Below are 142,770 nucleotides of genomic sequence, written 5' to 3'. Positions count from 1 at the left end.
TGCTGTCTCTTCCCCAGCATCAAGGGATGTTGGCTTGCATTTGAGAAGGATCAAGCCAGGCAGGTATGTGGGGGGGGTTGCTAGCAGTGGGATTTCCCTTTCCTAACCAGAAGGTCACCATGTGCATTGCAGACAGGACAAGAACCCGGCCAGCCTTGTCCCTAGTGGTACCCAGGGCTCTGCAGCTGCCTTGTGCAGTTCCCAACTGCAGCATCCCTTTAATAGCAAGGGACTGTGCTCCCACCCGGGGCCTGCAGAAGGTTAGATAAGAGAATACAAACCACAATGCTTGCCCTTTTTTTTTTTTTTTATCTTTCCTTTTTTATTATCTTCTTATGGCTTTAGAATTATCTTCACAGACACTACATGAATTTAGTCAGGGCAGGTAAGGTCACACACAGACACAGTTGCTCATATTTATGTATATTCACCAGGCAAAAGAGATAAATGGGGAAACAGGCACAGAGGAGAGGGGAGACAGGAGGAGGGGGGAGGATGGGGGTGTGTTGACCACAGGGTAGGATGAGGAGGGGCAGCAAGTGGGAATGGGCACTGGGGCTGTGGCTAAGGTGAGGTTGAGAAGGGTGCCATGGGTGTGCTGGAGGGCAACAGCCAGGAGGAGGAAGAACAGCCCCTGGGGAATGGACAAGGCCATTTCTTGTGCCTGCAAAGGGAAGGTGGGCAGGGTTTTACTGCAAGGCTGGTGGAAAACCACTCTGGAAAGTCTTGGGGTTTTGGTCATGTTCTATCATCTGGGCTTGTTCAGCCTGCAGAAGAGACCTTAGAGCAGCTTCCAGCACACAAAGGGCTACAAGAAACCTGGAGAGGGGCTTGGGACAAGGGCCTGTAGGGACAGGCCAAGGGGAATGGCTTGAACCTGCCCGAGGGGAGACTGAGCTGAGCTCTTAGGCAGAAGCTCTTCCCTGTGAGGGTGCTGAGGCGCTGGCACAGGGTGCCCAGAGAAGCTGTGGCTGCCCCATCCCTGGCAGTGTTCAAGGCCAGGTTGGACACAGGGGCTTGGAGCAAGCTGCTCCAGTGGAAGGGGTCCCTGCCTGTGGCAGGGGTTGGAGCTGGATGAGCTTTAAGGTCCCTTCAACCCAAACCAGGCTGGGATTGTATGAATTTGCATGTTTGTGACCATAGAAACCAAGCCGGTGACCTCATGGTTGGGTTTATGCAGCAGGTCACAGCTAGTTCAGCCTTTGATAGCTCACTTAAGATACCAGGAAGATGAGGTGAGATGATTGTTACTCCTGGTCCTTAGCACAGAGTTCAGTGCTGTGTTGGGTGACGTGTCTGGACTCTGCCTTCCAGGTCAGGTAGGGATAGGGCAGGAACAGGGGGCAAGGGACCAGGGCTGGGCATCAAACCATTAATGGCAGTGGCCTTCCTGGGAAGCTGGGTACCCGAGCACAGTGTGATGCTATTTCAAAGGAGATATATAATGCACCTAAAGAAATCGTACAGAAACTGCAAACAAAGCATGCACAGGAGGATATAAAGTACCGAGTACAAGGGCACCCACCGATTATAACTTGATTTAAACCCACTTAATTCACTAAATAATAAATGCAGATTTACCAGAGGTGTCAGGACTAAAAGCATGCCTAACAATGTGCTTATTTAATAACTGTTTGCTCTCAATGTCAGGGTGCTGTCTACAAAATACAGGCGGCAAAGCAAAGGATCTGAGGTTTTTTCTTTTTCCTAAGTCCTGGGATGTCTAAAAGAGAGGTGTGTGAATCAAGGAAGGGGAATCGGAGATTGTAATGATCCAGTTGAGATGAGACCTGGCTTCCTTTTACTCAGGGAAATAGGAAGTCTCAGTGGGTTGGACTTGTCTTTGGGGTGTTCAGCTCCATCCCTGGAAGCCCCATGCTACCTGGTCCATTAAATGAGGATGGAAGTTATCCCACATATTGCACAGTGTGATGGATGCTGAGCCCAGGTCCTTGGAGAAATGTACGGACAAGATTCCATCACATGCCAACCTGTAGTTTAGCCTGTAGACAGTAATAAAAGGCCAAGAAGACCTTGTTCAGGAAGACCTGCAAAGCCTGCTGAGAGGCATTTGGTGGATCCTCACATCAATGTGTGTCAGTAAAATCAAGCAGCTGCACCACCGCAACCATCACCAAGACAAGCTCATTCGAACCATTACTTCCCCTTTAGTTGCAACTGAGCATCCATGAATATATGGAAGCCTTTGAACCTGACCAGGAGGTGAACTGAAATGTTCAGCCCTGTTGATGCCCCCACATGTGGTCGTGCTCGGGAAAGGGGTGATTTTCCCCCCAAAACCCATCTCCTGACCTCTCCCCCCTTGCCTTCATGCCCAGCCCTGCTCAATTTGTGTAGGAAATTCAGGCTCAGGATCTTGTATATCCTCCTTTTTTGGTCTTGATATATCAACTCAGCCTCTGTCACCGCTGCTGCCATGCTGGTGAGCATGAGCTGTTCCTTGCCCAAGTCTTCTTCCCCCAGGTCCAGCCTCATGGCTCTCTGAGGCTCACATAGGGTCATTTTGAACAGCTCTCCAAGTTCCCCAAGCACTTACTGTGTTGACAAGAGCTTTGCAAATATAGCTCTGCGGTGACATTGGTAGGTGATGCCCACTTCTGCAGGCAAAACATGAAGGACCTGGCAGGGCTATGATGGGACCAGCAAACCTGAGCCATGGGGTGACCCTGCTTTGCTCATCTGAAGGGGGGTCACCATTGAAATAGGCTGTGCCAGGGTAATGGATTGCTCTGTTGCCTTTGAAAAGGCTCTCTTGGTGGCTGGCCCATGAGATATTCCATCTGCAAGGTGTGCATCTCTAAAGGCCACCTCTCGCTCTTGCTTTGGGGGTGGAAGATTTGCTCCTTGTAGCACCTTTCTGCTGAGCGTGGTGTTGACGTAAAACCTATGGGCTGGGTACAAGGCTGCTGTGCACTTGCAGCGCAGGTGAAGCTGGGGGAATGGTCCCTCAGGCAGCAGAGGAGATGGGGATGGTGGGATGCTCTGCCTCCGGTGATGCTGGAGGGATGCAGCATGACATGCTTAAGCAGTGATACCTTGCTTTCAAATGGCTGAAGCCAGGGAAAATGAAGCTCTGAAGTAAAATCCTAAGATGGCAATGCTCCCTGGTTTCTCCAAACCCACCCTTTTGCTTCTTATGGAAGCACTGCTCCTATGGGGCTGGTATTCACACCACTCCGAGCACACCTGAGCATTGCAAATCCAGCGGGGGGGACAGGAGGGGTCCCACACATCCCTCTCCATGCCCCCCTTTAGTGTGTCCATCACCATGGGGAGCTCTGATGAGGACAGCCCCTTGCCCTCCACAATGGTACCAGCCCTCTCCACCCATAGCCGTGGGGCTCGGGGAGGGGAAAGAGGACCCCTGTTTCTTTCTGCTCTTTCTTGGTGATGCTCATCCCTGAAAAGCCCGTTTATCTTCCCCAAATCCTGCGCCTGTCAGGGCAGCGACGCACAAAGAGCCCCCAACCCCTTCCAGCGCTGCAGCGGAGGTCTCTGCTGGGCTCCTCTTCCTTATTCCCCCCCTTCCTGCCTCCCCACCACTGTCTCCCAGCCTTATCTGCTGTTGTCTTCTCATGGAAGAAGAGATAAAAGTAATTCTTATGGATGCTTCTCCAGCGAAAGCTTGCCTCCTTCCCCCCTCGCCTCCCCCAGCATCTCCCTGCTCCGTCCAGATAAAGGGTGAGGACCAAGCACATGTCATTTTCTTTGTGCAAAATCAATATTCAGCAAAGTTTATCTGTCCGACATAGCAGGAAGCGCTAATTTCATCCACGTCAATTACTTTGATGAACGCTTCCACTGTTCAGGGTGTGAGAACAAGATAAAAGAATTACTGAAATAAAACACATACACCCACAAACGCGTGCCCTCCCCGCTGCCCCCACCCCAAATCACCCCTCCCATGGCCCCGTGGAGCAGAGCAGGGATGCCAAAGCCGAGGCGCGAGGGTCTGGGGTCCCAATGGAGGTGCATGCAGCTTGTCTTTAGAGGAATGAGCCCAGTTTGGATGGAAAAAGGCATGGTTTGGGTTGGGTGAGAAATCAGAGCTGCCCAGCTCTGGGTACAGGGGCGTTGCAGGTACATTGCTTCTGTGTTTGTGTGAGGGGTTTTGATGTGCAGAGAGGAAGTTATGGACAGGATCAAGGTTTTTCAATGTGCTGCTTGCTGCTGGTGATGGTCTCAAAGCAGAGAGCAGCGAGGTGCCTGTGTGCCCTATCACACTAGGCAGGACCTGAGTGTGATGACTTAAATGCCAGAGCAGGTCTCAGGGCAGGGCATGAGTGGGATGGAGGGACGGAAGGATGGATGAGTGGATGGATGGAGTCCAAATTAAAGCTTGGAGATCCACCTGCAGAGGGTGAAAGCTGTTGCTGAGATTACCCAAGACAAAACCTGGCTCTGATGCTGCTGCACATGATTGAAGGAATAAGAGGATCCCCTTCTGCCCAAAGCTACTGCCTCCTCCAGCCACTGCCTCAGCCTCTGCGTGTGAAACGGTGCAGAGCAGCTTCATGCTATTGCTACCACAGAACTGAACAAGCAGATCCCAGGGCCCTAGTCTTTAACTAACCCGCCAGGCTTGGTTTTCCCAGCAGGGCTGAACACACTGAAGATGTGGCCTGGACCGTGGAGACATCAGCTCTGCCCCTCCACTGCTAAACCTGCTTGCTCATGCTACCTGCATCCCCAAATCCAGGGCAGCAGGAGGGGTTCAGCTTTGGTACCTGCTGCTCTTGGGGAAGGATGGGGGTTTTCCATGTGGATTCCTTGGGTGTTTGTCTTGGGAAACAAAAGCTGGTGCAGCTCTGGGTAAAGTCTCATCCTCAGTTAAAAATGCCTGTTTTTTTGCCCCATTTTCTTTTAGGAGGCATCCAGGAGCAGGGCAGACATTGCCCGGTTGGGCTACGTGTCAGCAACACCTCCTCCCCCTGAAATACCTCACCTAAAGCAAACAAAAGTCAGGATGAGGAGATGGCTTCTGCTCCAAAATCACAGTGCTCCACTAAGCCTTGATGTATTTATTAAGTCACTTGAGGCATAAATAGATCCCAGATGACTGGGGTTGCATGGGGTTGGCCTCACGAGGGACAAGCTGGACCCAGCTCCTAGCAAGAGGATGAGGAGCTGCTGGTGGTGAGATCCCATGGGATGCAGCTCAGGTGCAGGGCCATGCTCCCACTGCCAGGCCCCAGGTCCCAGGGGAGATGCTGTTTGCTGGGGGATTGCATCCACGCTGTTCGCTGCATCCAGGTGACCCTTTGGGCGCATTGTGAGCAGCGGGAGGAGAGCATGGCTTAATCCAAGCCATGTGCAGGGGCTGGGGACGTGCACTGGAGCCATTTCCACAGCTCAGCTCAGCACTGGGAATTGGTTAAGTCGCGGCAATTTGCCAGCCCGTGGTGCTGTGATCAAGAGGCTGTCCCCATTCCCCAGCCAGCTGCGCGCATCCCTGCCGTGCCAAGGCTCCCTGAGCATCCTCCTGGCACCTGCAGCACCGGGATTGCCCCTCACCTGCCCTGCGAGGGGCATTTCTAACCCACATCGGTGTTCAAGCAGAGCTGTTGGGCACAGGTATTGCCCCAGCACATGTGTTAGTGGCCCCCCCCCCCATTTGCACCCCACACCCTCTGCTGGGTACCCATGCCATGGAGGATGCTCTGTGCTGATGGGGCTCCTGAAGGAGGCTTTTGGGGAGCAATCTGAATTGGTGGCATCTCAGAAGCAGGGAGAAATGATTGGAAAGGGACAAGGAAGGCCTGGCTCTCCTGGCTGGCAGCAGGGCACCCCTTTGCTAGCGGGGGGGTTCTGGGGGTGCCTGTCTCTCCACTGGCTACAGGGGGAGCCAAGGCATTGAGCTAAACCAGGATGCGTGTGTTATCCATGGATGAAGGTAGGCAGAGCAGATGGTGATGATGTGCTTCCACAGGGACCTGCTGATGGGTTTGGGGACAGCTGGGGCAAAGCTGCCAAATCCAGAGGATTTCTGGTTTTCTTAGGGGGAAATAGGGAATGCGGCATCTCAGCATCCCGGGGGATGTCCCCATTGGAGCAGGGAACCTGGCGCTCACCCATCCCACCTTTTGCCCCTATGTCCTCAAACGAGGGCTTCCCCCCCCCCGGGTGGTAGGAGGACGTCCCTGTCCCCAGCTCTTGCTGTGTGTGGGTATTCAGCACAGGGCCAGGATTGCTGGTGATAATGAGGGGTCCCAAAGATGCAGGGCAGGATCCTGACCCTTTCCTCCTCCTCCAGGCCCTGTCTGTACTGAGGGCAGCAAAAAGAGACCCCAAAAGAGATGCCTGAGCTGTGCAGATGACAAAGTCCTTAGGGCCAACACAGCTCCCGCAGGATGCTGCCCTCCCCAAAAGCAGAACATCAACCAGAGCAAAGCCTTGAAAAGTGCCTGGTGAAGAATGATTCCATTTTGGAGACCATTTCCAATCATGTAATTATTCGCTTGTTGGGTCGGGATGGGGTTTTCTTGGTCTTTTTTTCCACCGAGCCGTTGTCAACAGCGCTTCAAGGGTTTTACCACGAGTGCCAAGTACAAAGTCTCTTTAATTTGTTTGGGATAATAATCCTGCCCTGTTATGATTTGGAACGAGCAGAGGCTGGTGTGTTTGTGTGAGTGTACGTGAAGGGGAGACACCAAGCCTCCAGCTGAATTATGCAACGGGAGATATCAAGGGGACCATCAGGGCACAAGGCTTTGATTTATGCGCATGAAGTCAGGCTTAGCTTTAACCAGGGCTGTCCAGCACTGTGGGAGCTTGGTGCCGATGTGTCCCTAAAGCCTTCACCCTGCAATGGGATGAGGAGGGATGAAGGATACACGGATCCATGCCCTGGCTCTGATGCTGTCCCATCCCCCCCTGCTCCCCGCTCCCTCCCTGCTCTCTCCTGGAGGACACAAAGCTGAGACTTGGATTATCTTCATTTCCATATGGAGAGCGATGTAAGCCCGTTCAATGCATGGCCGGTCATTTTGTTCACAACTTTACAGCAAGCGGGAGCAAAACCCACTGGGGAAATCACGTATTCAGCTCCTCTCACCTTGTGTGCACAAGCATGGATCAGGAAAGGCAGCAGCATGGCTACAATGGGGCTGCATCCCTGCGCTGGCTCCGACCGCCCTGCATCTCTTGGTGCTGTTTGGGGTTGAATTCCACTTGGGTCCTGGGGGGGTTATGGGAATGATGACAGGGCTGGGGACAGCGTTTCCCATCGGGGGATGGCATCACTGCAGCCGCATCCCGGGATGCTGCTGCCCTCCATACCCCTTGGCTGCATCCCGAGGCAGATCTAGGCCCCCTGTCCCCTCTTCTCCATGGCCTGGCAGCCCTGAGCTGCTCCGTGCCTGTCCCCACCGGTGTTCCCTGCGAGGATGTCCCCGCTCCTCCTGACCTGCAGCCCCCTCTGCCGTTCGCTGCTCCCGCCTCGCTGCAGCCGCATCCCGCAGGATGCATCCCGCAGGATGCTGCGTCCCCTCCAGCCCCACCGTGTCCTCTCCATCCCTGCTGTGTCCCCTCTGTGCCACCCGGCACAGAGCTGCTCCTTTCTTGGGCCCACCGTGTGAAGAAGGAATCAAAAGAGCCAAATTCCAAAGAATCCAACCCAAAATGCCACTCCTTAATGTCCTCTCTGTGGGAAAGGGGTGAGCTCAGGCAGTAAGGCCCAGCCAGGGCTTTGGGCTTTGGGGGGGATGCTGAGGGCACAAATGGGGTTCTGTGGGGAGGCTGAGCCCCCCCTCCCCATCTCCATGGCAGACCTCAGCCTGGCTCAGGGTGTCCTCTCTGATCCACAGCATCTTGGTCCCCTGGAGCATCTTGGCCACAGAAGCAGTTGGGTTTCCAGCCCCCAGGCCACCCCTATGGACATCAGGAAGGGTGTTTGCCGGCTGGATGAGGATCCTCTGCCTCCCTGTGACATTCCTCTGCCACAACATTTAATATCAGGTCCTAAGGCCTCATTCAGAGCTGTGGGATAACTGTGTGTGCTCTGGAGGGCAGGCGCATCCCCTGCAGCACCACAGGGCCAGCCCCAGGACCATGCTGCTCTCCCCTTGCCAGCCTCAAACCCCTGCTCCACTGCCTGGATTATCCCAGATTGACCCCAGACTGGAGCCTGAGCACATTCCAGGCTGATTGCTGGGCTTGGTTTTGGAAGGGGTGAAGCTGGCAGAGGGGGCATCCCCCCCTTCCAGCTCCATCTGCCAAGGAGGTGATGGGCTCAAAGGGAAGATGCTCTGGCGGGGCTGGTGGACACTGGGAGCAAGGCAGAGAGTGGGAAGAAGTATGGTGCAGCACTGTACCAGCCACCAGAGAATCCAAAGAGAGAGCCAGCAGCCTGGGCCTCACAAAAGCTGGGATCCTCCCACCAGCAGCTTGGTCTGGATCCCACAGACAGCAGCCCCCCAGCATCATAGCATCCTTCATCCCTTTCTTCCCCCCTCCTTTTTTAATTGTTTTTGTCACCTTTCTCTTTTCCCCCCCTTCTTTCCCCCCTCCTTCTTTCTTCTTCTTTTGCCTTGTTTTTCCTTTTTTCTTTCTTCTTTTATCTCCTTCATTTGTTCCCTTTCTTTTTCTCTCCTTTCTTTTTCTCTTATCTTCCCCTTCTTCATTCTTTTCCCCCCTTCTTTTTTCCTTCCTTTCCTTTCTTTCTTCTTTCTCCTTTTTCTTCTTTTTTTTTCTTTATCCCCCCCTTTCCTTCTTTTTTTTTTAATTATTAACCTTTTTTCATTCTTTTTTTCCCTGCTTTTTTCCCTTCTTCTTTTTTCCTCCTTTTTCCTTCGTTTTCCCCCTTTCCTCTCCCTCCTTTTTCTTCTTTTTCTCCTTTTCTTTTCCCTTTTCTCTCCCTTTCCCCACTCCCCCTTCCACGCTGCTCTCCCCTGGTGTCGAGGAGGCACACGGGTGATAGGACACGGTGATAGATCTGCCTCGGCCACACTTTACAATAGCTCTCAGACAGTCTATTAGTCAGCAATTGTCTGGCAGCAGCCTGGCCCGGCCCGTGTGCCGCAGCTGATAATGGCCAAGAACAAAGATGGCAGCTGCTTTGGAGAGGAACAGATTTGTGGCAAATCGAGATAAAATAAAGACGAAGGAGAAAGGAAGCGGGGATAAAACACGGAGAGAAAGGGGGAAAGGAGGGAAGGGGAGAAAGCGGCGGGGGCCGGCGAGGGAGGAGGAAGGATGCTGTGGGAGCATCGCCGTGCTGGGGTCTGGGAAGGGAGGATGGGAAAACACCACGGGAGCAATGGAAAAGCTGGTGTGTATGGGAACAAAATCACTTCCAGGCTCCTGGTGCCAGAGGTGCAGATAAGCACTGACACGGAGGCTATCAGGAGTCAGGGATGGGGGGTGATATCTCTGGCTGTGTATCTTGGGGATGGAGGGGAGTGTGTGTGTCCCTGGACAATGCCCAGGAAGCAGGAACTATGTTTTGGAGCATTCCAGGGCTGCTTTTCCTTCCCAGTGCATGCATAGGGCAGTGGGGCAGCCCCAGCAGCACTTGGACCCTTTTGGGTATGGAGAGAAGGGGCTTAGGTTGGCTGCAGGGGCACCATCCCCTGCAGGATGGGATGCAGGAGGGTAAAACCAGTGAAAACAGGGATTGGGCTGAGACTCATATGGCTCCTTAGGGTTTGCATACAGGGCTGTGCATGCAGGAATTGCAGCCAGGAAAGGTTTGCATGCAGGAATTGCATGGGATTTGCATGCGGGAATGACATGCAGGGATTTGCATGCATGCAGAGTTTACACACAGGCATCTGTCCACCCAACTTTGCTGAGACACTTGAGCTCCTGACAGCCATGGGAATGGCTCTGAGCTCCTCCAGGACATGGCAACTGCTGTTTTCCCTCTCCAATTTAGGGACTAAGGGGACCACAGCAGCCAGTGGAGGTGATGGAGGGTGGCTTGATGCTGACCCCAGTGACCACAGTCACCCTCACGATGCTCAAGGCCTGTTGCTTATCATTCAGAGCAAAGGGTGGATCCAAATCAATTACAGAAAAAAAAAAGCAATTAGAAAAGGTGGATGTTATAATTCAATTTTTCACTGAAGTTGGATTTTTTAATTTCAGTGAATTCCGCTCGGCCTTAAAAATTTAATCGAATTAAAATTACATTTAACATTATGGTAAACCTCAATTTGGTATAATCCATCCACATTGGAATGAAATATATGTATGAAATGTGATAGACATATGTGAAAAGATAAGTGCACATATTTGCTGTTGAAGTTTTAAGGGAAGTTACATCCCTGAGCCATTGAAAGGCAGCTGCTAAGTACTTTAAACCCTGAATTGCCAGAGTGGCTCTTGCTAATAGCATCCTCTGTGCAAAGCTGGTTCTCATTGCATGTTGGGGTCCTCAAGTGGCACAAGCTCAAAGAAGGGTTTGTCCAAGGCAGGAGGGTGATGAGAAGGTTGAAGGCAGGAAAACGTGGTTCTGTCTTCCCATTTCTGATGGATAAACCCATGGGAGAGGTGAAGTTTGCTGTGGGGGGAATCAGTTCAGGCCTGGCTGCAGACAACACCTCCAAGAGGCTATCTAAAAGGGAAAACCAATTTGGGCAGTGCAGGACCCTTTTTGGTACATATTCAGCATACTGAAGGTTTTGTTAATGTATATAGAAATGATTTGTGGTGCCCTGTTTTTGCACATGGGAATTGAATTCCATTGCCCATCTAACTGGTGATGGAGAATTAATAATCACCCATGTGATCCCTTCTGCTTTTGTATTTGGGGAGCAAATCCTGGGTTTACTCCAGTCTCCCACACCCAGAGCCCTGTGGGACCCCAGCAGAGTGATGTGGGGCTGTGTATGGATACAACAACTACACTGATCTATCCCAGTGCTGGATTTCCCCATCCCGCTGGCTTTCCCAGCATGGGGATGAAGGCTGCTTCCATGACTTAGACATCATCCCCAGAGCATCCTGAGCTGCTGTTTTGGATGGAGCCTCCTTGTTCCCATGTCTCTGCTGCTGGGGATGCTGGCATGAGGCATGGACTGGGTGATGTGAAAGCCACGATGCCCATCATCTCCAAGTGCCCAGCTAATGGTAGCATCACTCTCACCCATCTTCCTCCCTCCCTCCCTCCTGCCTCGTCCTCCTCGCTTTGTCCCTGGAGCCTCCCCCAGGGCCCAGCTCTGGGTTAGTTCAAGTCTAGCCTATTTAGATAACCTTCTGGTGGGTCTATAGAGAGCCGAATATCCCTGCTGGAGGATCTCACTACAAATGAGCCAATCCGCCTAATCTCCTTATCGTTGTAGGCCTCAGCCTCAGGGCCTGGTTATCTATATGGATAAAAGAAAAGGGACACTGCACAGCACCTATCCCAGCAGAGACCCCTCCCCTTTAATCCTGCCAGGGTTGTTTCTCCCTTTATCCCCCTATTGCAAATCCCCAGCGAGAAGCCCCTGTCCCCCCCCCCCCCCAACCTTGCTCCCCTCCCTTCACGCCTGAGCAGGGAGGCAGAAAGGATGCGGGAGGGCTGAGCATCGCTGGGATGCTCTTATCATCAACACCTGGAGTGGGAAAGCAGGGATGTGGGGCACAAATCCCCCTAGCCCCGGCCGGGAGGGAGGCTTAGAGGGACTGGGGGCTGCTCCCCTGCCCCTCCGGAGCTCCCTGCCTCATAAGTACCTTAATCATTCAGGGCCAGGAGTCCCCCGGGGCGCAGGCTAAGCCCTGCGCATTCCTGCCGCACACAATTGGGGCTCTTTCTCCCTCCTCCCTCCTCACATTTTCCCCCTTGCTTTCATTCCTGCCCTCCACCCTTTCACCTTTGCATTAGCCCCCTCTCCCCTGCTTGGTCCCCAGCACATCCCCCCAATCCCCACCTCCATCCCCATCTTTTTCTTTCCAACCCGGTTCCATCTTTATCCATTTTTCATCCCTTTTCCCCATCCTTCCCCCATCCCATCTTCTCCCTACCCTGTTCGCATCGCTCCTCCCTCCAAGCCCCTGTTCCGCTTTCCCCCTTTTCCCTCTCCGTTTCCTCTTTGTCAGTCTGTTCTCCATCCCTCTAATTTCTGATTAATATGTTCTTAGCCAAGGAAAAGGGGAGAGAAAAGAAGGAATCTTCTAAATAAATCATTGAGTCATGTGAGGAGCTAATCTCCAAGTGACGGCCTGTGTTTATCTAGTTTTTAGCAGTGCATGTTAAATAGTGATAGGGGACTAATTTTTTTTCCACTGGAGCTGCTGTGAAGGGATTTTTAACTTCATTTCCCAGGAAGAAAAATGGTGAAAGCAGAGATAAGGCCCCCGAGCTGCTCTTCCCCTGAACCGTTAGCCAGTGCAATTAAACACCATGCTGCAGGAAGGGCAAGCCCAGCCCAGGGGGGCAGTGATTGATGCTGAGCACAGCTCCCCATCCCTGGGACCCCCCTGGACCACCTCTCCCTCCCCTCATGTCCTCCTCCGCCACCTGCCGGCTGCCTGCCCTTGGTCTTGTCACTTAGCTTCTGCAGGACCCGATGGCATCTCCCATAGGGTTTGGGGCTGGATGGGGCCAGGTGTGAATGGAGCTGAGGTTGGGTTTGAAGCCCGGCTGAGAAAGGAAACTTCTTGGTTTGCAAGGGAAAGGGCAAATATTTCCCTTGGGAAAGGGCCAAACCCAAACACTGTCACTTTTCTGGGGGAAAAAACTGCTTTTTCCCTCTGCACTGGACCCTTTGGCAAAGCTGACCTGAATTTTGGGCTCTTTCTGGATCCTCCTCCTCCACAGTTGAGCATAACTCATATCTTTTAACATACATATTGTTCTCAGGATATATTTCACCTTCCCCCATCCCTTTACCCAGGGGTAAACCTTCCCACCAGCCCTCCATCCCTGCTGCAGGAGGATGAGCAGGCTTTGCTGTCCAAAGGGGTTTCACCTCTTCTCATTCCTTTGCATCCAAACCTTCCTGCTGCAATCCCCTCATCTTCCAGGGGAGCAGAATTGTTCTGGCTTGGTCCCATCTCCCTCCTCCCAGCAAGTGGCCCCACTCCCACCATCACCCTGATGCTCCACTGTTTTCCTGCCTCTTTTTGAGGGAAAACGATGGGATGCTTGGACAACTACTTCTCTCTTCCATAGGCAACAGAGGGAGAAGGCAATGAACACCCCCAGGATGGAGTGTGGGGATGGATGGGAAGATAAATGGTAGGGAAAGGAGGGTGGAAACCATTGCTGTGGGTCAACTTCTTGAAGGAGACCTCTTCTCCTTGCAACAGCTTCTCCAGACATTCCCTGGAAACACTTCCTGGGCAGCTGGAGGAAAACACTCAAACCCCCATAAATCAATAGCTTTTAATGCTCCAGACAGCTCTCATCATAAGGGAGATCAGGAAAACCCCTGGGAGCCACCCGGACCTTCTCCCTGGACCGCTCTGGAGCCTCCTGGGTTGGGTGGATAATGAGTGGGCAGGAGAGGCGGCTAATTTCCACCGAGAGCTTGGAAGGGGAAGCCCACAAGTGATTGCAATTAAGCCCTGAGCATTAAAAACATGGTAATAAGGGGCTACGTTGAGGGGAGGCAGAGCAGTAATTTAAATGATAGCCAGCTCAAATATGGAACGTCTAAATGTTCTCTCAGAGAGATTTATATGAGCACTGGCCTACCTTGCTCATTTATTTCCTTAACTAGCTCCTTATTGGTGTCTCTGCCTGCTGGGAAGAGGGATGCTGGTGGGAAGATGGGCATAAGGAGGGATGCTGGTGCAAGGTGGGGGCTTCTTTCTGGGTGGGAGGCATCCCTGTGTGAGCATCCTTCTGAGCCCGCAATCTCAGCGCACCACACTAAGGCTTGGGCAACGCTTTCCACATGGGGAAACTGAGGAAGGGGGATGCTCAATTTGCCCAACCTCAATGTATCTGCAGCTCATTGATGCAGCCAGAAATACTGGAGTGATGGAGGGGTTTGGGTCTGGGGGCACCCTGGCACAGTGAAGGTTTGTGGGCGGCTGCCATCCCATGTGGATGTGCTGGTGAGATGGGCTTCCCACCCTGGGCACAGGGGATCAAGTTAAAACCCTCTGGATTTATCCAAGATGTAGGAAAATGGGGAAGGTTTGTGATGCACCAGAGTGAGGGTGGGAGTGGGGCTGCTTGCTGGGAGGAGGCAGATGGGACCGAACCAGAACAGGTTTGCTTCTCTGGAAGATGAACCATAGGATGAAGGGTTTGCATGAACATCCTGGGAATGTTCAGAGGCAAAGGAATGAGAAGAGGTGAAACCTCCTTTGGACAGCAAAGGGGTTCTCATCCTCCTGCAGGGCTGGCAGGAAGGATGGACCATCAAAACGCTGGAATGGGAGTATTTTAGGTGCCAAAATCCTCCCTCCCTCCTTAGTTCATCACCCTTGGGGAAAGCGGTGGCATGGGGACCCCTTCCCTCCCGGCCCCCCCCACCGCCCCCCGGCTGCTGTCCCTATGGAGCATCCCTCGGCTGGGAACAGCTGTCGGAGAGCTGAGAGCTAATGGCTGCCTGGAGAGCAGTTAGTGGATAATTAATATTTGCAGCACAGAGCTGTGATTGCTCTACATCTTCCTGCTGACAGCGGCAAGGGGAGGGAGCCCGAGCCTGCGGCTCAGTGCCCAGAGAGCGTTAGGGAGCTCAACTGGACCCATCAGCCTCAACACTTGATCCTTAGCCATGCATGGGAGAGGGGTTATGCACTCATGGGTGCATGAAAAGGGTGGCAAGGGTGGTGTTGGGGAGGCAACAGCTCTTGGGCCTTCCATCCCATGGCAGCACCCAAGCAACCTGCCCCTTGGTGAGCTTCATGGGGGTGAAAGTGCAGCTCTGCTTTATTCAGTTGTGTTTTGTCTTTGCGAGTACCATAGAATCCCAGCCTGGTTTGAGTTGGAAGGGGCCTTAAAGCTCATCCAGTTCCAACCTCATGCCATGGGCAGGGACCCCTTCCACTGGAGCAGCTTGCTCCAAGCCCCTGTGTCCAACCTGGCCTTGAGCACTGCCAGGGATGGGGCAGCCACAGCTTCTCTGGGCACCCTGTGCCAGCGCCTCAGCACCCTCACAGGGAAGAATATGTAAGTATAAAAGTGCCTTTGAGCTGCTTTGCAAACCAAAATCAGCTCCTTCCCTTCCCTGCCCAGGGGGGAGGCAGGATGGGGACGCTCTGTGCACCCAAACCCCTCTGTCTCTGGGCGGTCCCATAGGGATGCGATGACCGCTGAGCCCTCAAACCTGGGAAAACAAGGCAGAAAGGCAACAGAAGGGATGGAAGCCTCTGAGCAGCAGGCAGGGGCTCTGTTATCCTGCTTTATTAGCCTTGTTTTCCTAAGGTTTCTTTGGCGAGGAGCAAACCCGGGCGTCCCTGGCTGCGAGCGGGTTTGCTGCAGCTCGCGGCGTGCAGTTAATTCCCTGAACTGTTTAATTGAACAGCCTCTGAGCGTGCAGACACAACACCGGCACTTGGCTCTTCCGAGAGCAGCCTCGGGACCCAGCCAATAAAGGGAAAGTGCAAATACAGTGCTTGGGAGAGGCTCAAATCCCGCTCCGTTCCTGCTCCATCCATTGGCAGCGGCTCCTGGGGCTGTAAAAGCCCCAACCGGAGATGAAGGGAGCCTTGGTGAGGAGCATCCCTTTCGGATGGGCCTTCTCCTGGCTCTTTACAGTGGTTGGAGGGTGAAGGCAGCCAGTGCTCCATCCGCATCGCATGCCTGCATCCCTTCTGAAATCATAGAATCATAGAGCATCTCCAGTTGGACCCATAAGGACTATAGAATGGCATCGGATTTGGTGCTCTGAGATCACCATCAGCAACTTTGCACGGGTGTCTCCGTGCCTCAGTTTCCCCATTGCCATGGCACTATAGCATTACTCCTCAGATGGATGAAACTCAATATTCAGAGTTGAGCACCAAGGAAAAGCCTGTGCTTGCAGGGTATGGGTCACTTTTTCCATAGGGATAATGTCGCTGCCCAGGGATTGCCCAAGGTGGGGGCACAGTGGTAATTAACGGTGGCTAATTACAGCCTCACAGGCTGTCTGCAGTCTCAGTGGTGGCAAGCAAACCCACTGAGGTAGAGGGTGTGATGTGCTGAGGAAGAGGAGCTGGGGAGCCCAGAACAAGGAGCCTTATTCTTTCCTCTGCCACCGCCTTGGCCATGTCCTGGATGAAGGGTACAGGGTACAGCGATAGTCTGGATGCTACAGGCTCCATGTATTGCTGCTGCTTTAGGGGTTAATAGGAAGTTATCACCCCTCAATCCCTCCCTCCCACTTTGTAACTGCTTCTAGGACACCCCATGTCACCCACTGCCTCCATCACCACTTGGGAAGAAAAGAACCATTTTCCAAACGATTATTTCCCAGGAAAATCCCCAAAGTCTGGAAATTTCCTGCCAACATTCCCTGTGGGTAAAACAAAACCCCCAAACCCAGGAATCTGGAGAGGAAAATCCCTGGTTTTAGTGCAAGCACTGGAATACCCCCCCTGGGGCTGGCACAGGGACACAGGGACTGTCCCAAAGGGCACCTGGGGCTGTGTCCTCAAGGACAAACAGCAGCAACCTCAGGGAATGCTCCAGCACTGATTTATTGGCTGGGGGGTGGGTGTCCAAGCAGAGGGATGCTGCTGTCTGCCCCTGTGCCCCTCCACTTGGTGCCTTTTGGGGCTGCAGATGGCAGAGCTGTCATGAGTTGGGCAGGTCTCAGCATCACCCAGAAGCTGCTTCACCATTAGGTAGGAGAATGAATTAGAACAAAGGATGAACCTGGAGGGGATGGAGGGGAGGGCGAAGCAGCTCCTCCGTTGAGCATCCCCCTCCCTTGCATGAGGATCCTTGTTGGACACAGGCTGCAGTGGCTCCCGCGGCTGGAAAGATGCAGGGGAATGTGGGAAGCCTTTTAAACCCTGGTCTCAGCCCTGAAAGAGGGAAAGAAAACCCTTGCACTGGTGCCTGTGGTTAGGGCAGCACCCTCCATTATGCTACTGGGATGCATAAGGTCACAGAATGGCTTGGGTTGGAAGGGACCTGACAGATCAATCAGTTCCAACGAGCAGGGACACCTTCCACTAGAGCAGGCTGCGTGATGCTGCAGGACAACATCCGACCCGGTCTCACCTCCGGACCCATCCCCAGCCTTCCCTTTGGGAAGCAGAATGAAAACAGGGGTCTCTGGGTGCACCCCTGAGCCTTCCCATGGCCCGTACTGGGGCTGAACAAGCGGGACATGATGCTGCTGGTGCCATCGCTCCCTGGATTAAAGCAGCCTATAAATAGCGGGGTGGCTGCGATGGGGCCGCTCCGCTCCCACTTGATCCCCCCGCTGCCTCTGGTATTATCCATCCAATTTCCAGCTCCAACCCCGGAGTGCCTGGGCTTGCACACGCGGGAGTTCACACCTAGAGAACAGAGCCTTATCTCAGCGCTGTGTGCAGGACAAGGCTGTTTTACTCCTCCCTCCATAACCCTCTTAGACTTAATCCCGTCTTTAATGCCGCTTGGAAGGGGGCTTTGAACGGCTGTGCAGCCTAACTGGCTCTGACCTCTCCGGCTGCTCTCTCATGCCCATTTGGAGAACTCCGACTTTCAAAGAGATAACAGAAGCCCGGCAAATCCTCGCTGGGAAGCTAAAGCGATTGTCACACTTTAGGGGAAGTTTACTCAGAAAGCAAACTTAGAACGGCTTCCTGGCCCTAGCTGGGGGGGGTCCCTGTGCTGGGAGGGCATGGGGGGACACACCGAGTGCCTTTGGGTGATGCTGGTGGCTGTGCCTTGGGATGAAGCGGGTGAGGGATGCTATCGCGTTCATCAGGGTGGGATGCTCCCGGCTGTCTGGACCCATCTGTGATGCTCTCCCCCGCAAAGCAGCACCCATCCGCAGTATAACACAGCAGTGAGCTCCGGAACACCCCACTCTCCCTTCCATTGCTCAGAGCACCCCATCCTTGGCTGCTCTCCTCCAACCAGCAGGAGCAGCATCCCAGGGTAAACCCCCTCCCTGCAGCCCCATGAGGTCCCCGGCAGCCCCGGGAATCGACACCTTTCTGTTCCGCTTTAAATTAATCAAACCCAGAGTCCCTCTATTAATACTGCGGTGGGAATTAAAATCATGCAACGCATTAAAGATGTAATTTAAAATTAATAACTCATAATTATTTATCATGGCGTATCAGCGGGGCTATGAATTTTCCCTTCTCACCCGGCATTCATTTCCTTCCCTTCCCTCCTTCTTGAGCCTCTAATAGCTGCCGGACCATTATGAATACCTGCAAGTGATTTTTTGGGGGAGATGCTTAAGATATAACATGCTTAATTCTTTATTTCCCTCACCATATGTGTTTCTTGGGGAGGAAAAAGGCTTCTCTGTGCTGAAAACAAGGTGGATGCTGAGCCTGGGGTGCCGCTAAGGGCTGAAATGAGGGTGCGGGTTTTGCCATGTGCTGATGGCTTTGGAGGAGCCTTTGCATCCAGCCACGTTCAGCTCCAGCGGCTGTGGAAAGCCTGGGGAAGGCCTCTGGAATGAGGGTTTTCCATCTCCACCCTGCTTTGGATGAGTGTGGGATCGCCGGGAGCTTGCTGCTGCCCTTCCCCACCATAATGAAGTGCAAGATGGATTCATCCCTGCTGGCCGTTCTCCACCGTGCCAAAGGGGGAAACTCGGCCATTTTATAGGGACAACATGGAGAAAACAGCAGCAAAATTGAGGTGGGAGGAAGAGAGGGAAGCTCAGTGTGTTCCCCCCCCCCCAGCACCACACCAGTCCTTCACTCCCCTCCATCAGCGAGGAGGCACCACATCCCAACACATCCTGCATCACATCCCAAACAGTGAGAGCTCATAGGAGGGGGAAGGAAAAGAGAGGCAGGAGCAGCCCTGTCCCTTTAAATATAAATAAATAGATAAAGAGTGGAGAAATGCAATAAGTGTATGCAAATGTGCGGAGCTGAACATCGCTGTCTGTGAAACAGATGAGGGAGAAAGCGCTTGAAGCTAGAGAGGAACGAGGCAGCCAGCGCTGACCCCGGGGTTAATAATTTTTACTTCTCCATCTCATTCCCTCCATAAAAAACACACACACAAGGAGAGGAGAGAGGGAAGAGGCGGCGCAGGAGGGAAAGGCTGGGATTGGGGAGCTGCAGCCATGGGAGCCGGTCAGCACCCATGGATGGAGCTGATGCGGTGCAGGGCTGAGCCCTGGTGCTGAGCAGGAGGAGGTGCAAACGCCATCAGAGATGCAGGTTCCAGCTCTCCTCTGGGTGAGGGGAGTGAAACATCCCATTAAATACTCCAAATGTGGTGGCTGTAGCAAAGCTGCTGCATCCCATGTGGACCGGTTTGGCAAGATGTGGGTGGTGATGGAGGGGAAAGGCTGCAGCATCCCCTCAATGCAGTGCCAAAAGCTCTGCTGGGAAAGGTTTCTTTCCCCTCCAATCAACAGTTCTTGATGGAAACCCCGAATTCCCACCAGCTTCAGCATCCTGCATCCCGCAGTGCCCTCAAAAGTGGATGCACCAAAGAGGATAAACCCCTGATGTATTTAAGCATGGAAATATTCCTTAGCCCCCATCAGTATTCCCCAAACAACCAGTCTGGCTGCTGTCTAAATGATACCTTTAACTTTGCTGTGGGGCCTGGAAAGCCCAAGAGGGTGCTGCCATGTTTGCTGACCTGCAGCTGGCTTTGCCCATTAACCAAACCAACATCCCTCATTTCTTTCCAACCCAGGCTTGGTTTTAGCTCCAAAACCCCTAAAACTCCTCCCTGGGTGCAGGTGGATTTCCCCACATGACTATTTCTAAGCTTGGCTGTATCCAGCAATCATCGCATCTCCAAGTGTTCGGAAGTACCCACTCAATTCCTTTTCCACATTACACAGGACCCTACTCTGCACATAATGAACTAAAGGAAATGCCCTTTCATAGCCCAGGCAAAGCCAAAACCTCACCTGCTGCTGGAGATGGGGGTGGAAGTCCCATCAAAGGAGATCCCAAACACATCTCCCCCTTTCACATCCTGAGACAGACCCTGTGGGGAGGCTGTGGGGTGCTCTGGGTCTTGCTGCCTTTTGTGGGTCCTCCCAAAGCTCCAGTCATTGGGTGAAGCCCTCACATCAGCAACAGGGTCAGAGCCCTGAGATGATGCTTGGCTATCACTTGGCTCTCCCCTGTCTCTGTGGCCCCTCAATGGCCTTGTCAGCACCAGCCCTCCTCACCTGCCTGCTGAAGGCAGCATCCTTGCTGCAACCCAGCAGCTTGCACAAGCCTGGATCCTGCCTTGCATCTGTCACATAGAAGCCTGCATCCTACCCTGCACCCCTCCTTGCATCCCTCCCATGCAAGCCTGCATCCTGCCCTGCATCCCTCCCATGCAAGCCGTCATCCTCCTTGCATCCTTCCCATGCAAACCTGCATCCTACCCTACATCCCTCCCATGCAAGCCTGCATCCCACCCTGCATCCCTCACATGGAAGCCTGCATCCTACTCTGCATCCCACCCTACATCACTCCCGTGCAAGCCTACACCTTACCCTGCATCCCTCCTTGCACCCCTCCCATGCAAGGCTGCATCCTATCCTGCATCCCTCCTATGCAACCCTGCATCCCTCCTTGCATTCCACCCATGAAATCTTGCACTCCTTCTTGCATCCCTCCCATGCAAGCCTGTATCCTACCCTGCATCCCTCCCATGCAAGCCTGCATCCCTCCTTGCATCCCTTCTATGCAAGCCTGCATCTCTCTTTGCATCCCTCCTATGCAAGCCTGCATCCCTTCCTCAACCCTTCACCACATCCCTCCCTGCATCCCTGCATCCCCTCCTCAGGCATCCTCCCCTCACCATTCTGCACCCTCCCCAACCTCACCCTGACCCAGCCCAATCCCTTCACAGCCCCACTCCCCCTATGCCCAACTCCCATCCCTCTCGGCTGCTCCTGCGACCCCGCGACCATCACCGCGGTGTCTGACTCGGGGCCGCACCGAGGAAGCGCCTCCTCTCCCCCCCCATGCTCGGGCGCTAAATGGAAGCGGCAGATCGATCCCGAGTGTGCCAAACTGACACGGAGGCTCATTAGGGGTTAGTTTTCATCCTCCTGCTCCCTGGCAGCCTTCACATTATCCCATAAAATTTATTTACTATTCCATGAATACATAAGCAGCAGGCAAACGCCGGCTTTTTATATATTTACACTGTATATATTTCACGGGAGAGTTATGTATGTCTCTGAGGCAGAGTGGAGGGAGCGAGAGGGGAAGCAGGAGCAGAAGGAGAAAGCAGCTGTGAGGGAAGGAGGAAAGGAAACCATGGGGGAAGGATGGGGATGGAGCACGCTCCGCTGCCGGTGCGGGGCAGGAAGAAGGAAGCAGCTCGGAGCATCCCTCATCCCAGCTCATGGACCTGCCTGGAAACCCCCCTGGAGCTGGGGAGACCAGGATTTGGGGTGCAGGGAGGGAGAGCTGAGAGCATGGTGAGGATTGTGCTGGGGTTGTGTGATGCTGCTGGACCCTTGGGTACCCCCCAGCCCCAAAAACCCATTTACCCCAGTGGTGGAATGGGACTGCGGTGGTGTCTGTTGTGCAATGGGGCTGGAGCATCACTCCACAGTGATTCCCAAACCCACCTCAAGGCCACGATGCCTGCACCAGGATCCATCACATGAAAGGATCATCAATCCTGAGCTGCAGTGAGGCAGCAGCGCTGGATGGATGGGCTGGAATTCACTCCAACAGCTGGCTCCTGCTCTCTCCGAAACACGCTCCATATTCAGGAATCACTTCATTTTGAGAGTATTAAAGTCTGGTGGCTGTGGAGTTGAGCATGGTTTGGGTTTTGGGGTAAGGGGGAGAAGGGAGAAACAGGAGACAGACAACTTCATCCATAAGGCTTTGCCTTGTAATAGTATGTATTCCTTTAAAGCCTAGCTGTGGTGGTGGTGTTGACCCCACAAAGCACAGGAGGAGTGATCTCAATCTCATGTGGTTTCTCCCTCATTTGCTCCCCAAATGAGTTGATGCTATGTACTCTGTGCTCAGCCTGGCCAGAGGAGGAAGATCTGACACCCTCCCTATGTGGGTTGGCTCCATGACACTCAGCTATTGGGATTCTCCCAGTGTCAGTGCTGCCAAACCCCAGTTCAGAGAGGTGGAAATAACCTTTGGTTCTGCCTGAAGTTGGTCAGGTTAACGTCTGAGGAACACACTTGGAGGAGCCTGGCTGCATTCATCGCTCTTCCTAAGCCAGCTGCAACACAAGGGTTCCCATCCTGCACAGGACCAGGGGACCACAGCTTCCTGCAGAAGGCAGGAGCACGACTCAGCCACCTCCATTCCAGCAGGATGGGATGTGGGGGACTGAAAGCCAAAGCGAGGAGAACACCAGGAGCACAACGCAATGGGTGGCATCTGCACAAATCTGTTCCTGGGGCTCAATCCCAGCATGGTTTGGGTTGGAAGGGACCTTAAAGCTCCTCCAGCTCCAAGTCCCTGCCACCTTCCACTGGAGCAGCTTGCTCCAAGCCCCTGTGTCCAACCTGGCCTTGAACACTGCCAGGGATGGGGCAGCCACAGCTTCTCTGGGCACCCTGTGCCAGCGCCTCAGCACCCTCACAGGGAAGAGCTTCTGCCTAAGAGCTCAGCTCAGTCTCCCCTCGGGCAGGTTCAAGCCATTCCCCTTGGCCTGTCCCTACAGGCCCTTGTCCCAAGCCCCTCTCCAGGTTTCCTGCAGCCCCTTTAGGCACTGGAGCTGCTCTAAGGTCTCCCCTTCAGGAGCCTTCTCTTCTCCAGGCTGCCCCAGCCCAGCTCTCTCAGCCTGGCTCCAGAGCAGAGCTGCTCCAGCCCTTGCAGCATCTCCATGGCCTCCTCTGGACCACATTCAGTTTGATTCCCCTTTTAGCACGAGCAGAAGAGCCAGGTCCCCATCATCCGCACCAGAACTGAGCCTGTATCTGCCTACAGTTGTATCTGGTGAAGCCATCAAAGGATCTTCTCCCCCCCCACATAGCTACTTGCCACCCTCAAAGCTACAGAAGCACCTTTTAAGGCCTTTCCACGTCCACCAGATTTGGCTGATGGTTGGTCAATGGGCCCAGAAGAGGATGTTGGGAAGGAGACAGACCCATCCCCTGGGAAGCCAGCTAGAGAAGAGCAAAGATCCTCATTTCCAGAGTGAATGTAAGGGGGAAAAAAAAAGACCAGGAAAGAAGAAAGCAGCTTGATGGTGTTCATTTTAACTGTTCAGCCACTTGTAGCCTGATGCCATTAGAGAAAATAAACAGACAAGAGCCACTCGAATGGTACGTGCAAAGAGGAGATGGGAACAGAGACAAAGCAAGTGCTGGAAGACAGAAGGAGGCACTATGGCTTGGAAGGAAAGCAAAGAGCCAGGGTGATGCTGCTGCTGATGCCTCAGCTCCTTGCCAGCCCCAAGCTCCCATAAAACCCCCTTTAAAAGGCCGGGTGGGATGAAGCCACTCACACTCTGCCCAACCTCCATCCACTGCGTGGCCACGTCACCCCTGTCACCTTCAGCATCAGGGCTGGATCCTGCTGCTGTCAAAGCATCCCTGAGCTCCTGGCACTTGATGCTGGTGCCAGTGATGGACAAGGGGGGTTGACACGGCCAGCACCATCCCTGCGAACACCGCTCGATGCTTCCCAGAGCACAGCCATTTATACACTGTGATAGATGCTGCTATCAAGTGGTAGGGGCAGGGGTGTTTGTGGCTCCTGCATCCCCTCCCTGTGCTGGGAACCGGTGTAAATTTGGCCAAACAGCTTCACCAATGTCTGCTTTATGATGCCCAGGCTTCCCCGAGCCCTGTGCTGTGCCACGACCTCAGCCTCTGCGCATAGGGAAAACCAGGGAAGAAGATGCTAAGGGGTATTCCTCACCTGGGGATGGTAAAGCAGCAGCAAAGCACAGTTATCCCAACACACCTTGCATGGATAGGGGGGGGTTTGGAGGTTTCCCATTCCCCTTGGCACAACCCAGCAGTCAAACCCCCCTGTGCCACCCCTCAGCATCCCCACTGCCTGCAGCAGCATCAGTGCCTGGTGATCCTCCTGCTTATGAAATCACTGGTTCCAACTCCTGATGCCAATTACTAGGGATGGGGCTTCACACCCCCCCAGTCTTACACCTTCCTCACGCACACCGCAGGACCCAGCAGCTCTGCTGCAGAGGCAGCAGCAGCACGGAGCCATCTCCTGGTTTCCTATGGAGAAATGAAGGTATTTCTTGTCTCAAGCTGCGAGACGACGGCACAAATGGGTTTCTTCTTTGCAAGACACCCGCTTTCTCCCTCCTCCCCACCCTGTATCACCCTCCCACCCACCGACAGCAGCCCTGGGTCAATCCCCATTACACTCTGATGCTGTGCAGTGCTCTTCAAGCACCAACTAGCCCAAACCTGGGCTCCCACACTGAATATTCATGAGTGAAGGGGAGATGGAGCAAAAGGCTGGACCAGCAGCTGTGTGAGAAGGGGAGATAGAACAGGAGAGAAGGGAGGGATGGAGAGGAATTGCAGGGGGGATGCTCAGAGCAAGCAGCACAAGGTGAGGGTGGAGAAAGCCCCGTCTGAATGGAGAAGCACTGATGCTGCTGGCAAGGGGTGATGGAAGAGGACTGGTCCCATCTGGTCCCCGTGTCACACTGTCCCTCCTCCCGGTGCTCTCTGGCTGCCATGTGCTCCTGACAGGCTGCAGCGCTATTGATGCCATTTGCTTCTGCCCTAAAGGCTTCTTTTGGTGATGGAAGATGCCTCTGTTAATACAAGGGAAAGCAGCAAATGTCTGGAGATCTGAAAAAGAGAGGGCTCAGGAGATTGATTCGGCCACTGTCGCTTTGCTGCTGGGGGTGTGGAAAGGGTTAAGCACAGGCCACATGGCAGCAGAAGTGGATCAGCTGGATGTGAAGCCACTCCGCTTGGTCCCCGCATCGCATCCCATCCCTCCTGCCATCCCTCATCTCTGCGCTGCCATGCACTGGAGCCATGGCTGTGAGGAGGGAACAAAGGGGGAACAGGGTTGTTCCTCCTCCCAGAGGGGGTGAGAAGGAGCAAAGCCTGGGCAGGAGGTCACAGGGCCTGGGCAGAGATGGTCCAGCTTCTGCCAGCCACCGGCTCCAGCAGCAGCATCAGCTCCTGGCTCCCTGCATCCCTTCGGGACCCTTCATCTCCAGCAAACCCTCTCCTGGAACATCCCCATGGCCTCCAATGGTGTTGCCACCACCAGCTCTTGGGTCCTGTCCCAGCACTTGGGCTGGATTTGGCTCTGCAGTGTTGAACCAGATACAAGCTTCCAGAAAGCCGTGATGCCAGGATAAGTGACACCAGCATCATCCCTCATCCCTCCGGGACAGCCTTAGCAAACACCCCAAACATCACCTGCAAAGGCAGCTTTTCCCCTCACCATGCCCGTGCTGAAGGAGGAAGGGAGCAGAGGGAGGTGATGGGGCTGCCTCTCCCCATCCTGAGGTGGCCTTTCCCATGGAGGGATGCACCAGACATGGGTGGGCGTCTGAAACACCAAACTGAAGACCTAAAAGGAAAGGAAACCAACGCTCCCAGGAATGCTGAAGAGGCTCCTGTGGCACCGCTGCTGGAACAGGAATACTTTATCTTTCACCAGGCACAGCAATGTATTCAGTTTTATGTCCCTTCTGAACCTATCTTTATCACCCTGGGTCACTTCAGCTCAGGAGCCTGCTCCTCAGCCAGGGGGATCCAGAGGGATCAGGGGCTGGCGCAGGGACACGGTGAGCCCTGAAACCAAAGTGGTGCATGAGAACAGCACCACAGAGCTGTGTTTAAGTGGCTCAAAGCTTGGTGATGGGTCCATTTGAGATGTTTAATTCCCTTCTGACCCAAACCAAACCTGGTTCCTTTTTCCTCCTGGCCCCATCTAAATGGTGAATCCATTTCTGTCAAGGGTATTCCCAGGGAGAGCTGGTGGCTTGCATGGTGAGCATCAGGGGCCAGGGAGAACACCTTCCTGAGGGATTCTGTCATATATAGGCACATAGCTGCATTTTGGGCAATGCACAACCAAGAGCTTCACCCTTCAGCTACCAAAGCCACTTCTGACACTTGCCATGCTATCCCTTGGGACATGGGTTGAAGTCTTCCCCATCAGGGCATGGACCTGGGCTCCACCAGCACAGGGGGGGGCACTGACATTCAGCCTTCCTCTCCCCATTGAGAGGTATCACAGCCTGTGGGGAGGGCAGGAAGGATATCCCCAGGTCCATGAGCTCCTGCCCATCACATCCTCCCCACAAGGGACAGGGGAGCTCAGGCCATGCTGTTTGTGATGTGTCACTGCAGCTCCAATGGAACTGGAGGCTGAAAATCCTGCACTTCAAATGTGCTCATGAAGGAAGGAGGCTGATGCTGCAGGAGGAACCAACTAAAGCAGCCTGGAGGTGCTGCACCAGGGTTCATGACCACATGCATGTCAGCTACTCCCTTGTCCCTCCCCTTCTCTCTCACAACATAGGATGGGATGGAGAGCAGGAGATGTGCATGAAAACAGGGCGACATCATTGGCTGGGGGCACAGCCCTGCTCCAGCAAACTACAGCTTCAGGAGCTGGAGGGCACAGAAGAGCATCCCTGTGTCTGTGCTGGCCACTGCATCCAGCACCAGGGCAGGAGATCCTGGTCCTGTCCTCCTGCTCTGGGGCCAAGGCAAAGCAAAAGCCTCCTGCAAGGTCTGGGAATGGCTGGGGCCAAAGCAACTGCATCAGCACTGACAGAAGGGGCAGGAGAAATCACCATCATAAGGAGCTCCTGCAGCATGGCTGAAATCCTCCCATTAGCCGAGTCCCATCCAGCTGCAGGGCACACTGCCTGTGATTAACCCTTATTCACCGTGGCTTGATTTGGAGGGAGGGAAGAGGGGAGAGATGCTTCCAAACAGCACCGAGGGGGAATCTCAAGACCTAAGTGTCAGGTCGTTTCCCTGCAGGGACTGATGGGCAACTCTTGACCTTGCATGGAGAAGGGAACAGCTCCCCTCCTGGGTCCCTTGTGCCTGGTCCTGGTGCTGGTGAGGGGATACCCAGGTTGCCCATCCAGCACTGGGCAGCACATGGCCAACTACAGCAGGGGAACAGGGATGCCTTCACAAGGATGCCTCCACCAGGATAGTCCCCAACAGGAGAGGCAGGGCCTGAGCATCCCTCACCACCACCATCACGGACCCAAACTCTTGGACTGGAGCCAGAGGTTTCCCTACCTGTCCCTCTGGATGGAGGCACTGACAGCCAAGTGAGCCTCAGGACCCCCACTTTGCAACCAGCCCCTATTATAACATCCCCAAGCCCCACAAGCCTCCCAGGGCTGGACATCAGCAAAGCCCATCCCAGAGCCCTGCACATCTCCACTGGGGCAATGCAATAGGATGACCAGCCTGCTGGGTGCCCACTGCCAGTCCAGAGCTACCCCATCACTTGGATTAATCCCAGTCAATCCCAGCACTGATTTAAAAGCACCACACTGGTCTCCATCCTCAGCATCCTCACTTCAGCCCGTTGAAGCCAGCAAAGCCCCAAGTACTTTGCTGCTGCCCAACCACGTCCAGGCTGGGTTTGGAGCCCTGCAGCAGCTCTAAGCAGCGTGCACAGGGTGACACCTTCCCCAGACAAGCCCATTCCTGTAACGTGTTTGCACTTCCAGCATGTGCCAATTAAAGGGGTGTCACTGCCAGCACCCAGCTGGGGCGCGGAGCCGCCTCCAACCCAGTGAGGAACAGCATCGCTCTGCCCTTGGGTACTCAGGGAAGCAAACAGGGATCTGGTTGCAGCTTCCAAACCCCATTCTGTTTGCAGATGTAGAGCTATGTAAGGTGGGGTGGACTCTTCAGCTGAGCAGGGTTCCTGTGGTCCTGATCCATCCCAGGCTCTGTAGCTGTACACAAGCACAGGACCAGTGATTTTGGTGCTTGTTTAAGGAGCACCTCAACATCACTCTGTAAGAGTCACCAAATAAACCAGGGAACCCGGCAATGAGCAATGCCACAGACACAGCAGATGTTCAGCAGTGATGGTACCATCAGTAAGAGACCTACCAAAACCACCCAGAGGTGTCAAGGAGCATCTTCCAGCCACCAAGCATCCAGCCCTGAGCATCCCTCACCCCAGCTAACACCACGAAGGGACCTGTAAGATCCCAAACCAGATTCCTACCCACCTCATCCTGCAGGCATCACCATGAGGATGATGGAAAACCTACACCAAAGCTGCTCCTTACATGCAAGTCCCATGACCCCTTTGGTTGAATTCTTCACCCAAACCAGTGGGCAACTGTGGTTTGATTTACAAGGGTGATGACAACCATGAAACAAAACCTGGAGTTAGAATATTCATGACCAAGCCACACACTGAGTGGTCAGGAAAGGTTTGTTGAATACATTCAAAGAATTAATACATAGGAGAACATTGCAATTCCCTCTTTGCTCATCCACAAACAGAGAAGATAAATTCATTAGATTAATATTTGTTGAGACTTATTAGTTTAGCTCTAATTTCAGGATCAGATGGCATGTTCTGGAAGCTGAGAAGCAAGCTCTAAAGATTCACTGAGCCTAAAGCATGGCATTAAAGAGCAATTGAAATCCTTGCCAAGAACAAAGCCCGTGCTAGATGCTGCTCTTAACACCATTCTCCCAATGACATCAGCCCCTTTCCTTCCTCACTCAGGACTCGGGCTTGGTGATATTAAAGCAAAGAAGTGGTGCTCCTTCAGCTGCCCCGAAGGTGGGATGCTCAGTGGATCAATGAGTACTGGATCCCTCCCCAGGCACATGGCAAAGCACCTCCATGCTCAGCTGATGGAGCCGTTCCCCAGCTTCTGCCACTCTGCAGCATCTGAACTAGCAATGGCAGTCAAGAAGTCCCCACTAGTGCAACCAAGTCAAGAAGTCCCCATCAGTGCAACCAAGCCATGTCCTGTGGGTAGGCAGCAATAGCAAGGCAGCACAACTGCCTTCTCCAAGGAGTCAGCCTCCCTGAACAGGGATGCCTCCCAGTTTTGATGGTGGCCTCTCTGCATCACTCATAAGACCTCAAGAAGAAGGTCTAGATGCTTTTACATCATCACCTGGTCGAATCGGATGAGCAAGACTGGGCTCATCTGAGAACCAGGCTGAACCACAACCCCTTTGCACCAGAAGGCTGCAGCAAAGCAAAGATCTTGAGACTCCCCTGCATTTCATTCCCACCACTCATCCAAAGAGCCCAGGAACTGCAGCTTTGGCATGACGGGAACATGCACCATGTAGCTGACCCCATCGTTATCTCCGTTGCTCCATGTGTTAAGTCCTCCGTGCCCCTGGAGCCAGGAAAACACACTCCAGCACAGGGAAGGCTTTGTGCAGCAAAGATGACTTTGCTGCATGCACCAAGGAGCTGGGAAGAGCAAGAAACACCCCGTGAGATCCTTGCCCCAAACAGCTCCTCTAAATGGGGCTGGATGGTGGAGAGATTCCCTGGGCCATGGTGGGGAGAACCTGGACCCAACCCTGAAGGCAACGTGGGAATGACACTCCACTTGGAGCTAATAACACGCTTCATTCCCTGCTCCGTAAGGAAACTTTTCAGGGAGGCAGAATTGATTCTCAAGTGCTATTATCTCAATTAGAGCACTGAAAAAGCCGAGGGCCATGTTCTCAACTGGTGGAAACCATGGGAAGACCTCAGCATCCCCACATCAGCTCAGGGGCAAAGAAAACCCATTCAGGTGATGCTGTTGAGACACCAGCTGCCTCCCTAGGGCTCGCACGAGGCATCTTCCTCTCCCTGGCCGTGTTTGGCCTCAAGCTCCCTCTTCTCCTGGCCGGGCAGGTCAGAGCCCTTGGTGATGGGGAGGGCAGAAGCATCACCCCGAGGGGTGACCCCCTCATCCCATGCCCACGCTACTCAGGGCTGATGTGGGCCCAGGCAGCTGGCGGGGGGTGACCCCCGCGGGTCCCCGCGCTGACAAAAGGCCTCTCTGCTCTCCGCCTAAATGATTTAAATTCTAATCAAACATCATTTATAGCACATCTCGGAGCCGTCTCCCGGGAGCTGGTCCCACGTGAGCCGTTGCCAGGGCAACCGGGGGGTCTCATTTCAGAAATGTCAGATTGCATTATTGTCTTCACACTTCTCTGATAACCCGGTGTCTCTCCTGCCACCACCACCACCACCACCACCACCACCAACCCCCCCCTTCCCAGGCATCCCCCTCCCTTCCCAGCTCACCATCCCGCTCCCGGGAGGAAATCGCTGGCTCCGGTTCATTCCCATCCTTCCCATTGGGTTCCACTGCCTGGTTTGTGTTGGGTTATTTGGGATGGAGAGGAAAAGGAGGGTTTGGTTTGTGTTGACTGTGGTGGTGGGGTGGAAGGGAAGATGCTGCCATCACCTCCCCTTCTACATCCTCTGGTGGTACCCAGCATGCCAGGTTGCCGCTGGGATGTATAGTGTTGTCATCCCACATGAAGGGACAAGGGTGGACAGAGTTCAGAGCAAGCTTGGCTGTCTACCCAGGTGAGCCCCACTCCCCATGGCAAGGGTGAGCACTGCAGCCCATGGGCACCCTCTGGAGCAGTGCTCCAGTGTTCCCCTTGGAGATCATCACCTTGATGGTGGCAACTCAAAGCCACCATCCTGTGCTGCGAGAGCTGCCCTTGGGTCAGTTGGAAAACAAGCAGCACATGGCATAAGAGCACTTTAGCACAGGGGAACTGCTGGTCTAAGGTAGGTTCCAGCTTCCTCAGATCCACAGCTGCAGGATGATCCTGGGCAAGCTCCTCCAACCAGCCTTGCTTCCAGCAGAGCTATGGAGCCCAGGTCAACACTTGCTTCATTACTGCCTTGTAAAATAACACACAGCAACCACTTGACCATGATCTACAAACCACCCAGGGCAGGGCACCCCTGCCCTTTACACAGCACTATGTGGGAGCAGGTTGAAGCAGTTAAACATCATCAAATCATCTAAGGTCACAACCACATTGAGCCAAGTGCCTGTATGAGTCAGGTAAAAGCAACCACCAACAGGCAAGGAGAAGCACTGATACCCCATCCAGCATGAGCCACCCCTCCCCAACTCAGTATCTTCTCCTTGACATGGTGGTCCATCCTCATCCTCACCCTCACCCTCACCCTCATCCTCATCCTCATCCCTTGTTGCTGCCATCACAACCAGCACACACTGCTTCTCCTTGGATCAACAACTCGATTCAACCCCAAGAGCCTATATAAGCCCCAGGTTCCCCTCATTCCCTCGTCTCCTGAAGGCATCTCCAACTCATTGTTGTGTCCTCCTCCAAGTTGTGTCTACTCTTAAGGTCCACCTCTACCTGCCCTGAGGTCCTCCCCTCCAGCTCCCAAAGGATGGTGCATTGACACCATGGTTGGCTGATGAATCTTCCATGGATCCTGCACAGCTATAGCTGCCATATGCCAGCAAGGACTGCCCATGGAGCTGCTGGGAATAATGTCCTAGGGGAAACCAGTCCTGTTTCCAGGGCTGGGAAACAGGAGCCAGTGATGGTCCATGACCCTGGGCCATAACTGGGGTGCTTTATGATTACCCTGCTGCGATTTAGGGGGCACTGAGGGGGGATAAGCTGTACCCAGGGTTGGATTTCAGGCTGTTTCCTGATGTGAGGGCACACACAGTGCCTGACTGTCTCACACCATCCCAACGCCCCCAATTCCCTCCTAACCCCATTTTCCTGCATCCCACCCAAAGGTGAGTGGCTCCCTCAAGAGCCGGTGCCCTCCCAGGTGCTGGTATGAGCCCTCTGTGCTGTCCCACATCCCTCCCTCCATCCATCTGGAGGGCTCCTCGGCTGGCTGATAAACCCCTAATGAACCTCCCAACGCCGCCTCTTCCCAAAGAACAAACCAGCCCTGGCCCAGGCGGTTAATATTGAACTGAATAAGGGCCATAAATATGGAAAATGGGACTTTTAATTAAATAAGCAGCTTTTAAAAGGGCCCTTGGGCCAAGGAGACTTTTGTTTAAATATGATTGATTTGACATGTCCTTTCCCTCCCGCTTTCCCTCGTGCTCTCCCTCTCCTGTTCAGTGCAGGGATGGGAAGCAGGTTGGTGCAGCGTGGTCCTGCTGTGGGACCCACTGCCCCAAACTCTGGCTGTAGCCTCCAGGACACAGGTTTGGGAATGCTGGAGTGCTTGGGGGGGACACCCAGGGCAGGGCCAGCCCTTCAGCTCACTGCAACCCATCTGATTTGAAGCTCTAAATCAGAGTGGGTTTCCCCCAGCTGCCTTTACCCATCCCAGCAGGATGCGGCCTCTCCCATCCACACAACTATGTGTTTTTCCCTATGTAGCATCCCTTATAGAGGTGATGGAGGGGAAACTGAGGCAGGGAGCGAGGGAAAGGTTTCACCCAGTGCTTCAGTGCTGCATCCCCCCACATTTCAGCACAGAGGCTTCAGCTGCACACATGCACTAAACCACATCTTAATGGCTTTGCTGTTCTTTGGCATTTGGGTGTTACTCGCTGTAGCAAGCGGCACTAATTGCTTCTTACTTACCCATGCTTTGCAGTGCGATGGGAGCAAGGGGTTTATGGAATGCCATGGGCTGCCAGTGGCACCGGGACCTTTCCAGGCCTGGGAAGACCCTGGGGATGTTTTGGGATGCAGGCGGCCCTGCCTGGACCCATCATGTTCCCCCCCCCACAAAGCATCTTCAAGCCATCAGACTCTATAAGGAACAGGAGTGGGGTGAAGTAAAGGGGGGCTGATGGTCAGAAATTACTGGGAAAAGATGGAAGGCTGGGAGAAGGACCAAGCAGGATCATTGCTACATCACCAGGTACACCAGGACTGTACCCACATCTGCAGAACAGGACACAGCATCCATTCCCTGCTTGGACAGGGTGCAGAAAAGCTGGTAAAGGTACTGAGAGCAAGAGATGTGCCCAGAGTGAATGGCTTTGGGCTGAGGGACAACTACAGACCAGAAGAGGCAGCCCAGAAGGGCTGGAGGCTGGTCCCAACCTAGGGAACACTGCAGCAAGGGCTGCTCTCAGCTGCTTCCTTCTCTGTATTTCCCACCCATCCATCCCCTGCTGATGCTACAGGTCTCAGGCTCCCTTTGCTCAGTGCAGCCATGGCAGGTTTCAGCTGAGAGCACACAGGTCATTATCACAACCAACTCTGGAGAAGCAAAGCATTCCCTACACCTGGACCTGTTGCTTTGATGGGATTTCATGAGTGAAGATGTGGAGATGGCAGGGAAAAAAAAAGGAACACTGACTTGGAAAAGAGCAGGTTGGGCTCTGCATCACACCTCTGCGTCCTCAGGCATCAAAATGCTCAGAAGGATGGTGTCCTCAATGTGGAGTCAGACTGTGTTGCTGGTGGGACCATCACTAGACCAGGTTGCTCCAAGCCCCAAAGGACATCTCTCCTCCGAGTCCCATTGGTCCCTGTGGATGCTGCGGATGCTGACGCCGAGGGGACCCAAGAAATCCCACCCCAAACCCCAAGTGAAATGCTCACCCCTACCAGCCTCAGCAGCATTTTTGTGCATCCAGGCTCAAATTCAGCTCCTATGAGCAAACCAAGTGGCACAGAAGCGAGCGATGCATCACCCCAGGACGTCTGACGCCACAACGGGGCTGCTCTTGGGGCCAGGAGGCAGAAGGCGGCGCTGGCCACAGCAGTGCAGAGATAGAGATTCCTTTTCTTTTAAAAGGGATGTGATTCTCCAAAAGGGAAAAAAAAAAAGGGCCAGTGTTTGCAGCCAACACGTGTAATCTGTTGCAGCCCTTGTCAGACAAAACAGTTTTGCCGTAAGACAGCGATTCCCAGAGGGGAAAGGGGTGAAGTGAAAATACTTTATCAGCTGCGTACATATGTAAAGCGGTACCCTGGTTGCAAAGCAAAGCCTCTTTCCCTTTGAAAAGCTGGGAAGGGAGAGCCGGGAGGCGACAGCCTGAGAGTGGGGACAGGAATGACAGAGGCACAAAGCGGAATGCGGCAAAGCCCAGGCCTCCCTCCTAAAGCAAGGCTTATCTCCCCATCAGAGCAAAGAAACTGCCTCGCCGTGGGGACCGGGTGTTAAACAAATGAATCCAAACAAACCTGGGATGTGGATCCGGTTGGGAAACTTCAAATACACCCGAGGTTTTTAATGTACAGAAATATCATTGAATGGAAACGTTAAGAACAGGTTGTGCCAGAGCCCCTGGGGTCAGCAGGGGAAGCATCCACTGCCCCATGTAGGGTGGTTTCTGAGATGAGGGGAGTCACATCCCTGCCTTGATTTAAGCAGTGATCCTCAGAAAGGAGCCGCCAGCAGCAAGGGCTCTTCCTCCTGCTCTGAATTCAAGGTCTGTTTAAAAGGCTGGGAATACCAAGACCTGGATGCACGGCATAAATCATCCCTTGGGTTCATTGGAGTGGACGCTGCTGGCAACAAGTGTGCTGGCTGCTGGGTCTGCAGTGGAGGCTTCTCCATCCATCCATCAGCGAGAGGCCTAGGAAGATGGAAGCATAAATGAGTGTCATGTTAGCAGCTCCCTGTCCCCATCGGTGGGACACAGAGTGGGACCTGAGCTGCTGCTGCCAGGCTGGGGGGGGCACAAAGTGCCTGGCTCCATCCTGCGCACAGCCAGTGGGATGGAGAACACAGGGAAGGGATGAGATGCCATGAATATGGACACAGTGATAAGAGGGAGGTAAGAAACAGGATGGGGGCAGGAATGGGAGAAAGGAAAGGAGAAGAAAGGGAAGGAGCAGAGGAGATGGAGGGGGGGAGATGGAAGGAGCAGGCGTGCGTGTGCCCATCTGGGCGATGCATCACATTGAAATTGTCCTGCATTAAAAATTCACCAGCCAGTGAATTTCCAAGGGATTTGTAGTAATTAGATGACAAAATGCTGGCAAATCTCAGGCTTGCCAAAGATGTTACTCAGGGGTCAAAGACTCGACACTTTTGGCTGGGTAATTTGTAAGTGTCAATCACACTCAGCCATCAGAGAGAAAGGAGAGATCTGAGGGCTGAATCCTAACGAAGTCCAAGGCTCCTGCCTGCGTTGCCCCCTGTCACCCTCCCTGTGGCCACGCTCAGCTCCAGGCACGCTGGCCAAAGCACAGAGTGGGGTGGGGGGGTTGTTGGTTGTTTTAATCTTCATAATAATAATATAAATATTAATATAAATATATTAATGATAGAAGTACACACAACACACTCCCCCCCCCTCCAGTTTCCATTTTTCAGCTTCAGTTTCTGGTGGGAGGGGTGCCTGCTCTGGTTTGCAGCTGCCTGGGGATGATGTGCTTGTCTCATTTATCATGGAACAGACTGGGATGGAAGAGACCTTAAAGCTCATCCAGTTCCAACCCTCTGCCATGGGCAGGGACACCTTTCACTAGAGCAGGCTGCTCCAAGCCCCATCCAACCTGGCCTTGAACACTGCCAGGGATGGGGCATATCCCAGGGATGGGGTCTATGTTCCTTGCTGGGGGTGTAGGATAGTGAGCTGCCAGCCCTGCATCACTTCCTCTGACTCCTGGTTAAAACTGCTCCTTGGACAATCCATCCCTCTGTTTTCCGGGGCTTGCTTAGCCCAGGCTGACACATGGAGCTGAGTTTGCCTGAAAACGAATCTAAACCAGCTCCTGCCTGCAATTGGCCTCTTTCTGCCTCTCCATCAGCTGTTATGGAGCCTTTGGAGCCGGCAGCATCACCACATGGGTTGCTTGTGCCTGTCACCAAGTCTCCAGCATGGGGCTTACTTTGGCTGAGGTTAAGCCTGGGCTTTGCTGCCCAGGGACCACGCAGAGGCAGGTATGGCTCCATGTGTATGGCTGGGCCCGAGGTCTCTCATGGTGCTTTGGGTGAAGCTTATTTTGCATTTCGTGGTCTGATTTCTACGCTGATGAAGTAGAAAACCTTTGGATTGATCAAGGAGGCAGCACCCAAGCGCTCCTCCAGCCCCATCAGCAGCAGAACCGCTCGCATTGGCTACACCTAAGCCTGGAACGATTTTACGCCACCAAACGTGGGAGAGGCAGGAGCACGATTTCCTCTCCATCTCTCGTGTCTTATAAAGCTGTCCTCATTACACCTGCTAAATCCCACCCCCCGTGAGGATCCCATTCCTCCAGTGAGGAATGGTTTAAGCTGTAGGGAAGGGATGGAGTGATGTAGGGGTGCTCCAGCCACCAGCTCTGCAGTGCTGCAGCTGCTGGGGCATCAACAGCATCCCTCATACCCCAAGATAAAACGCTCTGCAAGCCCTAAACCCACTTCCCAATACACTTAAATAAGCCAAATCACAGGGGAGAGGAAAAGAAGTTTGTTTGCTTCATGCTACCCAGTGTGCTACATTTTGTGAGCATCCTCAATCCTCAATCCAGGGGAGAGGTGGAGAAGGGAAGCAGAAGGAAAACCGCCTTCGGCCAGCGTTGCTGTGGTTGATGTCGAATCCACTGCAATCCTTTGCTATAGGACAAGTATCTCAGCCAAGCAGCAGCACGATGCTCTCCAGCCACTGTGCTGCCCCATATAAAGGAGCTGAGGGGACTGTAGAAGTGGCTGTAGGTTTCTCCTCAATTTAAAAGTCATTTAGCAGCTGCAGAACACTGCCTGGCAACCTCACAGGAGCATCCTTCCTTCAGCTCCTCGTCACCTGCACTCTGAGCTTCTCTTCTATGTACTTAAATAGCCCAAGACCTGCAGGGGTGCTTTGCCATTGTTTTCTTAATCTTAACTTTATCTAACATGACCTTAAAATGCTGTTAGAGGAACACGTGTCTGGTGTCTGGCACTTGGGAGAAGTTCCTTGTGCGCAAGGATGCTCCACGGGCAGCACTTCATCCCGGTCAGAGCCTGCTGGTGGTGGATGAAGACCAACAGCCCACCTCACACTCACTGGCTGGGCATGCTCATGCCCATCAGCACGGTCCCAGGGCTGGAAGAGAGCTTAGTGTTCAAAACTGGGTTGGACAGGGCTTGGAGCAAGCTGCTCTAGTGGAAGCTGTCCCTGCCCATGGCAGGGGTTGGAGCTGGAGGAGCTTGAAGGTCCCTTCCAACACAAACCAGGCTGGGATCCTATGATTCTAATTACAGGCTGTGGAACATAGGATCCATGCTCCTGCAGGTCCAAGCCTGTGACTGCTCCCCCACAGTGGGATGCTGTCCCTTCCCTGGGTCCCCCCCATTGCTGCTCTCTCCTGGCGTCGCTTTCCATATCCCACTGGTTCAGGTCACACCATGCACACAGCCAAAGCCTGTTCATATTCTCCCTGCCTCTCTTCCCAGCTCCAGTTTGGGGTGAAAGCCTCCCTTATTAGCCAATTTGGATACCTATTTACTGTGAATTACTCAGCCTGATTATTATTCATGAATGGCTAAGTCTGAAATCTCAAGCCCTGCCATGCGATTTCTTCTCCCTTTCCAATGCATATATTTAGGGAGAGCAGGAGGCAGCATCTCAGCCACACGCAGCCACGCTCCAGAGGAAGGGAAGCTGCACGCTGCCTCCTCACTCTCCTGGTTTTCCAGGGAGGAAGGTGGTGGTGGGAGCTGGAATGCAGCGATGGTGCCGACCGCTATTCATGGTGCGACTTGGGGTATGGTGTCAGACACATTTAATATCTCAGACATATTAAGGAGAAGCTCGTGCTTCCCAAATCTCCATCCAGAATCCCAGCCAAGCATCCCTAGGGGAGGCTCCAGCCTGCGATGATGCCAGTTCACTGCTGTCCCCTTCCATGGTGGGATTATCCAGCTCAAGGGACACCTTGGCTGTGATGGAGCCTGGCTCATCCGTGGCCATTGGATGGCAACTCATCCGACCCCTTCACACAGTGAGGCTATTTTAATGCTGGCTGCAGGGAAGGGAAAGGAGGTTTCTGTGTGAGACAGGGAGCAGCAGCATCCCTTGGCTAATCCTACAGCAAGCAGGGCTTGCAATTGCAAAGGGCTGGTGGAAAGAGGCAGGGAGACAATTGGGAGCTGGAGGAAAGCAAAGCCCTGAGTGTGGAAACAGGAGTTTGCTCAGTAGGGGGCCTGGCAGCTCTGGAAGGGATGTGGGAATGGACATGGAGCATGGCTGCTTCCCCTGTGCTGTGCTCATGGGGAAACTGAGGCAGCAAGGGAAGTCTTTGCCTTTACACTTCTTCCATCTCCAGGCAGCAGCCACCAAGGCCCTGGGGCATTGTTTCAAGCTGAAACCCTTCCCGTGTGTTTCCTGCCACATCCTGCTCAGGAAGACACCTTCCAGGATACATGGACACTGCAATTCCCACCTCTGTGAGAAGACAAGCAAAGCTGGTAGAGATGCTGCGGAGAAGGGGATGGCTGCCAACGCCAAAGGCAGACAGAAAGGCTTCATATCCCAGAGCTCCCGCATGGAGCCGGGCTGGAAAGCTGCAGGCATCACGCAGGGGGATGCGAGCTCTTCCTGCAGCCCTTGCCAAGGGCTGGTGAAGGGCATCTACAGTGCTTGCTGTGAAGAGACAGGCTTGGCCCTTCAGTGCTTCCCAAAACCCCACTCTGTGGGGCACTCCTGGGAAGAAAACTGCAATGGCACAATGGGAATAAAGGGATGAGAAGAGCTGAAAGTCACAATCCAGTGCTGTAGGCAGGAGCAGTGCAATGGTGATGAAAAGAAACCACCCACAGCGGGGCAGAGGGATGTAAGCAACAGCAATTCAAGCCCGCAGCTCACAGTGCAGGATGCGACCTGCCTGTCCATGCCTGCACTGAGCCCCAGGCTGAGTCCCATGGGACAGTGAGAAAAACCAGCACAGATCCTGGCCAAGGGTTTTCCAAAGGCCATGAGTCACTTTGAGCAAACAAAGAGGGCACCGTGGCACAGCCTGGCTCTGGGAGCAGCAGGAAGCATCACTCATCCATGGGATATCCTCTCCGCATGGACTTGCTGGCTGTCCCCTTAAGTAGATAACAGCCCACACAGGCCTCTGGCAACAGGCAGCAATGAAGTAAAGCTAGTTTTACATTAAAACCCGTTAACCCTCTAATTCAGTAAAAAGGCTGTATTTGAATAATATCCTAATCCAATTCCAGAGCTGGCCCCTGGGGAGGGGGATGCAGTGGGTGCCTGGGGACCAGTCACAGTCACTGCAGCTCCCATCACCATCCAGCTCAGTGAATGAAGCCATCACAACCCTCTGGGGCTGGGGGCTGCAGACCCCGTGGGGATCTGAACCAGATCCCAGGGGTTATGAGGAAAGGACCAAGTGTGAACCATTGGTTTTGGCTCTCCGATGGGGACAGCATGTGCAGAGAGCCCATCCAGTGGAGCCCGAAATAACCCATCCAGCCCCCAGGATGGCCAGAGCTCTGGCCCCTGACCTGGGTGATGACCAGGGGCAGAGGCTTGGAGCGGGCTGCTCATCCCCTCTGCCATCAGCACAGCTGGGATACAATGCACCCACCCCAAAAAGGACACCAGAGCAGATGAGCATCGCACCCTACAAGTGCCTAGGGCACACGAGGGTACGCGAGGGGTGACACCAGCCCTGTGATGTGAAAGCCAGCAAAAAGGGGAGCAGGGCTTACAGCTCACCATAGCCCAACTACAACCATTGCGTGTGCAATCATTTGTCACAGACACAGCCTGATTTAAGATAAACTATTCTCACCCCTGAACACAACTGAGCGCATTGCAATGGTGTTCAGCTGCAGAAGCACTGCCAAGGTTAAGGAGCAGTGGGAGGCTATTTCCCAGGTTTAACTACATGGACAGTTTAGAGTTTACATTACTTTATCATTAGGATTGTTTGAGACAAGGAAGGGGGGAAAGAAAGAAAAAGAAAGAAAGAAAAGGCAGTGGGGAGTGATGGATTTCCTGCAGGCCTACTTAGGCCTCCATTTGAATGCAGGGTAATTAGCAGGTATTATGCTCATTTGCAGAAGATTCCCCTTAAACCCACTGTAATTTTAGGGGTGCATGTGTGGGATTCTGAATCCATAACAAAGAAATGGGAGTCTCTGCTTTTGGAGCAAGGAATTAACTCCAACTGTTCTCCAGAGCTGCGATCAGCACTTCCATAATTAATGTATGGGCATCCCTCTCTATGTATCTGTATACACAGCTTCCCCCCACCACACACATCAAACAGATTTCCTTGATACCACATTGCCTGAGATCTGCACCAGTGTCAAACTGCTCCACAAGATAAGTATCATTAAGGGAAAAGGAAAACCTTCATTACGTTTGAAGGTAAAAGGGGGAGGAAAAGACCCCCTCACGGATGCGATCCAGCCTGGGAAATAAACCGGTTGAAGACATATCAAAGGGTTAAATTAATTTTCATTAAAATTTAGATTTGAGAAGGCTCCCTCTCTTCTTTGCTCCCTCCTCCCCCTTTGAACGTTTGACTGGCAACCATTTCATATTTCAATCTCGGCAGAACAAATTGAATTAGCTGTTGAAACCAAACTCTGCTCTGTTCTCTAAAGCCTACATGCTCTGCTTGCGCTAATCCTTTTCGGCGCCGCTGCAGACCTCAGAGACACTCAGCAAGAAACCTGCCCCGCCACAAAAGACAATGGAGAGAGAGGGGGGGGTGGTGGAATAAAGCCCACAACAGGAAAAACACCCCAGGAAAACCCAAGCCCAACCTGCAACGCTGCAAAGCTTTGCTTCGACTGGGTGATGGATGAGCCTGAAGGGTCCTGCCCAGCTCCTCCACCCTCTCTGAGGACCATCGGCTGCATCGGTCCTTGCTCCTTTACCCCTGGGATGCTCGAGCCCTGTTTCCCAGTGGTGGTCCCCCAACAGGACCATGGCACTGCTGCCCTGCACTGGTACAGGTGGCAAAGGGAGTGGGGAGCTGCAGAGGGGATGGGAATGCCACTCACCAACATGGAGCATAGAGAAACCCAAACCTGTCACTGTTCCAGCTGGCTCAGACACCCCCTTTGACAGCGATACCCCTGCCTCAGTTTACAAACCATCACCCAAGGCAGGGTGATGCGCTGGACCTGCCATAAGGGATAAGTGTTGAACACCACAGAGGGGGCACCCCTCAGCTGTGGGGGTCTGGCCCCTGGTCCCAGCAGCAGGAATGTCTGGTGGTGGGGACTGGGAAGCTGCTCAGAGGCTGCAGTGTGGTTTGGGGAACCGGCACAGGGTGTTAGAGCTCTGGGTGCTGAGCACAAAGAGCTGGGGGGGCTCAAGCCCACCAGGGCTGAGGCCCAGGCCCTGTGGGAGGACTGCCTATGGGAGGCTTGCAGAAGAGATCGGATAGGGCACATCTCTAAGGACAGGGCTTGCCTGGGCTCTGAGCAAAACCGCGTCCTTCCCCTGACGCACTGCTCCATCCCTCCTCAGCTCCATCCCTCCCCAGCTCCATCTCTATCCCTCCTCAGCTCCACCTCCAACCCCCTCAGCTCCATCTCCATCCCTCCTCAGCTCCATCCCTCATGAGCTCCAGCTCCATCCCTCCCCAGCTCCGTCTCCATCCCCCCTCAGCTCCACCTCTATCCCCCTCAACTCCATCTCCATCCCTCCCCAGCTCCAGCTCCATCCCTCCTCATCTCCATCTCTATCCCCCCTCAGCTCCACCTCCATCCCTCCTCAGCTCCATCTCTATCCATCCTCATATCCATCTCTATCCCTCCTCAGCTCCACCTCCATCCCTCCTCAGCTCCACCTCTATCCCCCCTCAGCTCCATCTCCATCCCTCCCCAGCTCCATCTCCATCCCTCCTCAGCTCCATCTCCATCCCTCCCCAGCTCCATCTCTATCCCTCCCCAGCTCCATCTCTATCCCTCCTCAGCTCCATCTCTATCCCTCCCCAGCTCCATCTCTATCCCTCCTCAGCTCCATCTCCATCCCTCCCCAGCTCCATCTCCATCCCTCCTCAGCTCCATCTCTATCCCCCCTCAGCTCCACCTCCATCCCTCCTCAGCTCCATCTCTATCCATCCTCATATCCATCTCTATCCCTCCTCAGCTCCACCTCTATCCCTCCTCAGCTCCACCAATATCCCTCCCCAGCTCCATCTCCATCCCTCCCCAGCTCAATCTCCATCCCTCCTCAGCTCCATCTCTATCCATCCTCATATCCATCTCTATCCCTCCTCATCTCCATCCCTCCCCAGCCCCATCTCCATCCCTCCCCAGCTTCATCCTCAGGCTGCCTGTTGGAGAAGGTGTTAACAGCACATCCACCTCGAGGCATCCTTAAATCAGAGCTGCTCCAAGGGAACAAATGTTATCTGGAAGCCCCGGCACTTACTGCAGACACACTGCATGAAGCAGGCAGTTATTTAATCCAACTTGGATTATTCCTGTGGTCACGTAAGCACCTTCCCTTTCATCAGGAGGGCCCTGGACCTGTGCTCGTGCCCGGTGCTTGTGGCAGCCCAGGAAGGCAGATGTATTAGCAGGGTTATTGGTGGGCTCCGGGCCCAGATGCGCTCGCTATTGTGGCAGCCAGCAGTGTTGTGGGTTGAACAGAAGCCTGGTAATAAGGAAGGTTATGAGCATCCCACTGGTAGGTGTATTGAGAACCGCCTCGCAGCAATAGGCACATATTGCCGAGAGGAAAACAGCCTCGCCAGCAGTAATGTGCATCACACACACAAACACACGGCAGCGAGCGCGGGGCAGCTTCCCAGGGCTGGGAGAGAGAACACCCCCAAGGGGCAGCAGCCCGATAACCAGGTCCTGGCACTTGGGTGAGATTTAGGCACCGGTGTCATTGCTGGGGCTGCCATGGGCCAGAACGTGGTAAATCATTCCCTTAGAATCACAGTTTGGGTTGGAAAGGACCTAAAGATCATCCAGTTCCAACCCCCTGCCATGGGCAGCGACACCTCACACTAAACCATGGCACCCACAGCTCTGGCATTTCTCTGGGCACAGCGCCTCAGCACCCTCACAGGGATGATCTTCCTTATCTCCAACCTGAACTTCCCCTGTTTCAGTTTGAACCCATCACCCCTTGTCCTATCACTACAGTCCCTAATGAAGAGGCTGTGCTGAGCAAACACACGCTGCTGGAGGAAGCACCACAGGAACTGTCACCCAGCACCTCCGGTCACCTCCCTGGAGCAGCACTTGTCTCTCTCAGCTCTGCATGCATTTGTCAGCACAGGATGGGGTTTCCTCACTGTGGAGCTGCGTGGCGAGTCCTCCAGTGGATAGGAAAAGTGGGGCAGAGTGAGGTTCAAAGGGATCCAGGAGCATCCCTGGGGTTTTTATTGCACTCTTCCAGCTGCTGGGGCTGGTGAACACGTTTCCGACCAGCAACATGGCCACAAACACATGAATGAGATCTGTGAGACTCTCACCTCTCCTGAACCACATAGGGGGGTCTCAAAAGCAAGCTGCCTGAGCTGCATGGTGTTTGACCACAGGCAGCTATTTCACCCTGGCTCCCCTCCTGCTGTCCTCTGCCATCCCACACTCTGCAGCCCTGAAGATGCTGCTCCATGAGGACACACGCCAAGGAGGAGCAACGCCAGCCAGGACTGGAGATGGCACAAACAGACCCTGGGGTGCTGTGCATGGAGTGAAGCCATGGAGAGGCTGCTGCTGCGAGCAGGGGAAAGGGCTTTGCCCAAACCACGTCCTTCATGGTGGCAGCTGCAAGCTCCAAACAGGAGCTTGGTATTTTTGGCTTGCCAAGCACATCAAGGGCCAGTTTGTGACTTGACAGCGATTTCTGCTGCAGCAGCAGTTCCTGCTGGCTGCCCCTGCAGCACAGCAAACCCTGGGCAGCACACACACACACACACAGGCAGTGCGGGCACTCACTTCCACACAGCTTCCACACAGAGCCCAAACTGAGCCCTCATCCAGGCTGTACCCCCTGAGGCCATGACTGGGAGCCTGCAGGGTGAGAGGCAGCAGAGGCAGGATGGGACCCTGAGCCTTTGCAATGCTGCCTTCTCCTCCTGGCACTGCTCACCCTGCAGCAGCCCATTCTGAACTTTAAGGCCAGCTTTGCCTGCCCATGCCCTGGTACCCACCTCACCAGATGCCAGGCAGATGCTACACGGCCTCGTCCTTGTTGCTCTCCTCCTCTTCCAGATGCTGAAGGATTTCACTCAAAACCTCCGACTTTTTCCTCTTCTTTGGGGATTCTGTCCAGGCCCAGGGGGTAGCGAAGGGGACAGAGGAGATGAAGAAAAGCAAAGATTAAAACCTGGGCTACCTCAAGGCCCCTTCATCCCCCTCTCTGGTAAAGCCACTCCACTGTCACCTACTTCTCCTCACCACGCAGGGCATCGTGGCTGGAGGTGTGACTCCATACCTACCACCCATGCTTTGCAGGAAGCATCCAAACAGGCTCCTTGGTGATGCCAACCCTTTCCGTTGACCCCAGTTCACCCATTCCCTGCCCAAAATCAACAGCTCTTGGTGGTCAAGACCAAACCTAGACACCAGCCTTGGTTCAACAATGCTCTTAGAGTTTGTTGAACAAAGACATACCAACATCCTTGCTGAGACATCTGATTGCTGCCTGGCCCTACAGCCCACCTCGGCTGGCAATGTATGAAGGTGAGAGGCCAGATCATACCCAATGACAGCAATGTCCTTCCTTTGCTTCTCCTGCCCCACACCAACAGCACTGTCCTGTGACCCTCCCAGCATCATTTTGGCCCCTCATTACAAGAGAGACATTGGAGCAGGATCAGAGAAGGGCACTGGAGCTGGTGCAGGGCCTGGAGCCCAAGTGTGATGGGGAAGGGCTGAGGGACCTGGGGGGTTCAGTCTGGAGAGGAGAAGGCTCAGGGGGGACCTGATGGCTGCCTCCAACTGCCTGACAGGAGGATGGAGCCAGGAGGGGCTGGGCTCTGCTCCCAAGGAACAAGGGATGGGACAAGAGGAACCGGCCTCAAGCTGCACCAGGGCAGGTTTAGATGGAGCTGAGGAACAATTCCTGCCCCAAGGGAGCATCCCAACAGCACCAGGGGGGACACCACCGTTTGGTCCCTGTGCTGAGGCTGAAGTCGGCTCTGCCTCCTCTTCCTCTCCACAGGGAAGCAGTGCTCTCCCCCTTCTTCCCCCCAAGCCAGCGGCTCTGGCTTGCAAGCAGCACATGGAGAACAGCTGTTTAAATCCTGCTTTCAGACATCAAAAGCCTCGCTGGGTTTCTCAAACAAACAAACATACCATAGGACTAAAGAAAAGGTGTAAAATAAATAAATGGAACAAGCTGTGCATTTTCTTTTAGTATTACAGCTGCTGCGGGAGATAAACAACAAGTAAATGTCACAAAACATCAATACAGAAGAAATTAACCTGACAAAAGCTCACATCCCCCCCCCCCCCCGCCTCCCCCCTTCAACAATTCCCAACAATTTTGCATTTCTGGAGTTCCCATCTAATGATTTTAGTTTCCAATTAATTCCTTGTCAGAAAGCCAGAACCTGCCTCCATCCCCTGGGGGCTGCAGGGATGCGGGTGCTGAGCTCAGGGGAGATGAGGCAGACCACAAGGTGCTACCCCAAGTACCTCCGGTGGCTCTTCCCAGTTCAATCATCCATAGGCACAAGGGACAACCCACTGCCAGCACAGCAGTTCTCCCTCCCCTTCCCTCTGCTCTCCCAGCTCCGTGTCAAGCCTCATGCTCAGGGCTTGGAAATGGCATCAGACGTGGTCCCAGCTCCCAAATCCATAGCAGGGAAGAGAGCGTCCCCCCCTTGACACTCCTTCAGGTCCTGAGAGCCTGCATGGAGATGATGATGGGGTTGCACAGGGGAGGGGGTGCTGGATGGGGGATGCTGGATGCTAAGGGACCGTCCCTAAGCAGTGCAGTGCATCCATGGGACTGGCCCTGCATGGAGATGATGATGGGGTTGCACAGTGGAAGGGGTCCTGGATGGGGGATGCTGGGTGCTAAGGGAGCATCCCTAAGCAGAGTGGTGCACCCATGGGACCCTGGCAAGAGGCTGGCAGGGCAAAAGGCCCCCACCACACGCTCCAGATTGAGTAGCTCAGCTGCAGCACTGCCGGGGAGCACCGAGAGCATCCCCCCATCTTCCTAATCAAGAGGAAAAGGGGGAAAAACCCCAACACAGGAGGAGGGGGAAGTGAATTGCTTCGACTTCCGTTGTGCTGCTCCAAGCTGGTTAAGGTTTGCCCGCTAAGGATCCCATTTGCTTCCTTTAAACAAAAGGCAAAGCCGGCGGGGGTGGGCCGGGAGGGGGATTACCACGGGATTAGAACATGGCAGGGTTGTGGATGCCACGCTAATCCTGCGGGGTTTGACTCTCTGGCTACAGCATGTGTTTGCATTAGTTACAGATGCTCTCCGAGAGAAAAAGAAAGCTGTAATAAAAGAAGAAAGGAGAGAAAAGGAAGCCCAAAATGCTGGGAGGTGAGGCTGTAATGCAGCCCAGAGTCAAAAGGAGCAGTTGGGGGTCTGCAGCTCAAAGGAGGAACAACCTGGATAAGGGGATGGGGATGAGGAAGACTCTTTGCACCCCATCACGGTTGGAGCCTGCCCTCCCCTGCAAACCCTCTGCTTCCAGCAAACAACTGAATAACCAGGGGTGAGCTGCAGTGGGGCTCTCTGAAACGCACTCACCACTGAAATACAACTGCCCCCTCCTCACACACCCCTCCCATCCACCCACCCCGCAGCCTCCGCATCCCCCTCTCTTTCCACCCCATCCTCCCTATTAGGAAAACCAACCCAAACCCACAAGTCCTCCCTTCCCCTTCCCGCGCTGAATTCCCCATCTGTCAATTTAATTCTTTGATCGATGGGAAAGAGCAGGACAAAACGGCCCGGCACAGCTGGTTTCCCAAGTTAGACCTGGCAGGATCCCGCCAGCCCCACTGCTGACGCCCGAGTGCAATGTTTGTGAAGCGCAGAGAACACAAGTCAATAGTAATTTAGCTGGATTGGGAGCAAGTACCTTCCCTGCACGGACTGCGGGCTCCCGGGAGACAGGGAGCGCGCACACGCAGAGGGGATGGCTGCTGCTCGTGCATCTTAGACCATCACTGAATCACAGCCTGGGTTTGGGTTGGAAGGGGCCTTAAAGCTCCTCCAGCTCCAAGTCCCTGCCACCTTCCACTGGAGCAGCTTGCTCCAAGCCCCTGTGTCCAACCTGGCCTTGAGCACTGCCAGGGATGGGGCAGCCACAGCTTCTCTGGGCACCCTGTGCCAGCGCCTCAGCACCCTCACAGGGAAGAGCAACCTTAGATCCAACCTGAATCTCCCCTGTTTCAGTCTGAACCCATCACCCCCTGTCCCTAATGAAGAGTCCCTCTCCAGCATCCTTGTAGCCCCCTTCAGACACTGGAAGCTGCCCCGAGGTCTCCACACAGCCTTTCTTCCCACAGCAGAGCTCGCCAGTTCTGGTGTCCTCAACATAAAAAGGACATGGAACTGTTGGAACAAGTCCAGAGGAGGCCACGAGGATGATCAGGGGCTGGAGCACCTCCTGTATGGAGACAGGCTGAGAAAGTTGGGGCTGTTCAGCCTGGAGAAGAGAAGGCTGCGTGGAGACCTCATAGCAGCCTTCCAGTATCTGAAGGGGGCCTATAGGGATGCTGGGGAGGGACTCTTCATTAGGGACTGTAGTGACAGAACAAGGGGTAATGGGTTAAAACTTAAACAGGGGAAGTTTAGATTGGATATAAGGAGGAAATTCTTTCCTGTTAGGGTGGTGAGGCACTGGAATGGGTTGCCCAGGGAGGTTGTGAATGCTCCATCCCTGGCAGTGTTCAAGGCCAGGCTGGATGAGGCCTTGGGTAATATGGTTTAGAGCGAGGTGTCCCTGCCCATGGCAGGGGGATTGGAGCTTGATGATCTTGAGGTCCTTTCCAACCCAAACTATTCTATGATTCTATGATGGAGCTGCACCTGCAAACCATCACCCTGTCCTGGGAAAGTGAGGGAAGAAAAGGGGGATGGAGCTGTTCATACACCTTTCATGGGCCACTCAGCCCAGGGCTGGCACATTAAGCTGCAGGGCACTGGGATCCCTTCATCACTGCTGTTTTCAAAGATGTCAGTGATCCCTGTTTTCCAAAGGGAGGATCCTCCTCCCCAGATGAGGACCAAGGTGCTACTGGTAGCAGGGTTTGTGCATCTCTCGCTGCTCTGATGTAGTGTTTGCCATCACCCTGCTCCACATGACAGGCTGGATTAAAGGCCAATCACTGGTCAACCTCTCCATGGCTTCTCTTATCTAACCCAAGAGTAGATAAGTCTCTTTATCCACAGCAGCCTCCAAATGTCCCCTGTCTTGGGCTCTCCATCCACCTTAGAATCACAGAGCGGTTTGGGTTGGAAAGGACCTTAAGATCACCCAGTTCCAACCCCCTGACCCAGGCAGGGACACCTTCTACTAGACCAGGCTGATCCAAACCTTGTCCAACCTGGCCTAAAGCAGGACAAAGGACTGAGACCTTGCAGCAGCAGGTCCCATAACTAACAACTCGTGGTGGGGTGCAATTAGAGCTCCAAGAAAGAGTTCTTTCTTTGTTCTAATAAGACCCTCCTCCCTCTGGATGAACAGAAAGTGCACTCAGAAAAGAGCAAAAAGCCTTAAATCTCTTACACTGTGCTTGGAGGCAGGAGGTGTAGGGCTGCAGCCCCAGCATCACTGCTGGGCTGTGCCTCCCTCCTGACAGCATCACTGAAAGCATTATCTGGCAGCCAGTGGCCGGTCCTGGGGTCCTCACCATCTCCTGGAACATTACAAAGACTGAGAACAAGCCATAAGGAATGACCTGCAAACAACATGAAATGGGAAGGATGCCCATTCTGGTTTATTGCATCTATTAGATCTATTGAAAAGATAGCTCAGAAGTGGCTTGATTGCCATGATGAACACCTACACAGAGAAAAGACTTCAGAGCCCAGACCTCTCTTTAACCTAACAAATAAAGCAGGGTGAGACCTGGGAGCTGGAAGCCAAATCTCTATAAACGGTGCTGAGAAATAAGGTGCATGATTGTAGTTGGGAGCAGTCAGTGGTAGGACACATCTAAGCCAAAAATGATGGGGGTGACACTGAGCTGCTGGGTGAGGGGTTCTGGGTGCTGCTCCTCAAGACACCAGCCTGAAAAGACCAAGGTGACTCTTTCAAAGCTGCTCTGATCCACTGAGATGGAGCAGGATGAGCTCATGGCTCAAACCTCGCCATCATACCCAGGTCACTGCACTGTCCCACCAGACCCAAGCGATGACAACCCCCAGGTTTTACAGCCACCTTCTCACCTCTGGTATCACTCTGCAGCTTCTCTTTCACATAGAGCCATCATGTGCTAACCATGGAAACATCTGTGCATCACTGTGGTGCCTCCAGCTAGCCAAAAACTTCAGGGAAAAGAGGAAATGAAAGCAGAAAAAGAAGGAACTTTTCAACACACCCTAATTCCAATTGCATAGAACCTGGGGGAGATGTGTCTGAAAGCCCTGTGAGATGGGCAGGCTCAGTCGTTTATCCTGCTTTAACTCTTTCATCACCCCTTCTGCTATGTGCAAAGTCCTTGGTATGCTCTCTGGTTGCTTTCATTCCTGTGGAATAACCAGGAAAAGGGCCTGGAGCTGCAGAAGCCAAGCATTAGTTACCCTGTACCCAATAGCACAGTATTGCCAACACGGCTTGATACAGATGACAGTGCTGCTATAGCAAGACCAGCCTCTCCAAATAGGAGCTTGTGGTGTTGGTCTCCAGGTCCTAAAGGATCACAGAAGACTTTGAGAGAAAGGAAATACAGAAAAAGCCTCCCATGGGATGGCAATGCTCAACACTGTGAAGAAAGCTAGGGCAGGAAACAAGGAATAAGCTGATTTGGATGGTGGGATAAGACCCACCCCATCCACCACACTATACCTTCTGAAGGTATCTGCCTCCACATCCTGCTTCTCAGAGGCTGGGCTTGGCTTGAGGAGCGACAAGAGGACAGCAGCAGCAGGTTTTGGTGGCAAAGAACAGTTGAAGACACCAGGGACCTTGCTCTTGACTCTGTTCGCTAAGCCTTGAAGATCCCAAGTTATCTTTTCTCTCCCATTCCCACCTTGGTCCTTCTGACCCGAGATAAGGAACCTTTGCAACCTGCAAAGTGGTGGGAAGACCCTCACAAGTCTCCCACTGAGGTGCGAGAGGAAACTTATTGGGACATCCATGAACAGTATGGGGATGTCTGAGCTGCTCTTGTGCCTTATGGGCAGAGGAGGATAGTGCGGGGTGGAGATGGGTATCAGGGAAAAGACAGCTTTGTTCCTGCTTGACAGATGCCATTCTGCATCACCAGTGAAATGAGATGTGAGGGCTCAGCCCAGCTTCTCAGTAGGCTCCAGGGGCAGGGAGGACTCAAGGCAGGGTGACAGTGGTCCATCCTCTCCATCCTCTCCAACCCAGCTCCAGGTGGGAAAACCAACCTCTGGCTACACTGGGGAGGAAACACAAAGCAGCATCCCCACGGGGGCTGAAGGCAGAGCGGTAGCTGCAGCTTTCCCCTCTTTATCACTATCACAATTGCTTTTCTCACACCCACAGCAAAAGGAACAGGGTGCAGCTCCCTTCCCCCCTCAGGTTGCTGTGCATCCCTGCCAAAACACCCTTGAAATCAGGAGAGGGCACTTCCCAAAGAGAGAAAATCCCACCACGGAACTCCAGCCTGCCAGTGCAGTGTGGCGCTGCCAAGACCTCATCCCAGGGCCCACCAGTGTGCCCCAGACAGGCTTTGTTATGGAGATGTGCTCCTGGCAGATCTCCTTCTGCTGCAGGATTAGCTACCAGCAGTTCTGCAGCAGAGGATGTGTGTGTGCACCACGCAGGGCTCAACTCATTGGATGTTATTTCTCTCCCCTTGAGATGGGCTGGAGCACAGCGATGACTGCTGCCTTCAAGCACGTTGTCAGTCCCTAAAGATGGAGAGTGCTAACCTTGCTCCTGGAGTCCCTGCAGCTCCAAGGCTGCATTCCTCCTGGGATGTGCAAATGCTCTCCCAGATGCTCCACCTTGGTGAAGAAGACCCCAGACAAGGGGGCTGGAGCAAATGCAGAATGCAATCAGGAGCAAGCTGAGCCTGGGGAAGGTGGGAGGTGACAGAGCTCACAGACAGCATCTGCTGTGAGTCTGCAACTACCAGAAAGCCTGGTTTTGTTCCTCCTGGAGTAAGCAGAGTAGAAAGGGGGAAAGGAGATCCTGAGTATAAAATGGGGTACATGAGACATCACATTTGCTACCTTCTGAACCCAGGTGGAGATTCGCATCACTGTGATCGAGCACTGGGCTCTGGGTGGGCACATCCATCCCCTGCTGCCTCACACATGCCCCAAGCAGCACAGCTCTGCATCCAGGCTATTACCCATGCCTGGGCACTGCTGTGCTCCTTCTGGGGACCACACTGGAGATCAGCCCATGGATTACAGCACATCCCACTTTGCCCCACACCTCTCCAGTTGTACCCGCTCTCCACCCTCCCTTCACCAAAGTGCAGCTTCCCAGCCTGCAACAACCAGCACTGAACACACCATTTCACACCCAGGAGGCTGGGTCCCCCTGGAGTCAGGCTCAGTAAATAAGCCAGACTTGCTGCTCTTCCATTTGCAGCCCCACATCCGCTTATGCCAACCCCCAGGATGATGGGCATGTGCATGCTGGAGAAGGGAGGCTAGGCGGGGACGGAGGAGGAAGAGCATTGATCCCCAGCTTAGCCCTCCAGCCCAGGGGAGCCCTTCCTACATAAATATTTGCCAAGCAATGCATTTGTGTCTGTCGATGGCTGTCAATAGGAGCCTGCAGTGCTGTTATCTGCCGAGCTGTCATTCTCAGGAACCTGATCCAAACAGCCCTGTCTGTGTCTCTGCTGATGGCCAAGTTATCCATCCCTTTGCATCAGCCAGAGCCTGGTCCCCAACTACAGAGCATCCCAGTGTGCATGTGGATGGAGTGAAAGCATTGTAGCTGGCAGGAGGCATCGAGGTGCCTCTGCACTACCAGCACACAGAGAGTTAATGGGCTCACATCCACACAGAGAGCTGTCAGACAAAGCCATGCCCTGGATGCCTCCTGCTTCCCCCTGCATCCTCAGGCTCCAGCATCTCCCTGCCAGCTCTGGCAAGCTGGTAGTGGCAGGGAAAGGGCTTGCGTGGACCAGCAGCATGTGCCAGATGGGACTGTGCCAGGCAGGGATGTAGTGACAGGCCAGAAGGATGCTGCTGCCTTACCATGGAAATGGTCTGCTGTTTTCCGTCTCAGGGCTTCCACCGTCTCCTCTGTGTCTGCCCACTCCAAGACCAGCCTCCGGCCGTACAAGTGTGTGCTGTGGCACAGGGCGTTGAATGCTTTCTGCAGAGTTAATAGGGAAAAAGAAGATCAGAAGGGAGAAAATAAAAGCAAGCTCATATGAGACAAAGCAAGGATGTCCCTCCCCCTGCCCGGAATCTAAAAGGCCACCAGAGAACATCCTGCTTTGCTCTGATGGGGCAAGGATTCATCTCCATCAGTGGCTTTGACTCAGTCATTTATCTTCTCCATACTTGCAGCAGAGCAAACACCCACCACCATTCCTGCAGGCTGCTGCTGCTCACCAGGGAGCAGGCTCAGTTCCAGCCTAGCAAGCAGCTCAAGGCTGGCTGCAGCCCTGCATCACCCTGGGACCACACCTGAGCTGGGCTGAGGACACTTGGGGCAGCGTAAGTGGGTCAACTGCAAACCAGGGCTGGGATTAAGTCAGGTCATGAGCTCTGCAAACTCGCATCTCTGGAACAAATATGGCAGCTGTAGGACCACAGAAACACATCCCGCTCTCCATCAGGGATGTGTCCTCCCATCCTGAGCACCATGGGAACACATCCCGCTGTCCATCAGGGATGTGTCCTCCCATCCAGAGCTCCAAAACTGTCCTGGAGAAGCCCAGACCACAGAAACACATCCCGCTGTCCATCATGGATGTGTCCTCCCATCCTGAGCACCACAAGAACACATCCTGCTGTCCATCATGGATGTGCCCTCCCATCCTGAGCACCATGGGAACACATCCCGCTGTCCATCAGGGATGTGTCCTCCCATCCTGAGCACCATGGGAACACATCCCGCTGTCCATCAGGGATGTGTCCTCCCATCCTGAACACCATGGGAACACATCCCACTGTCCATCAGGGATGTGTCCTCCCATCCAGAGCTCCAAAGCTGTCCTGGAGAAGCCCAGACCACAGGAACACATCCCGCTGTCCATCATGGATGTGTCCTCCCATCCTGAGCACCACAGGGAACACATCCTAAGCTCCAAAGCTGTCTTGGAAAAGCCCGTTTGTTAAACAGCAATTCTGAACCACTTCTGCATCCCCAAATAGCACATCTCTGGGCAGAGGGACCCTTCCTGCAAGAGGCTTTGGTTGCCCAAACCATTCCTCTGCAGGCAGGACCCTGTCTGAGCTCCCTGGTTACAGACCTCAACCAAACATCCCCCATTTCCAGGGCCAGCACTCAATAACCTCCATTTCCCCCTGCTTCTGACTCCCTTTCACTCATATAAAGAAGAGAAACATGGAGCACCAGCTTCTCACTGTGTCCACCATCACCAGCTCCTCGGGGCTGACCCCATTCCTGTCCTAAGGGCTGCAAGCCTGGCTGGTGCTTTTGCACCTACAGCTGGGTTTATTTGCCACTGCTGGTGTTTTAAAAGCCCATCTTCCAATCAGCAGAGCAATGCATTGGCTTAAATAAGCACTCAAGGGGAGGTGGCAGTGGGCAGCTGTGCTGGCACCAAGAGTCATTGCCAAAGCCTTGGCAAACTGCAGCTCCAATCACTGGGTCTCATTTGTTAATTTATACTCCTTAAGCGCTCATTTCCCATAGCACAAAGGAAGAGGAAGGTTGGAAGGCAAGCAGAGAGCCCCAGCAGCCTCCCATGGCAGGTCATGGAGGAGGGCAATCCATGCTGAACGTGTCCATAATCACAGTGTAACGTGTGGTGTGTGCTGGGCTCGCATCCCCCAAGCCACTTGCTCTGCCATGTCCTCATCTGCTTAGCTCAGTTTGGGATAAGGCATCCTCTGGTTTTGTTGGCAGGAATGGGAAAGGTCATGGAGCAAGAAGGAAGCCAGATGTTGTCATTAAGTTGTACTGCATAGAATAAACCCGCTGGGAGAGATGCATCTGCCAGCAGCCTGGGGACATGGGCACTTCCCTGCCAATTGCACTCCCAAAGTGAGCTGGTGTGTACCCAGAAGTAAGCAAAGCTCAGGATGCCAGGGTGAGATCACAGGAGACCCTTTCAGAGCGCTGCTGCTCCAGCCCATGCAGGAAAGGAGGAGAAGCCACCTATTTCAGGTGAAAAACCTGCAGAGTCCTGCATCCAGCTCTGGGGCAGCAGCACAGGAGGGATGTGGAGCTGTTGGAGTGAGTCCAGAGGAGGCCATGGAGATGCTGCGAGGGCTGGAGCAGCTCTGCTCTGGAGCCAGGCTGAGAGAGCTGGGCTGGGGCAGCCTGGAGAAGAGAAGGCTCCTGAAGGGGAGACCTTAGAGCAGCTCCAGTGCCTAAAGGGGCTGCAGGAAACCTGGAGAGGGGCTTGGGACAAGGGCCTGTAGGGACAGGCCAAGGGGAATGGCTTGAACCTGCCCGAGGGGAGACTGAGCTGAGCTCTTAGGCAGAAGCTCTTCCCTGTGAGGGGGGTGAAGGCTTTAAGGTCCTTTTCAATTCAAACCAGTCTGTGATTCTACAATTAACCATGTGAATGTCACTTCCTTTAGAAGCAAGCTGAACCATAAATCTTAGCTCTGCATTGCTCTGAGAGGAATAAAGACTTCCTCAGGACTCAAAAACAGCCTCAAAAACACTCACAGCACTCAAAAACACCCACAATTTAAAATACAAAAGCATGAAGGGGACAAAAGCCACCCCCATACATCCACACTGCTGGAAATCGGAGGAAATTTGTTGCTGCTGCTATTCCAAATGAAAGGATAGGTAGGGAAAAAATACATTTTAATCACATGAGCAATATGACATGAGGACAAACAGGCTGGCTTCCAAAGACAGCACTGGATGGCCAGAGGTTTGTTTAGCTGTACCTGAATTAGAGATGGAGAGAGGAGTACACCCACTGTCAGGTAACACCATAAGCTTAAGAACCCTGGCAATCCTCCTCACAGGTCTCTTCTGCTTTCTAAATGCTGCAGGGGTTGCATGAAAACCCTATGGCCTTCCATCCTTAGGAAATAGGATGCTTAAAACACATCGGTTGGTTCAAGCTTAACGTTGTATCCCAGTGCAGTGGGGTTTTGTCGCTAGCTCTTAGTACAGCTTGGGCAGCCATAGAGCCCAGCCAGGGAAAAGAGCAGAGAAAAGAAGAGAGAGGCAGGAACAGCAGCTTAAAAATGCTTGTGGGATTCAGGAAGGGGCTTTCAGAGTGATGGGGTGGCTGATAAACTCACATGAAGGCACTGGGACACGACAGATGCTGCTCTGGAGCAGCGGAGAGGCAGAGATCAAGAGACCGGACCATTGCGCCTGTCACCCCCGAGTGCTACAGCTCCATCCCTAAATACCATGTTAATTTGGAGGACAGTGCTGCTCTGCCTAGAGATTCCCCCTTGCCCTATTAAATACTCAAGCTGAAGGGCCTCCGGGCTGGAGTCATTAGAGGGACAAAGGGTCAACAACATTAGGAGCTTGATAAATTTCCCTTCCTCACAAAAGCCAGTCCCAACTGAGGATGCTCTCTGCGATGCCAGCTGCACACAAGGATTTTTGCCTTCCATGTGCATGCATTTTTAAAGGCTTGACTGTCTTTCCCGAATGGGCAATTTCTGTTTGGAGACCAGATGCATTTTTATATCAACAGGGGAGAAAAGTGGAAACTTGGCTTCCAGTTAATAGTTCACAAACAAAACCAATCCCCCAGCAATTCTGCCCAGGGAACGTGGCAAATGGGTAACGCTGCCTTAATGGGATTCACTGTTATTGCCAGCAGACCAAAGTTCCCTGTCTCATCCCCTAACTTCCATGTACTCCCAGCCAGTGGTCAGCTGGCAGTGGGGATTTAAAACCAAAGGCCATGTTGGATGGGGCTTGGAGCAAGCTGCTCTAGTGGAAGGTGTCCCTGCCCATGGCAGGGGGTTGGAAATGGATGAGCTTTAAGGTCTCTTCCAACCCAACCATCATAGATCAGCAGGCACACAAACCCTCTTTGTGAGTATTACTTTGTCCCTCCCACTGCTGTCTTTGTCATGAGCTCTTTGCCATTGCCTGGCTGTGCATGTGTGTGTGCTGTGATCTGTTAAATGCTCACAACACAGAAGACAGAGGGCTGCTGATTTCACCTGATGGTGGTGTAGGGCTCCCAGTTGAGACCATTCATCACCCTGGGAGCTGTCAAATGACCCAAGAGACAGCCCTGGCTGCAGACATCACCGTGGGAAAGCCAGGCTTGAGAATGGGGCCCTGAAGGATGAGCAGAGGATGGGATGGGGAGAAGATGCTCCCACCAGCAGTGTCCTGAACATCACCTTCCCTATAAGCAAGGCGACCCCACTGCTCTCCTTGGGCAGAGCATATGGGGAGGCTGAAGGAACCCAACAGGACAATTGGGAGCAGGAGCCCCACATCCCTGTCCTGGCTTTGGAAAATACCCATATACAGTCTCACAGCAGTTGAGATTGCTCAGAGAAAAAGACAAACACGAGAGGTCACAGGCTTTAAATGCTCAACAAAGCCCCCTTAACTATTCCATTACAAACCCATCATGTTTTATAAGACGCTTAGAAGCGATTTCTGCATTACCACTCTGAGCAACAACATCACTGACAGCCACAAGCTATTCAGCTCCGAGGTCTCCAGGCCCACTCCCCTCCTCTCTCATTTCACTAAGCAATAAACTCGGAGCCAGTTATGGCCCTGTTTACAATATTCAGGATCCTATTCATCAATACCCAGCGCATCCTCTTGCAGACGGCCAATGGAGTGTACTTGATGTGACACTTGTGAGACAATTAAATCCCTCCAAGAGATGTGTGCGATAAAAAGAAAAGGAAGAAGAGCTGGTTTGCTGGAGAAGAACAACGTTCACCACAGATGCTCTTCCAAAGGGCAGCTTGCTCCCTGCACACTCACCTCCTGTGGCTTCCATGAGCTTTGGGAATGCTGCCCCAGGCTCGTGCCCTCCCAGTGCTCCTCACGATGGATGGGCTTTCTATTTATCCAGCATGGCTGGAATCAGACACTGGGTCCCCAAGGGGATGAAAAGGGATGGGAGGGAGACACTGAGCCTCTGGCCTGTTTCCTCCTGAAAGCAAGTAGAAAAGCGGGTGCTGCCCCATGCACCCCCAAACTGACAGCAACAGGGACACACAAGAGGGATGTGGAGCTGTTGGAGTGAGTCCAGGGGATGCCATGGAGATGCTGCGAGGGCTGGAGCAGCTCTGCTCTGGAGCCAGGCTGAGAGAGCTGGGCTGGGGCAGCCTGGAGAAGAGAAGGCTCCTGAAGGGGAGACCTTAGAGCAGCTCCAGTGCCTAAAGGGGCTGCAGGAAAGCTGGAGAGGGGCTTGGGACAAGGGCCTGTAGGGACAGGCCAAGGGGAATGGCTTGAACCTGCCTGAGGGGAGACTGAGCTGAGCTCTTAGGCAGAAGCTCTTCCCTGTGAGGGTGCTGAGGCGCTGGCACAGGGTGCCCAGAGAAGCTGTGGCTGCCCCATCCCTGGCAGTGTTCAAGGCCAGGTTGGACACAGGGGCTTGGAGCAAGCTGCACTAGTGGAAGGTGTCCCTGCTCGTGGCAACGATTAGAGCTGGATGAGCTTTAAGGTCCCTTTTAACCCAAACCAGTCTGCGATTCTATGGTTTGATGATAACCAGCTAGGTCCCTGTATACATCTTTCAATTTCCTTTAGGAAAAGACTAATTCAAACACCAGGAAGAAGTCCTGAGTGACTCTGGAGTGAAGCAGAGGTTAAAGCAAAGCAGCCCCCAGCTGGAGTTCAAGCAGAGCCATGAGCACAGGGAGAGGAACCAGTTCTCAGGGGACTCACTGCACCCCACGCTGCCCAGTGAGCAAGGAGAGGACAAATGCTGATCCTGAATCAGGATCAATACAGGACTAACAAAGAAACTCTATGTACTGTGTTATATGGGAGGTCAGACTGGAAGGGATGATCTAATAGTCCCTGGTGATCCTGGATCAATGAATCCTGTCTAAAAACATAAACACAGGCTCTGCTTGCTCCCCCTCCTCTGTCCTTCAGCTCTGGTCTCATAAATTCAGAGTCTTAGGGAGTCACTGGAGCCATGTGGCCCCTTCCCTTCAGCAATCACATCCCTTGCCTTGTGCCCACAACCATTCCCCTTTGAGACACTGTGCAAACTGCCAGGAGCCAGCAGTGGGGATGGAACCTGCCCTGCTCTGGTGCTGGGAGCACCCACACGGCAGCTTCCAGCAGGGCTGAGGACCCTTCTCCTGTCCAGGGCATGAGGGACCATGCCTGCTCCCAAAGAGAGAACATCGCTATCAGACAGGCTACAACCCTCTTGTTTCTTCTGCAAATATGGAATTTAACCATATAGGAAAGCTCCAAAATAATAATAGACAAGAGCACTTTGAACAGGAATCTATCCCAGCTGAAAATGCTATGGAATATTTAGCAGCAGAAAGTGCACACAGGTCGTGAAGACCCCAAGATACTGGAACAATTTGTGGGTTTTGGTTAAAACGTGCTTTCAACCTTCAGGAGCTCAGTTCTTGCTGTTGAGAAAGCATCCTTGGCCAACCTGTGACAGCCAAAGTCCCCTCTTCAGACCAAGACAAATGAGGGTATTACAGAACTTGATCTTTGGGTTTGTGTTCTCTCTGCTTGCCCATCCTTTTGGCCAATTCACAGCCACTGCTTTACTGCACTATCTGAAAAGCACCAGGGGAAGGCTGCTCATCGGGGCTCTCAAAACACACAGAGGAGCTGATGAACATCAGCCTTGCACAGTTTACAACAGTAAACAGCCACAATATCCAAAACTCCCCTAAACCCAAGGCAGTAGAGGAGGTGGGACACGTACTCAGGTTTCCTAATGTGTTAATGTTGGTCAAACCCATCCCTTTTCACCTGGATTCTGATAAACCTCAAAACTAAGCCCCTGCCCTTCTACAGTACAACAAGTTTTGGCCATTTTATCAGTTACACCAAACCTGTGCCCATTATGGCTTGGGTTTGGTTTCTGCATTGTAACCTGGAGGCTACCAGCTTTCCTGCTGAATGGTAACAGCCTGCCCCTGCTCTGGGCTAAGCCTCAGTGGGACAGAGCCTCCAGCACCTTCTGCTCTGAGACCAGGCTGGGAGGAGCACCAAAGAGGAAGATTACATCTTACCTTGGCATCCTGCTTGGTGAGGAAATCCACGAAGCCAAAGCCCCGGTGGGATCCTGTTCCTGCCATTTTCTTGGGCAGCCGGACAGTCTTCAGCTCTCCAAAGGTGCTGGGAATGAGAGAGGGAAAAGCAAAGATGCTGTGAGATGAAGGAAGAGCCATCAGTTTATCACAAGCCACAGTGCTACTGGTTGCAGGCCTCGTTCAGAGCAGCCAAAGAGCATCTTCAGGTTACTGCTGCTCCAACCCACCACCAAACCAGATGGATTTGCGCCTCTGAAGAGTGCACAGGATACAGACACGAGCCAGAGCATGGCCCCATGGGGACCTATTCTCTTTCCAGAGTACCTCCTCCATCCCCAGAGCCTGTTGTAGCCCCATCCCTCTGCTCCACAGATGCTGGGCATCGCTTTAAGACTGCACTTCTTCACTTTTAACACTTGGGTACCCACATTTCCAACCACCCAGCCTCTTTCATGGGCTGGAATAAACTGCTTTTACTTAAGCCTGCTGAATGTAGAAAGAGGTGAACTCAGCAGACCCGAGTCCTGCACAACAACCCCCAGATCCAGCAGCATTTCAGCCAAGGTTTTGAGTGCCAACAGGGTGGAAAGGCAAGGAATGGGGAAATAAGGGGGTTTCTGTTTAGCTGGAGGGTATGGGGTAGGGCTCAGCCACGACCCAAGAGGACACCTTGTCATGGTACGCCTGTCCCTAGAGAAGGAGCTTGTCACTTGAGCACCAAAGCACCCAACCATCCCACTAGCCTGGACCTTGGCCAAAAAGCCTGAAAACAAACCCAAAAGAGCCCTCTCCAGTGCCATCCCCTGGAGGAATTCCAGGACAAAGCCGATGCTTTCTCCGCATCCGAGCTCCCACTTCCCCTTCCCCTTCTCCTCCCCTCCCCTTCCAGCCATTTATCAAACACATATGCACAAACTGCAGGCAATAAATATTTAATGTGGACCAGGTCTGACTAGATGTGTTATTTCATTTGGAAATCTCCACACACACACACACACGTGCATACACAAAAGGAACCCGGGATGCAGCAGTGCCAAAGAGCACCTGGGAATAAACACAGTAAAGGCCATAAATGCTCTCGTGAAATGATATAAGCTAAATCCTAGGAGTTAACCTGGTGCACTGGCAGCATGACCAGGCATTCATCTCCCCAATTTCCTTAGGCAACGTGGTGTGTAAATGTACCATTATGAAGCTGCAAAATGAATCTGCACGTCTCCTCCTCAGTGCTTTCCCTCCCTCCTGCCCCCTTCGAGCTGGTGTTACACAAACAAACAAACCCGAGGGGAGGGGAGGGAGCAGTTTGCCTGTGGGGATGCTCAGCCCCTGGGAGCAGCAGAAGGGGCCTCCTGCATGCGGGTGCAGGCAATGGGGGCCCCAGGAGCTCTGCGGGTGGCTCCTATAGCTTGCAGCATCCCTACCATAGCTGGGTTAAGGGAGAGGTAATGAGACAGTTCCTTATCCAAGGAGGTGAGCACCTAGAGAGACAGCCCGTGGTGGTATGGGCAGGGGGGTGCTTGTTTCAGATGATGGAAAACATCACAGGCATTGCCTGTGGGGAGCAGAATCTCCCCATAGAGACAACACTTACTCTGCGCACTACAACACCATGTGTCTCCCTTTGACACCGAGAACCAACAGGCAGATGGGTGAGGATGGGTAAGAAGGTGCTCATGGGGTCCCAGGGGCCGTGGTGACCCACCTTAACCCTGGGCAGACAGGAGATGCCTCTTCTTCCCTTCATTCCCAGCTCAGAGACACCCATGCTTGGAGATGTTTGGAGGCACTGGGGACCTGATCCACAGCAGGTCTGGCCACGAGCATCTCCCTGGGCGGGCAGCAGCAGGGAGGAAGGACAGTGGTACCCAGCAGCCGATCCCAGAGGGATGGATCCATCAGGAAGCAGGCAAAGCAGGGGGGCGAGGGAAGCCGAGGGGCACGAAGAGACAGGGTTGACCCTACCAGGGCTGCCAGTAAAACACCTGCCCCCAACTGTGGTGCTAATTAGAAACCACAACACAGCAATTACCAGCCCAGGAGCTGCGAATGAAGTGGAGAGCTCGGGCCTTTAATGTTCCCCTCTCCAGTGCCAGGCAGAGGCTCACACCTCTCTTTTCCAATTATTTCCTCTGGATTTTGGGAGAGGGGGGAGAAAGGCAGAGGAGGAGGGAACCCAATTACCCCCTGCAGCGCCAGGCCCCTGGTACCCAAGGAAGGCAGATGCTGCATGTCTGCTCCCGCATCGATGCTGCAGCCTTCCAGCTCCAGGATGGCTGTGCATGGATCGTGCCAGGGGCAAAGCCACAGGAGGAAGGATGGCAGAAGGAAAAGGGACACAGGCAAAACCCGAGCAAAATGACAGGAGAGAAGAGAAAGCAGCTTTAATACAGGCTGCTGAACTGCAGCTCGACTGTAAGATCCCACTGAGCTGCTTTAAACCACGCTCTTCCTGGGGTGGGGATGGCAGAGGGACCCACAGCAACCTGGGCCTGGGGTCACTGCCACCTCTTTCCTCTTCCAAAACACGGTCCCAATGGGCATAACCAGCATGAGAATGCAGCAGGGATGGGGGTTCCTGGAGCCAGCATCTCTCTCCTTGTCAAACTGGACAGAGATCAGAAAGCGCTGGCAACAAATCCCTTTGCCAACACCATGCCAGGCTCCTGGCCCCAAGCACAGCGGTTCACAGGGAAGGCCCTGGATTTAGCAGGAGCGTGAAACTCAAGTGGTTTCTGCACTGTACCCACCAGCATCCCAGGTCTTCCCCAAGTGCTCCTGAGCTCCTGCATCAGTGCCAGGGCTCAGGACCAGCACAAGCATTGAAGGACCTGGCAGTTGCAGGAGCAAAGCCCTTTCCTTCTTGAGACAGTGACTTAGAATCATAGAATAGTTAGGGTTGGAAAGGACCTTCAGATCATCGAGTTCCAACCCCCCTGCCATGGGCTTCTTTGTGGAAGACTCTAAGCTCATTCCTGGTGAGTCCTGCACCCACCAGACCCACACGCTCAGCCTGGGGTCTGGATTTCTGGCCAGGCACCCCTGCAGCTCTTGGTGGCACCGCAGCAGGCTGAGATTTCATCTGTAACAAGTTTGGCAAAGCCAAATGTCCTGTACAACCTCCCCATGGAGCTGCTCACAACGATCATAGAATCCCAGCCTGGGTTAGGTTGGAAGGGACCTTAAAGCTCATCCAGTTTCAAGTCCCTGCCACCTTCCACTGGAGCAGCTTGCTCCAAGCCCCTGTGTCCAACCTGGCCTTGAACACTGCCAGGGACGGGGCAGCCACAGCTTCTCTGGGCACCCTGTGCCAGCGCCTCAGCACCCTCACAGGGAAGAGCTTCTGCCTAAGAGCTCAGCTCAGACTGTTTCCTGAAGGGATGTAAACCAGAGAAAGAGGTTTCCTTTACAGAACTTGGCACCCCAAGAGTGCTTGAGCAGTTCATAGCTGAGGGCACACCAAGATGAACACGTCTTGTGTTTGGGGCTTCAAACTAACAACCAGGGCTGGACAGGTCTTGGCTGGTCCCAAGGAGCTTGCAGCTCACCCTGGTCTGGAGGTACCTGTCTCATGAATGAACACGTGCAAGCCACTGCCACGGCTGCCTGGGGCAGTGATGGGGCCACCTTGGACACTGAGTCAGACTTGGCGAGCAGGGGGCAAAAATGCAAACAGAACCTGGTGGGAGAAGAGGAGCACTGAAAAGAGGTGGTGGAAGCACAATGGGTTTGGTAGCAGGAGAGCAGTGATGGAAAGGGTGAGAACAGGTGATGATGCAGGTGAGAACTTGTGGGTGATGCTGGCAGAGGAATGAAGAAAGCTTCTGGAGACCACCTGTACCCCTGTCCTCGCCTGGCTGCTTGGCCATGCTGATGAAGGATGGGCAAGCACCTTCCAAGTGAGCAGTGTGCTGTCCACCAAGCTAGAGTGTGCTCTGGTTAAGAGCAATATAATGCCCTATAATTAGCAGGCAAAGGACTTGCCTCTCAGCTGGCCTGTGCCAGAAGGATGTAATTACAATCCCAAGGAGTGATGTTCCTCTCACCTGCAGTCAGCTTGTAGTGCGGAAGAGAAATCCACTTCTCTTCCCTCTGTTCATCCAGGGAAGTGAAGGGATGGCTGCAGCACCACTGGAAGAGCAGCACAAGAGCACCTGATAGCTGGCAATGCCATGCAGAAGTGCTAGATCCCTTGTGGGTGGCAGGGAGGGGATGGCCCTACTGGCATCTCTGGGAACACTGCATGTTTCTGCAGAGCTTGCAATGGGAGGGAAAGGTCCTCCAAATCCATCCCACACCTCTCCAAGCCCTGGTCCCACTTGGGATTTCAGAGGACACTGATTCTTGTTACCATAAGGGGAAGGAAGGCAGGAGGTGATGGAGCAGTGTACGCATGGCGGGTTGATGGGGGGGTTTGCAAACCTGCTGCCTCCTTGGCAAAGCTCTTGCTCTTTGCTTTTGTCCCCCATCAAAACTGCCTCTATTAATAGTGGCTATGGCAATTAGCACAATTAATATAACTAACCAATAAATAGTGACAAAGGGGAATGGCTTCAAGCTGGAAGAGGGTAGATTTAGAATAGATACCATGGGACCAGGCCATGCCATTCACTTTTGGATTGCGTGTGACCGTGTTCTCCTGCACCCCAGGTGCCTCCTCACAGCCTGGCTTAGTGCAAGGGATTTACTTACCCTTGTGTGCTCCCGGGCCCAGATTGCAAGTGCTCAGGAGCAATGACAAGGGGGAATGGCTTCAAGATGAAAGAGGGGAGATTTAGTTTAGATATTAGTGAAAAGGTGCTCATGAAAACCTCTAGCAAGGTTGCCAGCCTTCCTATGGGTTGCCACCTACTGCTACCACCTCCTCCTCTGCTCTCACTGCCTTCTCATAGAATGGTTTGTGTTGGAAAGGACCTTAAGATCATCCAGTTCCAACCCTCTGCCATGGGCAGGGATGCCTCTCACACCATGTGCTGCTGCCTCCATCCTCCCTGATGACTGCTGGCAGCCCTAGGCCAGAGCTCAAGTGAATGAGCCAGGCAGCGTAACCACACATCAGACATGGGCAGGGAACATGAGCCCAAGAGACACAAGTCCTTCCCTTCCCTTGCTGCATCACCTCTTTCTTCCCCAGCAGCAGGCTGCAGCCACTCACCAACCCAGCAGAATTCACTTTGCAATGGTCATCTTAGCCGTATGATTTCCACCCTGTCTTTGCCCCCAGACAGGACCTTCCTTCCCCCAGCAAATTACATCCCTACCAGCCTCTGCTTCTGCACTGATTTGCTGATTATAAGGGAATGGGGAGGGAAATAATGGTCCTTTTTCTTTCTTCTTCCTTTAGGAAGGACCCTGGCAAATAGTTTTGCCCCTGGGCTGAGCCATGGCCAGTTCCACCCCCTGCATGAGAGAGTTAATGAAATAGGCAGCGGAAGGGCCCTCCCGCCTCCCGCTCCAGGACTTCACTGACTCCAGTACAGCTAATCCCATTACAAGAAAATAACGTGGATAATTCAAGCTAATGAAATCGTTACAAGAATGTGGACAGCCAGGGGTGGACATTCAGAGCCAATTTAACACCCCTTGGTGGTGTTATCCCCAGCACAGGAAATACCTGAAAAGAGGAAGGGAAAGGAAAGAGGGAGGGGGAAACAAAAAAGAAAGCCCTCCTCTCTTGTTAGCTTAAATCCTGTTAGAGTTGGAGGAATTAATCTGCCACCTATCTCCCCTATTACTGCTATCATCACCATCATCATCCTCGGGAACATCCTGGTAACCTCTGAACACACAGGATGGCAAAGCGAAGGCTCCGGACACCCTCACCAAAGCGCAAACTGCTGCTGCCTCCATCTCCAATGGAGTGGGGCAGAAGATGATGGCTGGAAGGACTTTACAACACACAAGGTGTCCTTGGTGGGCCCCCAGCCCATGGCTGCATTGATGAAGTGATGCTGGGCAGCAGGTCCCCACCTCAAAGCTGACCCCTCATTCCTGCACTGGCTCCTTACCTGTGCTAGACAACGCTGCTGGATAACCAAATCCCCTTCAAAACCCCCATGAAATGCAGTGGTAAATGGGGGGGACAGCCACGTCTGCACCTTGCTCCTTCCTACATGGATCATCAGTTTTTCCAGCTTCCCCTCCTCTTTGCCCAGGAGCATCATCCTTGTTTGGAGGCCTCTTGATCTGCTGCCGCAGCAAAACTGGGTCTCACTTGATGCGATTCCTCAGTGCCAGCCTTGTGCTGCTGGGAGAAGTGCTGCTGTATTCTCCCAGTCCTCCCAATGGACCCCCCTTCCTGAGGCCAGTTTTGGGGCACAGACCTGGCCACCCTGCTCAGAGCTTCATCCAAAGCCAGGCTCCTCTCTTGGCCACCCTTACAGAGGGAAGCTGAGCAATTCCATTGTGGAATCATTGCTTTTGGCACTGAGCACTTCCAGGCAGGAGCTGCCAGTCGTGCTGTGCTTGTGGATGCGCTGGGGAACCTCCTCTATACCTAAAGGAAGTGCAGCCCTGTCTGCTTGGGGAGCCTCACCACAGTGAGATTTCAGAGCTATTCAAGCCTGTGTCCTCAGCCCATGTGTGTCCAAAGGCCTCCTGTGTATTCACCTGGACACAGGTGATTCCCACTTGTCCTTCTCCTGCGCTGCTGGGTGATGGCAGGACAGTGAAGTGGAGAGACTCCCAGGTCTAACAGAACTTCCAGGTCTCCCCAGGGAACAGGGATCTCTCTGAAACAAAGGCTTCCGGAACAGAAAAGTGCCATTTAACACAGTTCTACATAAAGGGCCCATGAAAATTGGGAACAGCATTTTCAAACCAGGAGGTTCTCCAGGACCAGGCATCACCATCAGATCCTGATGCGGGAGGAGCCAGCACTAAGAGATGTTGCAGCCCTCGAGCTGCTGCTAAAGAGCTGGGGAATGAAGCAGGGACCCCAGGCTCCTCTTCAGCTCTGCTTCCCCATAAAGGTGACCTCAGGATTCCACACCTCTCCCGTTATCCCAGCTCACTGCCCACTGCTGTCTACCCACCTCACACAGACATACAATGCTTTGATCCATCCGTGAAGGTAGAAGAGGGACTTGTGGTTTAACCCGTGCAACGTGAATGTGAGCATCCTTGGTACGAGAGAGAAAGGAAAAACCCCACAGCAAAAGCAGCAGAAAAGCTGGAAGTCACAAAAAGACTGGGAAGGAAGCCTGGAAAGCCCAGAGAAATCACCCAGGGATTTATCTTTGATGGGAGAACTGGGGCCAGAGAAAGGCGCACAGGCAGCACACTGGCTGTGGTGATGGGACTCGTGGTGCCCAGCCTGGGTGCTCATCCCATGTGGAGGGTCTGTGATGCATCACCAAGAGCAGTTTTCCACCTTTCTGTCCCTGCAGCACAAGTAACACCTCTCCCTATCGTCAGGGCTTTATTTCTGGAAACTTACAGCCCGATTCCCACTCTGCATCCCCTCAAATGAGGCTGGAAGCAACCAAAGCTCTCCCCAAGCAGCCCTGCATGGGAGTGGGACAAGCCCCCTGGGATGTGCCCGGCAGGAACGGCCCCATTCCCTGTCTCTGGAATGCTCTCTCACAAACACATCTAATTGCATCCAGACGGTGCTTTCAGCACACCTGCCACAGCAACTGCTTATCTTACTGAAGACTCCAAGAGCATCATCTGCAAAGTTTGCAAGGAAGGGAAGGCAATTAGCATTCCCTGGCTAGGCACAAAGATCCTCCTGCTTTATCTCCATCCTGGCTGCTTTGGCAGACGATCCTTCGGTGCTAATTCCCTCCCGCTGCTCCCTGCACATCAGCTCCTCCGGTTGGAAACACACAATGGTGTTTGCACCCAGAAAAGACCCAAAAGCAAAGCAGGGTGGTTGTGAAGGGAGGGAGCAGTGGTGGCCAAACCTGCCTGCAACAGGAGATGCACCAGTTCTTACTACCAGAGAGACATTGAGGGGCTGGAGCGGGGCCAGAGAAGGGCACTGGAGCTGGTGCAGGGCTTGGAGCACAGGGGTGATGGGGAAGGGCTGAGGGACCTGGGGGGTTCACTGTGGAGAAGAGAAGGCTCAGGGGGGCCCTGATGGCTGCCTCCAACTGCCTGACAGGAGGATGGAGCCAGGAGGGGCTGGGCTCTGCTCCCAAGGAACAAGGGATGGGACAAGAGGAGCCGGCCTCAAGCTGCACCAGGGCAGGTTTAGATGGAGCTGAGGAACAATTCCTGCCCCAGAGGGTGCTCAGGCATTGGAACAGGCTGCCCAGGGCAGGGCTGCAGGCACCGGCCCTGCAAGTGTTCACACAGCGTGGACATGATGCCCTCAATGCCATGGGTTAGGGGTGGCCTTGGCAGGGCTGGGGTAAAGAGTGGATATGATGACCTCAAAGAGCCTGAGGTCCAGTGCGAGGGGGACCATTGCGATACACATGGTGGAGGACATTACAAAAAGCTGTCAATGTGGGGAAGAGGCACCGTGCCCATGGCAGAATAAAGTGATGCTTTGCCACAGATACATGCCAAGAAAAGAAAATCATCCTGGTAGACACAGTTGCCAGGGCAATGTGGTTTGGGAGCAGAGAGGAGCCTGCAAAGCTCCCATGTCCCTATCCCTAAGTCACCTTTCCAGATTTCCCTCCCCAGTGGCCACATTGGCCTGGCACATCTGCCCCAGCCCCTTCCTGCATCCCTGCTCAGCCTTGGCACCAGGAAGTCCTCACCAAGCTCTCCTCCTTCATCCCCTTGTTCAGGGTACCCTTGTCCCAGCTAAAGGCTTCACTGGGACTCTCCTCTCTCCTACCTGCAAGTCTTCATATCTCCTACCCCTCCTTGTCAGCTCAGTGCCCAGCTCTCACCAGGTACCACTAGATGACTCCTGTATCCATGCTGTAGGTTTAAATCTCACCATGGTATCTCCATGATGTTACCCCACACGCTCCCCAGAATAACAGTGCTGATCCCAGCTCCAAAACATAGAATGGTTTGGGTTGGAAAGGACCTTAAGATCATCCAGTGACAACTCCTGCCATGAACAGGGATGCCTCACATCAGACCATGTTGCCCAAGGCTCTGTCCAACCTGGCCTTGAACACTGTCAGGGATGGAGCATTCACCACTTATCTGGGCAACCTGTTCTGGTGCCTCAGCACCCTCACAGTAAAGAGCTTCTTCCTTATATCCAACCTGAACTTCCCCTGTTTAAGTTTAAACCCATTCCCCCTTGCACATGGAGGAAGCCCATGAGATCCACCTAGAACCCAACCCTGGGGAAGCTGGTCCAGCTTTTTGGACTGTCCCTGTTCCCTCTATCTTCTGCCTGCAGACAGCTAAACAAAGTTCAGTTCTTTCTGGATTTATTAAGTTTTGGCACAGATCTTCCTAAGTTATCTAATGCTTAATATACTCACAAACAGTGCCAGTGACTCTGGACATCCATGTGCTTCTCCTAAGGAGCTGTGAATTCACCTACAAGGCTCCTGCTAATATTAAGCCCTATTCCTTGTGGATGTCTCAGCCAGCAACAGTCTCTCTTGGAGCTCACGGTGAAGCAGGATCAGCAACAGGACACGACAACCCTTAGACCTACAGGCAGCCACACAACCTTCCCTCTCCTCATGATCCAAGACCAGAAGCCAGCGGCTGCTTCCCATCGCTTAAAGGGCTGCTTTAAAAACAGAGCAAAACCCCTTTCTCCATTTCTTTTCCTTAAGAGTTGCTTCTGAGGGACCTTATCAAAAGCTTCCTGGAATTCCAAGTAAATTAGTCATTAGGCAGGTTTTCAGAACAGTAATTAGGCCACTCCATGCCCCTGATGTATTATTTACCTGAGCAGATATACATAATTAGGCCTCTTCTTTATAACTGGCATTACACAGACTAAATTCTACTCCAGTCTATCGTCTAATTACACAATTAGGCTGCATGCTAAACAGAACGAAAGCGATTCTGAGAACCAAGCGGAAAGGAGGGGAAAAACCATGACAGTCATTATTAGGTTTTACATCCTCCATCACCAGCACAGCGGCAGGTCTTCACGTTTTAATATCCCTCCACTCCAGTCCCTTCTAAACTGGTGCTGCAGCCAGGTTTGCTTGCTTTGTTTTGCTGCATTTAATGCTACTCTGCAAGGTTTTAATGTTGTGGGAGAGATTCAGGTCCTTACTGAGATTTGCTTTTAACAAGTAATGTTAAAAGGGGCTTTTCTCTTCCCTGGTCGGCACTGATTTGCTGTGCAGTGGAACCAGCATCACATTGTCTTACAGCCTCCCTTTGCTCCTCCTCCCAAATGATGACTATTGTTCAACAGCTTCCCACTGGCAGAGGCAGACAGGAACAGTGTGACCATCACAGGAATTTAGCCTGATAGAGCTGGCTCCACACCAAACTGAATGGGGCAAAATGAAAGGGGGGATGAGATGCCAGCACACTGAAAAGCACCCAGCAGCCTCCAGGTGCCTTTCAGCCAAGCAGGATGGACTTGGGTCATCCCCTGATCTAATCACTGAGGTTGGAAAATACCTTTAAGATCACGGAGTCCAACTGTAAACCTAACACTGGCAAGTCCATCACTAAACCACATCCCTAAGTGTCATCTTTGTGTACTTCAGAGAGGGAAAAGGGGTAAGAACAAAACAGTCTCTAAAAATAGCTGTAAATTAAGCTTTTGAGTAAAACAAGTGGAGACCTCCTAGCAGCCTTCCAGTATCCGAAGGGAGGCTATAGGGATGCTGGGGATGGACTCTTCCTTAGAGACTGTAGTGATTGGACATGGGGTAATGGGTTAAAACTGAAACAGGGGATGTTTAGATTGGATATAAGGAGGAAATTCTTTCTTGTTAGGGTGCTGAGGCACTGGAATGGGTTGCCCAGGGAGGTTGTGAATGCTCCATCCCTGGCAGTGTTCAAGGCCAGGTTGGACAGAGCCTTGGGTGCCATGGTTTAGTGTGAGGTGTCCCTGCCCATGGCAGGGGGTTGGAACTGGATGATCTTAAGGTCCTTTCCAACCCCAACTATGATTCTGTGAAAAAGCTACATTTTGACTAGAGAAGCAAAAAGGCCTTCACAGAAGATCTCCCAGTTCCTTACCACTTTCTACACAAAGAAGCTTCTATATCCACAAAGGTTTTTCATCCATTGTTTTCCCATCTTGCATTTTTAACTGAGCTGGAAAGTGATGCACATCACCAGAGATCACAGAATTCCCAAGATCATAGCATGGTTTGGGTTGGAAAGGACCTTAACATCATCTAGTTCCAATCCCCCTGAATCTGAAAATCAGTGCCAGTCACAAAGCCAACTTCCTCCTTCTCCGACTGCAGAGCAAGGTCTCAGCCCTTCCACGGGTCTCTTCCTACTGTGCCAGCTCATAGGGCATTGCACAAGCAGAGTCATGCCTGTCCTGCCCTTGTTTCCTGGTCCTTGCTGATGGAGCAGTGTGATATCACCTAACCAATGGCTTTTCTTCTTGATGCTATTGTAATTACTGACCATTTTCTGGGGGACAAAAGACATTCAAGTATAGAGGAGAAAGGTCCAGCTCTTCCCCATCACACCCACCCCCAAGGACCACGTCAGGACCAAACCACCCTCCTATGGTGGCTCTCACTGAGATGTACAAATGACCACAGTCATGACCCTTATATCCCAAACCTCAGGAAATCTCAACCCTTGCACAGACTTCAATGAGAGCTTCCAATGCTCCCAAAGCCTTTCACAGAGCTTGTGCTCATAAGCCACAATTCTCCCTGTGCGCAGCACCTTGCAGGACCAGGGCTTAGAAGCCACCAAGTCACTGCAGTAATCACCAGCAGGTCAGGATTTCAAAGGAACCCGCAGCTCCAACAGAGCTGAGATTTAGGGATTTATCTCCTCTGGGCTCTTTTGAAAACCCTGATCAGAGTGCAGCTCTGGTCAGAAGTAAGTTATGCTAAAAATAGCGCTCACAAGAGGGCCTGGTACCAATCTCTGCTCCTCCAGGATCCTTATGAGTCAGCTCGTTTCAAAGACAAGAGGAAATCTGTACAACCAGCAAAGCAGTAAACATGGAAGGGAGATTTAGCTGTACCTCACAGACCCCCAAAGGCATCCTAGGACATCCTTTGGAGAAAGCAGCCTTGCAGTTAAGATACCGGCCGCATCAGACTACTGAATCTCAGATTCAACTGTAGAGCCTCCTGCACTGAGAGTAAATATAGAAGCAATGAGATATTTATAGGCAGTCAGCTATTTTAACACAGCTCTGCTTTAAAGAGAAGCCTTATTTAAGTCTTGTCCCTGTAAAGCTGCAGGATGACTTAGAGAAATAACCAGCTTAATTATTTTCATCAGGAGAACAGAGAAACACGTATGGAAGATCAAATGCATGCAAAGGCATGGAGGAGCTTGAATGAAGTACTTCTGTTCTGGTGACTCAAATGCAATGAGGACGGTGAGATCTCCTGACAGCAGGTTTGTCTCCAAAGAGCCCAGCCCAACCAACCGCAGATGAAGTCTGGCAGGCAGCACAATAAGAGAAAGCAGCAAGAACAGGAGCACATCAGCTCACTGGGAGCCACCAGAGAATCATAGAATAGTTAGGGTTGGAAAGGACCTTAAGATCATCAAGTTCCAACCCTCCTGCTGCCATGATCAACAGTCTTCTCCAGAGATACAACCAGCAGTGAAACCTCAGACTGCCCCATTGCACTCGGAAAGCAGCAGAGCAGAGCAGTATTTCTAGATGTACTTATTTGTCATGGAATCCCAGCCTGGGTTGGGTTAAAAGGGGCCTTAAAGTTCATCCAGTTCCAGTCCCCATCTTCCACTGGAGCAGCTTGCTCCAAGCCCCTGTGTCCAACCTGGCCTTGAGCACTGCCAGGGATGGGGCAGCCACAGCTTCTCTGGGCACCCTGTGCCAGCGCCTCAGCACCCTCACAGGGAAGAGCTTCTGCTTAAGAGCTCAGCTCAGTCTCCCTTCTTTCATCTTAAAGCCATTAATTTACTCCCATCCCCAAAATTGGAGCTGTGTGTGTTACCCAAGCTATGACGGGGGATAACATCTCTTCTTGCTCCTGGTGTACCCTGTCCTTGGGCCACCCTTTTCCAATCCACACCACTACCACTTGCTGAAGCTCAGAGGCTATTTTATGCAGTGGGACACATCTTCACATGTCACTGCAAAGGGACAGGGAGCAAATGCATGGTGCAATTATTACCTGAGCCATCATGGGATTGAGAAATTCCTCACAGCAGGAAGCTTGTTGCTCTCCACAGCACAGGCTTCCCATCGCTGGAGCCAGGACAGATCCTCGCCATGGACACAGAATGAGCCACCACCAGGCACACACCACCTCCTCCATGGCGGGTGATGTCCCAGAGTTGGGGACATGCATCCCTGCCCAGCATCTCGCAGCATCAGTGTGCAGCCATAACCCTGCTGATGCAGCCTTCCTAGCTCATTAAATGGACCTGGATTAGGCCAAGTGTCTGCTTCAGTGCTCCCCATCCCCTGCCCCAGCCTTCCCAACTTAAAGCCTCTCCAATAAACTAAATTACCCCCCCCCCAAAAACCACCCCACAGCCACAGCATTCCACAGCCCTGCTCTCCAGCGTTAGAATAACACAATAGAGAGTTCAAAAGAGGGCAGAACAATTCTAAAGCAGCACCCACCACTGAGCAGGGCATCTGTGCAATGGGGTGCAAGCTCTCCCCATCACCACCCCCTTCTGCTGTTCCCCTCAGACCTTCAGGAAGGCTCCTCACAATGTTCTGGGTGCTCAGAGCCTTGGGTGAACATGAGGGAGAAACAGAGGGCTACAGGATAGGAAGAGAAATGATGTTCTGTGGCAGCTACCAGCAGTGCCTGCACCAGCTGGAATGCATGCATGGATGCCAGCAGGAAAGAAGAAAGGCAATGACACACCTGAGAAACAACCTGCTAACGCCAGCTGGGGGCCAACAGGGACAGAGTTTGCCCCTTTTGGGTAACCGGCTGCCCATCAGGGATACCCAGGGAGCAGGAGGCAGAGCAAGGACCTCATGTTTCCCTGCTGCAAGGCCAGAGGCTTTCAACACATCCTCATTTTTAGAGGCAAAGCAGCTAGGTCCAGCTCTCCAGGCTGGTGCACAAGCTGCCATGCTCAGATTGAGGGATTAAATGAGATGGGAGCAGGTAGTGACTCCCCAAGAAGAGATGCTTTGCTTGAATAGAGGCATTTGCCAAGGTACAAGCTTTCCCCTGAGTCATGCACCAATGTCAAGGAAAAGGGTTCAGGAAACCACGTCTCACCATCCCCTGTCTGCCTCTGAACAGCCACAAAGTGCCAAGTACCCTCCAGAAGCAACATCTCTACTTCACCTGGAAGATCCCATATGGGAAAGAGTAAAAACTGATGGTAGGAAGCATCACTGTGAGCTGGTCCCATACAGCACGCCCGATGACAGCCAGCTTCAGTGCAGTACTTTAGCCCTGCAAAAGGAGGTTCAAAGACCTTTCCTGCCAGCACTTGCTGCTTGTAAGGTCAGGGCAAAGGTGGGGGAACAGCACCAGGGAGATGCTGATGTTCCTAAGAGATGTGCCTATGTGAGTTCACACATCAGAGAATGGCTTTTTTTGAGGAAGAGGGGACCTCAGAAAGGAATCAAGAGCCACAAAAGCACGAGCAAAGCTGATTAAAGAGATGGAGTAATGCCTGGATCCATACATTCTCCAATGTTTCATCAGCATTAGAAAGCTCTGGGTGTACCAGAGGCTGGTGCTGCTGATGGCAAAGGATTTGGGTCCAGAGCTCTGTGAGTGTGAGAGCCACAGGTCCCTTGGCACTCCCCTCCCAAGGCTGACTGCAAAGCTTTTCAGTCTCAAACAGCACGGGCCACAGGCTCCCTGCTGTCAGAGGGGAGAGCTGTGTCTCCTAATGTGCTCCCTCCTTCTCAGCTCTGCAAACACATCCAGACCCGAGCTGCCACTGCAAGAAGCGTGGCCATAGGGCACACGATGAGAGAAAAGGGGAGGAGAGGAGCCCTTCAGCGCCAACCCCCACCAAAACACAGGAGCACATGTGGAACAAAAAGCTGAGACACCTTCCAGGGACAAGGGTAATAAAACCTGCTGGGGACAGAGCAGAATCCGTGCTGCTGCTGAGCCTTACAGCAGGAGCGAGCTGCAGCCTGGGTGGGAGCTGTCAGAGCCCCAGCCCTACCTCGTGTGATGGCAAGAAGTCCCTGCAGAGGTGACAGCTCTGGCAGCTGCAGTGAGCAAACAGCTGAAAAGGGGGAGAAATGAGAGAGGAGGCAAAGGCAGAGATCATCGCAGGCAGCACTCCTTGCATTGAAACTGGAAAGGGAGGCAACCAGTTAAAGACCAACTTTAAGCAGCATCCTCGCTGCCCACAGGTAGGGCAGGGCAAGTTGGCAGCTCCCCCCCCCCTCCCTTCCCTTCCTCCCTGCTGCTGCAGACCTAATTTCATGGGGTTTTTGCAGAAGCAACGGGGTGGAAAATGATCACCGGGAGGCAGCGCGTGGCGAAGGGCTCCCCATTCCCCAGGTCCCCCTGCAAGGTGAGCAGCCCCGGGTTGGGACCACAGCAAGGAATGAGGCTACCAATGAGCTCTCCAAATCACACCCGTGGTGAAGAGAGGGGGGAACCTGCTTTCCCCCCCCCCTCCCCATCCCCGTCACCCTCTTGGATGCTGACGAGAGAGACAGCGCAGTCCTGCGTGACAGCGTGAAATTAATATGATGTGGGGGGAAGCTGGCAGTGAGTAATGAGCATCTGAAATACCTCATCTCCACCTCCTCACCCCCCCCCCCCCCCCCGAGCTTTTTTAACCCTTTGGCTTCTAGTAGAGATCAAAGGGTGGGAGGAGTGTGAAAGAGAACCAAAGAGGGGTGATGCAGCCCATGGGACAACTGAACTGGCAGGGCACAAACCCATTGCCATCAGGCCCAGGCTGCCAAGGTGCCAAGCTTGGAAAAGTCATCACTGCTGATTTGCCACATGAAGCTCAACAGGGAGATGCTTCCCTAAAGACTAATGGGAGGATAAAGTAGGACCAAGCCTCCTGTCTTGCAAACATCCTCAGGCAAGGATGACCCACAAGGGGCCAGCTTGGTGCACACAGACCACTGATGGGCAGCCCCTCTGTTACCATGCAGGTCTATAAGAAGCAGAACAAAGGAGGTGGTTTTCCCAGGGTCAGCTTCCCTGGTATCCAATCTCACCCAGTGAGAACTTGGTCAGAAAACACATCCCATCTTCAAGGGTGGCTTCTCTGAACTCCTGGATGCCTCTTAATGGTCAATCCCATAATACCACCTTCATAAGGCATGACTCAGGAGCTTCTTCATATACTTAGCTGCACCAAGCTCTCTAACTGAAGATCTCTCCTCCTTTGCCAGAGGCCTGGAATGGTCAGGATACTACTGGGGATAAGGAAAGGGAGGTGAGCAGACAGATGGTCAGCCTGATCCTTTCCTTAGCTTGTTTTCTTCAGGAAAAGCAACACATGGGCAGAAGCACAGACAGAAATGCTCATGGTATCACCAGCTGCAGAAGCCAACACGGTTCAAATGCCTTTGGCAGGAGGTCTGCCCCCGGGGGAGGTAAGAGACTGTGCAATGAAAGGTCCTTAATTGCATCCATATCCCAAGGCTTAAAATCCACTGGATGAGAAGAGGTAGAAATGCTTGAGGTTAAAACAAAATAAGGATGCAAACAGAGATGCAAATAGAGGACACAATGTCATCCCGAGGAGAAAACTGTGATTCATTAGAGGCTTGCCCAGGACCTTTGCATCAAGTGAGGCTGAGGAATACCCACATGTATATGGTAGTGAAAGAGAACAATGTCACTGCAAGAGCTAAAGTTAAGGAATGCAACAGAGAGGAGAATTTTAAGATGAGGGAAATCACAATCTTGGTTCCTCCTTGACTTAAAGACACAAAGCTCAAAAGCTCACCGGTGTCATTTCAACCTAGTGAATTCTGCCAGGCCCCAAAGGAGTCTCAGTGGCCAAGGGACAACTCTGAAAATCAGCAAAAAGTGGCTACAACATAAGGCAAAAAACCTCCACCTTTTCCCTTCCTTATATAGAGAACTATAGAATGATTTGGGTTGGAAAGGACCAATTCCAACCCCCTGCCATGGGCAGGGACACCTCACACTAAACCATGGCACCCAAGGCTTCGTCCAACCTGGCCTTGAACACTGCCAGCGATGGAGCATTCACAACCTCCCTGGGCAGCCCATTCCAGTGCCTCACCACCCTTACAGGGAAGAACTTCTTCCTTATATCTAACCTCAACTTCCCCTGTTTCATTTTGAACCCGTCACTCCTTGTCCCATCACTACAGTTCCTGATGAAGAATCCCTCTCCAGCATCCTTGTAGCCCCCTTCACATGCTGGAAGGCTGCTATAGATAGACACATTCTTCTCTTAGCTATTCAGATAAAAGGAGACCTTGTAATACTAATAGCTACTAACTGCAAGGGTTATTTACAGGAGACAACAACTCCTATAGGCTCCTATGGAGGAGGCAAAGGCGTACGCACACGTATCAGCACAGAAAGGGGCAAAAACCCCAAAGCAAAAGCTGAGCCACAGCTGAATAAGACATTTCAAGAGCAGCCCCTTCCCCATCTCCTTCAATCTCCCCAAGCTCCTCTATGCTGATGAGCATCAGTGTCTATGTATAAAACTAGTGAAGTTCCATCAGGAGGTCGGGGTTGGTGCCCTTGTAAGAGATGCTTCAGCAGAGTTTCAGCCTAGAAACTCCTTTCATGTACACTGGACGAGTGGGCTAAGCAAAAGCAGGCAGCCAAAAACTCCTCAGCAGAGGTTCTGAGTGAGCAGAAAAGGGGACCTGTGGGTATGGAGTAATGGGGGTGCAGAAAAGAGGGGGAAATAGAACAAAATCAAGTATTTCAATGAATATTCAAGCCAGGGAAAGAGATGGACTGAAAAAATCCTCGTGCTCTTGGGAAGATCCACCTTTTAAAGCAATTCTGTCAAGATAACACAGAGTTAAACACTCCCTTATCTATGTTAAACACCTTTATGATTCAAACTGGAAAACCAGCACAGAAAACCTATTTCACTCTCCCCCACCCCATGGCTCATTTTGGACAGGCAAATTAAAGTGGGCAGTTACATTTCTGGTCTCTGAATATCAACCCAGCATTGCTGTGTTTGGGTTTCCAGTACAGAAGGAGAAGGACTAAAAAACCCAGTAGTTTAATTCATGCTTTCTGAGATTGTAAGGGAAATAAAGCAGCAGATCCCTGTATTGTCACCTGCAGCTCTCAGCTCCTGAGGCTGGTGCACATACCTGCTGCTCACAAAAGCACCCACACTACACAGCATCCCAGCCTGGTTTGGGTTGGAAGGGATCTTAAAGCTCACCCAGCTCCAATCCCTGCGCCAGGCAGGGACCCCTTCCACTGGAGCAGCTTGCTCCAAGCCCCTGTGTCCAACCTGGCCTTGAGCACTGCCAGGGATGGGGCAGCCACAGCTTCTCTGGGCACCCTGTGCCAGCGCCTCAGCACCCTCACAGGGAAGAGCTTCTGCCTAAGAGCTCAGCTCAGTCTCCCCTCTGGCAGGTTCAAGCCATTCCCCCTTGTCATTGCTCCTAAGCACCTGCAATCTGGGCACGGGAGCACACAAGGATTAGTAAACCCCTTGCACCAAGCTAGGCTGTGAGGAGGCACCTGGGGTGCAGGAGAACGAGGTCACACACAATCCAAAGGCATGGGGTTGGTGGTCCAGGGATCCAGACTATGGGGAGAGACTTAAATCTTCCAACAGCCCTCAGCAAATACAGAAACAGGGTGATAACAGAGAACAAGGGCAGGAAGAGAGCCAGGTTATGCGATGGGGAGACCACAGCAGCCCAACATAACACATGGGACTTACTGCAAAGACCAGCCCTGAGTCTGCTGTAAGGCTGCAGGAAGGACACCTTGGGTGATATGGGCTAGTGTGAAGCATCCCTGCCCATGGCAGGGGGTTGGAACCGGATGATCTTAAGGTGCTTTCCAACCCAAACCATTCTATGATTCTATGGCACACTACCAGGGGTGCTGGAGGGAAGGGGAACTGTGACTGCAAGGAATCTCCACCTTCAAATCATGTGGGCAGGTGGGTGAGAGGGGCAGAGCTGCATCAGGTTAAAGCTTCACTTCAGAGCAGCACCCTGTAGCCTCCCATGCCAGACACGCTCCTCCTCAGACACTCAGCAGCCCAAAGCACAGCCCTGGCATTCCAATTAGAAAGCTGAAATCCAGCAGCAACGCAAAGCTCCACATCACCTGCTGGCATCATTGGAACCTGCTTGCATTTACATCTCCTGAGGATGTGGCCTTGAACCAGCTCATTGATGCTTCTACCAGTGCATGCAGCTCTGCAGGGCTCTGGGCATTGGTTTGCACCATGGAGTCAGCTTTAAAATGGGAACCAGACATTGTTATCCCTAGGGATAAACCAAAACAGGGCAAAAGTGCTGTCGGCATAGGAATCCACCCATGGATGGGAGTCTGAAGACACCAGAGCCCATACATGCACCTCCATGCTCCAATGCAAACCAGCATCACCATTAAGTGCCTGTGAGCTCAAGGCTCTCAGTAGCCTGGAGCAGGAGCTTGGAATGTCTTTGGAGATCTCAAAGAAGGCCTGATCACTGTTTGAAACCACCCATCTGTTTCCTGGAGGACACACTATGGGGGACCCCACTCAACACCACACTAAACTCACAGGCACCATTAGTGCTGTCCATGCTCAAACATGTAATGAGATGCGTTCCAGTTCTTGCTCCTACAACTGGTTTTGACAGGTTTCCACCTGAAAGCGTGCCTCAGCAAGGTACACACTCCACAGTCCTTCCATGTGTTGGCACCAGCATCTCAATTCACAGGGAAGCCAGAAAGCTGGGATCCAACACTGACCCAGTGCTGGGTGCAGAGCACCCACCGATGCTAGCTGCTTCCCTGGGATACTTCTGCTTGTACAACACCCATTTTGGGGCTCCTTCTTCATGCACAGGCTTGCAAGCAGATTACTTTGGGATGAGTGATCAATACCCGCCTGGGTAACAGGAGCAAAGACCCCACCAAGGTATTCAGACTGGACCAGCCTTTCTCCTCTCAGCTGCAGATGCTCCACTAGAGGATTTGGTTCATCTGACTCCACGTCAACCAACAACTCAGTTTGCTGGACCACAGGCACCACACTGTGAAAGACCAAAAGGCTTTTCCCTCAGGAGAAGCAGCCTCCTGGAGACAAGCAGCGATACATTGCTCTGGGGAACATCTCTGTATTCACTGATAAAGGAGCTGAAACTATTAGCTTTAAACCAGTAACTACACACCATTAGGACAAGAGACATTTAGCTGGTGGGCTCTGCTCTTCACTTAAACAGCCACCTCCTTGTCTGAGTCCTTCAGACTGGATCTAGCTGCAGACTCACACTGGGACCATCATGACAAACTGACTCAAAAGTGCAGTTTAATCTGTTCATGGAGCTAACCCAGATGAATCCAACAGTGGTTTCTCCCATGAGGAAGGGTTGATGATCTGCTCCACATCTTCCCATCAGTACTATAGCCCAGTGTGCCCAATACCTGCACATCTACAACCCTGCCCCTCAAACAATATTCTCAATATTTTATGGATGTCAATTAAATTTTGGTCTGGTTGTAAAGGGCTGGGAGCATAATAAATAGGAAGTTTTATAGTCCTATGAATCCATATAGTCCTATTATCCTATGAATCGTGTTTGTAATGCACATGCCCTTGTGCTGGGTGCTGGGGGAGCTTCCAGTTGTTGAACAGAGGAGAAAGAGCTGCGCTTTGGCTTTTCACAGCAGGGTGCAGGACACACTGGGGGACTCCCAGCAAGGAGCTAAGCAAGTGATTCAACCAGGAGGAGACATCTGTCCCTGGACACAGCTGCCGATGCAGTAGGATGGCAGCAGGACGGGGCAACAGGGAATCACTAAACCTGTCCCACCACCTTCAGCTGGGCTCAGCAGCTCCTAGGGCTTCTCCCCAGCAACTCCATCTCCTCCAGCCGCAGTTGTGCAGCCCCAGCAGACCCTTACACCAGGAGATGCTCACTGGGACTTCTGCAGCATTCACAGGCCATCTAACTGCAGGGGGACAGTATGGAGAGGAAAACTTTCAGGAGCTAAATGGGAAGCAGCAATGGATTCTGAAACACTTCTAGCACAACATCTAGGGGTTCAGAAGCGAAAGCATCACTTGGATGACATCAGACTGCTCAGCAATCAATGCTTACAGCACTGTGCATCCTAGGGCTGTTTGCACTGGATATTCCAATTAATACTGCCCAGCACTTGCTTAGCTCACGTGTTTATGAAGGGACTGAGTTTCCCCCACACCCCCCCTCTTGCCTTTCAGTAGCAAAGATTTCCACAGCTTCAACAGGGCAACACTACTCTGGGAAGGAGAAATTGTCTTCAGTCATGTAGACTCCATTACTGGGAGAAAGGTGTGAACAGCAAGCAAGCCTGGCAGACGGATTCATTATACCACCGTGTCCTTTATAATGGGAAATGAAAAGCCCATTCTGATAACTCCACTTTATTATAATAGGTCAGAAGAAGTGAAAAGCATCATCTTATAAAATTAACTTCATAAAGACTGCCTTTAAAAGAAATAGAGCTCTGCCAGTTTATCCACTGTCTGTCTCTTCAGAGACTGTTCTTCTTCTAGAAGAGACATGACTCCAAAGTCTTGTCCCACAGCCTGTCTTCACTTTTACCCTCTAGCAGAGGGAATAGATCTGTTTTCTCCTCATCAGTGCCTGGCACTTGTTTTGCCAGATGTAATAAATGCCATGTCTTTGTCAAGAGGGAGAAAACAGGCAGCAAAGGAGTTAAAATTAAAAGAGACTCCCACCCCTGAAGGTCTTCGCAAGAAGCAGCATTACTTTCTTTATAGGAAAGTCAAAATATGGAGACAAATGCGCCCGATAACTAGTTCTGTGCTCTGGCATGGCTTTCTGTTGCTTTTTCTCTAAGCTTCTGTAACCAAACTAAAGTCCAGTCTCTCAAGTGATACTAATTCTTCTAGGTGAGAGGCAAGGGATGGCCAGATGGACAGTAAACCATCTTCTACACTCACGGCACTGGCTCCTGATGTCGCTCTGAACTTTCATAGACTCATAGAATGGTTTGGGTTGGAAAGGACCATAAGACCATTCAGTTCCAACCCCCTGCCATGGGCAGGGACACCTCACACTAAACCATGGCACCATCCAAGGCTCTGTCCAGCCTGGCCTTGAACACTGCCAGGGATGGAGCATTTACCCCTTCTTTGGGCAACCTGTGCCAGAGCCTCACCACCCTCACGGTAATGAACTTCTTCCTTATATCTAACCTCAACTTCCCCTGTTTCAGTTTGAACCCATCACTCCTTGTCCTATCACTACAGTCCCTTATGAAGAGTCCCTCTCCAGCATCCTTGTAGGCCCCTTCAGATACTGGAAGGCTGCTCTGAGGTCAGCACACAGATGGGTTAGTGTCTACTGCAATAAGTCAGCAGGGGTGAACTGGAAGTGCTGGTTATTGCAATATTAGGATAATTTATAGATACAGCCCCAACAAGGAGTTTTTAAATACATTTTTGCAAAGCAAAGAGGCAACAATGTCAGCCCTAAAACACACTGTTTGAGATGCAGTTCTAATGACCGCATCCTTAGGTGGTACAAGCATCAGTTACATCAGACTCCAGGCAGACTGTCACCAGTATCTATCCCTTAGGTTATATTTGATTGGGTAAGGACCACAGAATCATAGAATAGTTAGGGTTGGAAAGTCTCTTTCTATACCTAATCGTTCCCCCTTTGGGGACAAGAAAACCTACATCTCCTGCAAACATTCTATGCCAACTGGAAAACAACCTTATTTGTAATATTCATGGTGTAGATAGGGGGAAGGAGGATGGAAGAGGATGCTCTGAAACAAACAGTTAATTGGAACTTCCTGCATGGATCTAATGGGATAGATTTTAAAGGAGCCTCATTTTCAGCAATTGCCAGAGCTCCAATCTGTGAAAATGTGGCCTTTCAGAAAGCTCCAATTCAGCTTGCCACATCTGGAGTTCCTTTTGAGAGAAAGTCCTGCCATAAAAGCCCCCCAATTTGGGAGCAAGAATTAGCAGCCGTCATGGGATATCAGTGCCTTTGTCTCTCCTCCCCTTCCTATGGCTCTCTGGGAAAGAACTAAGGACCATTTATCTTTTGTAATATTTCCAGGTAGTAAAAAAGAGGAGAATGGAATAAAGCACAAAAATTGGGGGAGGGTGAAGAAAAAGAGAACACACCCACAAAAGCTAAATCTTCACACCTGGATATTATAGGCAGCCCCTGTAATTGAAAAGCATTTCTCCCTCTAAAGAAAATAACACTTGCTGGGGCTCAAAAGGATGAAATTAAAAATGCCTTGATGGTGCCAGAGAGGCCAAAACCTCCAGTAGAAGAGGACAGGACACGCTTAGAACCAGCACCACACACCCTAGCAAAGCCATTGGGTCAGGTGTGGAAGGTGGGCAGCACCTAAGGCTCATGGAGCCCTGCAACAAGATGTTTGTTGGAAGAGCATCCCTGACTCCCATATAGAAGACAGGGAAGCACCACCTTTGTCCAGCCCAAGAATTAAACTAGATATGGCCCAACTCCAGAATTAAAAAGGATCATGGAATGGTTGGGGTTGAAGGGACTGTAAAGCTCCTCCAGTTCCAACCCCTGCCATGGGCAGGGACCCCTTCCACTGGAGCAGCTTGCTCCAAGCCCCTGTGTTCAACCTGGCCTTGAACACTGCCAGGGATGGGGCAGCCACAGCTTCTCTGGGCACCCTGTGCCAGCGCCTCAGCACCCTCACAGGGAAGAGAAATGTGAAGAATCACATTTGCTTTGAACCTCCTCCTAACTATGACCGGGGGGGAAAAACAGTTTGAGTTTTACACCTACCCATAGATCTTTCCCAAAGGATTGCCTGGCCTCCTTCCTCCCAGGAATCCACCTCACTGCTGGGGATGGGCAGGAGGAAACTGCTGGGGAATGCAGCTCCCCAAGCCTCCTGGTGCTCATGATGCAGTGGATGGTGCAGAGCCTTTCCCATGGTTTGCATGGATTGCCCAAAGCGACTGGGGAAGGTGAAGAGCAAAGAAGGACACACACAAGGCAGCCATGGTCTACCTTCACCTGCGCTAAGCACATGAACCATGGTGCAGGGCAAGTCTGAGTACTGAGTGATGGACTCATACACAGTGATGCAAAACAACATAATAATAATGATACTAAAAAGCATAAAGCCAGGGCAGGATTTCCTGTACTGCCAGTGCTGATCTTGAAGGCTCAACAACCTTTAAAATCCACTGTTCCAAACACTCAACTCCCTTGTTTTGCTGTCCCAGTGTCATTAACACCTATAGTGGGTCCAAAGGAAGACACAGCTCCTTGACAAAGCTCAAAGCATGGAAATACTTGCCTTGGGAAATATATCTATATATCTCTATATCTATCTGTCTATATATATATAGATATGTAGATAAATATATATAGATATATATATAAAGGGAGTTGAAACTAGATGATCTTAAGGTCCTTTAAAACCCAAACCATTCTATGATATATATATACACACACGTAAACATATATTTGCATAACAGATGTATTTATCTGGGTATTACATACACACATAGAGAGACAGCGTGTATACATATATTTATGCATTAATCTTTCTCTTGCCCAGGCAACTGAGAAAAGCAAAATCAAGCACAGAAGGAAGCAGGATTGGAGACAACATCAGCTGCAGGGCTGGAAAGTGGGCTTTGAGCATGTGAAACAATACAGGAAAGATGCTCACCCTGCAAAGCCTCTCACCTCCATGGGCAGGGGCTGTTACCCTGCATGGTGATGCCCAGCAGTGTGGCCTGGTGGCCCCCAGGCTGGCTGTCCCTTGCTGTCCCTACTGCTGTGGCCCCAGCCAGCCTTTCCTGGGCAGGCTAAGAGTGCCCCCTGCAGCCTTGCTGCCAATTGTGGACTTGTTCACAATTCCAACTACAGAACCAAATAGAAACATGACAGGCTCCTAAATGCAGGAAGAGCTTCAGAGCAAGGGCATCTGATTTAAAACCACCCCAAAAAAGCAATCCAGGAGGATGAAGTGTTTCGTAGTGCTCCATCGTGCCTGGTTTTAGCTGCTCCGAAGGGAAAGAGGGATGGCAGGGTTGGAGAGGGAGGATTGTGTGTGTGTGTGTGTATGTCCCTACCAAGCTGATGGCTTTTGTCTTGAGGATAAAACCTCCCATCTCTGAATACACCAGGTAAATGAAAGGGATGCTCACACATCACTCCGGGAGCGCTGTCAACAGCACCCGTGGCCTGAAGCTGCATGCTCCTTGCAATAGTCATCAGACTGCTCCTCTCCCCCTCCTCTCCACTGCACTGAGTGCTAGACAAGCCAGGAGAGAAAACCACACCAATCCCTCCCCCAGTCTGCTGAGCTTGTCTGTCCTCATGCTATACACAAGCCTCCCAGCTTCTTGAACCTAACCCAGGGACCCAGAAGGCAAAGAGATCCCCCTGGGTTTGCATGCTCCAGCTTCATGAAGGTCATGTCTGCAGCCACACACCGTTGGGTTTTGAATTAGCAGTGCCCCACTGCTAAGAAACTCAGCACAGTGACTTGGAAGTCCAGAGGTTTCACCCTGTTTCAGTACGGCCTCACAGGGTTGCACAGCACAAGCAGTATCTTCTGTGTGCACAAATACATCTTCTACAGGGATCTTTACATTGTGCCTACCATCACCCTTCCAGCAACACAGGTCTAAGAGGCAAGTCACAGTCAGTGTTAAATCCCCAGAGCCTACCCAAAACAGCAGCACAACATACAGCATCCCCTGACGCATTATACCTTGGAAACGGCATACCAGCCACACAGGAACCACTGTCCTTACCTCTGGTCAAGCCAGGAGAACATCACAGGTTAATAAAGTAGGTAGAACTGACTATATGTAGGCAAGTGCATAGCTTCCGTCACAAGGAACAAATCACTGCCCTGCAGGTCCTCACAAAGCAGTTTCCACTGCACGGTCTAAGGAGGTTTCAAAGGGATAAGCAGCTCCACAATGCATTCCCTTTGGAAAGAAATGCCACAACCCTGACCAAACCAAAGCCCTTACCTTCTGCTTAGACAGACCCACACAGAAAGCCTAACCCAGTAGCTCACTGTGCCCTGCAGATGTGAGCTATCACCCTTGTTTTCCAGATGGGAAAACCGACAGGCGGAGCTGGACACCAATTCCCCCAAATCCCTTTCACAAGCCAACAGCAGAGCAGGGACCATGGCCTGGGTCAATGAGCAGAAGACTCTCATCCTGGGAGCAGAAAAGATGCTGTATATTACACAGTTCCACCTCTTTTCCAGGATGCATTACAAGGCTTAATGAATCACTGCACACAAGGCTGGGGATGCAAAGAGAACAGCCATCAGCCAGCACACAGAAGGATGCAGGCTGGGATCCCAAAATCCCTGTTTGATACTCAGCACTATCCCAGGCAGGTCTCACAGCTGACAAGGTACTTCTTGCTGGTGAGGGTATTAGAGGCAGCACAGTCCCACCCCCTTACAGACACAGGGCTGGCAACCACAGGGTAACACCCCACAACTATGTGAGGCACAGGCAGTGAAACCCTCATGGAAAGGGAAGTGAGTGGCCCCAGCCCAAACACTGGCTTATGTGAGCTGTGTCTCATCAGCAGAGTTTCTATATGGTATAACCTGGCAGGCCATTGGCATTTACATTCAGGAAAAGGCTCCTTTACTTCCACAAAGCAAACCAAACCTCATAACCTTTACAATCCAACAGCAAGATCCTGTATGAAAACCACACCAGCTCCAGCCCCGGAGCGCTCCACAGACCCAACAGAAAGCACTTTCCTACCTGAAGAGTTCCCTGATTTCCCTGACGGTGGCCTGGAATGGGATGTTTCGGACCAAGATCTTGGAAGTCTTCTGCTTCTTGACAGTCTGCTTCCTTCGGGAGGATTTCACAGCAGGCCTGGAAAGGCACCAGAAAGAGCAAGTGAGGACGACTGCACAGCATTGTATGCTGGCTCCTTCAACAGCAGGAATGCACAACATGAGCTAGCACACATCAGCATCCTCACTGGCATCTTGCTGGTGACAACAGAAATGCCATACAGCACACCGAGAAGGAATGAACTGATTTAAATGCTCCATCTGAAAACCAGAGCTTCCAGCTTGCTGATTGCAACCTTGGTTGAGATTAGACAGCACTGTTGAGGTTAGCCTGCACTCCCATCTGCCACCCACTCGGACATCAAATCTCGTCCCTTCAATTCTCAGGAGGATGCACTATCTGATATACACTTTTTAAATAGCTCAGTGTAAGCTCATTTTATTTCTTTTTCTTTCTGCCTTAGAAAGCAGCAAATGAAATATTTAACAATTATTAGTTTTAAACTTCAGAATTGTACTGCATATGGACACGAATTTACCTGCGACAAAACACAGCAGCTCATTTCATTAAGCAAAGCATTCCATACCGCAGGCTGGGTACCCACTTGAAGGGATTGGAGAAATCAAACTGGATGAAAATGGTTTATTACAGAGTTGAATATGAAGTGCGGACAGGGAGCTGTCAGACTGCTTCTGGTCCCCAGGGACACATTTTGACATTTAAGAGATACCTCCTCTAGTGCAGTTCCCAAAGTGTCTACAGGACAGCTCTTAGGTGCCTACATTCACCTTCAAACATCTGGATTAGATATCAACTCCACACTTCGAAAATGCCATCCTGAATACAGACTAGGAAAGGAAACCCTTCTAGTGCAGAACCCTTCCCATGTTGGAAGCAGGACTCAATCTCCAAGTAAATCCATCCACAAGTAACCATCTCCTTTGCACCCAACAAAAGAAGCTGAATCCAGATCTCTTTTCAAGCAAGAAACCAACCTTATTTGTCTTGATTTGATCAGTCAGCAGCGGAACATTGTTCTTAAGCTCCTGTTCTCCCTGATGAACTAGGGTAAAAGATCTCATTACCCAGAGAATATTTGTCTTCCTTAAACCCACTGCAACTCAGGCTATCACTTCATTTTGCAATGCTGACTGAACTGTCAAAGCAGAGGCTTAAGAGGGCTCTATTCCTTGAGCATGGAAGAAAACTCCAGTGCCTGGTTCTCACTTTGGGCTCACTTTTGGGGTCCCTGCATGCTGCCTCATGGCTTTAACTGGAAATACGTTATTTAGTGCGTGAACACCTCTGCACCAGCTATTCATCATTTCTTTTTGCTTTTCAAGCAAGACTGACTAAAGTGAGTGAGTAAATCACAACAACGGCTGATGTGTTCAACAGTCAGAGCACTGCTGCTTCCATCCCTCGTGATGCAGATGCTAGGTAAGAAGGCAAGAACCTGTCAAGCATTACTGCAGCTGAAGTGTAACCATGTTACAGAGGTGAGACATGAGCTTTACCTGACAGCTCTCTCTGAGATTTTCACTTCCAGCTTATGGCCATCTACGGAACAGCCCTAGAAGTTAAAACAAAGAACAGAAACATGAATAGATGAATTCAAGAAAACAAACTCAATAAATAAATTAACATCAAAGCCACAACAGCTTCCAAGCTTCCAGCACAGTATTTCACATCCTGCTCTTCCCCATATATCCCTCCCCTTCTCCCTGCCAAATAGTTCCCTGTTGAACACCACTCATGTGAGGCAAGGCTTTGATAGGAGGCTGGACAGGTTGGAGACTGAAGCAGCAGCCAACATCCCTGATCGAGCTGTCCATCAGCCTCAGCTCTGCTACCAAACTGACAAAGGTGTGTCACTTCAATGCTTTGGGCTGTGGTTTCCTCTGCCTCTGGATTGTAAACTCTTTAATGCAAGGACTGTCTTATTATTTGTTGTGGAAAGAGCCAAGGATGTCTTGTTGGCCAGCAGCAGCTGATACAGCAAGGAAGTCCTCGGCACTAGAACAAGCATCCTCTTGCCTAACCATCACCTGACAGAGCCCTGCTGCCCACCCCATCCACAAAGCACCCATTTTCCTTGCTTTCTCTCTTCTCTGAGAGGATTCTGCTGTTCGAAAGGATGGAGAACACACACCTTCCCCAAGACTACTTAGGCTGTGGAATGCGAAATGACCACCTGCTGAAGGTGGACCTCATGGGCTGTGCTCACTGAACATACATAGAATCATAGAATAGTTCGGGTTGGAAAGGACCTTAAGATCATCCAGTTCCAACACCCCTGCCATGGGCAGGGACACCTCACACTAAACCATGGCACCCAAGGCTCTTTCAAACCTGGCCTTGAACATTGCCAGGGATGGAGCATTCACAGCTTCCCTGGACAACCCATTCCAGTGCCTCACCACCCTAACAGTAAAGAACTTCTTCCTTATATCCAATCTAAACTTCCCCTGTTTAAGTTTTAACCCATTATCCCTTGTCCTGTCACTACAGTCCCTAATGAAGAGTCCCTCCCCAGCATCACTATAGCCCCCCTTCAGATAGTTTACACAGAGTAATTCCTTCACATCTACCTAGAAAGGCATCACTCCAGCTGTCCCACCTGCACCACCCAGGTAGTGTGGACCAAACCCTTGGATGTTTCTCTAGCACCAGAGACAGTGATTTACTCAGAGTGCAGCCAAGCCCTGTGATGTGTGTGATGGAGAAGGCAGGAGGCTAGAAGACCCTAAACTGTCCTTTACATACTCCCTTCCCTCACAAGCCCATGTTAGAGACTTCCCCATCTCCACAATGTAACCCCTAGCACAGACATCCTCAGGTGCATTTTGAACTTCCCAGTTCATCCAAGCCTTTGCCTACCATCTCTGGAAAGAAATCCAGACTGGACAATGTTTAAGCTTACCTGGAGCCGGCGCAGGGCTTTCTGGGCGCTCTCTGGCTTCTTGTACTCCACAAATCCAAAGCCCATTGAAAGCAAAGTGCCTGCCAGAAGAGAAAAGGGACTCATGAAGCTGGCAGGAAACAGTGATATTAAGCAGAAGATTCCAAAGCAAATCAGGAGCAAGCACTGATGGCCAAAACTGGAGGGGGATAGAAACTAATATGCTATGCAAAAGGCCAGCCTGCCCATGCCTTAACTCCGATGCTCCTTATGAGCATCCCTTCCTTACTGAGACTTGCTCCTCACAACTGAAATGAGACCTTCACTTGGAAAACTTGCCAACTACCCAGCAATGGGTGTGATGTTCTGCCCTTCCCACCATCACAAAGTGCCAGCTCTGTATTTCACTTAAGGGACAGAGTGTGTCTGAGGTCCAAGGCACAAAGGACCAAGCACTTCTAGAAACTGGGTGGGCAGCTGCTAGTTCCATGCCAGAGGAGAAGACCTTTATTCCACCTCCCCGCACAGAGAAGGTTGCAGCACCCATGCTCACAGCATGCTTCTGAGGAACACAAGGGCTAGTACAAGAGCCATAACTAAGGCTGAGGGTGAGGAAAGGAAAGATCCCCATGCAAATACGAAACACCCTGTTTCCAAGTTCAAAACCTCAGCTGTAGCAGGCTGTAGAGATGGCCCCACAGTAAGAGGGGAATTGCTTCATATCCCATGTAGGGTATCCCATGCAGGGCATCCCATGCAAGTGGAGCCCTGTTAGGGCAAAAATCCTACAAAGCCATGTAACCTCCTAGCCTAAAAAGAAGGAAGACACAGTCCATCTAGTCAGTGCTTGCTTGAAGCAAACTCTATCTTGTCCAACAGCCCAGAAAGCAAATGCAGTCAATGCAGCAGGCACAACCAGTTGTCAGCACAGCCTGCTGGCAGGCAGAAGGCAAAGGAAGCCCATTCAGCACAGTACTCAGCCAGGCATCCTTGAAGATCCCACTGTTATTTGAGGTTAAAGCATCCTGTGCACGTTTCATCGTTGTGGGGCACTGGTTCCTTTCAACTGGCATCCTGCTTTCTTGTGTGATCCTGAAGGAGCTGGCTTCTCTATCTCAAGATCTCAAGAGAAGGCCACGTCTCCACGAATCCCACAGTTCAGCTTCACCTCCTAGGCCAGACCCCAAGGTATTTGAAATGGCTGAAAGCAGCAACCACAACAGCCACACTTCTAGAAACGCTAAGGATTTCACCACCGAGAACACAAATGCTCAGCCAGCTGAATGCTAAAGCAACGCCACACCTGAGCCCTCAGCAACCAGCCGAGGGAAGGAACTGAACAGCAGCATCTAGAGTACCTGCTTTGTCTTTCTTCTTGGATATCGTGCAGCTCTTCACAGCTCCCACTTTGGAGAACGTCTGCAAGGAATTGGGACACGTGATTCAGCTCCCTTTGTCACAGGCTTGCGACTCGAGTGACAACGTGGCCCTCTTCCAGAGCCAGGGCCACCTCCCCGCTGTGCACACACCTGATAAGCAGTCAGTGCAGCTGGGTCCTTTCTTATACCATTCTTCCTGCACAAATACATCCCCACACACAGACTTGTGAAGAAATCAACAGACACATTCCCAGGAATCTTCCACCCCTCCTCTGAAACAGCACACAGACCTGGGATGGCGCTGGAGGGATGCTACTGGTTATAAGAAGCCTTCAGCCTGGTTGGGACTTTAGGGGTGGGTGACTCCTGTGATGTCCCTAGAACACAGCTCTTTCCAAAGGCATGCAGGAGGGGATGGAGGGTAGCAGGGGCTGCAAAACCACAGCCAGAGGGAGAAGAAGAGGGACAAGCTCCAGTCCTTCTCTGAACACTTACATTTGGCCCTGGATTCAATTGGACTGGACTCTCTACATAGTACCACAGCCCCAAGGTAGAGGAGCACGGGTCCAGGCTGACATTGCACCAGCGTTCTTGGGCCATGAAATGTGGCATTTTAGATAGCTACAAGAAGTGGCAGAGACAAGAATTCCCAGTTGCTTTTCCCTGTTTTCCTATTACCACCCCACGTGGCTTTTGGAACGCTACCTCTCCTTGATGAGGTAAAGCAGCAAAGACAGCTCACTGTTGGCAGAAGCTTTGATGAAAAGCACATCTCACTGAAAACAGCATCTCTTTATTTACTGCCTCCACACACAGAGCAGTACCACAGCTGCTGAAGTGCTTGTCCCAAGGAGAAGCATTACAGAAAGCATGGGAAATAAGGAGCCTTAGAAGATTCCCTACTGCCTCCACCTGTCGTGAGGTGGAATTAAAATCAGCAAAAACGGGTTCAGATACATTAGTCTTAACTGGCACCTGAAATCCCAAATCAGAGGGTCCCGGTCCCAGTATAATCCAGTGCTCCCTCATCGCCCATTAGGTCATACTGGCTGCAATTTAACTCCTCCAAACACATTATCCTCAACATACCAGGTGAAGAACAGCTTGCCTCTTGCCTTCTGCAGCAGAGTAGAGCCCTTACTTCTAGCTGACGTTGGGGGTAAAGGCTTTAATCCTTCAGGCATCTCAGCCTGGCTCCCCACCACACACTAAGCCCCTTCCACTCCATTGAGTGGACTATGCTAAGCAAAACCCAGCTCCTTCTCCTTGCTTATGGCTCACCTCCTTCAGTGTGTCTTCTGTGGTGGCAAAGTTCAGGTTTTTGATGAACAAGGTACATCCAGGAATGCTTTCTTCTTCCTCCTCCTCCTCCTCTTCTTCATCTTCCTGCACTGCTGTTTCCTCTGTGCCCTTCATAGCTTCGTCTGAAACACAACAATAAACCCAACTTTGAAGATGTAACATAGCTTGCCCACTGCCCCAGCTAAGAGTTACTACTGCAGCAGGACAGGCCACTGCTGTTTTGGCTCTTTGCAGGTGGACATAGACTGAAGCAAGCTCAACACAGAGAGGGGCTGGAGCAGCTCTGCTCTGGAGCCAGGCTGAGAGAGCTGGGCTGGGGCAGCCTGGAGAAGAGAAGGCTCCTGAAGGAGAGACCTTAGAGCAGCTCCAGTGCCTAAAGGGGCTGCAGGAAACCTGGAGAGGGGCTTGGGACAAGGGCCTGTAGGGACAGGACAAGGGGAACGGCTTGAACCTGCCCGAGGGGAGACTGAGCTGAGCTCTTAGGCAGAAGCTCTTCCCTGTGAGGGTGGCGAGAGATCTGTCGGACCCCATACTCAAGCAGAGGCTGCAGAGGGATTAAGCCCTTGTTAGACATCATAGTATACACTCATCCACTGACTCACCAACTCCTTTCCTTGCTACACCACTTGTCTTTTAGAGCAGCTTCATCACCTACAGCACAGGTGATGGATGCTGTCTGTGCTCAGAAGGGCTAAACTATGGGTACAGGAGACCCTGCTCTGGGCCGGGGTACACAGGAACCCCCCAGCTGACTTTCCCTCGCTGCATCATCTGGCTGCCCAGAACCACGCAGCCCAAGCCTTTCTGGTGGCTGATCCAACCCTCCATGCTCCAGCTGAGGGTGTATTTGCCAATAAGGCTCAGGAAGAAAATCCACTGCCTCTGAAGGAGGCTGGTTTGAGCAAAGCAAAGGGAATAATTCAGTGAGACAGGAGCGGGATGAAGATCTGCCTCCATCTGTGACTGCCACAATTCCTTCCCAGATGCAGAAGCTGGCAGCAAAGGCCATTATCAGCCCCAAGCAGCCTTCCAGGAGCTCCTGCACTTCAAACCTTTCATCTCCAGGTGAAGGTCTCGGTTACAGGGAGATAAAGTGAACCCTGCACCTCTCCCTGGCTCCATCCCCAAAGGGTCAGGAATATCAGCATTGCTGCTTTACCCAAAAACCAACCAGAGTTACCTCTGTTCCAAAGCCAAAGTTCTTACCAGGCACCAGTCTTGCTTTGCTCTCCTTTTCTGGAGCCTCAAGGGGTTTTTTTGGAGGGGTTGGGCTGAAGAAGACACCCATTGGAGCCCACTCCAGGTACAACGGCACAGAATGAAACTGGGAAGAGAACACAGGAGAGAAGTGAAGAGTTGGAGGGCAAGACTTGAAGAAAAAGCTCTGCTCTCGTTTTCCTCTCCCTCTGTAATGCAATATGGCAGTGGAAAAGCTCAACAACTTCTTCAGCTGGCTAAAGTCTCTTTTATCAAAGGAGAATCTACACCCAGCCTCACACAGGACCCCAGCCTACCATGTACCACACTCTTGTATTGTGAAAGGCAAGTTAAACCCTTGTCAGGCCACCAACCCTTTTCCAGATGTCACAGCCTGCTCCTCCAACCATCTTCTGAAGGTTGAGAGCCCTGCTCAGCCACTGCTGCATAAGGATGCACTGGGCATCTCCCTAAATCCAAGGGATAGGTGGTAACAGCAGTGGCACTGGGACAACTCCTCTCGAGAGTCCTCTGTCCCTCACATTTGCAAGCACTCCATTCTACAGCTTCACAACCAGCCAGGATCCCTGCTGTCCCATCCCTCACCACACTCACCCTGGAGTAGGCCAGCCTGGTGAATGCTTGCTTGGCCTCAGTGGGCTCAAGGAACTCCACAATGGCTGTGATTCCTCCTTCTGGCAGCAGCACCCGGCCCAGGCTGCCGTGTTTGCCAAAGACATCCTCCAGCTCCATCACACTCGTGCCAGCTGGGAGGTTCTTCACCAGGATCACCCTCTTACTGCGCTCACCAGCAGCCTGCCACGGTCACGGGGGAAGAGAGGGGAGATGGGATTTAAAGCAGCAAACCCCAATGTCTTACTACCTGAAGATTTCAGATCCAACACATCATGCTCACTCCACATCATCCCTTTCTAGGGCCCAAGAGGATCAAGAGTCATTTAGAACACTTCCTGTAAGATCCACACCTCAGTACAACCTCCCTGAGCCACAGATGCTCATGTTTGGAGGGTTAAACCTTGGTATGGACACAGGTTTCTTCTCTGCCTAAACAAGGTGACCATCATACTATAAGCCATCATACTATGTATTTCAACCATCCTGAGGACACCTGGACTTTCAAATGGATAGAGAATAAAGGTTGGACCAGATGATCCTTGAGGTCACTTCTATGATTCAATGACCACTTCCCAACCCATGTGAGAGTTCAGTCCTCTGAGATACTGAGGATTTAATGCCTGATTTCAAAGAGAGCTGAGGACACGAGGACTAGACCACAGTCTAAGAGGTAGGTCCACATCGCTGCCTCCAGCTGAGCATCTCACCTGGCTGAAGGAATCCAGGCTGACTCCGTTTTCAATGAGGAAGCGGCGAATCTCCTGGACCAGCTCCGTTTCTCCCAGAGCAACCCTCACTGCCACACTGTCTTTGCCCTCCTGCAGGTAAAGAATGGCACATCATCTGCTGGGAGCTCTGCTCTTAGGGGTCAGAATGCTTCCCAGGGTAAAATCAAGTTTCCAAGAAGGATCTGAGCTTTAGGGTGTGAATTCCCATCAGCTTCTAGTTATGTAGAAATGGAAAACTCAGCCAGAGAAAAGCAGAGTGGGAAGGAGGGCTGGAAGTGTCACGTTGTCTTCCAGTGACAAAGGGATTTTCAGGCTCATATCCCACAGAGAAGCTACAGCATCACTGATCTCTCAGCCTACATGGTGCTCGTTGATGCACACAGGCTTTTGCTGCATAAAAAGACCAGGAAGGCCCTGGGCATGAGGAAACAGATGGGAAAGTGATCTCCCATCAATAACCCAACTCACATGGTCCAGCACTTGGCTTTTGGAAGCGTTGTACTTCTGAGCGATGGCATCAGCCACAGCGTTTGTCCCCACAAACAACGTGTTCCAGTTGTGAGAGCTGGAAAGAGAAAGAAGAGCCAGGTTCAGCCTCTTCTTCCACTCTGTTCAATGCTCCTGGAATAGAACAGCTTTGAATGCTACCATTAGCAGCCAGGGTGAAGAGTTAGAGCAAAAGAAGGTAGTTAGAAAGTATCAGCCACTTCTTCCAATCTCATTTGACATACAGAAAGACACAGCTCCTATACAGTTTTAGAAATAGAGGTGGTTCAATACATGGGAAAACCCCAACTGATCTGAAACCACTACCCTAAAGAATTACAGCATCAGACCAACCTTTATTAGACACCAGAGAAATAACCTCATATCCAAAGCCATTCAAAACCACATTTCTCTCCATTTCTGAGCTACTAGAGCTACTTGGACAGAGGAATCAAGTAGGTAAGAGATAAAGCAAAATGCTTTATTGACTTGGGTAATCTCCATAGCTCCTGCAAAGACCCCAGATGCATTCCTGCCACTTGGGAATCTGGCAGGCTGTTTTGTCTTGCCCATGACAAGACACTTCTGTACCTGGCACTGTTGGCTTTGTTCTTTGCCTCTTTCTGCTTTTTGTAGGAGGAAGACTCTTCCGCATCTTCATCTTCGAGTTTTTCCTTTCTGATGGTAGATGGTAAAAGATGCATCATTCTGCCCTAGAAGAAAGGAAGAAAGCTCTGAAGTAACCCACAGAAGTTCATGAACTATGCAGAGTGGAGGCAATCTTCTAGCACCTTTCCTAGTTAAGCAGCCTAGGTGGAAGGAGGGAACCTTCCTTCCCAAATGAGACATTACTGCAAGTCGGAGTAGCCACACAATGTGAGAGACTGAGACTCAGATCTTCTCCACCTCTAGTTCAGCTTCTGGTACCTTTAAGGCTGTTCAAACCCTGCTACTGCACCAAAAGCAACCGTGTTCCCATACAGAAAGGCAGAAGAGACTCAGTCTGTTAAGCAAAGCACAGAAGCAAAAGCTTGGCCACGTTACTAACACACATTCCCACCATCAAAACCATCGGTCACTGTACCTGGAACACTTGCCCATCCATTTCTGCATAGGCCTTCACTGCGTGCTCAGGAATCATATAGGTGATAAAAGCAAAGCCTTTGGGTTTCTTGGTCAGTCTGTCTATAGGGAAATGGATTTCTGAGAGGGGTCCTGCAAAAATAAAGGCTTTACTGTGACACATAGAATCATAGAATAGTTTGGGTTGGAAAGGACCTTAAGATCATCCAGTTTCAATCCCCCTGCCATGGGCAGGGAAACCTCACACTAAACCATGGCACACGTCCTTGCACAGCCACTACATGCTCTGAACTGGCACCTCCTGGCCAAAGCTGGGGAGGAGAGGAGCAGGGAGAGCAGAGCAGCTCTGGAAGGTGTGCAGCAAGCCACCAGCTTGGAGAAGGAGCTGCTGGCTGCACACTAACAAGGCAGGTCCAGCAAAAGGAGCCCAAAATCCAGTTTGTGCGCCATGGGAAGACAAGACTGAGAAAGTTGGGGTTGCTCAGCGTGGGGAAGAGAAGCTGCATAAAGACCTCTGAGCAGCTTCCAGTATCTGAAGGGGGCTACAAAGATGCTGGAGAGGTACTCTGCATCAGGGACTGCAGTGATAGGACAAGGGGTGATGGGTTCAGACTGAAACAGGGGAAGTTCAGGGTAGATCTAAGGAAGAAGTTCTTTACTGTGAGGGTGCTGAGGCGCTGGCACAGGGTGCCCAGAGAAGTGGCAAATGCTCCATCCCTTGCAAGTGTTTGAGGCCTGGTTGGACACAGGGGCTTGGAGCAAGCTGCTCTAGTAGAAGGTGTCCCTGCCCATGGCAGGAGTTGGAACTGGATGATCCTCTCCTTTCTTCTCCTTCTCCCCATCCCACCAGGACTCAGAGCCTACCCTGACTGGCAAGAGCTTTTATTGTTATACCAGTGATGAGATGAGAGGGGTGAGGGCAGACACAGCAGTATATGCTTTGAGGAAGGAAGCATGGAGCCAGCATCAGTTTCCAAACCAAGCATCCAAACGCTACGAGCCCAGGCAATAAGGATGATGGGATTGGTCCATATTCAAGAGGTGCTGGACACAGCTTTGTCCATCACACCCAGCAAGAAAACCTCCATGTACACAAAGGAAAGATGTAGCTCTGCAAGTCCCAGTCCTGCAGCAAACACTTACCATACTTGGAAAAGATCTTCTCCAAATCCTCCTCAGTGCAAGTAAAGGGAAGATTCCTGACAAAGAGTCTCCCTGATTCAGACAAATCCTCTTCTTCCTCATCGTCTCTCTTCCTTCTTTGCCACAGCTGGTTATCGGGTTGTCTTATAACAGTTTCCTTTGGGGTATTCCTGCATCTGAGCACCTCAATGCATCGTCCACCTGATCCACAAACACACACAGAGGCACATTACCTGCTTCCCAAGGCCATGGGCAATCAGTATCAATGTGCAAAGCGCCTCTGCTTAGAGCAGTGACACAAGCAATTCCAATTCCACAAGCTTTGAGAAGAATGCTGCCTGATTTAGGGCGGTGAGGCACATGAACAGGTTACCCAAAGAAGTGGTAAATGCCCCATCCCTGGCAGTGTTCAAGGCCAGGTGGGATGGAGCTTGGAGCAACCTTGTCTAGTGTCTATTTCCTGCCTATTTCCTTTACTATTTAACTCATTCCACTACAAGCTAAGCCAAAGGCAGGCTGCAATCACAGGCTTACAGAATTGCTTGTACAAATCCCCTGCACTATCCCAACCAGATTTAAACAGCATTGTTATTGTACCAAGATACACTTCAAGCACATGACAAGAACCAAGGGTCAAAGAGCAACACGCAAAGCTCAGTCGTTTGCCCATTCAACACTGCTCCTGACACAGCACTTGGTTTATCTCATGTCAGCTCAGCAGAGGAAACCACCCCCACTATCTGCCTGAAATACAACAACAGGAGATGTTTCTGCAGTGAACACTTGAGCAGCTGAGCACCCTGCCATCAACATCAGCCACAACAAGAAGGAACAAACAGCCCTTACCTATGTATTCTTTTCGCTTCAAGGCCCTTCGCACTTCTGCTTCACTCTTCAAGTCAACAAAGATGTAACCTTGGAGGAAGGAAAGGTTCAACTGAGCATCATGTGGGGAACACACAACCACTAATTGGCTAATTAAGGGTGAATTGGGCTTTCTTTAATATAGATTCCTACAGATAAAGCAGGGAGCTTCCATTAAAGTTTCAAGCCAGCCTGCAAATGGCCATGTCAGACTGGAATGCTGCCTTTTCAAAGCTTCTTTTCTCCATGCAAACCAAAGAAGCCTGATTTAACAGCGGAAGTAGGCTTTTACAGGTATCTCCAAGAACAGCTAAAAGGCACATCCACTGTTAGGCTATGAAAGGAAAGCAGCATATATATAGCAAAGTCTCCTGCAGCTCTGAAGACTGGCTCCACACTCTTTCTGGTGGGCACTTCCAGTAGCCACAACCTGTCTGGAGACCCATCTTGGCTACAGACTGCTCTGCAACTGATACAGCAGCTATCCCAGAGGAAGAGGCCTTTCCTTGGCATGGTTTGGGATGTTTAGGAAAGTTCCAGAGACAGATCAAAGGAAAAGGCTCCTGCTGCTACTCCTAAGGATGGATAGCCAACATTACTCTGTCCATGGCATCCTATGGACAGCAACTAGGGCAGGAGAGCTGCAAAGTCATAGAAAGGTCTGTAAGAATCAGGGCAGGAGTCAGTCATTTGGAACTGCACATGAAAAGAGCAGAGGTGTGATTGAGAGGTCCTTTAACTCACAGATCCATTTTCCCCTTCCACATATAGACATTACCTGCATTCTTCCCCTGCGTGGGTTTTCCTATCCGGATTGCCACTGGCTTCAGAGGCAAGAAGAAGTCATGAATCTTTTGCTGCAAGAAGAATTGGAATTAAGTTCTCAGATACAGGAAGCAGCAGGTTTCAGACTTCCATTTTTATATACATACCATAAAAAAAAACCACATGCAACACACAATTCTCTGCACAAAGCTTCCCCAACCGCACTTCCAACCCTCAAAACAGCTCCATAAATGAAGACATTGGAGCTGTTCTGCAGAGAAGCCTCTGCAAAGACTGTGCTGAGGAACACCCTGAGAACACCCCCAGGCCTCCATCCCCAGCTCAGTAACAAAGCTTGCCTCACTGATGTTCAAGGGAGCACCACGCAGCTTCACTGTGTATGGCGTGCTGGCTTCTGTTGAGCTGCCTTGGTTCTGCACAGAAGGATGGGGCAGAGAAGAAGCAAAGCTGAGTGAATACCAACAAAAATCACAGCACAACAAGCTGGGTTTGTCCAACAAACAGGAAAGAGTGGGAGAGAACATCAAGAGATTCTTGCAGTTGCATCAGCCTGGGCAGAAAGGGCCAGGTGAGGGTGCAAAGTCTGGCTGAAATAGTCAAACCCAGTTACTACAAACTGAGCTCTGCAGAACAGTGCTTCCTGCAGACAGAGAGAACACTGGAAAAACAAAGAAGCATCTGGAAAGGGCACTAGATGCATGTGTTTGGAAGCTCTGTCTTCAGAATTCAATCAGCACTGAAGAGGAGATCCAGCAAACTCTTTCACTGGCTCCCACCCAGTGAGGCAAAATAATGGTACCAATGGTGGTCCCACTGCCTTCAAGCTTTCAGTGCATCCCTGGAATGACTGCCAGACACATACTATCCCACAGAGCTCCTGCTTTAGATAAACAAAGGTCTAATTCAGCTGTACCTCTAGTGTGGATCCTTTCTTCTTCTTCTCCACTGGTGTCTCTTGGGCTTTTGGCTTCCCCTTTTTATCTGTGTGGGTGCTGATGGTTTCCTCAATGCTCGAATCCTCCTCATTCTCACTTTCCTCTTCCGCCTCCTCCTCACTCTCTGTTTCTTCCTCTGTACTGGATGAGGAGGAAGAATCCTTCACCACTTTAGATTTCAGGTAATCCATATCTGAGAGGCCTTTGCTGGCAGCTGCCTCCTTGCCTCCTTTCTTTGCTGTCAAGGGAGAGACCAGAGAAGTTTTGCATACAGATGACGCTGCTGCTCTCTCCCCCCAGTCAGGTAAAAGCCAAGAAGCAACACAACCATGGGAACCACGTTTCTCTGCTCTAGCTGTTCCATGGGAAGGAAAGGCTTGAGAACAGCAGGGCAATCTTACATCAGCACTTCCCAGCTGACAATCTGGATCACTTGTCTTTTCAAAGCAACACAAAGGAGCAGGAGGAACTCCACAGCAAAGTATTTTGTCTCAATATTAACTAAATACTTCAAGCAGGCCCCAGAGAAGCTTTTCAACTGTTCAGTTTAGGTTTTGCAGGGAAAAGGATGGAGGAAGCCGTTGCTTCAAAACACCCCTCCAGCAACGATCAACTCATTGCACTTACATTTGAGTTCCCCAAAGAGCAGCAGGGAAAATGCCACTCACTCCAACAGAGCAGCGTAAGGCAATACCATGTAGGCAGGGAGAAAGGCTCCAAAACCACATTCATCACTGGTGCAGGGACACTGCATTCTAAGAAGACATACACCAGAATGCAGCCTAGATTCCTCAGTCTTGTAAGTTAACTGATTACTCCATTAAATACAGTTTTCCTTTCAGGATCCATAACACTGAACTCTTGTCCCTTCCAGTCAACTCTGAGAGGGCCCATTTCCAGAAATACACACCAAAGCAGAGCAGACAAGTTCACAGGCATCAGCTAAAGGTTACTAAATAAATAGAAACCACATCCAGCTCTGGAAATCCTGGAGATGAAAGTGGCTTCAGGCTAGAAGAGCAGCTAAGGGAAAGATGCATATGTCTGTTATTCATACCTAGACACTGTCTTAAGGCCCCAGGGGAAAGCACAAATGCCACCCCCATAGCATCAGCAACTGCATTTCCCACAGTTCTCTGAATCTGGGAAAACAAGTATACATCCACAGCACACAGAATAAGTCCTATGCTTGGGAAATGACCCTCCTGATTACACTGTCACCATGGGGAGGCAAGACCCTGAGCCAGGTCCTTGTCAGCATCCTGCTCTCACATTCACCACGGTAAAGACAAGCAAAGGCTGATAGTTCCTTTCAGTACCTTTAGTTTCCTCCTCATCTTCAGAGGGGTCGTTCCCATCCTCACTGAGCTCCTCAGACTCATCTGAATCAAAGTTGAGATAATCAGCTGCTGACTTTGCTTTTCCCTTCTTGGGCTCCTCTGCCAAAGTGTCATTAGCCCAGGTGGCCACCTGAGACCGCTTCTGGTGAACCACCAAGAACTCTTGGAACCTTTTATCTTCTTCCAGCTGTGGAAAAAGAAACCAAGCAGACAAGCTGTGAAGACAGACATGGGAGAGCTTGTAGTGAGTTAGAATTCAAAGATATCATCTCACTTCCAGCAGTGTAACAAAACAAATCCCTCAAGGGAGGCTCACTTCACACTGACAAGGTGAGCACCTGAAGTGACTCAAGCCTCCTCAACATCATGGAAACAAGGAGTCTCTCGGTCCTACTCTTTCTTTTCTGTATTTGATGTTTAGAAAGTACTTTAAAGAAGCAGCCAAAACATTAAAAAGAGAAAAAAGCTACAAGTCAAATGTGACAAAACTCAGATATGGTTAAAACCCAGCAATTGCAAAACAGGACCGGCCTGGACGCAATGCATGGGCACACAGCAGGAGCTAACAGTTAAAAAAACTGGTCCCCAGCATCAGGAGTGTTACAACAATGGTTTGCTACAGTAGAATTGGACTGACATGGAGTTGGTTAAATCACACACCTTGCCTGAATTAACAGCATGGGAAGCAGGGTACAGAAAGGAGCTGCTCAGCTCTTGCTCTTAATACAAGCTAGCAAGAAGGCAGGGACTGGAGTTCAACCTCAACTCACCTCCTTTAAGTTTTCTGTTGGATCTTTCTTCTTTTTATCCTAGGAAAAGACAAACAAAAATCAAAACCACCTTTGGAAAGGCTTATTAGAAACACAGTCAAGATAATGCCAGGTAACCTAATGGTACAGGAACACAGATACTAAGGCAAGAAAATACCACAACCAGGACTCCAACACCACTGTTCCAGCTACTCCATCCCCTTCTCCTCACACCCGGCTACCCTTCTCTTTCCCAAGTCACTGACACCCAGCAGAGCCTCAAGGAAACAAACAAGACTCACTTTCTTTGTGCCTGCAGGAGCTGCATTTACCACAGGTTTCTCAGTCTGTTTCTCAGAGGCAGGGACCTTCTGAGAGTGCTTACTCCATGCTTTGGGTTTTGAAGGGTCACCAAAAGGCTTGCATAACTCAACCTGAAAAGAGGAAGATCTTTGGTTAAACGTATGCTCAACACACTGTAACTGCTGGTTAAGCTTCACCCAGGAACCTTTCTTATAACCCTGACAGGATGGAAGGGAGATGCATTGAGAACAGGCAACAAAGCTACACATCCCCTCAGCATGGGGAACAGTTTATGGTGCTCATTTAGGCACAAAGAAGCTGTCCTGGTTATTGTGAATCATTCTCTGTCCAGAACGGCAGATGAATGACCTGAGAAAAAAGGGGTTAGGTTCTAAAGCTCAGATTATGCCAGCTCAATATCTGACACTGCTGTTCCAACCAGCACTGAAATCACTGCTACTGCTTGGACACAGCTCATCTGATTGAAGCAACTGCTCCAGACTCCAGCCATGAGGTTTGACATCAGGCTTTGCTCTCTTGCTACGGAGGACTTAATCTTTCAGCTTTCCTGGGTACCAAAATCTCCAATAACAAACTTCCTTAGGAATGAAAGGAAGACAGTTCTAAAGATCTGCTCACTGTGATTCTGGATGTGTCTATGAAACTTCTGTTGAAGTGGTTCAGTGCTGTCTGAGCTTCCTCTTCAGACTTGTAGCCAATGAAGCCAAATTTCCTGAACTTGCCCTCCTTGGTGAACTTCAGGCAGCAATCGGTCAGTGTGCCAAAGGCAGCAAACAGGTTCCGAAAGCGCTCTTCTTTCATCTGGGAAATGCAGGAGGACAAAGGAAGGAAAATCAACAATGCAATACATCAACTTGTACTGGGCACTGGTGAGGCCACACCTTGAATCCTGTGTTCAGCTCTGGGCTCCTCACTACAAGAGAGACATTGAGGGGCTGGAGTGGGGCCAGAGAAGGGCACTGGAGCTGGTGCAGGGCCTCGAGCCCAAGTGTGATGGGGAAGGGCTGAGGGACCTGGGGGGTTCAGTCTGGAGAAGAGAAGGCTCAGGGGGGACCTGATGGCTGCCTCCAACTGCCTGACAGGAGGATGGAGCCAGGAGGGGCTGGGCTCTGCTCCCAAGGAACAAGGGATGGGACAAGAGGAACCAGCCTCAAGCTGCACCAGGGCAGGGTTAGATGGAGCTGAGGAACAATTCCTGCCCCAGAGGGTGCTCAGGCATTGGAACAGGCTGCCCAGGGCAGGGCTGCAGGCACCGGCCCTGCAAGTGTTCACACCCTGTGGAGACAAGGCCTCAGTGCCATGGGTTAGTGGTGGCCTTGGCAGTGCTGGGGTAAAGAGTGGATTTGATGAGCTTAAAGGTCTTTTCTAACCTGCTTGATTCTATGTTTCCAACCAGATAAACACTTTGCAGACAAGCCCAAAACGTTTCCTATCCAAGAGCTACCAATGTGCTACAGGAACCAGCACATTGTGCTGTATCGTGTCATACTGATTAAACCCACACACGTCAATCACCAAACCCCTTCACTTCCCCTCTAAGTCCACTCCATGTACAGATCTCTGCATGCAACACTCCTGCAGCTAAAGGCTGCACCCCGAGCCCAGGGTCCAACAGCGCTGCCCTCCCAGTTATCTCCCACTTCACCCACAGGAACAGTGGGACCCCACGGGGCCCCCGCACATCCCCACAACCCCTCATCCCCTTACAGCCCCATGCTTCTCCCTCTCCGGTCCCCCTAGACCCATCTCTACACCCGGAAGGGCCCCTCCTCCCCGCAGCCATGAGCAGGCTCACCCCATTGGGGAGGTTCTTCACGATAAGTCGCGACATGGCAGCGACAGGGACCGGCCGCCCCACGGGAAAACCCCTCCACGCTCAGTGCCGCACACGCCACTCTCCGGGCGCCGCCATCTTGCCGCTGAGTCACGTGGGAGAGGGGAATGCAGCGCGCCGGCGCCAGGGGCGGGACCCGGATGTTGGCAACCGGTCCTTGGCAACGGACCCCTAGCAACAGCCTTGGCAACGGGTGCCTAGTAACGGAGGAGCCGGGGGGATAACGGGGAGCATCTGGGAGCACAGTGGGGACAGGGACCGGCCGGGCATGGGGGAACTGGGAAGGGGAGCCAGAGGGGACGCAGCTACATATCAGCACAGCCAGTGGGGGCTGTATTGCAGAAGCTCCCATGGGCAAGAGAGGCTGGAATCATGGAAGAAACACCCCCTGCGGTTTATTAAACACTGAGGGTCCTCTCCTACCTGAGCATCCGGTGCTGGAGGGTGAGAGAGTGTTGGGGAAGTGGGACCATTCTCCTTCAAGCATCTCCTCTTTACAGCCCTTCAGTCCAGCTCTGCCTGTCTTGAACAAGGGGCAGTGAGCTGAGCCCAAAATCTGGCTACACTGCAGTTCCTATGGGAAGAGACTGCTGACAGCGCTCAACCTCGGCACAGTGCTCACTGGTTTTTCACCTACCAGTTTGGCTCCACACCGGATTTACCACAAGGATGGAGGCTGCCTGTGTCCAGAGCAAGCCACTTCAGCACGGGGGTCTTCCAACCCACAAACACCATCTCCTAATGCTCCTTTTGAGAGCCAACTGGCTGTGCCCTTCCTAAAGAGTCAAAGCAGCAGGGAGTGCATCCCAGACTGGTTTGGGTTGGAAGGGACCTTAAAGCTCACCTGGTTCCAACCCCTTGCTACAGGCAGGGACACCTTCCCCTAGAGCAGGTTGCTCCAAGCCTCATCTCAGTCTTCCCCAATGTTTTCAGGTAATTTGGGGTGAACAGGAAACCCAGCCACACCACTGCTACGTCCCAGTGTCCTGGCAGGACGGGGGGGATGCAGGCTTGTTAACTAGAGAGTCCAGCCTGAGCCCATCCTCATGCCCTCCATCAGGTCAGCAGCGAGGGAAACACGAGTTTTCCATGGAAGGAGATCTGTGGCAATGACCAGGCCCTGTGCACAGGGAACAGGATGGAGGGGGATGCTGCTGGGACTGCTCAAAGGGAAAACACCCAGCATAAAGCCCTCAACCCACAGCCACAACTGGGGTACCCAGGAGGTGGTGCTCCTGCCGCCCTTCAAAGAGGTATCCAGGAGGTGTCACAGTACCAGGGACCCATCTCCCTCCCCTCCTTGCCCTCTGCTCCTGCTTTGTCCTTGTCCAGGCTGTCAGGATGTCACTCGGGATGAAGGCTGGCACTGACAGGGCTGTGCTTACACCATCACTAACACATCCAGCCCTTGCCCTTGTCACTCCCATCCTCTCTCCTTCCCCATCTCCTCCTCACCTTCTGCTCACAGCCAGCAGCAGCTCCCTCTCTTGCCCACACTGGTAGGACAGCACTGTCCTTGCCTGCTCCTGCCTCCCAACCCAGCACTGCTGGGACAGACATGCCCTGGACTTAGCCACATGTCCTGCTCTCAACAGGTCCTCACCTCCAGCCACACCTGGGACTGCAATTCCCCTCCTACCAACCTCTCCTGCCACTGGGGTTGATCTTCCCCAGCTGAGGATGCTCTGGGGTCCTCTGAGGGTGCCTGGGACCAGAAAGAGACAATTCTCCAATGAAGCTTAGGAGATAGAGGTTTAACCGAGCCAGGTGCCCAAGCAAAGAAGCCCCAGTGTCCATGTGGGGACGTGGGTTTTGCAGTGCTCAGCTTTGCTAACCCCACTTCTTTGAAAACAACAGATTTTAGCCCTCCCCTGATGCAAAGATTCAATACAGAGGCACAAGCTTTACAAATACTGACTTTAGATTTGATTTCCTTTGTGGTTTCTGCTCCCCAGGATGAGTCAAAGGTTACAGAGGTTAAGAGCTGGATCAGCATCCTTTATTCTGGAAAACTGGAGATTTTGGGGGTATCATGGGGACAAGAGAGCTGCTCCTTCAGCAGGTGATCCTGCTGCACTGCATGAGGTCATTTCTGATCAGAGATCCCAGCTCTGGGTAGACAAGAGGGAAACTGAAGCCCTGTCTTGAGAAGACTCAAAGGAGGTCTTGGAAAGCAGTTCCCAGCACTTGAATATCTGCCCTGAGCATCATCCCTAACCCTTCTGCTGCTGGCACACAGCATGGGGAGAGGATAGACTGGGAACTCTGCAGCCAGCTCGGGTGCAGGTTGGACAGCCCCTGCCCCAGAGCAGAGACCGGCAAAGAGGCTGGATAAATTGGGGTTTGTTGGGTTTCCCCCCTCTCCCTATGGAAACTGTTGTCTTTGACGATGCCAGTGTCAATACTCCTGTCCCTGTGCCACCAACAGTCCCTGCGGCAGTGCCAGACCTGCTCCTGGTGGGGTGTCCATAGCCGAGGATGGGATGGATGCAGCAGCCGTGCCAGGAGCTGGGTGAGGAAGGGAAAGGAAAAGCAACTGCTCCCAGGTTTTAAACTGGGTGAGAGCAGTGAGGGGCAGAAGCTAACTGGGAGGTGATGAGTCCAGCAAAGGTGACACAGCACCAACCCACAGCCACCATAGATAGCACCAGATTTGCCCTCCTGTCCTCCCAGTTGGCTCCACATTGGTCTGGTGGCAGGGTCAGGATGATGGCTTCAGGGTCAGGGTGATGTCCCTTCACCTTCATCCTCCAAATCCCCCCATTGCTTGGCAGAAGGGGGACCCAAGTCTCTGTCATCCCCTGCACGAAGAGGAGGGGGAAGACATGGTCCCTCCACAAGCTCCATCCAGTCAACCTGTCACAACACATTAGGTGGCCAGCTCAGCAGCCAGCTGGACAGGGGCTTGCACAGCATCAAAGAGCAGGGGTCACCTTGCTGTAAAAGGGTATTATGGGCTGCCTGCAGCCAAGCAGCTGAACTTTGCAAAGCAGGGTTAGGGCAAGGGACCACGGTGTAAGGGGCATCACTCTATGGGGAGAGGCAGGTAGAGATGAGGGGCAAAGGGTGCCCAACATTGTGCTCCGGGAGCTGGATGCACCAGGGGTGAAGTGCTATGGAGATGGAGAGAAGGAAAGAAGCTGCACAGATCCTGTGTATCCCTAGGGATGATAAAGGAGAGGCCAGATGCAAAGTCCTTCTGCTGTCTTTGGGGAGATTCTTCTTGGCCTGTAGCCCCTACAGTGTCCAAAGGGACACTGAGGTTTCTCCCTGATTTCCCCATGTGCACAGCCTGTCATTCCTGACATCCCAAGAAAGGGCTGTGACTCCAAGTGAGGATGCTTGCTGTGACTGCCCTGGGCTGGAGGCACGCACTGCCAGCCCTGCCTGAGAAGGGCAAGGACAGCCCCGAGGAGCCCTTCATGCCTGTCTGATCAGGAGTGCCTTGGTCACCATGGGACACTGAAGGTGAACAGGGAAGGTAGGATCCATCTGAACCAAGGTCACCCTGGCTGGCATCCCCCATACCAGGCAGCCATTCAGGTGCTCAAGGGATGATGCTGAGCAGGTTTGAAAGCTATAAGGAGTCCTTAGCATACCCATCATAGAGCAGAGTAGAAGGGCAGAATCCCCTCCCTTGACCTGATCATCTTTTAGATGTAGATAATGAACAATATCAGGCCACAGAGGCTGTAGCCCAGCTGAGGACCTTCTTCAGCTAATTAAGTTAACCCACAGATACCAGCAGGGACAGGGATGAGTGTGACCCAGCACCAATCACTGCCAGGTTTTGCTGTGCTAGCATCCCACCAAGGCACTCTGTTCACATGGATAGTGTTATATTAACAGCACCATTGGAAATGCTGCTTGAACCTCCTGGGTTTTGCTGCTGAAGATGTTAGGTTTTGGGAGCAGAGATGACTGGATTCGTCTCCCATGAGCAGATTGTCCTGCCCAGTCCTGGAAAAAGGAAATAAAAGACTACCTTTAATGATACAGTTGATGCCTGGAAATGCAGTGCCCAATTCACCTGCCTTGTACCCAAGATGGGGCCAAGGGAGGAGCAGGACAAAGCATCCTTCTGAAGGGCTCCATCGCTGGGCAGCTGGGATCTACTTGCATCCTTGCCTGGGGGATACAATGGCTGCAGTGTGTCTATAGGCAGTAGAAAAGGGCTTTCAACCAGCTAAACCCTCCCCTGAACCTGCTGCTCAGCTGAGGAACTGCCCTGCAAGCGTGTCTATGGCTCTGATCTCTGTGTGTCTGCAGTTTTGGGATAGAGATCATGTCCTTTCAAAGCCTTACAGCTAAACTGTAATGCTGAGTAATGAGAGGTAGGTCTGAGGGTGGAAAGGGGGAGGAGAGCTTTTCCTCATCATGTCCTCATATACTGGCAACAGGTAGGCTTGCTATAGAGAAGCATTCACAAAGGACTTGGGAGCCCGGATAGCCCAAGTCCTTTGCATCACAGAGGTGAGGAGCAGAGGTAAATCATGTGCACAAACAGTAAAGCATCCTCCAAGACACAGTTGATGGGATCACACTCATCCTGCAGAGGAGCCACCATCAGAGCAGGTCTCAGACCTCCTTCCTGCCCACCTAAAGCCATGGGAGATGTCGGTTGTGCTCTGTCCGCTGCTGCCCCTTGCCTGTCCATCCACTCATCCATCCATCCACTCATCCAACCATCCATCCATCCATCCGTCCGTCCATCCATCCATCCATCCATCCATCCACCCATCCATCCACTCATCCATCCACTCATCCATCCATCCACTCATCCAACCATCCATCCATCCATCCGTCCGTCCATCCATCTGTCCATCCATCCATCCGTCCATCCATCCACTCATCCATCCATCCATCCACTCATCCATCCATCCATCCATCCATCCACTCATCCATCCATCCACTCATCCATCCATCCATCCACCCATCCATCCACTCATCCATTCATCCACTCATCCAACCATCCATCCATCCATCCTCCTCCATCCATCTCCATCCATCCATCATCCATCCATCCACTCATCCATCCATCCATCCACTCATCCATCCATCCATCCATCCATCCACTCATCCATCCATCCATCCATCCACTCATCCATCCATCCATCCATCCACTCACCCATCCATCCATCCATCCATCCGTTCATCCATCCACTCATCCATCCATCCATCCATCCATCCATCCATCCATCCATCCATCCATCCATCCATCCATCCATCCACTCATCCATCCATCCATCCATCCATCCACTCATCCATCCATCCATCCATCCATCCACTCATCCATCCATCCGTCCATCCATCCACTCATCCATCCATCCATCCATCCATCCATCCATCCATCCATCCATCCATCCATCCATCTCCACTTCCACCACTTCATTTTCCTCAACCTGTCTGTACTTGTGTGTGTGTGTAAATGGACTCAGGGGAGGGTCCAGGCAACAGCTGCCTTTGATCAGTGCAACATGTGTGAGATGGAGCACTTCAGGAATGCCGCCTCCTGATCAAAGGTGGAAACACAGTGACAGCCAGGTCTTGGCAAATGCCCATCCCTGCTGGGGAGCTGGATCAGAGACCCACACAGGCAGGCTAGCCCTTGGCACATTGATGGGATCAGTCCATGCCCTGATGCAGGGTGAGGGGCAGGAAGGTATCTCCCATCTGCTCCACAGGGCTCTGTTCTGATCCAGGCATTATCCTCTCTGCAACAAGGCAAGCAATAGCATTTCCATCCCTGCTCCTGCATGCCAAGAAACCCTGCTTGCCCCTGCCAGCATCTCCAACAGCTCAGCACACACCAAACCCTGCAGCTCCCTTGGAGGGGATGCCCAAAGGGAAGCAAGTCAGTGATGCCTTAACGCTTTTGCCCCCTCTATAAAGATGAGGTGAGGTTTGAAAGGTCCCTTGCTCTAAAATCAGCTGGGAGGAAAAGGGACCACTAATTATCCCCCTCCTGATATACACCCAGGGTTTGGGGACAGCAAGGACACAGTTTGCATCTCCCCTCCATCCCCAGTGCACAGGTGGCAACATGGGCAGCCCCAGTTGTGGGATGGGTCCCAACACCGAACCTGTCCAATGTCACCCTCCTCTCCATGGATGCTCTTGTCTCCCAGTGGGCTTTCTCCTGATAACCCCGGTGGGAAGCTGGGAAGCCCATCCATATGGAGCTGGTGGACTGAGGCAATGCATTGTGTGAGCCAAGCTCAGCCCCACTGATATGCAGCCAGCTCTGTCCCACCACAATGCTCAGCTCTCCCATTGGGAACCATGCTGATGTTTCACTCCAGCAGTTTCAACCCTCATGCTCTGCCAGCAAAAATGATCCCACCCCATGCGCTCAGTGCTTTCTGCATCCCCTTGTCCTCACCCCAAACACCTTCCTCCTCCCCATCACTGTTTAGGTATCGCTTGGCCAAGGCCTCTCTATCATGTTAAAAAGGGAAGCTTTTAAGAAGGGCTGATAAGGGTTCCTCCTGCAGGGTCACCCCATCTCCCCAGGCAGGTCACAGGTCGCTTCCTCACCACACATTGCCTGATAGCAAGTCAATCCGTGCTGGGGTTATGGAGACAGGATTTATCAGCAAAGCCTGGGAAAACCAGGACATGGAAGCATCCGCTCACACAGCAGGGTCTGGTAGGGAGCCTTGTTTGTGTGTGGATGGAGAGCTTAAGAGCTGATGGGGCTGGCACAGAGGAAGGTAGGGGGGTAACTTGGGAACAAGCAAAGGTGGGAGCAGAGCAGCAGCTTAAGGGTTGGGCTCCTAGCTTGCTCCACAGTGGTGATGCTCTGCGCTCCATAGCAACCCGAAGGGGCTGCCACACCAAGTAGGAATGGCTGAGATGTCCCATTCAAGACCAGCCTGGGAAAGGGAAGCCCCAGCTCTGCACTGGTGGGACAAGGCGATGCCATCCTCTGTACCTGTGTGTTTATTCTCCCTGTTGGTGCAGGCACAAGATGGGGTGGGGGGTGCCAGGTCTCCCTGGGGAATGTGTGAAGCTTCAGACCCCTAGGAAAGACTTGGAGGAAGAATAAGCTCCAGTAAGGCAGGATGACTGGCCTGATCAGCACTGCCACATCCCCATAGACATAGTCATGCCATACAAATCCCAGCCCAAGGGTTTACCCATCCCACAGACCACAAAAGGGCTTTCCCCCCCCCCAAACCAGATAACAAACCAGCCTCCATCCACAGCTATGCCTACAGCTGAGTATGAAAGCCAAAGAGCAGAAAGGGAAACTGAGGCACAGGGAAGGGACAGCCTGGGACACAGCTGCAGCCTCCCCTTGCCATACCCAGCCTATTTTCACTCCAGCACCAGGAGTAACCCAATGGCCACACCAAGACGCTCACTTTTAGTGGGTTATAGAGGTGGCTGGAGGCATCCTGAGCTGCAGAAACAGCCCTTGGTGCAGGGATGCAGCTGCTCCATCCTGTCCTGGGTGGGCAAACCAAAGCCAGTGCCTGGGCATGAATGGAGGGAAGATTTAGGAGAGCAGAGAGGCAACAGCAGGAGAAAGGAAAGCATCAGGCACCACTCACGCTGCTCTGAGGCAGTTTGGGTACACCTCAGGAGAGCCACACACAGCAAACACATGGACAGGCAGCATGGGAAGGACAAGATGCGACAAGGGAGAGCAATGACAAGAGGCCATGGAACATCCCCGGCCAAGGACCTGCTACCTACCCAGGCTGCCCTCCCTCCCCAGCCCCTCTCACCACTACATGCAGCTTGCAATCACTTTTCCTTATCAGAGAGGCTTAGCAGGGTGAGTATTGAAAGCACCTGCATCCCTTGGCCAGGAATCAAAGGCCCCAGTGCTGGGATCCTGCACAATCATTCCAGACCAAATGCTGTCTGCAAGGATGTAGAACACCCTCTTCTCCTCAGCAACCTCCACCAGAGCACAGTGCAAGTAGAATAAGCAATGCCATATGGTTTATTAGCCACGGAGCTAGGAGCTGACACTTGGTTTCGTGTACCAGTATGAAGGCATCAGAAGTGGGTCTATCACAGACATGTTTTCCCTGCCAGCACACTGGAACAAGGCAGGAGAGGTTGGATTTATTTGGGAACGTGGCACAAGGATGAGTTCAGAGTATGGAGAGATGAGGTTAGATTAGGTTGTGGCAGATAAGGGAGAAATCAGAGCTGTCACCTGGGTTAATAGCTGTTTATAGCATGAAGGGCCAAAGAAGATGCAGTGCCATGGTCCAAGCCCCACCACTCACCCTCCTCACCCAGCAGAGCATCAGTGGGATGCAAAGACCGTAAGTGATGCCAGCTCCACTGCATCCCAGGGTTGCTTCTTCCTCCCACCCCTCCTGAAGGACACATTCCCTCCCTAGGGAGTCAGCTTCACTCCAGCATCCTGACATGATGCTCCAAACCTGGCTTCTCAATGGGCTCATGGCAAAGCCCTCACAAAGCCCAAAGTGCATTCAGGGTCCTCACACTCTTTTCTAAGCCAAATCAGCAGTGGGTGGGCTCTGCCTTCTTTGACCAGACCAGCGTGGTCAGGCACCACATTACATCTCACTTAGGATGGGTTTAGGTGGACTTCAAGAGCAGATGTTCCAGTGAAGGAGGAGCCCACACCTGAACCATGCCAATCTGAAGCATTAAACATGGGAATCCTATGAGAAGGTTTTCACACTGAGTATAAAACCATTTAGGGGCTTTTGCACACTTGAAGCCATTCGCTTGTCTTCCCATCCCTGCAGCAGCTCCTCTGCTGCAGCATCAGACCTGCTGGTCTGAACCATCCCTTCATAGAGATGTGAGATCTCTTTTTGACAGGGATTTCACTTCTCTACACGGCTTTTGTATAGCTCCAAATGCTCACATCATGGGCATCCATCCCCTCATTCCTTATAAACAGGAGAGTTCATGCCAAGCCTTGGATGACAAGAACACCAGAAACACCAGCTTTCATATCAAGGCTTCACAGGCTGATGGTGAACCAGCTCCTTAGAGGGCTTCACCAGGCCCCCATCTGGAAGCAGATTTGAGTTCACTGCATCTATTCTGTTTCTCTCACATCAATAGGGACAATGTCCCCAGCACTGGGAAGTGACCTTGGACTTGACTGGGATGCTGTGGTCCTAGAGACAGCCACCCCCAGCTCCACACTGGAGAGTGCAACAGGGTCCTGCCTGCAGAGGACTCACTGTCTTCAGCCCATCTCCCATCTACACACAATAGAGGCCATAACTCTTCTTAGGAGAGCCTGTTGCATCTCCTGGGTGCAGCAACGTGCAGGGACAGCTTCGTCCAATGCTTCCATCTGCTTTACTGAGCACACCTACAGGGATATTTAAGTTGCAAGGAGCAGCTTCACCCTGCCTGGGGGATGTAAATACCCTCTGGGCAGAGCAAAACCACTCAGCTCCCTCCTTTCCTTGCTGCTTGGTCTTCAGCATCACCACCCCTGTGCCAGAGCATCCATCTGAGCTGCTGCAGCCCAAGGGCACTGCATCCTCCCGGGTGCTTACACCCCGTAAGCCACCACATGAACACCTCACCAGACACCTCCAGCAGTTTATACACCATACTGGGCTGCCCCACCAGTGGAAGGGGGGTTTCAGTGCCCTTTTAAGTGGGGTGAAGTGTTGGAGCAGAGCAAGCTGGGGAGAGGATGGGAACAAGCTGTTTCCATAGGGGAGAGCCCTGGAGCCCTCCTCCAGCACCCAGCTGCTGACAAGTGGTACCCAGCTTCACATCAAGCACAGAGAGGGCTGGAGGGGAAAGCACAGGCTCTCCAAACCTCACACAACATTGAGCACAACCAGGATATCTATTTAATGGGGTCAGTACAAGAGGTTTGAGCTGAGCTGGAAAGGATGCTCCACACAAGTGCCTCAGCACTGTGTGCATGGAGAGGCCCCTGTGCTCCCCAGCATCCTGCCTGGAAGGGGTTAAGGGTCCCCCAAAGCAGATCTGTTGAATCACAGCACATTCAGTGCCCTCATGCTTTTTCCTTAAGCAAATTCAGTCATTTCAGCAGCCAGTGTGGTCAGGCACCACACAGCATCTCACTCAGCATCAGCTTGGCAGGAGCAAACAGGGTTTTTCCCGTACCAGTGAAGGGGGAGCGCTGGTTGGAGCAGCCTGGGAACAGAGAGAGATGCTAAAGCTCACTTTGATTTTGCAGGGTGATGCTGCAGCTGCAGCTTTGCCTGCTGCAAACACAGCTTGTGCAGTTTATTTTCCTGCTGCCAAGGCTGGATGTTGGAAGCTGCCAGGCGCAGGGCCCTTTGAGGGAGGAACTACAAAGCAGGCTGACACCTCTAATGAATTACAGTAATACCAGCTCGGGGTGAACTCTAAAGTGCCTGTTTACACAATCACTGACCTCCCTTCACCCGCTCTCTGGTGCAAGTCCCCTCCCCTGCCTTGATGGATCACAGCTGAATGGAGGCAGACCCCGGTGTTTATCATCTCCCAGCGTTGGGAAGGGAGGGAATAACAGTTTCCTGGCATGCTGGCCACCACCAGTGATAACAAGCCCAAACATCACTTGATGCACAGGGAAATACCCTCTGCATCTTCTTTGGTACAACTCTCTCTTTGGGGGAAGGCCCCATGCAGGGGAGGTGGCTTTCAACAGCATCAGGCAGTGGTACTCACAGTGAGACTCTCATAGGGGCAGGGATGGGAGCAAGGGCAGCCCCTGTGCTTACAAGGGCCTGTAGGGACAGGCCAAGGGGAATGGCTTGAACCTGCCAGAGGGGAGACTGAGCTGAGCTCTTAGGCAGAAGCTCTTCCTTGTGAGGGTGCTGAGGCGCTGGCACAGGGTGCCCAGAGAAGCTGTGGCTGCCCCATCCCTGGCAGTGCTCAAGGCCAGGTTGGACACAGGGGCTTGGAGCAAGCTGCTCCAGTGGAAGGGGTCCCTGCCTGTGGCAGGGGTTGGAGCTGGAGCAGCTTTAAGGTCCCTTCCAACCTAAACCACTCTGGGATTCCATAACTCTATGCTCAAGCACTGTTCCAGCTCCTGGCTCTCACGGCTTGAGGATTGCTGGCAGAGCTGCTCCCTCTGACAGGCTCAGCATCAGCCTGGAGGGAGCAGCTTCTCCGTGAAGCCCTGAGCTCGGTGCAAGGTGGGAAGCTGGTGTTTAGATCAAGTTAGGGGGAGAAAGCAAAGGCATCAGGGCAGCAAGTTCCTCCTTCCACCACATCTCCAGGCAGAGCTCCCTCAAGGCCAGCAGAGATGTGGGACCAGCACCTCACAGTGCCTGAACCAAGACAAGTAAAGAGGAAATGGACATCCCCAGCTAAGGGGATGTCGGGTGTCCTCACCCACAGACCCCAGTTCTTCCTCTCTGTTGATGTCCCACCTGGTGCAGGCAGAGCCTGGTTAAACACCACTGTTTCCACCCTCCATGCGATCCCATCATTCATCCCCAAGGAGGACATCCTTGTGCCTGGGCTCAGACCATCACACACGTGGGTATGGGACCAGCAGCATCCTTAGCTCCCCTCTCCTGCCGCGTGGCACAGTCACAGGAGTCCTGGGATTGGAAAGCATCTACAGCATCACCCTGTAAAAGCCAGAGACCCAGGCAATGAGAGCTCCCAGCAGCAGAGGTGTTAGACCACAGTGTCCCAGCTCTGGACACTGAGGAGAAAAACTGGGTTAGAGAAAGGGCTGAGGGATGCTCAGCTGCCAACAGGGAGGAAGGGCAGGAGGATGCTCTGTGCCACAGCCACCCGGCTGCTCTCTCTATGCCATGGCTTGGTTTAGCTCCAGCAGTGGGAGACAGTCTTTAATAGAGCCAAGCTTTCCCTCCCCTTGTACTCAGAGGATGAGAGCATCAGTGCTGGCCCCTGGGGAAGGTGCTTCTCTGTTTCCCTGCTCACCCTCCGACCCCTTCGTTTTGTTCCAGAGTTATTTTTGAAAGTGAAAGCTTTTTCCCCCCACCTTTGCCCTGGCCCCCATCTCTCTGCCAGCCAAAGTGGCATTTTAAGCCTCCTGCCCACCCACCCAGAAAAATGGAGGCTGAGGAGGGGTAGAGTTAAGCCTTTCCATCCACCCAGCAAACAGAAGGCCTTTGGGAGGCCTTTTCAACTCATTAACCCTCTGCCAACTCAGCTGCCCAAAGAGATGCTCTCAAACATCGCTATGGGAATTACCTGCCCTCCACACCAGTCTGTGGGGTGGAGGAGGGCTGCAACCCTCAAAATAGGGGCTTATCCCATGTCTTCTTCCCTACAGCATTACAAAACCTACGTGATTCATTACAGCATTGAAGTACCTACAGCCCCCCTCATCATACACCAAGTCCCAACTGCACTCCAAGTCCTGCTTCCACTCAGAGCTGTATGAATCAAGAAGTTCCCATGCCAAAAAGCTATAGGGACTCGTAACAGGAACCTTATGCCATCAAAAATACACACACAGAGCAGGAGATGAGCCCTGCTTCCTGCTGCTGGCAGTCAGAGGAGGGATGTTCAAGCCAACGAGCAGGTACCAAAACCCATGGGGTCACTTCATTCATCCCCTCCTTGCTGCAGGTGCTGCTCTGCAGTGCTGGATGCCTGGAGGCATGGATGCTGGGCATTGCTGGCTGCAAAGGATGAGGAAGAGCCCGGTCCCTGCCACTCATGGGGATGTGGATGGTGACAGGAGGATGCTGGGAACCAGGGGACAAACCACACTCGAGGGGAATGAGAAAACCCTGAGCTGCTCTGTAATAACACAGTCCCATGCCCACAGGGGAACCTTCTCCTCCACCGAATAAGCATCAAAGCCCTAAAGAGCCAGACACTTGTAAACTCTCTCCACCTCCCAAGATATTCTATGATGTTCTATCTCAAACCAGATTCCCAAAAGACAGAGTCCATAAAGACCCAGTCCAGACACTCGGATGGGCTCAGCATCCTCCTCCTCACACCAGCCAGCATTGGGCACTCAGGCAAGGAAGCAACACACACACACACAGAGTTACTCCTATCAGTGATCTGTTCACATCCCAAAGGATCTCCAAACCACAGTGTTTAACAGACCCGGATAAGACACCCTCTGCTTCCAGCAGGTTTCCAGCCCCTTTAGAACCTACTGACATTTCTGGCTTCCACAGCAGCGAGTTTCCATTGACTAGAGACCCTCCACTAGGCTTTATGTCTACTGATGCAGAGCATCAGAACAGACCAAACCGAGCACCCCGTGTCCCCGCATCAATCCCGATCCCTGCAATGCCGGGCGCGGAGGAGCATCCCGGAGCCTGGGATAGGGGATGCTCCTCCGAGGCAGGCAGGCACTGCCCCTGCAACCCAACACCGCACAGCCCCAGCGAGGAGCCGTCGCCACAAGATGTCACCCGTGCCCTTCGACCGGAGCCCCCCGAAAGCCCCCGCGGGGCTTTGGGGGTCCTGGCCGGGCATCCCCCGGCTCCTTGGGGTACTCCGTCCCGTCCCCATTGCGCCATCGAGGGGGACCAAGGTGCAGTTCGGACTCAGCATCTTCCCGTTTCCATGGAAACGCCTTGGATGCAGCATCCCTTCAGTGCCCGCCCTGGACCACGGGATGCTCAGCACAGCAGCCTCAATCCTGAACCTCTTCGTGGGCTGGAATCATTTGTCCTTCAGGTTTGTATCCACCTAACGACCTGCAACCCACGTTTTTTAGGTCAAAATTGGGTAGAATAAGTTAATGTCAACCTTGGAATCATCAGTTTTCAGCTCAGGGGTCCAACAGGAAGCATCTGCACAAGAAAACAAAACCAAGTAGTGCCAACTTCAGTGTTAACCTCGAGTGCTCTTCAATGACTCCTCTTCCTCCCCAAACCCTGGCTGGGAGCAGAAGACGTGATAACAGCCTCAAGCTCAAAGTGGAATACTAAAGGCACCCAGGGAAGGATGGGCAGGCACAGGTCTTTCCTCCCTGCCCACAGCCTCCATGGCCAGCACAAAGCTGTACTCAAACCACAGCAAATGATAACAGTGGAGGACTAAGAGCATCCATTGCAGAGAAATGACATCTCTGGGGTTCAATCAGGCCACATTTAATGTCAAAATTACTGGCTTGCTTCTTATTTCCACTCCCCACTTGAAGCCCACTGCGAGGTTTGGGTGATCTCTGGGCACTGTAGGATTTCCATCCTGCTTTCTCCAAGGGGAAGGCTGGAAGTGAAGGAAGAATTTAAGCACTCTGGATGGCTTTCTCCTTGAGAACACACTAGCAGACTCAAGGGAATAAGACAGTGAGCTCGCATGCAGGCAAGGCAACTGGAGGCTGTGCTCCCACCACCAGCTTCTCCTGGCTGCCCTGAAAAACAAGTGCTTAATCCCATCTTCTCCTTTTTGCCCATAGGAGAACCAGGTGGACAAGGGAAAACAGATGGGGCAGGGATGCCCACCTCGCAGCCCGTCAAGCCTACTTTTGCAGCTCAGCACCCAAACGGGTAACCCAATCCCTCCTTTGGTCTCCAGGCTTCAGAGTGCCCAGTGATGGTGTGGGCAGTGAGAGCAGACAGCGCTCATCCTTTTGCACAGCACAAGAAAAGGACCTAGAGGTGCTGATCAGGTGGCAGGGTTGGAATAGGAGACATTCTTCCCTTTAAACCTGTAATCCAGTTGGAAAACAGCCCGCCACAAGGCATGGGGACCAACTGAGAGCTCAGGAATGCCCAGAAGTTAAAAGGACTGGCTGCTCTCTCCAGCTTGGGACATCCCTCAGCCAATGTCCCTGAGCATGTGCCACCAGGACTGCAGAGACTGGCTACAGAGGCCTCTTATACTGCTGGTACCATCCCTGTTCAGACAGCAACCAGATCCCCTTCTACGACCCCCATCCCAAGGAAACTGGTCTCCCTTCCTCATCCCTAATTGCTTCCAAAACCCACCTCCCCCTGTGCCCCATGGAGCTGCAGCTTTCCCACAGCAGCCACTGCTCTTCCAAAGGGAAGGGACAGGGAACAGGACCCACACAGTGTCTGGAAGGGCTGCACTCAGGACCATCACTGCGCTCAGCTGCACTCAGGACCATCACAGGACCATCAGGGGCTGAGCTCAGTAGTGCCAATTACAAGTGACACATGAAACATTCTCCATGTCCCTTTCCCCTTCTGCTCAGGACCCACTGACTGCTACAACACCCAAACAGAAGCAAGCTTTGGGGCTTCTCAGTCTCTTTGATCCAAACAAGACCATGGAGACTTTTGGCTTGGATATTGAAGAGAACTGATTTTTTCCACCCAAGACATGCAGCTTCGCTGTGCTAACTCCTGCCCTCACCCATGCTCTTAGTATGAGCACCCAGAAACCTCCCCTGTGCCAGCAGAGATCCTGATGGTCGCTGCTCCTGACCCCACCTTGATGCGAGAGCTCCTGTGCCATCACTGCATGCAGCCAGTGCAGAGCAGAGTGCTGCACTCAGTGCTCGAAGGCAACAGGCTCTTCTTCCCTCACAGCCCAAGAGATAAGTAACTGATCATCACGCTGGCTCTGTCTGAGGCTGCTCCCAGGAATTGCTCCTTTCTTTACATGGCAGCTGGATAAGTTGTAATGCAGCTCCCTTGAGTGCCCAGAGCCACCACAGTCACACTATGCTCTATGAGATGGGAACACGAAACTACAGCAAGTGGCCCACAGCCCCTGATAGACTGGGGACCATTGCTCAGCATCATGTGGGTATCACTGCACACCAACATGATACCCACAAGATCCCACCAACTCTTGGTGTGAGAAACCTCAACAAGGCTCCAAAATCCCAAACCCAGGGCTCAAAGCACCACCAGCAATAAGACCACCTGAACCAGCAGCATTTTGCCCAACTGATCTTATAGCAACAACCAAACCCTATGGAAAAAGCCCTGCATCTTTTCACACTTGACCTTCTCTGCAGCAATACATTAGCCCCTGTGTCCAGGCTCTTTGCTGCTCGAGCCATAAGTGGGATGCTGCTGTGTTTATTACAGAAGCAGAGGGCTCGGCTCCATCCCTGGAGGCTCCGTCCCCCACTGCTCTTTAGCTCAGGTTGTGGTGTTTAATGGACTGCTTTACAAAACTCAGTCTGTTGTAAGCCCCTGCAGTGTCTTATAAAAGTCAGCCCCAACAATAAGCCGCAAGCTTGGCTCTGGGGCTTCGCTGCTCTGCTTCACAAACAGGTTATTACTTGTAAAAGCCCCTTGCTGGAAGGAGCAGCACTCTACAAGGGCCAGTCAATGATGCCTTTTGATATGTACAATAAAAAGGCCCCCACACTTGAGTTCTTTCCCAAGGAACAGTTGATATTCGTTGCTCTGGGGTGTCTAGAAAGGAAGAAAATGACTGGCCCATTAACAACTGCCCCTTGGCCTGGGGTTTTTTTCCAGCTTAAAAACAATGTGCTCAGAATTGGCAGCCAAGTCAAGCTTAAACATTTGTTTTGCCTCAGATTATTTGCAACACCCCGTAAACTCGGTGGCTTTTCACTCCCTTGCTAAAGGGATTTCTCTGCATTATTCCATGTGGCTCCAACATATGGAGCCATAAAGCAATCTAGCTTGTAGATGGTGTCATGGAATATCTTGGGGGTAAGGGGGGAAGCCTTGGGAAGGAGGTGTGGGACCCGACTCAGTGCAACCTGGCAGAGACCCGGGCCCGAAGGAAGCTCAGGTTTTTATGAGCCAGGAAATTGCAGGCTCAGCTTAGGCCATGCCAGTTGTCCCCATGTGCTCAGGTTTCACATCGTAACTTGGGTCTCGGTGGAGTTGTGGAGGGAGATACACATGGGGACAGATGGCAGCTGCATGGGAGGGTCACTCCCATCAAGAGGTGGGCATCAAGAGATGGCTCAACAGGATGGCCATCAGTTGGTGTTTGGGGAAAACATCTAAGAGACAGTCAAGGGAGAAAAGGAATTCACCCCATTTCCATTGCCCACCCCACAACTGCCAGGAAGCTGATGCTTTGAGAACAAGCTGCTGAGAATCCCTATTTACCAGGGGCATGAACGAGCCTGGAGCACTTCCCAAGGCCATCGAGAAGCAGAGACAAGCATCCTTCGGCAAGGTACCAGCTCTCCACAAACCTGGTCTACCCAGAACATAAAGGTAGGGAAAAGGGATGTTCTGTAGGGGAAGAGGTGTAGAAGCACACATAGAGGCGGGACCAAAGGCTGGAGAGCAGCATAGTCAAGCAAGAGAAGAAAACCAATGCTCACTAATCTGTAGAGCAATGAGAGTGACCAAGGAGACACCTGAGGAGCACTTCAATCATTTTCCTCTGTATCTCAGTAGAAGATTCCACCTATGCCAGGGTTTTCCAAATACATTTCCTCTGCCTGAAAATTTGACCAAGCTCAGGGATTTCTGGCTGCCCCAATGTCTCTAATGTTAACATGGGCACTGCTTGTGAACCACGACATTGCTGGCAGCAGTGACCCAAACACACTGATGCAAGATACATGAAGCTGAACCATGCTGGGTTTGGGGAGCAAAGCTGGTGTTTCCTGAAGCACAGCATTCACAAGGGATTTGCTGTGTTGCCCACATCCACAAGCTGCTCACCCCATTTCTAAGAAATGGGTGCATTTAGCCTCCTAGTTGAATCAAATACAGAAAGTGAATCAAATCACCCAAATACTGGTGTCTCCCAGGTTCATTTGTCCCTTCAATAATGTTTCAATGCAGTTTAGGGTTGACTTGTACAGGCCAGCGATGCTCCAGAGCAACCATCACTGGCTTAAAGCAGGAGGTGAATTCTCTTCTACCTCTGCTCAGCTGCATGGTCACCAGAAACCTCAGCCCTGCCTCTTCCTCTTGCCCAGGCTGCCCCAGCTCTTCAGCACAGAGCAACCCCATCACATCAGAATAATCCCTTTGGGCATTAGCACAAGGTCTCTCCAGAGCAAAACACACATCCAGGCACAGATTTTGAGCCAAGCACTGGCACAAAGAATCCAGGAGGCTCAGCCAGAAGTTTCCAGCCAAAAACCTTCCTGCACAGTGAGGAGATGACTGGTTCCTCTGCCTGGATTCATTTCTTGTACTGGGGTCTGCCAGTGGGTAACAAAACCTCACTGTCCTTTTGATACAACCCTTATCTACCTGCTCATTGCCTTCAGCTGCCCTGCTAGGTGATGCTCCACTCACAGTGCTGCCAGTGGGTCCGGGGGAGGAGCACCCGACATCCAAGGTCCAAACACACCTTGCCCCATGGCTGTGGGCTCAGAGAGCACACTAAGTACAAACACTACAAGGCAAAGGGGAGCTCAGCTCTCTTCCCTTCACCTCTCCTGGGGCGGGCGAGCAGAAGGCTGGAGTTTGTAAAGCGGCATCCCGCTGTCATCACTGGCATTTGTCAAATGAAGTGACCACTCTCGGGACAGGTACTATTTCAAAAGTGGACATCACTTGCAGAAAGTGCTAATGTACAGGGCTGTCAGGTCCCAGCCTCCGCAGCAAGATGAGCTCTCTGATGTTTGGGGGAGAGATAAGGCGACGGCAGGGGCGGCAGCCTGGGCTATTTCTGCCAGTCACTCAAAGCACACACAGACCTGGTCCCCCAGCAATGTTTGATCAATGGCCTCCTCCTGACGCTGTTGCTGCGACAAGCAAGTCACCCTATGCTGGGAGGTGAGCTCCAGCCTGCTCAGATGGTCAACAGCATCTTCCAAAGCTTTTGCCCTCCATCTGCACCCCATGCGCAGAGCTGGGCCGAGTAGATAAGATTGGAGGAAACAAGCCTTTGGATTCAAAACAGAGTTGAAGCACAGAGAAAACCTTTACACAGTTAAAACTTCATGTGTTTTGAGTCACTCCCCAAGAAACTGCAGTCAAGGACTTATAGAGCTACTACTTATAGTAGCTTCCACTCCTGCTCCTCACTCCAAGTGCTCTCCTCCATCTAAAGCATATGAAAGACTTTCCCCAAACCAATACCCCTCTGGAGGCCAGGAGGGGAGGTACAAGTCTTTATCCTGGTGTCCATCACCTCCAGGGCACAAGGGAGCCAGCAACCAGAGCATGACCCACACCAGGTTCATTTAAGCTTCACCTCTCCTTATTTAACACCACTCCAGCAGAGGTGCATCACCTCTCACTTCTACAGTAAGGCCACCTAAAATCTGTTTATCCATCTCATTTTAGGAGGAAAACAAAATATAAAGAAAACAAATCCAGAACTCAACATAACCAGCCAAGTCCCAGGCTGGAGGCTCTTCATATTTATAGACATTATCCCCCTGATTTATTCTGTTAGCTCCAGAACTGCTCCAGCAGGAACAGGATCTCTTCCCTTTGAAGGACATAGAAGAGATTCTCTCTGATGAAGATACCCAATACAATCACCTCTAGAAGACAGGGAATGACTTAATCCTGTCCCTTGGTCACTGAGGGCTCCCCACCAGACCATTCACCTGCAGCCATTGCATCTTCACAGTGGGACATCCCCTCCAAACACTGCTCCATGAACCCAGCAGCACCCAGGACGGAACATATCTAATCCTAGAATAACACAAACAGGCAAGAAAACATCTTCCCACTGTACATCCCTTCTCCCCAGCTCAGAAACCCCACACACCTTACTGAACATACCTTGCTGCTACCCAAACACCACCAGCATCACAGCAGCTACTCCAATACTAGGGCTTCTATAGGATTTACCATCCCAAGGAGGGAATGTCCTGCCTTTCCTGTAACTAGCAGCAGGTTGTTCAGCTGATTAACCTGATTTTCTTCACTCCTTTACCAGCTGTGTTGGTCAGAGCTCATCCCATTCTCTGTTCAAATCAGAGAGGAGGTTGTCTTAGTTGTGTCTTTGATGGGTGGAGCCATTGATCTGCAGTGCATGGCTGGAAACAAAATGACACTTACAATGTATTTTCCTCATATGATATCATATTTATATATGTTTATATATATTATAGTATTTAGCATCCATAGTATGGCATTTTATACTTAAATAGCATATCACACTTAAATAGCATATCACATTTAAATAGCATAAGCAAATGAAACACAAAGAACCAAAAAGATGCTGTAGGAACACACAAGGCACCTTACTTATTGTACAGCCTTTTGACTGGTTTTCTGTCTGCAAGTGATAATTTTAGGGAAATATAATGGGGAAAAAAAATCCATCTTCAGTCAGAACAGGGGTTTCTATGTAAAAAATTCTACCTGTGGAGAAGGGCTTATTATTTATAATGGAAAAAAATCATTTATTCCTTATTACTATAAGGAGATCATGATGGGAGGACAGAGCTATAGAAATAAAGGGAATTAATACAGCACCCCAGAGAAACGGAGTCCTTCACCAGGGGGCTGAGCCTCGGCTATGGAAGGCTCTGAGCCTCGGCAAGGCAAAGCAAAAGCCAGCTCAAAAGCTGAAGCCTTGCAAATTCCAGTGGGAAGCAAGGCACGCATATTTAAGTGAGGGTGATTAACAGCTGGCACAGCCCACCATGGGAAGTGATGGATTCACCATCTCTGGATGTCTTCAAACAGCAGCTGGATGCTTCCCGGGAGCCCTGTCCTGAAACCCAGCCCAGGGGCTGGATGTAGTGCTCACTGCACTGGGATTGCTACCGTTCACCTTTCAACCCTCCCCAAAAAACCCACTTCTTGCATGTGTATGAGCTTCTGATTGTCCAAAGTATAACTACAAGAGGCAGGTTTTCATCCTTCCTGTGAGTCTTTAGGGCAGGAATGCCTTACACGAAGGGCTGTATTGTGCTCAGTGTGGTGGGTGAATATGATTTCAGGGCTTTAAGACATCATTTGTATATGAATTTTCAAGGGTTACCTACCTTTTGGTGAGGATAAGAGGTCTGGATGTATTTCATTGCCAGCAGGCTCCATGAACATACTGACTGTCCAAAACCTCTTCAAATTCTTCCATGCAAAAGCTTATTTTCATCTGGAATAAACATAGGAAATCACAATAGACGACTCTGAAGAAGGAACTTAATCCATAAGCAGGTTATGGGAGAAACCAGACCTTTGTACCACTTTACAAACAGCTTTAAACACATATCACCAAGGGTAGAGCATGAATCTTTAAGCTAATCTCTGGGAGAAGGACGAGTTCAGTCAGGGACAAGAAGCCCAAGGGCAAAAGTTGCCATTACTGAGCCATCTCCAGAAGATGGAAAATCAGGAATGACCAACCAGAACAGGCACAATGAAATAGAGAAGGGGGAAAACATCTGACCAAGGAGATGAGTTGGATCTGTGGGCATGAATCCAACAGGAACGTCACAAATTTCACAGTGATTTTTATGGAAATCATTAATATTAAACATCATAGAGAAGCAGGAATGGGGCAGTGGAGCTGGAAGGGATGTTTCTGGGAAGGGTGTTACACAGCATCTTGCTTGTGTCTTCTTCCAGCTGGAGCTACAACGCTTTGTAGACTTCATAGTGGTCTACAAAAGGCCTGTGGTAAGGTTTGAATGGATTTTCAGTGTTACTAAGCATGGAGAGGCAAAAAATAAGAGGTTTTCTAAAGACATTATTCAGGCACTGAAACAGAAGTGCCCCAAAGGGCTGCCCTTTGCCATGACTTGCGGCCCTTTCTAGGACCCACATTTCAGAGCTGACCTAAGCATAAACTGCAGGGAAGCAACCTTTTGGTGCTCCTCCTCTCTTTTCTCTTTGCCAAGGGTCAGCCCAGTGGCTCTGCAAGCCCCAAAGAGGAGGAACCCCATCACCTCCCATCACAGCATCCTATTCATCCCCCCAAGCAGGCTGATCCGCCATCCCATCTCGGACCACTTCCACTGTGCTCTGCTCTCTTTCCAAACCCCCCATCTTTTTCATGTTCTGTTGGCAATGCTGCAGGGAAATATCAGAGGCACCCATGTGGCCTCCCCTGGCTCAGAAAGGAGGTACCGGCTGGGGAAGAAACACCCAATTATTTAGCAGCTGTCAAGGTTAAGCTAAATAACCCCGGGATGGGGAAGGTTGGGCTTTGTGTGTATGAGCAGGGGAGGCCAAAAAGCATCTTCCCTGAGGCAGCTGAGGAAAGCACAACCCGTGAAGCAGATCTATTGCACCAGGCTGCCCGGCGGGACGCCGGGTTTCCAGGAATGAAAAGAAGCTGGGGATGTCCTGGCAGACGCCGGGGCAGGGCTATGGGCAGACGAGCTCTGCCCATTCATCAGCACCCGTCAGGCTTCCCGAGCCGGCCGTGGGATAAATCAAACCGCAAGAGGGGAAGGGAGGCAGAGAGGGGGGAAGAGAAGTGTCCGATGGGGAAGGTTTGAGGGGGGAGAAGAGGGACCGAAAAGGCAGCGCGAGGGAGAGGAAAAACCAGATCAAAGGCAGAAATTCATCAGAGATAACGGAATTATTTATTTTTCCTGCTGCTAGCGGGGATTTTTTTTCTCTCTTTTCCCCCCTTTGAGGCCCCCCAGGCCTTCTGGGCTCCTACGTCTCCAGCCAGTCTGTTATTCTCAGGCGTCCCATCACCCCCACCCCAGCCACAAAGCAACATGTTCACTTCATCACGCGGCTCTGCTCTGCACAGCGAGACCTTTTGATCTCCGTCTCTCCAGTGTTTATATGTGACAGTGCAAGAAATGTATTTACAGTATACGGGGCTCTGTTAGACACTGCCTGCCTTCATTTGAACATTAATACTGGGAGCAGGGGAAGGGGAAGGGGGGGAGCAGCTCTCCTTTAATTCACCCATCATTTATTAAAATGTTTATTTGGAAATCCGCAGGCCCATTTATCTGGTTATTACTCAGAGCAGGATCAAATAATAACTCAGGTTCTCTGTGTCACACAAGACAAACCAAATATACTCTGGATGAGGTCTTTCAATGGCCCGCATATCCATCCTCACGCCTGGCGCTTGGCCGGCTGTAGGGCCCTGGGTGGGCTCCCTGGACCTGTAATGCAGCTTTTCATCTCTCAGTTCACAGGCTCAGATCCAGCCTGAGCCTGTTGCTACCGCTGGTGGTGCCCCTCAAAAGCACCCCTGATAGCGGTGGGTGTCTGCATGGTCAAGGGGGACCCGCTGGAGCTTATCCCCAGCTCTGCCTGACTCATACTCTGCTTTTAAAGCTGTCTCCTTCCATCTCCATCACCTCTGGCAGCAGCAGATGGGTGTCCGCGGGAGGACCAAGCCATGGAGAACCACGTCAGCGCAGCCAGTTCACTATCGCACGTCGGTAGCAGCTGGAGAGCTTGGAGTCACCGCAGAGCTCCTGTTCTCAGACCCTCACACCATGGGAACAATCCTCAGTCTGGGGTTTCCTTGGGTGAATCTTATCTTTCTGGAGACGAAGATGGTCCATGGCCACCCAGCCCCAGTGATCCCCCCCTTCCCCATCCACCCCACCATCTCCTTCCACCATTCACTTCCCTGCCTCATACTTTCTGCTTTGTTTTGGGTTGCCCAACACAGCCACGTGATGAAAGAAGAGGTTTTGAGACATGCTAATTTTAAGCTCTCAGCTGCTCTAAGCTGATCCGTAAGGCCTCATCCAGATGGTGTAAGAGCCCCTGGCATGCATTTCTTGGTCTTCAGAGGCTAAGAAAACATTGAAGCCACTTTTAAGTGGAATTTGGTGTTAAATAGGTTTTGACCAAACAGCCTTTGGCAATGAAACAGCAAAGGGAAGATGAATGTGGCCCATTTCACATGTTAATGGTGGGCTGCAGACCCAGCACAGCTGGTCAGGTAGCACTTCTCATAGGGGTCCAGAAGAGAGGCTGGAGGTGCCAACATGCAAAATGCTTTGGGGAGCATTAGTGTTTGAGGAAAGGAACGATTATGCTGTCTGGTGCAAGGCAAAGTAAACTCAGTAGATGAGACTGGACACACATGGGCTCTGTGCATCATGCACCTAACTCCACGCACTTCGCATCCCTCCTATGCTGCTGTGTTACTCTTGAATACAAAGGCTGAAACAACCACCAAATCCCAGTTTCCTCTTCAGTGCTTGACATGGTGATGTGCTTCCCATCAGCAGCTGCTTACAAATTTAATTTAAAAACTGTGTTGTGCTCCAGAGGATGTAAAGGGCATTATCCCAAACCCAGCTTGCTTGGGATCGCCAAGGAAGTGCTGGGATTAGCACCCACCTTCCAACAACACAACTCCAGCATGGCCCCACTGCCACACACAGCATTTCTGGGGACCCCAGTGGTGTTCTATCGTGGTATCTAACAACAAGATCACTCTGCCATGTGCTCCCAGCACCGGCCAATCCCAACAGGACCCTCAGCACATACTGGGTGACCATGCATCTGTGGGACACACAGCATGCACCAGCAACATCACCCCATCTGTAAAGCCAACAGGGCAAAGGCTGCAGAGAGAGTGGGGCTTCCCCCATCCTAGAGTGTGATGTGTTAAAATGAGTGAGGCTGGAAGCTGGCACCATCACATGCAGCATGGCAACGAGCTGGGACGACCCTTGCTAGCATCCTGCAGTTGACCCAGAGACAGCACCGGTGTTCATCAGCTGGTTATAAATGTTCATGTTTAATGCCTGCTTTCTTTACATGTGGATTTAAGATGCACACAATAAGGTGTCATAAAAATATCTGACAACAGAGGAAACACTGAGCTCCTGCATGCATCTTCTTATGACAATATTTGTAGAGTTGTCTTGATTAAAGCCTGGGGTTCTGTAACAGAAGCCACCAGCAGAAGGAACCCCATTACCCCCCAGGGGACATGGTGCTCCATAGCCCTGGTCCACCTTGACCTGGGAATACAGACTGGTTCCCATCCGGGTGGAATGTTGGGCTTCAATTACACTGATAAAAATAGCATTTGGGAGAAAAGAGATTTGGGGTAAAATCATATAAATTGGGGGGAAATCTTGCTTAAAAGAAAAAGCATATTCATATTTTCAGAGGAAAGGTAATTTCTTGTTTTCTGCTCAATAGATCTTTTCTTCTGAAAATGGATTTGGTTTAGCTATTTATATGCACGTGCATGGAGAGAAAAAGCCATTTCAGCTTCAAGCATTTGCTGCATAATGATATATACATTACATGTAAGTGCACTGTTTTGACTAGATAGCAAATGATTTCAGTGCCGTCCCCCTTTCCTGCCTTATGCTTTGTATACAAAAAGTTTGCATTTTGGCTTCACAGCTTCATTTACAATCCCTTTATTCCTCCCAACCTACTCTTTTCCGAGGAGCAACCATTCATTTTGTACTCCTTACTACTGAAATCCTGGAGCACCTTGAATCCTTCCTGTGCACACAGATGTAAAACTCCCCGATAGCCCCGATAGAGAGACCTCACAAAATACAAACTTCGTAATTAAGTGCTTGGAAAAGGCTTGGTTTATTTTTAATATATTTTAATTATTATTTTACCTTCCCTTTTAGTCTCAACTCTGCAGGAACGGGTGAGTCACAGCTTTGAAATCTGCACTGGATGCCAGCTGAAAACAGAGGCTTTACACGATCAAATTGACAGATGAGTCAAAGGCAGCCCTGCTACGCGCAGACCCATCCATATTCCTAGTTAAAAGAAATATTGCATTTTTAAGGGTAAAGAAACATATTTAAGAGATAAAGGAAAAGAAAAGTTTGCTGGTCATCAATTATCGTAATAAAAGGGGGTGGGGGGGGGAGAAATTCACTTTAAAGACATGTTAAAGCCCCCTAATCTTCAAAGAGATAAAGGAGAGCGGCTGCCCTTGAGTGAACCATGTCGCCAGGAGGCAGCTGTGGTCCTGGCGCTCCAAAGGGGTTGGTCCAGCCACAAAATAAGCCTAGGATAAACTTGAACTGAGTGTGGTTGGGTGATAGGGAAGGAGGGAAAAGAGGATCCAGTGGTGGCTGATAGCTTGCAGGACTGTTGGGAGAGCCCTGTACATGGGGTGGCACAAGGCACATGAAGGAAGCCCAGTTGTGTTCTTCTCTCCAAGCCCTTCTTCCCCTGCCAGGCAAGCATGTGCTGTTTGAGCTCAAAACAACTTAGAAGACAAAAAGACTTGAGTGCCAACGGCTGTGGACCTACAGGAACAGACCTCATCCACAGCCTTCTGAAGTCAAGGGTCTCCAGCTGAGTTCAGATTAAGCTCTTGGGTCAATTTCATTGTCTGTGAACAACAAAGGATGGATGAGAGGTGAACTGGGATGGTACATACCTTATGCTTCTGACCCCAGAATGGGCATACAAAGATCATTTTGGTCAGGAGAGAACTAACACATGTTTAGATCTTGTGGTTGCCGTTGTGAAAGTCCAAGCCTGGACTCTTTGCATGGGGTTACTTATAGAAGGTGCAGCACAGTGGAAACCTGTACACAGATTTCCTCCCTTTATAAATTCCGTAGCTTGAATTCACACAGGGGATGCTTCAGAATCTCTAAGCAGCCCTCCACAAAGCCCTCAGCCTGCCTGTCCAAGCAGTGTGGGATGCTCCATCTACAAATGTGATTTCATAGCTTGCCTTTTGTGCTACTCTAATTTCCCCATGACAAAACCATGCACTTTCTTTTCAACCTGAGCCAGCAAAGTTCAAAACTCCAGGAATACCAACACAATGAATGGTGACAAAGCCAGGTGGGCTGGGTTCTTCTACTGGAAAGGTAATGTGCATTACAGCCCTTGGAAAGAAGTCCATCTACTGTTGAACCAAAAATGAGACCATGAGCACTGCCAAGTCTGGACTACTGGTAAAACTGTGGAAGCAGAGAGATGTCCATCTGCTTAGTGTTTGCTGGCTGGAGTAGAAGGATTGCAACAGAAGGGTCTTAAACCTTGGTGGAAGGAGTGTACCACTCAAAGCCAAGCAGCAAGAGACACCAGAGGAGGGGGGAAAGGGACCACCAGGAGATGAAAACCTGGGTTCAGCAAAGGCAGGTGATGCCAGCTATTTGGAGAGCCCAGTTGAGTGGTGGCATGGAAGGGGCTCAGCACGTCAAAGTGCTTGCTCCTCCCAGTACCCTCAAAGGGGCTGCCTGGACACAGTGTTCAAGAAGATGGGAATTTGCTGCGGCATGCCTGGATTATGGATAATGCACTGTAACTGCATTACTGGGTTATTAATACTAACACAGACGTGCTCCCCACCCATCCATCAAGCTGGACTGTGTCCACCTCATCAGGTTTTCCAGAGTATCTTCCCTCAGTCAGAGCAAAACTGGACTAACTCCACCACGAGCCATCCAGGTCCACATTAAGGCTTAGGGAAAACCACAAAGTTCACTCCAGTTTCTGCAGCTCTGGCAGATTCAGGGCATGCAGCCCATATTGTATAGATGAGCTCAACTAAGGATATTTGAGCAAAGCTGGAAAGAAACCTGCCAAGGACAGATGATGGGTGACCCACCCCAAGGTGTGGAGGAATCCCAAAGCATCCAAACGAGGTATAAGCAAGTTAGAGCATGGAAAGAACTGGATACTTGCAGGTTTGGCTGACTCACTTTCCTCCTTGAGTGCACGATGTGGAGACCAACCCCAAGGAGCAGAAGACTGCAGGTGTCCAAGCTTTGGAGAGCCATTCCAGCAACGAAGTCTTGTCCTGTTTTGTACCAAAACATGCCTCTTATCTAAGCCTTAGTGTTCACTCAGCTTGTGATGTGCCAGTCTCTCACCCTCGTGGGCCCTTGAGGCTTTCCAAAGTTATTCTCAACCTCAGAGCCCACTCGTGTTGGGGAGAGTTTATCATGAAGTTCAACACCAGGATTTTTCTTCAGCTTGCAAGCCAAAACTAACATAAACAGCTGGCTCCTCATTCGTTATTCTAATTCCACCATAAACCATGCCAAAGCCAGTCCTGACTGAGGTTTGAGGTGATTTACTGCCTTTTCAACAGGCAGTGTCTAATGAATTGGGTAAGCTCACGGCTCAGATTTATGCTGGCGGAGCAGCTGGAAGGAGCTCACCATCAGCACAGCCTCTGCCGGCTGGCGTCGCTGTGCCCAGAGCAGCAGAAACACGGCTCTGCTGCCAAAAAGAGACGTGTCCAAGAATTCCCTGTTTCCCACCACACGGAAGAGGCTGCCTCTAAAGTGCTTGTGTTAGCACTGAAAAGAGAAAGGGGAAGGACCGTGTCCTGGCTCGGGCTGAAGAATTGGCTTCAGGGTGGGGATTGGAAGGAGCATTGCCCACTGACAGCTCATCCAAGACACGCAGGGCAAGAGGGTCTGGCATCACACTGCTAAGAACACACCATCAAGCAGTACATGGTGGGTCCTAGGACCACATTCAGGGGTCTTGCAAGGGTGGATGGGCAACGAGGTCCAATGCCCTGGTATCAATGGCAGTCATGCCCTGTGTTTCATCCGTGCCCATGGTAGAGGGGTTGGAACTGGATGATCTTAAGGTCCTTTCCAACCCAAACCAGTCTGGGATTCTATGATTCTGACTGCTGCGGAGAGCTGAAGCCAACACTCAGCCTGGATGCACTTGCACAAAGCCAGTGTTTCTCCTGAATCCACTTCTCCCCTGCTGATGGATGAAACCATTCCCAGCTTCAGCTTTGGCAGGTACCACGTGTAGCTAATGAAAAGTTTCATCTGACCAGGAAATTCCAACACATGTTTTATCAAAACAATTCCCAGCCAGGTTCACTTCCACTTGCTCCAAAATCCCTTTGCAAGACCTGCTCCAGCAAGCAGGATAGCCATGCCACCTGTAGTGCATACCATAGCCTGATTTGCCTCCAGCTCTTCCCACCAGAATCCCTCTGGGAAATGGTGTGGGCTTTGGATGCTCCCAGCTAATCCCATTCAATATAAAATGCACGCCAATTTGAATGTTTCTAGATCAGGTTGAAAACCTGTTTCCCAGGAAGGCTGGTGCATGGAATGTTCAAACATTAACCCTTTGGCATCCCACTGCAGGTATTGCATATTTCCTCAAGGAATCCTGTTTTTACTTGAGATGTTTCTATTTTAACCCCAGCCAAGGTCACATGTAAAGACTCCAGAGTAGCATTTTCCAAGTAACCTACCATCATTAATGAATCCAGCAGCTCTCCAAGGGCACCAAGCAGCTATTCCACTTCCTAGGCTGCAAGACGACAGGACGAAATAGCCAAAAAGCCCCAATTCCAGTTACAAACATGATTTTCTCTCTCGACAGAGCAGAACAAATGAGAGCAGCCATTAATCTCACCAGGGAGAGCTTCCAAGTTAGCAGTAACATGCATTGTACAGAAACACCCAAATGGCTCCAGGAGATGCAAGATCTTCCACTCAGGCTCTTGATCATGCTCTCCTGGCTTCACTAATGCTGGGAGTGAACAAAGACATCCACCCAGTGTATCCGTTCTCTGGGAGCCCTGGGAGAGAGGGGAATGCTGCTCCTCAATGTTAGGCTGATGCACATTCCTGATCCTGGGTTTCAGGGAGGTCTTGGTCTGATGCCTCACTCTGTAGCTCACTCCTGTCTCTGAAGGTGCCCAGTTGGGCATCTTCAAACCCACCATGGGCAAGATGCAAAGGGGAAGGGCCAGGCCAGGCGAGGGTGGTCCATGGCTTCTCATCACTCCCATCACCAGATCCTGAAGGGCTCCCTTTGATCCCCTCTCCTTGCCCAGCAGCAGTGGCTTGGGGATTTCTTGGGAGCACAGTCCAAGAGCAGACAGTCAGCAAATCCAAGCGGTCCCAGATCCAGCAGAGCATGGTTCAAAGCACAATACAGTGATTCCTTATTGCTCTATCAGCCCCTGACACCAGCCAGATGCCTTTCCTTCCTCAAGCTGAGTGACCCATGGCCTTGGGAAGCTTGGGAATCTGATAAGCCCCTGCTCAAGCTGCCAAGCTATTCAAGCAGGACAAGGTGACTCTCATCCACAGCATCCCCCATAGACTTTTAAGCCATGGTGTGCACCACATCTTGCCTTCCTCACCTGAGAAGCGCTTGAAGCCTTTGCACTGTGCTGTGCTGGAGACATCTGGTTTGTTCCTGCCTTGTTTTCTCCCGAAGGCACCAGAAGGAACAGTGCTACAGATGTGTGCAAGGAAGCAACCTGGATTTCACATCAGGGTTGTGAGATGAGGGATTTTGGTCCTTCAGCTTGCTTTGGCCCAAGTGAAAACACATTTTGCCTTGCTCCATGGGCTGGATGCTACAACAGCACAGACACTTTCGTGTTTCAGTTGGCTTTCTCTTATTCCTTCTGCCCAGAAGGCTACATAACATTAAGACCTGGAATTTGGGTCCTTTTCACCTCACCAGAGTACTAGAAGGCACTGCTGCCTCCAAGGGTCTCCAGCCTGCTTGGCAAGAGGTGCAAAGAGAAGGAACACAGAGCCTTATCTAGATACTGGTGCTGTTCTGGCTTGGCTAAAATCAGACACAAACCAATTCAAGGCTTGAAGAGAGGAGATCCTGTGGATTTAGCTGTGTAAGTCAAGGAGGTGGCCACCCTCTGTCCCTTTCTTGCAGGGACCGCATGTCTGCACGATGGCTTTCAAGGGCTCTCCAGCTGCCCTTCTGCGCATCAGTCAGCAGCAGGCATAAAGCCTGTGAATCCCTTTCCCTCACCCTTCAGTGTCAAGTATCACTGCATTCCTGCAATTCATCTGGTTGTTGTGCACCCCAAATCACACCCAGCTCTTCCCCTATCCTCAAACAGCTTTAGGGTTCCTTCCCTTGCTGATCTGCCCGGATAACCATCCTTTTCACTACTAAAGATGTCGGTGGATGTCTATATCAGTAATGGTGCATATGAGACCAGCATTTGCATTACTTACACTTAGGTAGGAGGTCACATCTCTCTGCCAGGAGGAGACTCTTCTTCTGCATCACTTGCACCACACAAAGCCAGTCACTTGCCCTCAGCCCTTCCAGGACAGGGATGTGCCCTGGGTTTTCACTGCATTCTTCCTTATCCGAGATGAGAGTTGCCAGCAGCTCAGCACCATGCTCCCCCAGGAGCTTGGGGAATGCTGCAAGCCCTGTCTGCTAACCTCATCCCGGCACACCGACCCTGCCTTATACCAACCGCAGCAGCTTTACCAGAGGAATGACCTTCTTCAGCCAGCAGAGCTGATCAAAACCCCCTCCATCCCCTGCCTTGTGTTGCAGATAGAGGGGGGGAAAGGTATCACAGCACGTTCATTAACCAGGTGACATTCAAACCCAGCAACCTCCCCCACCTTCCTCTAGGCACAACCGCTGCGATTTCAATTACATGGAGGGGTAGGATTTAGTGGGCTGCTGGGAGTGGACTTGGCGCACAGATTCCCATATCTGGAAGAGGCCTGTCCTTTGTGTATTGTGTTATGAGACAAAAGCGGAAGAAAACACCTGGAACATTGAGGCCGGGGTGGGGGGAAGAGATGCTGCCACGGCTGCTTGCAGGATTTGGGCCAGGTTTGTAAAGCTCCTCGGAGATCATCCACCTCTGCCAATGGGACCGTGTCTTGGAGCAGTAATGTGATGGCCACAGAGCTAGGTCAGGGCTTGCTCTGAGCACCCAGCAACACTGGACCAACCTCCCCTGAACACATGCAGAGCGGCTCCACGTTATGTTTGCCGTGGGGCTGCTGCATCCCGGAGGCACCGACCTGCTCCATATGTCAAGCAGAGTCAATCTCTGCCTGGGATGTGTTGGATTTGCTGCATACACGCAGACAGGACCACCTCCTTTCCCATGTGTTGACAGGGCTGTACTCAAGCACCTAAAGATATATAAAAATGAGCCTGGTGGGATGGAGCGTTGGGCCGAGCTGCTGACTCCTACTGAGCTCACAGGCTTGCACCTTGCAGACCTGCTTCCTCCACATCTCAGCCAGTACTTCATCCTCCCCAAACCATGGCACCCTGTTTGGCCAGGATAGGAAACTCTATCAGTGAGCTCTAACAAGCCTTCAGCTATGCTCTACCCGTGGGACACAGCACAGATACCTTTTGCAGCGAAGAAGATGGATGGAACAGCCGAGGGAAGAGAGGAAATGCAGATAAAACCTATCCTCTACCTCTTCATGAGAAATCCCCCATTGCAGGCAGTAAGAGAGGGGTGAGAGGTTTGTCAGACACCCATAATGATCTCCCCACCCTCCTGAGTGCTGCATTGCTAATGTGAAAGCAGAAACTTGGAAAAGGGGTCGGAGTTACAATGCAAAGGCACTGAGCATCAGGGCAGGGCTCCTCCTAGTCCTTCCTGCAGCATCACTGCGGAGTACCCTGGGGTTGACGGTGATTTGGGGGCTCCAAACAGCAAGCTGCAGAGCACATGCTTCGCTGTGTGAGACGCAGCACCTCCCTTCCTACTGGGAGGAAGGGAAAGCCCCATAAATACATGGCAATAGGAAAGATATTACAGGTCCTCCCAGAAAGTGCTTGGAAGCCGCGTCAGAGGTGAGGCAGGGGGGAGGAAGGGAGGCTGACTGACAGCCTGATTTAAGACCTGCCTGAAAAGCAAACAAAAGCAATTGAAAACTGCATCATCTAGGAAAACTTAGTAGGTTGTATTTTCACAAGTGAGGACTGATGGTAAGACCAGCTTAATCCCCCAGTGGACTTTCCACACCTCCGCAGGCCGGCTGACGGGGCCAGCTGGTTTGTCTTGCAGCTGATTGCTGCAATAACATTGTCGGGCTGGTGCGATTGAAACAGGATGGGCTGGGAGGGAGCTCGGTTTCCAAGCCTTCCCCTGCTTCTCCAACCAGCCCTCGGTCCCCTGCACCTCTTGGCCTTCGCAGTGATGCTCCAAGTGCTCAAGCCTGGGCAGAGTCTCTGCTTACAGGCAACTGGAGAAGAGTCATAGAAGAGGATGGGTTGGAAGTGACCTTAAAGCTCATCCAGTTCCAACCCCCTGCCATGGACAGGGACACCTTCCATTGGAGCAGGTTGCTCCAAGGCTCATCTCAGTCTTCCCCAGTGTTTTCAGCTAATTTAGAGTGAACAGGAAACGCAGCCAAGAGGGAGGAACATAACTCATGGCTTTATCTTTCCTACCTGGGGACTGACCTGGGAACCTGCCGAGCGGAACATGAGCTGCAACACAAGGAGCTGCCCATATGGTGCTTTACACAAACAAGTTTTACAAGTTACATCATGGACATGCAGTCAAAAAAAGGAGCTTTCTGATGATAACAGTTGCATTTGCTTTGGGATGGCACAAAACCACAGAGTTCCCTCCTGCTGATTACAGAATCCCAATGAATTCCAGAAAAGGAGAGTGAAATATATCACCTTGCTTACACCAAGTGATGTTCATTGCCCCTGACTCCTTCTTATCCCCTTCCCAAAGCCTTCACTGAAATTAGGAACCAGAATAATGTTTCCTTTCCCAGCATCAAACTTGTTAACAGAGGAAAAATAACCCTCACTTTTTAACCAGCTCCACACATCTCCTGTACAGATTAGGCATGAACCCTTGTTACTGAACCCTAAAACTTTCTGTCTGCATGTGGTTTAAAATCTATGTCTGATGGTTGAAGAATGAAAGGCAAAGTAAACATGCTGTTACATCCATTCCTTTCAAAGCCATCTATTATAACCTACAAGCTGCAAGACCATATATATATATGTATGTACGAGTACAGATATATAATTAAATGAGTATGGGAGGTGGTTCACCTGGAATAGCTGAACATTAAGGGCTGACAGCCTAACAAGTTCCTGCAGGGTAACAAGCCTGAGTCTGGCATCTGGGAGCTCAGGGGTTGTCCATATGATTAAAAGCAGCTGAGGCATCTTTTGAGAGCTGAGCCTTAAGGACCAGACTGTGAAGTTCAAGTTAACTCCACCAGCTTAAGTCATTTGGTCAGAGAAAGCACTTAACTAATACGTCTGCAATAGGTAAGGAACACGTGTGCAGACAGTAATGTCCGATAGCCCCAGGACTGATAGGATAAGATAGGACTGATCCCTTCCATGCTACATGATGCTCTAGAGCGAACATACAGCTGCCTATGCATACCTATGTGCTGCTGCTGATTCCTGCTAGCAGGAGCACCCAGCACTGTCCAGATCTGAGGACTCTGATCAGACAGGACCATCCCTGCATCCCAGGTACTGCCACGACATCTGGAATCCAGACCAAACAGAGTTTGCTCCTTTCCTTCTCCGAGAGAGAAGATGAATGAATCTGCCTGGTCAACCCTGTTCAAAGCAGTAGGTTATATATATATATACACACATATATATATATATCTCAAGGTCTCCCGCAGCATCAAGGTAGTGTATGGAGGACCTTTTCTCAAGGGAACCTGTCCTCTGCTCAATCCCCAGCAAGCAGCAGCACCATCAGGAGAGCATCCTCTGCTTCTGCTCTCCCCCTTACCTTTCCATTGGGCAGGAGGAGGCTGCTGCTCCTGTGGTGACACCGATGACCAGAAAGAAAAGCAGATTTGCACAAGTCACGATATTTTGCCCAAGTGCAGTGAAATTTTCACCAGGAGAAATTTGCTCAACAGCAAAATGCTTTCTTTTCCACAGACAAGCAACCTTCCTCTTTGCCCCTGCTTTCTTTTCCCTTCATGATGGCTGAATTACTGCTTTTGCTGACAACTGGGTTAACAAAGTCACTATTTAGGAGCTAACATTTTGACTTAGGTGGTTTTTACTTCATGAAAACATGACATAAAAGCCCATACCACCAAATATTCTGATGTTTTCAAAGCAGAAAGCTTTTGGAAATACAATCCCATGATGATGTTCGATCTCTTAAATTCATCTCCATTTTTCCATAGAACAAAGCGGTTTGGCTCTCCTTGGCCAAGCCAATGCATTCTCTTCCTCATGCACTCAGGTCTCTGTGCAACCAACAGGAGAAAGGGTTGAGCAGTTTTGAGCTCCTGGGGTTGAGTGAGGAGCAAGGCTCCTACACCCATAAACCACCAAGGATGGCAAATGACAAAGAGGATGCTGCAACCACAACGATCAAAAGTTTGGTCTCAAAGCCAGCGCCTCAAAACTGGGTCACCCTTTCTTCAACCTGAACTTCTACTTCCAAAAGCCAGGTCTACCCCCAAATACACATAGCCCTGCTGAATCCATCACACCTGACCCATCAAACACCTTGGTTTTCCTATTCTGACAAGGAAATAAAAATGATATGGAAACATTTAATCCACATCCATGGACTGGGCTTTATTTCTATCATTGAAGGCCTTGCTCTGGAACTCCAACTCCTCCTTAACCCTGTTTAATAAATTAACCCATCACTATTGCAACAAGTTACGATTCCTCACAACTTTTGTAAAGTCAGGGAAGTACAAGGAACAGGTCAGGGAAGTGTAAGGAGCAAAGCAGGACTTTAAATACCTGTTTTCCATCGTTATGGATTGCTCCAGGACACAAGCAGATGCTCTCCAGAGGTGGTGAACTCAGATTTTCCATAACTGCCTGCAAAAGAAAGGTGAGTTATTTCAGACACATCATGCCAACTGTAAAATCTCTATTCATATACTTATGAGCAAAATCCAATTGGAAATTTCAGGGATGAGGAAGAATCCCAGTTTCCCCCAGCCCACATCCCATGGGTTTGGATGGCTCTCGCTGCACCAGACAGGGCACCACAAGTAGTTAGCGTGGATGCTGTAAATGCATGAAGGAGACCACAGTGTTGGCTGGGAGGGCAAACACGAGGTGAGTAGGGGAGAAGGGCTGAGTATGGAGGGGCAGATGCATCACCATTGCCTGGGAGCTGAGGTCCTGAAGCCCCTGGCAGAGCCATGGTTGCAAACAGCTGGAGGTAGGGGATGAGGGAAAGCCTTGGGGAAGCTGTGTGCTGCCCAGGGATGGGGGAAACCTGCATCTCCCCAGTCACTGGCACATCTGACCTGAACCACTCACTCTGTCTCCTATTGCCAAACACCTTGAGCTGCTCATTCACCTCCAGCACATCCCTAGGACCAGCAGGTATCCCTGCGGCTTCACCCTGCCCAGAGAGGGATTTATCCTCCTTTTCCAGTCCCTCCTCATCTCTGAGCAATCTCAAAAGCCAAACACAAAGCAAATGCATCCCAGCTCACACTCCCAAACCCTCCTCTCCTTCATCCCGAGCCTGAAAATCCCTAACACCTCACTCTGGGTCTTGCTGGCTGGGCCTGGCTCCAAGGCTGATGCATCTCCTCCAGGCTACAAGCATCTCAAACGTGTGACCCCAGCAACCTCCCCAGCTCCAGCTTCTCCCCCTTCAACTTCCCAGTGGATGTGGGGGGGACGATGAAGAAGCACAAAGCCCCAGAGAGATGGGCTTCGCTGCACTTTAGCTGTGAATGGAGGGAACAGAAGAGCAACTGCCTCGAGAAGCAATTGCTTCCACAAGCCTCACCTTAGACATCTGCCTGAAAAATGGAAAAGAGGAGGGGAAGAGAGGAAGAAAAGGGGGGGGGGAGGAGAGAAATACAACCCAAAGGCCCCACATCTAATTGATTTCCTGATGGAAACGGCTGTTTTATCACTTGCTATTTATTGAGCAGGTTTCTGCTCCCCAGGGGATGCTCCCCTGCTCCCCCCTTCCAGCCTTCAGCAAGGATGAAGGCTCCATCCGCTTCCACTTGTGCTGTCGGCAGCCCCCAGCCCTGATGGAGATGGACGAGCAGGTTCAGGTTGTTAATAGCGCTCACGCGTGGTCCTGCCCCTGCTCCATAGACAAGCACCAAAATAGGCTGATTTCACCCTTAAAGTATCAGCTTTCCCTAAGCTGTGTCCCACACCCATGGAAAACTGAACAGTTCTCATGCAGAAACCTAGAAATGCATTCATTCTTTTCCAGTAAGAGGAATAAAATGCAGACATTTTCCTCTGGGGTGGAAATGGGGGGAAAGGGATTTCTCCCCCCCCCCCCCCCAGCATCCTTAGCTATGACACATTGCTTCTTGTTTTCCTGCTGCTGTAAATGCCCTGAAGCTGTTACTGACTGTCCCTCACCTCCCAGTGCCACCAAGGGGACAGCAAAAACCATCAGGTCCCCAGCAACAGCGTCTCTAATCCAGCTGTTTGAGAAAGGGAATATCCACACCTTGACTGCTCTCTCCCATCCACTTCCAGCAAACATCCTGCCTCCCCAGAGGGATTGGTGCTGGTAAACCCAAAGCATGCCCAAGGAGGGCACCATCCCATGTGGTAGGGCAGGATTGAGGCTGAATTCATCCTGTATCAGCTCCTGAAGTTGCTCAGACACATCCAAGGCTCATGAGCCACAGCAGAGGTGTGCAGAAAGCATCCTCTATACAATCTGTGCATGGGGAGGAATTTTCCCTCCCCATCCCTTTCACAGGGCAGCTACAAGCTATTCCAGCACACAAAAATAATACCAAGGAAATTCATTGTAATCACTGCTATCTGCCTGTTCAATCCATCTTCACACCCTGGGGTCAGCGATATGTGGCTCAGTGTCTGCTCCCCACCATCCGTCTCCTCCTTCAGAGCATCTGCATTTCCCTGGCATTCCCATAAATGGATTTGCTTCAAAAGAGAAGTTCACACATGGATAAAGGGCCTTTAAAATGGGGTTAAAAATGCACATCTTTCTCCCAGATTTTCTTGATGTTTTTAAGTAAACTTATCATGAGACAGATACAAGAATGGGTGTTACTCACTGCTTTTCAGTGATGAGACCATCAGATATGGGGAGATTTTGGTGGGTATTTCTAATAGGTGTTTTCTTTAAATTCCTAAGAAACCCAAAACCTTAACTGAAACACTTATCTAAAGTCAAAAGATTTCATGATATATACATTTTATATATATATATATAAAAATTCTCTCCATAACATTTCAGTTGCTGCATTTCAAACCAGCTTTCACTGAATGCCAACCTTTCTCCCCTCCACCAAAGCCTTAACCCAAAACCTGGACACGTGTATCACCCCAAAAACCCCACATTAGCAGATCCAATCCTGACACCCAGAAGCTCAATGGGGTCATCTCTGTCTTCTTGCCCCATCTTCCCCAGGGAATCAAAGCCCTGCGTTATGCTGCCCTTTAAAGTATGGATAGGACTGCTGGAGCAGGGGATCCTAAGGGATTTTGTGCTCAGCAGCAGGTAGGTGGCCTTTGATCCCATGCACTGCCCAGGACAGAGGGGCTGATGGATAAGACTCAGTGGAGACAGGCTCCGCAGCCATCCCTCCTTTCCTAATTCCCTTCTGAAGTGCTGGAGCCACTGTCATGTCTCATTAAAAGCACCGAATGCCTTTGGTTCCATTCCAACCAGAGCCAACTGGATAAGAATATTCCTCCTGGTGGGGGGTGGCAAAAGAAGGCACCTCCTCACTTCAAATGTTTGGACAAAAGATTTGCTCTCATTAGGGCAGACATCCAGGAGCTGTTGCTTTGTCAAGCTGGCAATGGGGCTTTGTTGCGTCTGAAGTGCTGCTTGTCTCCTCCTGGAGCATCCAGGCTGTAACTGGGGCTGGACAATGGTTGAGGGAAGAGAGGGAGAGGCAAAAAGAGAAAGGAAACCTTCAGATCTCCCATAGTTGCACACAGGCAGATCTCTATATCTGTATTCTGCTGCAGAATATACCATAGGACATCGGGCCTCCCCAAAACCAGGAGCAATGTGGTGAGCATCAGGCCACGGATCTCCTTAGCAGTAAAAGCAGGGGCAAATTCTGCCTAATGCTCAGGCTGAGGGCTGGTACCCACTGCTTCAGAAGTACTTGAGGTCGCACCGGGAAAGCCCAGTATTGAGGGCAAAGAGACTAATTCAGATAAAAGGATCTGAGCTGGACAGGGAGACCCAGAGGTGTCCGTGAGTCCTTTTTGCCAATCAACTGGGAGAAAAAGGGAAAGGAAGGAGGGCTGAGCACATTGTGTTCCTATTTTTCCTTGGAATTGTATTAATTTTTCCTATAATTTTCAAAGCTTTTTCCAAAATTGGTTATTTCTGCTTGCTGTCTCCCTGGTATGCAGGTGACAAAGATGCTGCAAAACCAGCCAGGAGCATGGCTCTGCTGCTTGGAGATTCCCAGTGTCAGGGCACTAAGAAGTAAG

General features: G+C 51.6%; 1 protein-coding gene and 2 long non-coding RNA genes across 3 annotated transcripts; all 3 read right to left on the bottom strand.

Annotated features, from left to right (window-relative positions):
• Positions 1-34,100: 34,100 nt before the first annotated feature.
• On the bottom strand, positions 34,101-104,042 carry RBM19 (RNA binding motif protein 19). The gene is made up of 25 exons (XM_061370547.1): positions 103,907-104,042; positions 102,730-102,912; positions 102,090-102,221; positions 101,809-101,847; positions 101,018-101,225; positions 99,677-99,936; positions 99,102-99,176; positions 98,756-98,834; positions 97,960-98,028; positions 97,114-97,314; positions 95,972-96,102; positions 95,479-95,600; positions 94,870-94,966; positions 94,381-94,491; positions 93,653-93,853; positions 93,047-93,164; positions 91,820-91,962; positions 90,518-90,578; positions 89,181-89,260; positions 87,775-87,830; positions 86,219-86,335; positions 59,267-59,372; positions 52,142-52,262; positions 43,968-44,081; positions 34,101-34,489 (listed from the first exon to the last, which is right to left on the bottom strand). Exons 1-24 carry the CDS (start codon positions 103,940-103,942, stop codon positions 43,990-43,992), a joined length of 2,838 nt encoding a protein of 945 aa, XP_061226531.1. The 5' UTR covers positions 103,943-104,042; the 3' UTR covers positions 34,101-34,489; positions 43,968-43,989.
• A 2,095-nt stretch (positions 104,043-106,137) lies between these two features.
• On the bottom strand, positions 106,138-111,665 carry LOC133221513 (uncharacterized). The gene is made up of 3 exons (XR_009728016.1): positions 111,502-111,665; positions 111,313-111,423; positions 106,138-106,453 (listed from the first exon to the last, which is right to left on the bottom strand). It is a non-coding gene; the product is annotated as an uncharacterized LOC133221513 (long non-coding RNA).
• A 13,026-nt stretch (positions 111,666-124,691) lies between these two features.
• On the bottom strand, positions 124,692-129,954 carry LOC133221524 (uncharacterized). Its single transcript, XR_009728020.1, has 3 exons — positions 129,880-129,954; positions 129,231-129,377; positions 124,692-124,801 (listed from the first exon to the last, which is right to left on the bottom strand). It is a non-coding gene; the product is annotated as an uncharacterized LOC133221524 (long non-coding RNA).
• Between the last annotated feature and the right edge of the window lie 12,816 nt (positions 129,955-142,770).

Source organism: Neopsephotus bourkii, unplaced genomic scaffold (assembly GCF_033783945.1).
Source record: "Neopsephotus bourkii isolate Nb327-2 ecotype Australia unplaced genomic scaffold, CSIRO-AGI_Nbou_v1 NB_1542, whole genome shotgun sequence".
Lineage (NCBI taxonomy): Eukaryota > Metazoa > Chordata > Aves > Psittaciformes > Psittacidae > Neopsephotus > Neopsephotus bourkii.
Note: the sequence above shows the minus strand (reverse complement) of the source record. Positions and strands in the feature narration are given on the sequence as shown.

Excerpts from the sequence above, each read along its gene's own strand:
- RBM19 (XM_061370547.1), bottom strand. The coding sequence starts at position 103,942 with ATGTCGCGACTTATCGTGAAGAACCTCCCCAATGGG. Across the intron at positions 98,029-98,755 it reads CACGCAGGGGAAGAATGCAG|GTTACATCTTTGTTGACTTG; the intron begins GTAATGTCTATA and ends CCTTCCTCCAAG. Across the intron at positions 59,373-86,218 it reads GAAATCAGGGAACTCTTCAG|CACCTTTGGAGAGCTGAAGA; the intron begins GTAGGAAAGTGC and ends TCTCATTCCCAG.